This window comes from Castor canadensis, chromosome 13, assembly GCF_047511655.1.
Source record: "Castor canadensis chromosome 13, mCasCan1.hap1v2, whole genome shotgun sequence".
NCBI lineage: Eukaryota > Metazoa > Chordata > Mammalia > Rodentia > Castoridae > Castor > Castor canadensis.
Window position 1 is genome coordinate 1,309,649 of NC_133398.1, and position 121,070 is coordinate 1,430,718.

Consider the following 121,070-nt stretch of genomic DNA (forward strand, 5'->3'; position numbering starts at 1 on the left):
TCCTAAGATGTTTGCACTTGGAGAAGCAGGAATGCAGGTCTCTCCTGTTACAATGTCCCGCCTTTCCCTGGAACACCGCTGAAGGAGGACATGAGGCTTTTTGGATGAAGGGGGTTTTTGGCTGAAGGGAAACTGCTGGAGGGAGATTGCTGCAGGGGGAAAATGAATTGCTGAAGGGGAACTGCTAAAGCTAAAGAGAACATGGGACAGTGTGAGTCTGAGGGCAAAGACTGTAAGAGAGATTATGCTATAGAACAGCTAAGAGAAAGCACGGGACAGAGCGAGTCTCAGGAAAGGGACTTTAAAGAACAGAAGACTTTAGAAGCATGGTTTTAAAGAATTGTAAAGGAGTAAGGCCTTAAAGAAAAGACAGAGAAAAGCAGAGTAAAGAGAGTAACAGAGATAAGAAGCAATGAGGCTGTTGTGCATCTCTACCCAACGCCCAACACACCTGATCCCACTATCTGTCTGTCTGTCTATCCTGTGTCCTTTCTGCATCTCTCGTTGCCCCCAGTTAGGTTCGGTAATAACCCGGAGTGAGAGAAAGCTCACTCCACCCAATGTCAACAGAATGGGTGTGGCAGTGTGCACCTGTCATCCCAGTGATGGTGGGACATGAAAAACAGGAGGATCTGGTCCAGGCCAGCCTGGGCAAACATCACACCCTAGCTCCAAAACAGCAAGAGCAAAAAGGGCTGGAGGCGTGGCTCAAGTGGCAGAGCACCTGCCCAGCGAGCACGAAGCCCTGAGTTCAAACCCCACTACTGCCAAATAAAATAAATAAAAGTAAAAAGTGGAACAAGTCCTCTGTGAACACCCACTGAGCTGCACATGAGGGCTGTGTGCTTTTCTGTAGGTATGTTCTACTTCCATTTAAAAAGAATGAGAAGTCTTGTAATAAAAACAAGAACATCAACTGGAATAAAAATACAAAAACTAAGTTGTTTCTTGAAAACACAGGTGAGAGCTTTATCAGTTCAACTAAGAATCACTGGTGCTGGCCTTCAGAGAGCTGGGCTACACTTCATTGCCACGGAAACATGGTTTCTGTACTGCTGCTGCTTTTGTGCCAGAGGCAACCCAGTTTTCACTGGAAAGAAATGCTCACCCTAAAACAAATCATTCAGGGATTCCAGCCTGGGCCTGGCCGTGGGGAGTACTGAGTCTATGTTCTCTGCTTAGTTACTCGGCCCCAGCACTTGTGACTTGAGCTAAACACCTCCTTTGTCTCTAAAGGACAGAGAACATGAGGTGCTCACTGAGACCTTTGCTGCTGGAGGCTGTCCCTCTCTGGGTGGCAGGTGGGGGAGGACATTGATTTCTGTAGCCAAAACATCCTTTACCAGTGAAGTCATGAGAAAGGGCATGACAGCAAGCGACTGTGTACTAAAATACTCTGGGGAACCCAAGTCTCTGGTCAGGCCAGCTTCTGCCCTCTGAAATTGCCAACAATGCCCACGGCCCAGGCCTTCACATGAGACAAACTGACAGCCAGAGACAGTTCTGTAGCATGAGGCCCCTTCCACACTTCCACCTCAGACATCAGAAAAGGCCTCTCAGCTGGTGAGGCACCTGCCACGCTCTCTAGGAAAAAAATGATGAGAAGCCAAAGAGTGCGATTCTGGAGACAGCACTTCTGGTCAGTGCTGGCGACTTGGCTCCAGCCACAGGGCAGGGACAGCATTGTTCCTTGATGGCTATGAAACGAAAAAGCTTTAATAAGGTCAGTGTCATCCTACACAGGTCAAACCCGTTTCACAAAGTAAATACAGAATTAATCTGTAAAGTTCTCCAGGTTGATCGACATTCACAACATTTTATTTCAATACTTTCTCCTCCAAATAACCACCACCGTTTTCAGGTAATCAAAGAACAATCCAGAAGTAACTTTTATATTATTCCACTTGTCAATATTGCCTGAGTGAAGAATGTACTTTGGGCCTGAAAAATCTAATCACAGACTGTGCTGCAGTAACCTGGTTAGAACATCAGTCACAAAGACATAGTGGGACACCCTGCCTTCCGTGCAAATGCACACACGCTCACGTCTACACACCCTCACGTCTGCACACACACAACCTACGCAAGCAGAATCCCATCCATGCACACACACACACACACACCTATACACTCCCCCTCACATCTCCACATAGGCAACACACCCACCCATGTGTGCACCTGTATCTGTACATGTGTGCATATGTGTGGACATAACGCCACGTCTGCATATATATTTGTAAAAACTTCTTTTATCTGAAAAAAGATCCTGGGCTCCTTAGAATCTGCCTGCTGAGGATTTTCACAGGGAAGTCATCACACATGGAGTCCTTTGGTTGACACTGCCTGGGCAAAGTCACATCCTAAAAGGGTGGCACGGCTGATGATAAACAGCCTTCCCACTACAGGAAATCCACAACACCGCTCAGCACATGGAAGAGCCTGGAAAAGGCGTAATGCTCATAAAGACAGGCAAGACACAGAAGTAACAACCTCACCAGCATGCCAGCCAGAAAGTCTGCCACAAAATGGAGTCTTGTGCCTGAAACTTCCGCTGATAATAAAAAATGGCTGCCGTGCCAAAGAAGGCAGGGAGTGCCCCTCAGCCCCCAGCAATGAGTCCAGACTCAATGGTGTTCTGACAGCACTGCCGAGTCCTGTACACTAAAAGTTTTCAGGACTGGCCACATGGCAGCTCACTGCATCAGAAGTTAGGTAGGAATGCAACTTCTAGCTCTTTGTCAGAAAACAGTCTTAACTTTTCATTAAAACAATTAAAAAATGGAAAAATGAGACCTGCTGAAACTATTCTAAGAACAGCATTGGGGGAATAAAGGGGAATAATGGAGGGCATGAATCTAACTAAGATGTACTGCAAGCACTTTTGTAAATGTACCAATATGTCCCCAGTACAGCAATAATATAATATAAAATAAAATAAAAACAATCATATTCCACTGACTTCACTAGGACTAGGTAAGATAAAAACCATGTGCAGAGCTGGGAGTGATGACACATGCCTGTAATCCTAGCACTTGGAGACTGAGGCAGGAGGATCATGAGTTCAAGGCCAGCCTGTGATACATAGAAAGACCCTCTCCTAAAGAAAAAAATAAATAAAGAAAAGCCAGGTGCAGCTGCCTCAAATCCAGGAGCTGGGTGACACTCATTGGCAGAATGAGTTATAACAATTTGACACATATGATTAATAGAAAACAAACCAGCTTATTACTTTATTACATTTTAGTGCTTTCCCAAAACAAATAAATAGGGTCATAGGACACCAAGCGCACAGTGAGAATGAAGCACACGTATGGAAAGTGTGGTGACACAGCCACGACTTTAATGCTCAGCACTGGAGGAGTTGTACAGCCTTACTTATTTACAGCACAGCGCCTGTAATGCCTAACACGATATATACAAAGTCGCAATGAAGGAAGAAGCCAAAGTAAGACCTTGGCTTCCCTGTAGTGTTTTTGTACCATGTTCCTTCTTTCCTTTGTACACAACTCATCTTTCTGTCTACATAATATTATTGGCAATTACACTTTTTCTATTACTGTCAATTTTTTCTGCAGTTCAAGACAGATTCAAGTAACACTCCCAAGAAGATATGTGCAAAACTAAGATAAGTGGCTCCAGGATCTTGCAGCAGCTGGGCCATCACACAGGCGTCTCCAGCACGGCTGAGGCCAGGATGGACCTGCTCCCTAGGAACATCTGCTCTGGAGTAGCGCCAGCTACTGCTGGGGCCAACGTGGAAAGAGCCCAAAGCCCTTCCACTTACTTGGAGTGCTGGAGTAATTGCAAATAACCACGTAATTGTTTTTAAAGCGGCAACAAAACAAAACGACCAACCTCACCTGAGACTGCACACCCCACAGAGCATGCTGCTCCTCCAGAAGCAAGAACTGAGACAGGCAAGTCAGGACGTCACACACCACAAAGGAACTGTCAGCCCAAGTGCAGCACCTCTTGAGAGAAACATGCTCAGAGGGAAAGTCCACTACTGTACCAAAATCTGTCTTTATTAAAGTGAGCAAATCGTCGACGCACTAAGCCAAAATTCCAATCAATCAGTGGTGGCCATGGCTGGCCTGGCACCTATGCTAAGTGTGGCCAGCACCAGCTAGTCGTACCCAGGTCACCACCCTCACGATTGCATGTCAGAAATAATCATCTCTATATTTGTAAACGTCATTTTAGCAGAAGACAGACTTTGCCATTTCAGTGCTTTTAGTGAACTGGTATTTTCAGTAAACTTTTTCTGAGCAGCAAGAAACAAGGATTTTTTTTTTTTTTTTCAGAAATCTTAGAACTGGATATAAAGGTTGGCAGTAGACACAGTCAATAAATATCATACAGTTTCTCAAATGAAAAAGATTTCCCATATGAGCTCCTTTTATGAAGACATTCAAACACCCTGACCCGAGAGTAAGCCTCGGCCCTATAATCACAAAAGATTACAGCTGCCCACTGTGGGGCATCAGGCAATGTGCAAAGGGGGTGAGGGGAGAGGCCAGTGAGTAGATCACATTTAAATTATTCTGAAGAACTTCAAGTAAGGGAGATGCACAGCCCGGAACCTTGCTCTGTGGACATCCCCCATCTGAGGGTCTCAGTGGACAGCAAGGACCACAGCTGCCAGGCCACAGAAACCATGGCATTGACTCCTCTGTCTCCCCGCCCAGCATTCCTGTGTGCGGGGAGGAAGGAAGGCTCTTCTTGTGTTGTCTAGGGGGCCTCTGTATAAAAGGTCTGTGGCTCCACACACTTCGTACCCAAATGGATGAAAACAATAAATACGGATCCCGTCGGCACATCCTCGCAGACTCCTGCCGTGTCGTGGTCACTTACGAGTCTGAGTCTTCTTTGGCACCCCGGGCCGCTTGGGTTGCCACAAGTGGTTATGGATTGTGAGTGCATCCACACTGACGGACATGGTCTTGGCTGGGATCTGGTTAAACTGTTTTCGGTCCGAGCTATATTTATACAGCTTGTCAATCATCTTTTTGGTGATGCTCTTTGGCCCAGTGCCAGTGAGTTTGTAGATTTCTTCAGTGTCAGGATAGTAGCAATAAAGCGCCCTGAACTGGCAGCCAGCATCACGAAAGAGTATGATGTAGTGGTTGGCGTCACACTTCTCCAGCTCCTGTGTTGGGGTGGGAGGAAGAGACGAGAGATGTGAATGTCATTTCTAGGATCCAAAGTCTCCACAGTGGACCAATGGGTGCTACACTAAGGCAGGCGAATGGCCAGGTAAGCCCCACCTGTAAGAAAACTCTTTTCTTACATCAACTGCCACCTTATTTTAGAAAATACGATTTATCCACTTAATGGAGCATTATACACCACTGAGAGTTTATCTAGGAAATTTAAGTAAGATAGAAAAAAATGCTTCTATGACAAGGTGAAGAATCACATGAGAAGATGCTGCACATCACCAGTCATGGGAAAAGCAAATCAAAACCACAGGAGACACCAGCTCACACCCACCGGGATGGCTAGAATGGAAGGCAGTAAGGAGCGGTGGTAAGAACTGGGTGTAAGATGGTACGGCTGTGGGAAAGAGGCCAGCTACTCCATACACTATTAAACACAGAGCTACCTTGCGACCCAGCAGCTTCTCTCTTTATATGTAATCAAGAGAAATGAAAACACACATGCTCACCATCTACAATAGTCAGCAGAAACGACCCAAATATCCATCAACTGATGAATGCATAAACATGTGGTCTGTCCACATAATAGACTATTATTCAGCCATAAAAAGGGAACAGCATTCTGACACGCAGTGCAACACTGCTAAATCTCAAAAACAGAAGCCAGACACAAAAGGTCACACGTCCTATGATTCCCTTTATATGAAGAGTCCACAATAGGCAGAACCAGAGACAGACTGCAAGCAGATGAGTGGTGCACAATTCTACAAATGCACTAAAACCCACAGAATTTGAAAGAGTCAATTTTGTGGTCTGTGAACAGCATCTCAATAGAGATGTTACCAACAAAAAGAACCTGAAGCAAACATGACAACTGTTGATGCTTGTTACAGCTTCTTGTGCAGCGTTCTGAACTATGAAACATGCCACTAAATGTTTTATCAATATTTAGAAACAGGTCTTCTTCGTGCCTAAAAATATGAGCACATTTCCTGAAGTATGGTCCGGGGAATCCTGAGCAGTCTGCAGGAACCTCAGCTCATGGCCCTTCCCCTTGTGGCACTAGGGAGTCTCTGCTCTCTGCTATCTTGGGGAGCTACCTTGGAGATCTCCCAGAAGCCACATGACACAGGAGGTTGTGACAGATTAAGAGTAGAAGCAGCTCTCTTCCATAAAGCCAGAAATAAGAAGATATGTTAAAAATGTAAAATGTGGGTTTATTATTTTAAATATTTTTAAAGATCAGTAGAGAACAGCATGTAACCCTGTATACACAGCACTGATTACAACTACGTAAACACTGTGTTTGACTAGGAACAGAAATGGCACCAGCCGAGATGGTGAGGGATGAACAGCATATCCATTGCACTTTATATCAAGGGCACCCGACAGTGAACAGCACATGGCCCCTGTGCTGTGAGGGTATAATTTAGAGCAGGGAGACCACTGTCATGGAAGATGACACTCAACACTACAAAGACTAAGAGCATTGCACCTGACTCAAAACCTGGGTGTCTACATATCCACCCTGGCGCTGTTCCTCCTACCTTCAACAGCACAGGAGGGTCTCCATGCTCCCCCTATCTCCAGTCACACTGCCCTCAGTTGCCAAAATATTCCACCATTGTTCTCCACTTACAAAAAGACTCATCTCTGGTGGGGCCTGGCTCAGTGGTACAGCACTTGCCTAGTATGCACAAGGCCCTGAGCTCACCCCTAGCCCCACAAAAAAACCCAAAAAACTGAAAGAATTCCCCATCTGAGGGATGAGCCCCCCGCCATTAGGACCTAGACTCTGCCACTCCTGTCACCTCTGACCCATATGGGCCCACACCCCTGGATGGACAAGTCTTTTCTCCCAGCCTGGAAGGCCTTACCTTTAGGTCTTGGCTATGTCCCAAGTGGAGGGACCCATTAAGTTCCTATGCATCCATGCCACACTTTTCTGTCAAAATTCTGCTCTTCCCTGGGGCTATCCCAGCCCCCATACCCACAGGAACTCTGTGCCCATTAACTTAGAACACTGTCCTCTATAATCAGGAGAAAAAGACCCAGAAGCTACTGAACAACTAAGTTAAAATAACACAAGAGAACCTTCCCCTATGCAAATAATAATGACTGCCTCCTTTAGAGAGAACTGGTAATCTCTGACACTTTTCATTCTACATAAAAAATGTGGTGAAGTTTGATACTTGCCTCCAAGATTGAATTCTTGTGGGGTTCGTTCACTTTTCCAGCCAGACAGCAGTGGGATACAGCATTATGGATGATCGGTTTGTTTGATTTGCTACTGGGCTCCTTAAAGAGCTTAGGACCTAAGAAAACCAGGGCAAGATCTGCAAAATTAATGTTCTAATGCATAAACACACACGAAAGAAAGGCAACAATTTCTCAAAACCAAGAAACAGAAAAGTGTAATCACAGACAGTCATTCTTTTTTGAAATAGGCAATAAGGACCACTTCAAATCTAGTCCAGAGAATTCCCATTATTTTAAAAATGCAAAGGACAACAGTGATTAATAGTTTGTTTATCCACTTTCTACTTTGCATTTCTTTACTATAAAAATGACAACCCCAGGAAAATACTTTTTAAAAGTCTAAGAAGGTCCAAGTGTCCAGGGAGCCCTACTCTGAAGGCCACAAGGAGCCAGCACCACCCACCGCCTACAGGGCTGACATCAAGGAGAGGCCAGGTCTTTCTAGCTCCACAGTGCACCCGCCGTGGACACTCAGCAGTCAGCATAGCTCTCTGTCACTAAATAAACACTTACTAGAAAAATACCGTTAGACCCAATTAAAGACATATTTTAAAGAGCACCACACCAAAGTTCACGGCTCTGTGCAGAACGTCCTCTAAGGAGGGCATGTAGCTGTCACCTGTGTACTCGGCCACAGAGGCCAGGGAAGAAGCTGCCGATGCCGTTTCCCAGTCTCGGTCTGTGCTCCTGCTTGGGTTGCGGCTCAGAATGGGCAAGGCTTCTAAGGATTCAACTCTGGGCAGAAAAGGACAGAAGATGGGCACAGTATAGCCACAGGCCACAGTTCCACCACAACCAGCAAGCAGCTATGGCTCCCGTCACTTAGAACAGGCCACCTGTACCATCAGGGTGAGAAGAGCAGCTCCAGCTGGCCTTCCAGAGAAGATGGAAGGCTTGGGTGGGCACCCTCCACATGTACTCAGGCAAAATGCATAAAGCAAACAGAGCAATGAAAGGTGAAGGGGATTTGCCCCTTACAGAGGACAATGTTTGCCTCCATTAGCCTTAGTCCAAGGGAGCAGGGCACATAGTACTGCAGACTCAAGAAGCCAGAGGCCAAAGTTCAGGCCATCTATGTTGCCATGCAGTTAAGGACAAGACCACAGGGAAGGAGAGGCCACAGTGTTCCACTCTAAAAACTCACTCCTCAAACACTCTGATACTTGGTGGATCTGGGGCTGCACCTGTATGAAAGTCCCTACCTTGCACAGCAGGCAGCAAGGTCAGAAAGCGAGACAACTGCTCAGATACTAGGCTGCCCTCTCCAATGGAGGCAGACAGGACTAAGGGTAGAACCCAGTTAGGCGAATGATTTCCACAACAAAACTCTAGGTAGGATCCAGGTCCCTGAGAGGAGTCCTCTGCAAAGCCAGTAGACAAGAAGCCACCACACATGTGAAAAGGCACAAACAAACAAACAACAATAAAAAACAGCCCAGTCACAGAGGAAACAGGCTGCATGGTGGGCACATGTAAGTACCAGGAAACGTGGCAAGGAAAAGCCTGGCTACAACAGGCCAATAGTACACAAGAGGTAGCAAGGCATGAAAGGCTCAGCTGCAGTTCCTAAAGCCCTTAACTAAAAGTTCACTGATGTCTAAACAGATCACTGGAAAATTCATTTCTAATCACAGAAGTTTAACAGCCTCTGGGAAAGTGGCAAACGACAGCTTACATGAGTCAAGTAACTAGGATGGGTGCTGGGCCCACCTGACCTGCTGCTCCAGTAAGACTAAGATACCCTCGCTCAGACCATTCCAGCCAAGAGCACATAACAAGCCAAGAGCACGTAATGCGATCTAATCACAGCGAGCCAGCTGAAGCAGGCTACAAAACAACCGGTCTGTATTCTCAAAAGTGTCATGGTCAAGAAAGGCAAAGAACTATCCAGTTCAACAGATGAGACTGGAGAAAACAGCTGTCAAAGACATTATGGGACAACTGATGACAACTGGACATGGACTTCAGATGAGATAAAAGTGCTACTTTGATAAGTGTGATTATGCCAGCAGACATCCATGGCCTGTAGTACTATGTGCCCTGTTCCCTTGGGCAAAGGCTAATGGAGGCAAACGCTGCCCTCTGAAGGGGCAGATTAGCGTGCACAACAGAAGGGGCTAGAACCTCTCACTTGTAAGCTAGAACCTCTCACTTGTAAGCCATTAAGCAATGTGGATGTACTTGTGGAATGGGAAAGGCAAGGGGAGAAAATGACATAGCAAATGTCACAAAATTTAGCCCACTGTTGAACTTGGCTGTGGGGCAGTTAGGGGTTCCTTCTGGAAGTTTGAAACTCTTATCAAAATTGAAGTTAAAAAAGCTTCTCTCCTTCCATCTCTTAACCTGAAGCTTCACTCTCCTCCTCTAAATACATCCCACTGTGCCCAGTTTCTTGGCCTCCTTACCGTTGAGAAGGTGTGCCTCCCGAATGAATACTCTCGGGTTCTGTTGTTGCTGCAGAGGCCAAGGACAGGCTGGAACCAGAATGAGTCTGACTCAAGTTATCGGCTGCAGGGACAGGAAACAGGCAAAGTGTGTAAAGCTTTCACCAGACTTGTCCTGGCAACTCTGACCCAGATAAGCCTGGCTTCCTAGTGCCAGTCCCAGCCATCCCCAGCCAGTCCCCTGGAACACCTCACCATCTGAGCGTCACACTTGGGTCTGTTTTCTTACCTATTCAACGGGATAATCTCCTGCACCCTTCCCACCCACAGAAAGCTATGAGATAAAGAAGCTGAGCATATAAAGCAGGGGCAGCATCCCAGTGAAGGTGAGGTTGAAGAAGCACGCCACAGCTGCTTACGAGTGGAGGAACACTTGGTTCCAGAGTCACTACATGACTCTTCTCGATGCACGGACTTGGGCCGGGGCTTTTTCGGCTTTGATTTAGGTTTGCCAAGTCCTTGCTCCTCTAAAATCTGTTGTTGCTTCCTCCGCAAGTACTCCTGCTTAATGAGCTCTCGCCGTGCCTTCTCCTCTTCCTTCCGAATGCGGTCTTCTTCAGCTTTCCGTCTGAGAGCAAACCGGGTTCACAACAACCTGAGTTAGAAGGACTCTTCCAAACAACAAATCTACCACCTCCTCCTCCCATAGTTCCCAACCCAGGCACTTTTCCTGGGTTCTCCCCACAGACCACTGGGACTGAGGGAGTTTCCATAGGTCGTCAGGACACAGCAGGCTCTGGATTGAACCACCTGTGTTAAACTCAGCCTCCCTTGAGAGTTCTGCAACCATGGCCAACATACTTCAGCCTCAGTATCACAATGGGAACAAAACAAATACAGCTCATGGGGCTGCTGTGAAAATTAACAATGACTCAAGGGATAAGCTTGGCACGACAGCCTCAGACTTGTGCTACTTGACTAGTGTGTGATGAGACGGGACAGCAGGTGTGAGGAGTAGAGGTGGCCAAAGGACACTTCTGCAACTGGGACATGCCACCCTGCTCTTTCATGCCACCCTCCTGGACATGGAAGGAGGCCACCAGGAGAGAAGACTACCGGGCTTCATCCCGTTTGAGCTCCACTTCAGCCTCCAGCTGCTGCTTGCGAAAACGAGCCTCCTCAGCCTTGCGCTGCTGCTTCAGGAGGAAGGCTGCCCGCTTCTTGGCAAGCTCATCCTCTGCCTTCTGCTCATCCTACAAAGTAGATGTCATTTTGTAGTCAGTAACAGCCAGGGAACACCACTGAGCTATCCAGCCCAGGCTTCCTCTGACCCAGCACAGATGTCAATGTCAACTTAGAAAATTATAACTTAGCATAGCCAAGAACTTTTCCTGTTTTCAGCCAATGAATGAAAATATCTTTATAGACTGTAACACAATGGAAAAGAAGCCATGCCATCCGACAGGCATTCAGTCAACCAAGTTTCCAAATGTGGTTTGCCTAAAAAACTCCGTATCTATTTCCACAATCTGCGCTAGCAGCCGAGGTGACTGCTTACATTGTAAGAGCACAGCCACCAGCACAGCAGGTGTCTTGTGAAGTCTGAAACTTGTGCACAGTGATCAGGACAGCAGACACCATTAGGACACAAGAGAAGCCCGCAGCTCATGCCTCTCTCCAACTCTGAGGAAGAAAGTCCGATATAGAAGCAAAAACTGCTCCTAAAGTTTCTCTGTTTGCCCAGTCTCTCCACACGAGGGGTTGGCAAACTGCTCCTGGCAGGCCACATCTGGCACAAGTGTTTTTGTGCCACCTTCACCCTACAAAGTTTTTATATTTTTAAATGGTTGAAAACTACCAATCAAAAACATTTTGTGAACAAGAAAATTACATGAACTGCAGATGTCAGGTTTACGAGAAAAGCCGCAGTGGCTGTGCCAGCTGTCCTATTCCGTGATGCCTGTGGTTGGCTTTGGTAGGTGAGACCTCAGTGTGGAGGCCTCCCTACACATTTCCTCCTGGTTTTGACTCTTTAGGGAATTTGCTCAAAAATGTTCTTTTTTTTTTTTTGGTGAGACTGGGGTTTGAATTTACGGCTTTATGCTTGCAAAGCAGTCACTCTACTGCTTTAGCCACACCCAGTCCATTTTTCTTGATTATTTTGGAGACGGTCTCATGAACTATTTGTTAGGATGGCCTCAAACCTCAATCCTTCTGATCTCAACCTCCCAAGTAGCTAGGATTATAGGCATAAGCCACCAGTGCCCAGCAAAAAGTGAAACTATTGAGATAGCCTCACAATTAGGTGAGGTGACAACACCCCACAACTACCTGACACACCCACTACCAACTTTTTTTTTTTTTGCCCCCCCCATTACTGAGGTTTAGACTCAGGGTTGTGCTTGCTAGGCAGGCGCTTTACTGCTTGAGCCACATCCCAGGCCTTTTTGCTCTGGTAATTTTGACGACGGGGGTCTTACTTTTTGCTTAAGCTGTCCTTAACTGAGATCTTCCTATTTACACTCCCACATAGGTGGGATGACAGGCACACAACACCACGCGCAGCTTTTTTCCACTGAGATGAAGTCTCACAAACTTCTGTTTTACCCAGGCTGACCTGGAACAGCAATCCTCCCACTCGGTCTCTTGTGTAGCTTGGGATGACAGGCATACAACATCGTGCCCAGCTATTGCTTGAGGTGGGGTCTCTCAAACTGTTTGCCTGGGCTGGCCTCAAACCTCGATCTTCCCGATTTCAACCCCTCAAGGCAAGTAGCTAGGGTTAGGAGTGTGAGCTAATTGGCATTGGGCTCAACTCGCTTACCTTGAAGAAGAAGCCAACCCCAGGCTTCTGGTCACTGTCCCCAATGAGCTCTGCAGAGCCATCATGGCCCATCACCTGTCCATCCTCATCAGGGGCCTTCAGGTCAGACAGGTCCACTTCAATGAGGTTGGCCTTGCTCCTCAGTGGCTCTTCCACCAGGACGCTCTCTTTTCCTGTGATGGCCAAGGAGTTCAACCCTGCCTCTTTCACACCAGTGTCCAAACCGTCCTTGAAGTTCTTCTGTTCTGATATAATGTTAGCATCTTTAGAAGAGGACAGAACAAATGTCCGTTGGTTGCTTTCATCATGGAGCCTATAACTGTCAAAGAGACACTTCTCAGGGGGGTCACTGCTGGGGTCTGCAGCACTGTCCGCACCTGGGTCTGAGGGGGTCCGTGGGTGGTTGCTTGGGGGGAAAGACCGCAGATGGGGGAGGGTCTCCACATTGGGTGTAGGGGTTTTGCTCCGGGAGGAGCCCTGCTGCCTGTCTTTTGGAACCTTCAGCTCAGCTGGTCTTCCTGAGCGTGAGTTCCGGCCTTGGCCTAACCGGGGAGGTTTGCGGTGGCCAGCCACCCCAGTGGGAGAGAGTGGTTCGACAAGGTGGATTGGGGCCTTCACTTTTTGATCCTGGGAGTTATTTTTAGAGCCTGGCGTTGGCACAGTCGGGGGCTTCAGGAGAAGCTGCTCCTGCTGCTGGGAGATCTTCAGTATAGCCTGCTGCAGTGTGCTGATGGTCTCATTCAGCTTCTCAATGGACAGGTCGCACTCATCCACGTCCACAGCCGCAGTGACACTGTCCTCCAGGAGAGCAGCAGAGATCACCCTATGCTTCTCTATGTCATGCAGAGGAGCTGGGTCTTTGGGTTTATGAAGCTGGGTGAGAGCCAGGCCTTCTCTGTCCACCTCTTGAGGCTCACTGAGATCTCTCTGCTCTTCCATGATGAGAAATCCTTCAGCTTTAGAAACACTGTCATCAAAGTCCTCCCCATTGTGCTGTGCATACTCCTTTGTGAAGTGCTCAGGCCTCAGTGGCTGAGGGGTGCCATCAGTCTTGCCCTTCTTCACCACGTGCAGAAAGGCAGCCTTGCCCAGCTTCAGGCGCTGCCGTGCCGACAGGGCCTCCATCTTCTTCTTTTGGGCTTCTATCGCCCTGCGCTTCTCCTCCAGCTGCATGTGCAGCTGCACCAGCTCGGACGCCAGCAGGCTGGCAGCATCCCTGCTGTGCCGGCCAGGACTTTGCTCTCTCTTTTGCCTCCATGTTGTCAGAGGGGCTGGGCAGCTCTCGGATGCATCCGGCGTGGTCTTCTGGGAGCTACTGGTGCTAGACTTGGTCTCACAGCTGTTGAGCCGCTGGAGCTTCCTTTCGGCGAAGCTGGTCATCTTCACACTGCCACTCGCCATGGACATACTGCTGAGTTGAGAGGCTGTGCTCAGACATGGGCTTGAGCGTCCACTGGCATCATCCTTATCTTCGTGTTCCTTTACCTTCATATCTTCTTGTAGTTTGGCCGATTCTTCCTCACCAGCATATCTGGGAATAACCACAGGATGGTCCTCGCCAATGAAATCCTGCTCTGCATCGTCTACATCCACCACATCAGAGTCAGAATCCTGCCTCAAGATAGTCCATGGCTCTGAGTCATGAGAGCTGGGGCTCTGCGAACTAACATATAATCTCCCCTCTGTGTCATCATCAGCTCTGCCTACATGAAGGAAGAAGCCATCAGCAGCCTGTCCCTGAGGTAACAGATCGAATCCACCAGCAACCAGAGGACTCCCATCCACTTCTATAGCTTCTGCTGACCGCAATCCCGCCTCTGTGGGGTCAATGCTTGCAGCAAACTCTGAACAAGGGATTGGGGTGAAAGTCCTATTCAAATCACGACTGCCATGACTGCTGGCCACTCTCCTCCGAAGGGAGGGCTGGGAGCCCTCATTGGCCCTCTTGGACGTGATGCCCCTTGGTCTCCCTTCTCCACGTTCATCCTCCTTAGTAATAATCTGCTTCTCTTTTGCAGGCCTAAGCACTGCTGGCATCAGGGGCTCTAAGAAAAAACTGTCAGGCTTACCCTCCAGGGTGTCTGTCTGTCTTTGGGGAGACCTCGCGCTTGCCATCAGGCCTTGGGTCCAAGGTGAGGCCCTGGGGACCTCTGGGTCACCACAGTGGGGAGACACATCTGTCCTGATGATGGCCATAAGCTCTTCCTCCTCATCCTCAATGTTGACATTGCTTAGGAGGCTTTTCCCATTGGTCTTTCCAGTTGTGGGATGGGGCTGGTTCTGTGGGGTCAGGTGGACAACGTTGGATGCCAAGCTGTCTTTGCTGATGGAACGGGCCAAGCTGATACTGTCACCAGAGCCAGGGTCCACGTCACAACTTGCAGCATGATGGAGAGTAAAGGGTGTTGGCTGGGACACGGGCCTGAAATACAGAGGAGAAACCCATTGGGTATGCCGTGGTATACACAGGAGACACTTTCAACACAGCCTGAGGGAGGGGAGGTCTAGTGATGAAGAAAGAATACAAAGCTCAGATGCAGGACACTTAAACCCTTCCCCAGAGCAAAAGAAAACCAGAGGTGATTTTAGTTTAGTGATTCTCAAACATTTTGGTACCAGGACCCCTTTACATACACCCTTAAAAGTGGCTGACGACCCCAAAGAGCTTTTGTTTACTATATATAAATACTAGAAATGAAAGCTCAATTATTTTTCAAATCTGCATTAAAAATTACAGTCATAAACCCATTACATGAAAATAACTATTTTCTAAAACAAAAAGTCCATCGTTAAGAAGTGACACAGTTTTTCTTTCACAGGTCTCTCTGGTGTCTGCTGAGACCCTCACATCTGACTCCACCTGCTGGGACACCACAAGTCATGCAGCTGCTGGGAAAGCCCATGAGGGTAAAAAGGACGTAATATGCTGGTCTGCTTGTGAAATAACTGATCCTTCAGGGTCCTTGGCACACATCTGCAGAATTGTTGCTTTCAACTAAAACACCCATTTCAAAATGATTCACCTGTTTTTTTTGTCTGGCCATGCTACTGCTGCACCTCGTGGCTGACCATCAACTCGGGTTAAAGAATTAGATCGATGTCGCTGATCTGCAGTTTGGAAGAAATAACCGTGTTCGGTTGTTAAGTAACCAATTTGTACCACTTGCAGTACTTTCAATGTAGTAACTATTTCGCCAGAAAAACAAATCATAACTCAGTCACAAAATTGCTCTAAGAAAGCAGATAATTGAAACCAAAACAATACAATTTTCAGTAGTGGTGTCACAGTAGTCAGAACACAACACGAGAGAGCAGGCTCATGTGAACTCCATCATGCAGAGTATTACTTGGTACAACCCAGCACCTCGGTGTATGTTACATGGAGTTTACTAGATTTTAATGGCATTTTTACCATAAAACTACAAATTCTAAGCTAGGCCAATAAAAACTAAAATTTATTCTGCTAGTCTTCACTAAAAATGCTGTATTGAAATACAATTTTCAGAATTCAATTTTGAGAGGTATTATTTTACTAAGCCATGGAAAGTAACAAAAGGGAAGAAAAAAAGGGGACCACGCTCTCACCAGGAGTATCCTCTGCTTGGGCAGCTTTCTGTTGTTTCTGCCTCAGTGGCAGTAAAGGATGGGATGGGCTAAAGGCGGAAGTTCCTTTCCCACTAAATGGAAAAAGAATTGGAGAGAAAAATCACAAGTTTATCAAACTTCATTCGAGTTCAAAAGCAAAGGCACATGAAACAATAGAGACCAATGTGAACTCCTACCAAGGTGTGAACCACCTACAGCTTCTTTGGGGAAATCAATTACTATAAAAATGAACTAAAAGAGTACCAAGAACTTCAAATTTGAGACAAAAATTCCAAAGGCTGCAAACAGAGAACATTTATTATACCCGTAATGTGTGACGTAAACCAATTTCCAATTTCAGCAGCAACATCAGGTATGCAACAGAGGTTATCTTCAGAAAGAAGCAAAACAAAGGTATGAAAGCAACTGTCTGAGTAACATGGCTCCAAAACTACGCATTACCGACTCAAGGAAACCCAGGGAACTGTGGTGGAAAAGAAGACCACAGATGGTATGGTGATGCACACCTGTAATCCCAGAACAGAGGAGGCTAAGCCAGAAGACTGCAAGTTTGAAGCCAGGCTAGGTTACATAGCAAGACCCTGTCTCAAACAAACAAACAAACAAAAAAAACCACAAAGCAAGTGCAAAGCCCTAAATTCAAAGCCCAGTCTCTCTCTCTCTCTCTCTCACACACACACACACACACACACACACACACACACACACACAAAAAGACAGATAGACCACAAACAAGCCACCATATCAAACCAACTTTAAAAATGCAGATGAGCCCACAAATGGAGAAGCAGAGATGCTCCCACACTGCTAGTGGGAGTGTAGACATGCACAGGACAACATCTATGAAGAGCTCTGAAATTATTCACACCTTTTCTACTTCTTGGACTACAGCTTAAAAGAAAGAATGGTCAGAGGCATATGAAGAGCTGCGGGCATGAAGATACACACTCATGGTGAAGACTAACAAGGCACAGAAAAGGCATCAGTCAGGTGACACCCATGACCACCGGAGTGCTAGCACCAGCTCCCCCAGCAGCCCACACTTCACAGTGACTACTCTGCCTATTTCACTTTGGGAAGAACTTGGCCAAGGGACAAGTAACAAGGTATGGGCGGGATGGAGGCAATCACAGGGACACTTAACACCCTGGCTGTAGCTGCCACTCTTGGACAAGAACGGTCATCAAGTCAGAAGTTAAGACATAAAGGGGGAGAGGAGATTAGAGACAAAGAGAGGGAAGACACACAAAGAGAGCTACACAGAAAGGATGGAGGACACAGGGAGCTCCAAGGAGCTCAGCAGGCAGGGCTTGGTCGAAGAGCAGAAGCTTTAAATCCTGCAGCCCACACACTGCTGGGAAGCAGTTAAATCAACCAGAGCAGAGCCCCAATGTGAAACACTACACAGGTATTGTGGGTACTGAAACTGACAAATGGGAAAAACCTCACAGTGTAGTGTAAGATAAAAAAAATAGGTCACCAGGCAATAGGTGTGAGTGGTACCAAATGTCCTTAAAAATCAACTACTGCACACACACAGGTTGCGTGTTGGATCTGACTGTAGACCCAGCACCCACATAGGGGTCCATGTGGCTGTACAGCTGTGCCCTGAAGTGCTGGACCACTCAGCCACTGCCTGTGCCCTTGGGCTCTGAGCTATGCTTCCAACCTCTGCTCAGGGACCTGTCACTGAACACGTCAAACCCCTCCCTCCACAGCACTGCCTTGAACTGGTTTCTCAGGTTCTGACCACTCCTTCCTCCAAGTCACCCTCCAACAACACTATCAGTGTCAGCCTGAGACAACTAAGGCCCTTTACACCATGCTCTCAAGGAATCATTCAACTATGTGCACTACTTAAAATCACTTTTTTTTTTTTTTTTCTCTTTTGCAATACGGGGCTTTGAACTCAAGGCTTCGAGCTCACTAATCAGGTGCTCTACCACTTGAGCCACACCCCAGCCTTTAAATTCACGGTTTTAACCTTGAATTCCAACTCAATCTGCATATTTTAAAAATACTTTTTCATTTGAAAAATAACCTCCATGATGAGAATATGGCATAGTGGCAGAGCACTTGCCTAGCATGTGCAAAGCCCTGAGTTCCATCCCCAGCAAAGTTAAGTAAATAAAATTAAAACTAAAAACCACCCTCTGCCTACAAGAGTGGTTGTGCTAACCGGCAGGGACAAGGGCAGGCCTCCTGACTACAACAAAAGGCTCATGCTCACTCCCAAGTGAGAGTTTCCTCAATTTCACCCCAAATCCCGCTGACCTGGAAATACCAACCCACCACGGACATAGTTAGTAAATACTAGGTCTTGATGGTGAAAATAATCAGTCTGGATGACTCCATTCTTTCCTCACCAGAACCAAATATAATTGCTCCCTGGAATTAATGAAGTGAATACTGCTCCTGGGTGATCTCCATGAGTGAACAAACCACAGTACGTGAAGTACAGAGCACTTCACTCTTTATATTCTGTCAGACCATATTGCAAAGCAAATCTAAACTATTACTTCACAGTGTAATTTACTGTGAAGAGAGAATGAAGAAATATTTCTCCTATCAAAAGTACTAGAATTAGATGTATATCCTTTAAAGAATTTGCGTCAGTTGACCTAAGAAGTTCACAGCATCACTTCTGGGGAGACCAGGTAGCCAGAGGGACAGAGAAGAAGAGCTGGCACAAGTTACTCTTTTGTACTTTTTCTATTACCTATTAAAAAAGATTAATTCAATTAAAATCCCAAGTACCAACAAAAGGGTAACACGATGAATTAATTCTGAAAGCATAAGGACAGACTTACAGATATTCAGGTTCCTCAGCGTGGAGGTGGTACCGGTGTCCGCCTTCAGCTGGCAGCTGGGTGGGTGGCAGCAGGTCGGCTGGGCTCATGGCAGCAGGACTACCCAGGAAGCTGCGCTTGGTCGCATTGGAGATAGGGACGGGAGGTCGGCTGCTTTTCTGCTGTAACACTGTTTTAGCTGCAGAAACAGCAATTTTAAAGAAACATTCAGATTATTTACAGTTAATCACAACACTAGCAAGAAACAGAACTTTTAAAAAACCTGTAGCTTTTATGAGCACAAAGATAACTCAACTTTTATTTGAAACCAAATTTCTCCTAAAAATTGGTTTCCAATTTAACAAGTTCTACAAGTATTATGCAAAAAAAAAAAAAAAAAAAAAAAAAAAGCCCACCAACCATAAATAAGGACAGAAGGGTAAACCCAGCTGATAGGTCTGCCTTGGGCACCAACATGCAGCCCCTGCCCCGTGCCTCCCATGGTCCCTGATGGGTGGGTGGCTGCTTCCCCCAAATAGCTGCAATCAATTGTGTTGAGGTGCTCACTCACCATCCTTCAGCTCCTGAACATCTCTGGGCTGAACGAAATCTGGTTTGACATTCTCAAACCACCAGAAAAGCTCAGCAATAAAAACCATAACATTCGGCTAAAAGAAAAACAAAAGCAAAACAAAAACAGGACACAATAAACACTCACTCCTGTGTGGCTTCAAAACTGTACTGCATGGCTGATGGTGCGTCCTTACCTTCAGCACCAGGGGAGCATACAGCATGTCCTCCAGGGTGAGATAGAAGCACTTGTTCAGATGCTCATTGGAGAACTCCCTCAGAAGCCGGATGTTATACAGGCTATCAGCCATAGATGGCACCTCCTTCAGACATATATCTAAAAGATACAGACAATTAGAATTTAGTACACAAACTTCTTCAAAAGTGTATGTGTACATAGTTTTGAACTAAACTCATTTTATAGGGAGGTAGTGATAATACTTAAGTGTGATGTTAAGAAATTTAAGAATACAGTAAGTTTTACAATGACACTAAATGTAGAAGGAAAATGTTCAAGGAAAAAGCGATCGGAATTTAATGGTTAACATTAAAACATCGTTAACAGAAATCACTTGAGACTGTATGACTGGGCTTCTGAAATGAACAGTAACACTGCTTTTTAATAATAAGCTTGCTGCACATGGTTAGTAAACATTTTATGTTCCCACTGTGTGAGGTTATTTCCATGTTTGCAAAAGTGGTGGTGGGGAAAAAGCGCAAAATCACGAATGTCAAAACGCTCACCAATCCCCCAAATCAAGAGATGATGCCAGTACCAAACTCCTTGGTAAAGAGAAGGGCTACTTAGGATGTCTGACCCTCAATCAGTGAGCAACCCCCAGGCTAATGAGCTCCTGGGACCACTGAAAATGGGTTCCCAGCACCCAAGCTCCTCAGCAGGAGCTGCTCGACAGGAGGAAGAGCTGACGGTCATGAGGCAACTGTGCTGAGGACTCATATTTGATTTGCCCGTGAATGTGTCATCTTTAAGAAAAGGAAGGGTGCCAGTGGCTCACCCCTGCAACCCTAGCTACTTGGGAGGCTGAGATCAGAAGGATTACAGTATGAGGCCAGCCTGTGCAAATAGTCCACGAGACCCCATCTCCAAAATAATCAGAGCAAAATGGACTGAAGGGCTGGTTCAAGCTGTAGAGCACCTGCTTTGTAAGCATGAAGCCCCGAGTTCAAACACCAGTCCCACACCAAAAAGGAAAAAACAGAGGGTTAGGACGTGATTCAACAGAACAGAGTTTGTCCAGCATGCGCAAGGCGCTGGGTGCCATCCCCAGCGCCACCAAAGGGGAAAACAAGGAGTTGGAGAAGTAACTTATTTTAAATAAACTTTATTTCTAAAGGAAAACATATTCAAGTGTTTAGGAGTATATACAAATTAGGATTCTTTTTCTCCAAGATCTTAAATGTTGTTTTTCAGGCTTTTAGTCCAATGTGCTTTTGCCTCATGTGCAGTGGGGTGTCTCCAGGTCACACAATGCTGTTTGTCACCACTCGTGACTAGCCAGAGCTCCCTCTGCCCTCTGAGCTGTGAGACCCCCTCATCACACTAGCTCCCTATGCAGCGTCTCCTCTCTGAGCGCTGTGTGCAGTTCCTCTGTACCATGAACTACCCCTGAGCCAAAGCTAAGGTAAAGGTAACAAAACTTGGCATTTATACAGCAAATACCCCACATTCTTATTCTTCAAAATTAACTCGGCTAACATTTGGGTCAATTTAAGCAACAAAACAGATGATGAAAGAAATGGATTATAACCCACTGAATAAAGTAAACATTGATGAGGTTGTAACGATGCAATTCACCCATGAATAAACAAATGGGGAGAAGAGGGACTCTTCTGGGCAGAAAAATGTTAGCTAATGAACATGAAGAAGTGGAGCTGGAAATGATGAGTGGGTGGTAACTCTGGTAGGTCTGGAAAGAAATGAGAACTCGGGATCCAAAACCTCTCCCCACAAAGGAATTAACTAATGATGAAGCAAAGTCATTGTCTTCAAGTGGAGAGACCCAGCACCGAGTGAGCACAGCAAGCATCATGGACACTAGGATACACTGCCATCATGTGCGTGGGAACAGACGCACTGCGGAAGACACGTGACGACTGCCCAAGGACACTGCATCAACTCAACTCAACGGCCTGACTCTTCCAAAACCTCAAGTCAAGAGACAAACAGTGGGAAGTGATTCTGAAGTGAAGGAAGCTGACAACCAGAAACACTAAGAATGAACTCTGAGGACATCCCTGGGCAGGGACTGGAGTGGTGCTGGGGCTTCCCCTCAAGAAGTGAGTCTGGAAATAGGAGTGAGTGATAACTCTGGTAGGTGGAAGTCAGTGAGAAATGGAGAAGTGACAGACAGCCCAGCCTAAGGTGCCAAGAGAAAACTCTGATCCCCAAGCTGCTTGGAACACAGATGAGAAAATACCACCACAGGGAAGTGCTGCCACAACACATGCAGTAAGTCCTCAACGACTCTGCTGTGCACTGAATCTACATCAAAACACAGTGTTTAAACTTTGCCCTTTGTCCTTACACATCCACAGGAATTCTTATGTTGCCATGCTAATTTCTGTGAAAACCGAAGTATTAACTGGACTGGCAATAAATTTACAGAGCAATCTGGAGACGTTACATTTTTTTAGGACACTGACACTCCACATGTTTAAGTCTCTTCTAAGCACTGTAGAAAAGTTTATGATTTTTCAAGGGGCTGGAGGGGAAGGGCAACGACAAGAGCCTTGTATTTGCTTAGCAAACGCTCTACCACATAACCACACACCTGGTTTGCTTTAATTATTTTTTGAATAGGGTCTTCTACTTTTTGCCTGGGCTGGCCTCAGACTGTGATCTTCCTATGCCTCCTGCATAGCTGGGATAGCAGGTTTGAAACACCCACTGGCTTATTTGTTGAGATGGGGTCTAACTTTTTGCCTGGGCTGGCCTTGAAATGTGATCTTCCCAGTCTTTGCCTTCTGAATAGCTGGTATTTCAGGCATAAGCCACTGTACCTGGCTCTTACAGCTTTTAATATACTTTTACATTTGCACATTTTTTTTTCTTATAACTCTTTTGGCTGCCTTCATTCACAGGCTCTCTACAGTCTCCCTGCATTTTGCAGACAGACAGACATACTGAGTGGATGCTGCCTGTGAGGCAGGTAGCCGTGCTGCAGGCTCCTCCCGCCGGCCTCCTGCCCCACTCCACTCTGTCAGGACACCAAGGCATCATTCCTGGTCTTCTCTCTGACCCAAATCTGCAGTGGCCTGGGGTGAACAACCACTGTCAGGTTAAATCAATTCACAAGCAAGCCAAGAACTCCTTGCTTGAGGTGATTGTTAGAACAGCATCTCAATTGTTAAATTCTTGTCTTCTAATACTTTACACAGCATTTTCAATCTGCATTAAAAAGGAAACCAGCTTGCAATTGTCCTCTCATGATCTATTCCTGGTACCAAGAAATGATCCTTTCTTACAAAGAGCCAGAACCAGGACACATTCTGTTTTTTCCTACTCTCTGGGACAGTTCATGTAATATGGAAATTGACAATTTCCTGAAAGTTTGGTAAAACACCCCAGTAAAGTCAGCCCACAAGTCCATTTACTTTGCAGCTTCAGGCCACTTCAGGGTTTCCACCTTTTCTTGTGTATGTCACCTAGCATCTCAAATATCTCAGTGTTCTTCTTTGGTATCTACTGCACATGTACTTATAGCTTATTTACTATAGTCTTTACTTTTACTCTTTTTTCTTGATCTTTTCAGAAGATTGTCTACTTCATCAATCCTTTAAAAGAGCAAACTTTTAGTTTTATATATTCTTTCTTTAAAATATTACAATTTTTCTATTTTATTAATCTTTTTTTTTTTTTGGTGGTGCTGGGGTTTGCCCAGCAAAGGGCTCTGCCTTTGCTAGGCAGGTGCTCTCCCACTTGAGCCACTCTACCAGCCTTGTTTTGCTATCAAATTTATCTAAAACTTTTACAATTTTTAACAAGATTTTTTTAAAAGCTTAATAAAAAGAGTTCTCTGTCCCCCCACTCCTCCCTTTGCCTGAGGCCAACAACCGCCCCCTACTCCTCCCGCCCACCCCCACTGAGAGCACTCTGCACTAAGGGGTGGACCACACCTCTTGTGCTGGTGAACAACTGCTAAAGCCTCGGCCTCCCCCTAAGTGCCTGTACCCCAAGTGCACGGGAAGTTTCTGTGTTACCATAGCTGTGTGACTACTTCCACAGCTGAGCTACATAGAATCTCTACCTGTATTCTTCAACAACCTTTGTGTTTCCTAGTTTTCACATCCTCTGTCCACTGTGAGATGGGAGGGCCCCTTCTTGGCTTGGGCCTTGGTCCCTGAAGCAAGGTACATTTCTGAGGACTCAGTTCCGCAGAGCCTCCCCTTGCTTCAAGCTATCTCAGGTGGCAAGGGGTCTAGGTCCTATCTTTCCACACAGTTACCTGGAATCTCCTCAGCATGTTTTGCTGTGGCTCTTCAAAACTCATGTTGACCACATGGGGTCCATGAGACTGTCTTCAGGCACTCTCCATTTTTTAATGGCAGACTCCTCCAGTTTTCTCTGTTCTTTCCATGCTGATCTCTCATTTTTCTACCCTTTCCCTTATCTTTAGTTTTCTTTTGTTAAGCTTTCTGGGAGATTTCTTCAACTTTGTCATCTAGCTTTTAGGTGAATTCTTACATTTTGGTGACCAAATGTGTCCTTCCCTGGAGTTCTTTGGGAGCTAATTCTGGACATACCCATGTGACGCTGCCTTCCACCACCTGTTCTCGGCTTCTGGTCTCTCTACCCTCTTGTCACCGCATCTTCTCCTGCACTGTCTCTGTGGCTTCTTGCTCAGGTCAGGGGCTTTCCTCACATGTCATGGGGTCTTTGTCCACTCATTTGTAGTTAAGAGGGAGGCATCAGGAAATGGGCATTACTACAGGTCACCAGGCAGGGGGCCATCTGCCTCACAGAGGACTGCCAAACCTCAGCAGCTGTGGGCAGACTGGCCTGTTGGAGCCAAGGTAGGGCTACTTACTAGGGCAGGTAAACGAGATGAAGCCCTATGTCCCTGATTCCGCTGGCACTCCTTCCTGCCTGCTCCTTGCCTGGGTCTGAGACTACGGCCACCTGGCTGTTTTGTCCATCTCTTGCAGTGGAAGGATGGTTGGGGGCTCTTAAGAACACCGTTTGCACAGTCTGCGGTGCTTCCACTCTGCAGCTCCAGGACCCCAGCAGGTGGCCTCTTGCTTATCTGGCTTGACCTCCCTTGGCCCTTCTATTTAACATCCTCGTTAGTGGATTTGCTGTTCATCTTAGTTTTACCCAACATGGAATTTGCAATTTAGTTGCTTACTGTCCTTGTTTCGTGTGACTATTGATGAGAGACACAATCAGACACCACTCTTCTTTTTTTTTAGGCAGTACTGGGGATTAAACCCAGAGCCTCAAGGGTGCTAGGCAAGTACTCTACCATTTAAGCCATGCCTCCAGCCCTTTAGTTTGTGTTTTGTTAGCAAGATAAGTTCTTGCTAACTTTGCCTGGGCTGGCCTCAAACTTGCGATCCTCTTGCCTTAGCCTCCTGAGTAGCTGGGATCAAAGGCACGCCTCACCATGCTTGGCCTTTCCTTCAACTTTCTTTGGGAATACTATGTTCTATTTCTAATGCGCTTCAATGAAACTCGTTCTTTAATTTCTAGCACATGCTCTTGAGGCAACACATCTCCCTCTACATTTCACTTCAGGCTATGTCCTGCAAGTTCTAACACGTTGGTTGTTCTCTTGTTGAACAAGTGTCTGTTCAGTATCTATTTGTCCCAGATGTTATTTCTGATGGCTGGGATGTATCACACAGAAATGGCTGCCCTTGCAGAGCTCATATAGCAACTCCTCTCTGATGTCTTCTCTGACCCATGAAGAATTTACAAGTACCATCTCTGGTCTCTCAGCAATACCCAATTTCAGGGGAGGGTGGTCAGAAGCTATACTTCCATGTGTACTTTGATCCTTTTTGCTTTGCCTTTTTTTTGTTGTTTTTCTGGTAGGTCTGGGATTTGAACTCAGGGCTTTGCACTTGCAAAGGAGGTGCTTTACCACTTGAGTCACTCCTCCAATCCATTTTGGAGATGGGGTCTTGGGAACTATGTGCCCAGGCTGGCCTCGAACTGTGATTCTCCTGATCTCAGCTTCCCAAGTAGCTACAATTACAGGTGTTAGCCAATAGTGTCCAGGCACTGATTATTTATTTTTAAAAGAGCATATTCCATACTGGGTGGTACACTGGACAAAGTCTGTTAATTTTGTGTTCAAGCCTTTTTCCCTTGGTCACTCTCTGCTGTTATGTGTATGGCTCTGTCAGCTCCTCCCTGTAGGCGTCATTTTATCAGATGCATCACAATGCTCTGCTACTTGCCTCAGTGAGCGTCTGCACAGTTGCTGTTCACCTTGTTTCTTACCACTGTCTCTTTCTGCCTTAAGATCACAGAGGACAGGCTGAAAGCCAGGCTACAACTGAAGGAAGAACTGAATCAGCAAACTGCAGGTGGACCTGGGAAAGCACGCCTGCAGCGGGGAGTGTGAAGGAGGTGGAGACTCCAAGAAAGCTGCTGGGACTGGAAGATGAGGGAAAAAGACAGCAACACTGAGATGCCACTGTCCCCATCTTGTTTTCCTGACAGTTTCTACTTCTCTTCTATGTCCTTCATCACTATAAGCATTCTCTGTTCTCTTCCACGTGTGTCTTGGTGCCACCTACCACTCTGTAGAAGCCCGTTTCCATGGAAAGCATGGTTTTGGAGGTGTTCCATCAGCAGGTTATGTTGGAATTTCTGCAAAGCCACAAGTGTCATTACTCTTAGATCACCTTTCCCTTTTGCAGGGCTAGGAATCAAATCCAGTACATACTAGGTAAGTACTCTACCACTGAGCTATACACCCCAGGCTTCTGGACTATTTTGACACTATCCTTTCCCTAGGATCCCCACCCCAGATGGGTGAGGTGCCTCTCAGCCTTCCTCTTACCCACTCCCTCCTATCCTCTAGAGACAGAAGCACTTGAGGAGCCTCTCCAGCACTTTCTTAGGTGGAAGGAAGGGCTTTTCTAGCCATTTCCTCAAAAGGTCCTGGTCATATCTCTTGCTGCACGCAGCCCAAGGCCAGATGAAGATGAAGACTCAGGTCCACCGGGCCCTAGAGCACCCACATGTCCACTCATGGGCTTTCCCTCGGACGGAGGCCCCTCCCGGTACCTCAAGCTCTTACTGTCTTTCAAGTGCAGCTCTGTCTGGGAGACTATTCTGTTTTTAAAACTGTATTATCTGGAACACCTGTCCCTGCAGTAGGAACACTAGCAGCCCAAGCCCTCAGGACTGAAGTCTGAGACAACATTTCAGATGCTTGTCAGGGCAGACCCTGACCATCTACCTGCACACTGCAGTGAAGATGCCTAGGAAACCTCACTATAGAAGTCATGTTCCCACAGCACCCTGGGCAGGCATTCTCTCCATGTCATTCATGGTCCTTCACTTATCACCCTCCCTACTGCAGGTTCCCTACTGAGAACCTAAAGAGAGGTGCACTGGCATCATAATGGCACCAATGTCAAGCCCATGGCAGGTATTCAGGAGTGCTCTGTGCACAGCTGAATTTGGCATTGACTTTTGCATCCCTAAACAACGTTCTTGGTGTTTACCCTACCCACTCTGAGACACAGGTTAAGTCACAAATATTTTGACACACTACCCAAATATTTTCATTGGGCAATTTCTGCCTCAGATAAAATGCAGGTTATGTACATTCACTGAGTCCCCCAACGTTTCCAACCACATGGTAGTGTCCCCAACTGACATTAAGATTCAGTGTTACTTTTCTGTTATTAAATATTTGACTAGTGACCCACACTGTGGCTTTCCATTACACCTTCCAGGTCTGTTCAGGGGAAGGTTCTTCACTCACCATCCAGTTTCATCTGCTCTGGGCAGTAATAGTGAACCACTGCTAAGAGAGCAGCGCCATCACTGCCGTCTCTCATCAAGTCCTCCAACAACGGGAAGTAGGGTGACTGCCTAGCAGAAAGGTGCTCTCGCCGATAGCGGACCTGCAGTTGATAAAAGGAAAATGGTCTCTGTGTGTGAGGTCGCTTCACCCCCATGTATGTTACAGGTACACTACTGGAGCAAGAATTCACACAGAGCCTAGAATACACAGACAACTGCGATCACCTGGAAAAGCTGAGACTGCCCAGAACACATACATGAAGATCCAGGGAACTGGGTTGTATGGCTACACTGGGTGGCAGCAATATGATGCTCGCACCAGCAGCAGTTAGCATCAGTCTAACTCTAACCTGATGCTGGTCGCAGGCATACAATGAAGGAGGCAGAACACGTACCTACACTACCAAAAGCCAACACACTAAAAACTAATGAGAAACAAGTTAAATGGTGAGCATTCCGATGCTTGCTAGACCCACGCTACAGTTACTTTTCTAAGAATTACCAGTGTTAGCCTTGGCCATTAAGAAAAATATAAAACAGCATTAATATGTAGTTTGAGAAACTTCAGAAACCAAGTGAGACAAAATTTCTCATACTATAACCACAAACCACTCTAAGAACTGCAACAAAGCACCAGGAAACTAAACCCATGTAAAGTGCTAATAAAACAAATACTTGTTCAAGGCTTCCATATTTATGCACTTAGATGAAGCCACATCCCCAGTATTCTGCGCTACACTAGGTCCATGGCTCTGCTCCCAGGGCTGCTGGGAGCCTATGCGAGTGCAAGCATTCAGGCCACCGAGAGGGCTGGCCACCACGGGCACTGCTCCTAAAAGCCTGCAGTGCACCACTGTTTTCTGCATCAGCACCTCCAATACCATTTTTAAATATACTGTTCCCACCAGTTACATTTTCTCCAGAGGGGGAAGATACACAACAGAAACTTGAGGAAGAAAACCAGCCGTCAATAACAACTATGGACTTCTGAGAGATCTGCAGATAAGTCCAACTTGAAAGAATTGTCTCAGCAATCTAGAACTTCAAGCTGGTATGTCAGCAAGTATGCTGTGTACAATCATCATGATGCCTACAGCAAAACACATGTAACAAGTTCTTTTTAGTTGTTCTATGGTACTAAGGGTCAAGTGCAGGGCCTTGTGTATGCTAGGCAAGTCATCTACTACTCAGCCCAGAAATCCTTCTGAATTTAGTGGTAAGGTTTATTTTATGGTAAAAAAGTTCTAACACACACTTTAACTTGTTTCTCAGAGCCCACGGCACACACTAGCACAGATGGCCCGCCTCCTACTGTACCACGCGTGCAAAGCCCACGGGTCCCAGCATGCAGTGCTCCCAGCATGCGCCAGGCCAGGCTTCCCCAGAGGCAGTGGACACAGGAGCGAGCAGTCATGCAGTGAAGTAAAGGTGGATGGTGTGGGGTGCAATCAGGCTGGCCCTGAACTGCTGGGCTCTGGGGGCTCACAAGACTACCCTGCTCATCCATGTAGTGTTAAGGCAAAACCTGTAACCTGTCAGTCCTCACCCACTTTTTCTGCTTAGCCATTTGAAAACCATTATAGGATAGTCACAAACTCTCTCATGAAAGAAACTGTAAGGGACACTGTTCTTGGTCACATTTTCCCCATTTCCTGAAACTATACTTCCTACAGGACAGCTGAGTTTGTGAGCCCTTGCCTTAATCATGTTCAAGACTCGAGGTAGTAAGATATGTAAATATTCATTATTCCTCTTTATCCTCACCAGCACACCCAGAGAGAAACAGGGTGGCCTGTCAGCATAAAGTACAGAAAGGTTTAGATGGGCCCATGTGCAGCCATGGCCACAGGATCCCCTTAGAAAGGACTCCAACATATAATCTGGGCCAATGATGATGCTATAGGACCCAAGCAAACAAAGGAGCACATACAAAACTAGTACCCCAAAGTTCACATGAAAAGGTACCACTTGGCACCAGGCATTTCCTATAGGGATGGAGTGGCAAGCTGGCTCCACTTTCAGAATAGGCCACGAGGTGGAGCACAGCTGGAATTGCTGAACCAAATCCCTATTTTTTTAAACTTTCTTTTTATGTGAAAATTCACCTGTAACTTCAGAAACCCTGCATCTGAGCTGACCTAACTCAGACCCATCTGTGAATGTGTGAATTACCTTCCCAACTCTGTGCAGGCCCAGAGAGGCCACAGGAGGAACAGGAGAACTGGAAACACCAGCAAGCGCCATCTCTGAACCCTCACCAGGTAAGCCACTTCCCAACCTCATAGCCACAAGGGAAATAGGGAAAGTCATGTTAAACACTGCCTTTCCACAAAGTAACGGCCGAAAGGAAGGCATAAAGGGCAACTGGGACCGCAAGATCACCAGTCTGTTTGGTGTCTATTATAAAGGAGAGTGTGTCCTATCCAATACACTATACCTGTCACTTAGAGAAGTCACTAACAACTTGGGCAAAATGTAGGTAAGGAATTCCAAAGTGCCACATTACAAAGCCCACTCAGCCTGGCCAGGTCATGGCTCAAGGGTAACAACAATGCCCAGTGGACATCTAAACAGAACAAACAAAACCAGTGTTGGGTGCGAGCAGTCTCAATGAAGCGCACGATGGCAACAGGATGGCTCTGCAAATGGTGGCTGGTGGTTGGTCACTTACGGGCACTAACTTCCAATACCACTTGGAGGGAGACTGCTCAGGAAGCGGGAAGGAAGGTGGAAAGGAACATCAGCAGAGTAGGTCCAGGGGGAATGCCATGACATATGCACTCACAGAGCAGAGACAGGGATAGCCTCTGCTAAGCAAAGGCTTTCCAGTACGCGTGACTATGGCACGCTGCACCATCAGGCAATTCAAGTGGAAGGCGACCCCTCCCCTCCACGACTCTATCCTTTGCAGTACCAAAGAGTACTTCAGAACTTGTGAAGAACTGGGGACCCAGGTAAGAGGTTTGCTCTGACTCAGGAAGACTAACTTTGTGTCCGTGTGTGTCCACCTAAGGACTGAGCAGGCCCTCAGCTGAGGCCTGACTTGCCACCCATGCAGCTGACTGGAATTGGCCAGTGTGGGGTGCCAGTGGAAGCAGAGGAAGCTACAGGGGAGAATGTACCTCACTCCCCAGAGGCAAGACTTTGCTGACGGTCAGGATGCATTGTGCACACAACTGAGTGGATTTCAGCTTCACTAGGGCTTGGCAAAGGGGAAAACGATGTCAGGGGAAGAGACTGATGCCTGGAAAGTGGACTGCACCATCTGCATCCTTCCCAAGACATGTTTTCCACCTGACTCCCAAGCACAGGGCTTTAGATACCCACCGCCACACTGAACCTCATGGGCCATTTCAGGTGTCTGCAAGGGTGCCTTCAGCACGAGGCAGAAACTCACTCTCAGGTGACCCTGCACCCTTACTCCTGAGCTTCCAGTTCCTCCAAGCACACCCTCGCCTCCTACAGATCAACACAATTCCTTTCCAGGGGAGGTGGATACAGGCCGCCCATGGTCACCCTCACTGAGGCATCAGCCCATCCAGAACATCTAACAGGGCTGGTTTTATTTTGATGAATAATAAAGAATCCTCAAGCAGCAGTTACAAATACAATTCTTTAAAACTAGAAACATTAACTTAAAGCATTCCAGAAAAATTAAATTTCCCCTTTACCTTTTGATGAGCTGGGCTTTCCAGTAACTGCTGTTTTAATTTAACTTCTTTCTCTGTTATCTCTCTCATTTTAAGATTTACCTAAGGCAGAAGAAAAAGGCACCATGAAGGCATTGCTCTCCCACATGGGCGCCCACTGGAGACCCCAATTCACCTGCTGGGTTGCTAGCTCTGAGCTGCAGGTGTCATCAGGCTAATTACACAGACTTAGAAACAGATGGACTCCATGAGACTGAGACCTGCCATCAGTGGCAAGCCAGTGTGCCTTCTGAATGCCAGCAGGAGGCCGTCCTTCACCACACGGCAGAATCACTCACCAGACAATTGCCGGCACTCAGCACACATTCACCAACACCAGTGACAGATGCACTTACAGAGGAGTTTGGCTTAGACACCCCATTAAAGAACCTAACTGATTCCAGGCCAGCACTTCCCCTGATCACACAGAGTCAGTAACAAGTAAAATTCAGAGATAACACTTGAGCTGTGAATCTCCTTAAAAAATCAGAAATATAAATATTCTCTCCTATAACTATTAACTCAAGAAAACATCAAAATTGCATTCATAAGCATGAAGGCTGTGCATAGTGGTGAACACCTATAATCTTAGCACTCTGGAGGCTGAGGCAAAAGGATCATGAGTTCAAGGCCAGCCTGTGCTACACAGTGAGGCCCTGTCTCAAAGAAACAAAAAAGGTGCTGGGCATGGTGGCACAGGTCCGTAATCCCAGTTATGAGGGAGGCAGAGATGGGAGGATTGTGGTTCCAGGCCAGTCCAGGCAAAAAAAGGTAGCAAGTCCCTGTCTCAGCAAACAAGGAGGGCATGGTGGTACATGCCTATAATCCCAGCTACAAAGCAAGTGGAGGTAGGAGGACTACAATCTGAGGTCATCCCTAGGCAAAAAGTCCTAGACCCTATCTCAAAAATAACGTAATAGCAAAAAGGGCTGGGGGCACAGCTCAAACGGCAGAGAGCTTGCCTAGCAAGCATGAGGCCCTGAGCTCAAACCCCAAAAATGATGATGACGACAACGACGACGATGATGGTGACACGGGCAAAAATACACATCAGTACTTAGAGATGGTGGACTGGCTCAAGCTATAGAGCACCTGCTTAGCAAGCTCGAGACCCCTGAGTTCAAAATCCAGTACTGCCAAAAGAGAGAGAGAGAGAGAGAGAGAGAGAGAGAGAGAGAGAGAGAGAGAGAGAGAGAGAGATGTGGCAGAGCTATGAACAGATAAAAAGGTACAAAATGGAGGCTCACCATTAATCAAAACAGCTGAGTGAGCTCATCATGCAAACCACAGCAACAAAGTAGAAAATTTGTTTTCAAAACTAAGATAAAGGAAAAATCAATATAGATGAATGCAAACATCAATGAACTGATGAAGACACACATGTCACAGGCCAATTACACAGACCCTGGAAACCAGGGAAAAAAGACAAATCCACAACCAAGAATTGTTAGCATGTAAAACAGTACTCTGGAAAATCAAATCAAGAAAAAGAAAATGCAGCCTGAAACAAATAATCACATTTTTTAAAGTACCACATAAAATTACATTCTTCTATCCAGAATGTAAATTAATTTCAAATTTTTGATGGGATGGTCATTTTAAAGGAAAGTAAAAGTTATCAGAAAAAGAGACTAAACATGGCAAACTAAACATTTACCTGAATCTCTGACCCATCAATCACATGAACCAGAAAATTTTAAAGCTGGAAATCCACAGGACAAGGAAAGAGAGAACTCAGCAACAAGGGAAAGTCTTGGGGTAGGGGAGTCTGAGGAGCAGAGCGGAGAGCCAAAGGTGAGATGAAGAAACCCAAAGATACCTCCTGTCTTCAGAGTGCAGAATGGGGCCATAATTGAGGGTTCGGTGGACTTAATACTGAATTTTTAAACAGAGGTGGGACAAGAACTGCCACCTCAGTCCTGCCTGCAACAAAAAACACCCCGGCAGCAGGCCAGAGTGGAACCACACATGCACCCAAAGAGAAACTGCCCACTGAGACCTATGTCCAGCCACAGGCTATCTGAACAGAACGCAGAACAAAGTCTTCCAAGAAAGCCAAGTCTGCATGAATTTATAACTGGCAGAACAGTCTATACAATGCTACAAGGACTTATTAGTTGGCAGGGAAAAAAAATGATGCTTCCAGCCAGATCTCCAGGGGCAAAGGGGCTCCTGGGAATCTGAGACACTTCCAGCAACTGAACAAGGTCAAAGGCTCTGTACCTTCCTGCAGTGTAGACCCCTAATCTGACAGTGCAGGACTACAATGTGAACTGCTGGCCTTTCACACAATCAGATCATCACCAGATGGCACTGGCTGGCACTGGCCTCCCACCTCCAACCACCCACAGGTTTAATACAAGGGGAAAAAACCTATTTCACTTAAGGTTCTCAAGGGAGCAGTTAAAAAAAAACACACTAGGCTTATTGAAGCTCAACACTGTACAGGTTTTTTTCGTATCATGCATGAGTGTTATGGTCTGAGTCTGAAATGTCCCCTGAAGGCTCATGTGTTGAAGGAGTGAATGGGCTTTTGGGAAGTGACCAGATCTTAAGGGCTCTGACCTTGTTGATGGATTAATCCACTGATGGCTTTATAATGTGACGGCACGGCTGGGAGGTGGTGGAAACATGGTTGGGTATGGGGCCTGGCTGGATGGAGTGGGTCATGGGGCCCTGGAAAGATCTGTCTACCTTTGCTTTCTGGCTGCCATGTTTCCGATGATAAAATGTAAATCCTAGACAGAAAATGAAAATTTGGGAACATAGGCTCCATCTACCAAAAGCTAGATGGCTTCCTAGTACATGAAGGCTCTTCTGAGTTCAATGATTACATCAGCTAGTTGATGGTACATCATGAAAGGCGGTAGCCTCACAAGAGACATCTACATGACCAATGTTATAAACCCGCAGGTGAGCAAAAGACCCAGAAGAAGGTAAGAGAGACAACTGTAAATCTTTCATGGCACAGGGATTTGAAGTCAAGGCCTTATGTTTGTTAGGCAGGCCCTCTACTACTTCAGTCACACCTCCAGCCCAAGAGGCACACTTAGATTTGAATGAAACAAAAAATGATCTAATACCCAGGCTATATTAAAGAGCAACCCAACAACAAAAAGTCCCTATATCATTAGTCATTAGGAAAATGCAAATCACTTTACACCCTCTGGAGAGAAAGGAAAGGAAGGGAAGGAGGGATGGAGGAAGAGGGAAAAATAAGTGTTAGCAAGGATGGGGAACTATGGTTTAGTAGTTCCACAAAAACTTAAATACAGAGTGACCACATTACCCAGACATTCCACCCTACGTGTATACACAAGAAAAATGAAAGTGTATGTCCACACAAAACCTATGCACAAATAGTATTATTCACAAGCGTGAAAAAGTACAAACACAAACGTTCATCAACTGATGAATGGACAAACACAGTAAAATCATTTGGTGGAATATTATTTGGTCATAAAAAGAATGAGCCACTGACACACATGACAACACAGATGAGCCTTGGGAATGTCACACTCATACATTACATGACTCCATTCACATGGAACGCCCACAACGGCAAGCTCATGATGAGAGGAAGCAGACTCACAGTTGCCAAGAGCTGGAGGGAGGGAAGTGGGAACAGCCAGTGACTGCTGCTGGGAAGGGAGTTTCCTCATGCTCTGCCATTAGTGGTGTTGGCTCCACAGTCTGGTGAACCACCGAGTCACATACTTAAAAACGGTGAATTATACCGAGTGTGGTGGTGCGTACCCATAACCCCAGCACTGAGGCTGGGGCAGGAGGATCCTGAGTTCGAGGTCAGTCTAAACTACATAGGGTGATCCTATCTCAAAAACAAATTGCGTTTAATGGCATGTGAATTATATCTCAATTCTTGGCAAGTTAATTGATGGTTTCAAATTCCATAATATGTAGGATTCTTTTTTTTTTTTTTTTTCAACACTGGGGTTTGAACTCAGGGTCTCACACTAGGCAGATACTCTACCACTTGTGCCACTCCACCAGCCCATGTAGGATTAATTCTTAAGAAACTATGACTTTCAAGTATTGAAGAGACATGTATGCTTGTCTGAAAAGATAAATACTCCCTTCTTCCAGCTAAAGTATGCATGTGAAGTCAGGTTTTCTTCATGAACTTCAATAACAATACACATTATAACTGATTAAATACAAACAAAGACAAGCAATCCCAACTGTGTCACCATTAACCAAGTATTAATAAAGCTTACAGAACTGTAAATACCACCATCTTCTCATGTTTTGTTTTGGAAAAAAAGTTATTTCACTAAAAAAATAATTTATATAAAAGAAAATGAATTTACTTCTACTTTAAAATATTTTTAAATTTTCTTACTTTTAATTTCTAATTATAAATATTAATAGATTAAAATCTTAAAAAGGTCTTCGAGGCCAGGCACGGTGACCCGTGGCTATCACCCCCGCTATGCAGAAGGCTGAAACAGGGAGGACATCATTCCAGGCCAGCCTGCGGGGGAGATCCTGTCTCAAAGTAACCAACGCAGGGCTGGGGGTGTGGCTCAAGTAGCAAAATGCCTGCCTAGCAAGAGCGAGGCCCTGAGTTCAGACTCCAGAACAGCCAAAGAGAACCACAAAAATTCTTTGAGGTCCATAGTAATTTTTAAGTGTATTAAAAGGAGTCATGAAACCAAAAAGATTAGTAATCTTGATTTCCAAAAGCTGAACAAAATGGAAAACGGCTAGGTAAATATTTATTCTCGATTTTAAACTACTTTAAAAGATCACAGGCTGGGGATGTAGCACAGTAGCAGAGTGCCTGCCTGGCAGGCGTGAGGCCCTGGGGTCCACCTCCAGCAGCGGGAAAATCAGTAACTAACTATTGAAAACAGAAATAACGTAACGGGCCAGTGGTGCCATAAAATGAATGGCAATGATGACACCGAAGTCCCAGGGAAAAGACACATGCCTGCCACTATGAATGGCATTATTTTGCTCATCACAGTCTATGACAACCTAAAAATGCAGATAACTTGAAAGCAACCTTTAAGAAATACTGGAGGTAAGACAGAGTAGTAAAAGTGCTCAAGCCAAAACAGGGGATTGGACTTTGAGCACATGATAAAAGCGAGAGCACACAAGGGAGGGGTGAGGATAGGTAAGACACCTAAAAAACTAGCTAGCATTTGTTGCCCTTAACGCAGAGAAACTAAAGCAGATACCTTAAAAGCAACTGAGGCCAATAGGAGAAGGGGACCAGGAACTAGAGAAAAGGTTAGATCAAAAAGAATTAACCTAGAAGGTAACACCCACGCACAGGAAATCAATGTGAGTCAATGCCCTGTATAGCTATCCTTATCTCAACCAGCAAAAACCCTTGTCCCTTCCTATTATTGCTTATACTCTCTCTACAACAAAATTAGAAATAAGGGCAAAATAGTTTCTGCTGGGTATTGAGGGGGTGGGGGGGAGAGGGAGGGGGCGGAGTGGGTGGTAAGGGAGGGGGTGGGGGCAGGGGGGGAGAAATGAACCAAGCCTTGTATGCACATATGAATAATAAAAGAAAAATGAAAAAAAAAAAAAGAAAGGAAAGAGAAAGACAAGGAGAAGATGAGCTAAATGGCGATCAGACAAGATGGTAAAACCCAGCCACAATGACACTCACACTAGTGTAACTGATGTAAACACTCCAACGATAAGGAACAGATGGTCAGATGAATAAAACAAGAAGACCATTTACATGGCATACACAAGGCTCATTTTAGATAGGAGGCACCAGGAGGGTAAAAGTAAAAGGAAGAGAAGAACTATGCCATACCAATACTGCTGGTAGAACACGGAGAAGTCACTTAATTATAAATGCAGGAGATGCTGGAGATAGGGATTTTCACTGATGATGTGATAAAGAGAGATTCTGCTTAACTCATCAAAATATCAAAAGCATAAAGAGTGACTGTGAAAATACACAAAACAATGCCCAATGGAGCTGCAGTGGAGACTCCACATCCCCACACCTTGGAGAGCAACAAGCCACAGGACCAGGAAAGCCAGAAGACCTCACTCAGCATATGGATGCCACCAACCGTCAGGGGACTCCATCAACTCAGAACATATCAAACCACACAGCAGTAAGATGGCGAGCATTCATTTTACAAAGATTAAAGTCAGTCTTCTCTGATCTAATATTAAATTAAATTGGAAATCAAAACACAGAAAGGTGTCTGGAACCCTCTCCAAATGTTCAGCATCCACAAAAGCTCTTCAGATAACCCACTTGGAGCAGAAATCCACCAGGGAAGCCACAATGTTTTAAAAGAGAATGCCTAGAAATACAACGTATCAACATGTAGAAGAGAGAGCAAGAGCAAACTTAAGAGAGGAATCAATAGCTTTAAAAGCGCTCATGAGAAATGAAGACAGGCTTAAATGAACCAGCCTTCAACCTAACCAGCTATAAAAGGAAAGCAGTTTTTGTTGTTTGGTTGGTGGTTTTTGGGTTTTGTTGATGGTACTAGGAGTTGAACTCAAGGCCTAGGGTTTCTTAGGCAGGCGCTTGCTAGGCAGGTGCTCTGCCACTTGAGCACATCCCCAGCCAGGAAAGCACGTATTATACTTCAAAATAGCTATGAGAGAGGTTTGGGGTTTTTTTTATTTTGTTTTTGGTTTTTTTGCAGTGCTAGGGATCAAATTCAGATTAAAAAAAAAAAAGAACAAAAAGAGAAATAAAATTAAATCAAAAATAAATAGGAAAAACATAATAAAGACAAAAAGGAGAAATAACAACTAAACCAAGTGACTGGGAACTGAAACTAGCAACAAGACATCACTGTGCAGGAAGCCTGGGCATTTCCCCTGGGCCATGGGATGCTGAGAATGGAGCATTCTGCTGAAAGGCTCTGTACACTGTCCTGCTGCCTGGCCACCACCTTGGAGGATGAGCAGTGTCCCTTACTCCTCTAGACGGAGAACAAGACCCACATCTTTAGCACCTGGCACAGGGCCAGGCAGGGTCTCACTCTGTAGGCCAGGCTGACCTGGAACCCATGATCCTGCTGCATCAGCCTGTCTAAGCACTGGGATCACAGGCATGTGGCACCACGCCCAGCTTCTAACTTTTACATGTAATTTACATATACTTGAATAACTTGTGCCACTTATCAAAATTAAAAATATATCCAGGCTTTAATTTCTTCTGACAGTAAGCATATACTCTACAAAAAATTAAAGTCAGCCTTTATGTATTTATTTATTCAGTGTATTTGATGGATGGAAAGAAAGAAGAGGTAGATTGTCAAAAAAGTAGCTTCACCAGAAAATTCCAAAGATTTCAGGAAGAAATAAAACCAATCAGACACAAACTAGTGCACAAAATAGAGAAAGGAAGGATTCCCAACTCATTTTCTGAGGTTAGCATCACCCCAATACCAAAACAAGGAAGATATATTATAAGAAAACACTGCACATCAGTCTATCAAGAACACTGACAAAAAAATCATCAATATATTAGCAAAGTGAATTCATCAATATATGAAAAGAGTAACAATCACAGCCCACTGCTCTCTGCCCTGAGGATGAAAGGCTGATTAAACATTCAAGTATCAGTGCTACTAACTATAACAGACTAAAGTGTCCACCTTCATGGACACGGGAAAAGCAGCTGACAACGTTCAATATGTATCCATGAAAAAAATACCCTAAGCAAGCCAAGAACAGCAAGAACTCCTAATGAAGGGCATCCGTGAAAAATTATAGCAGACACCCACCAAGGTAAAGGATCAGATGTTTATTCCATAGAACTGGTACAAGAAAAGTGTCTTCTTTTACAATTCCTAGTCAGTATTTGACAGGAAGTCATAGCCAGTGAGTAGAATAAAGGGAAAATTATTTTAATTTCAAAAAATAACAAACTTACAGATTAGAAAGAAGTATAATGGTCTGTACTCACAAGTGACATGATTTCATATATAGAAAATCTTAAGGAACTTGTTTCGAATTAAAAGCTTATCAAGGTTACAAAATATAGTCAATATGCAAATGCAAATTGTTAACTGCATTTCTGTAGGCTGACAACAAACAACTTGAAAATGAAATTTGAAAAACACCATTTACAACACAACCAAACCATAAAAACCCCAAGGATAAACTGAGAAAACTGTATTATTAAGACTTCACCCTGAAAACTGTAAGTCTGGTAAGATGAAGTTGTTGATGGACTTATCAATATTGGTAATATATCACTCTTCCCCAAATCGATCTAGATTTAATGCATTCGTGATCAAAATCCCAGCAAGTGTCTTTTGTAGAAACTGACAAGTTGATTCTAAAATTATGAGGGCTTTCGAAAAACCTAGAATAGCTAAAACAATTTTTTTTTTTTTTGGTGGTAGTGGGGATTGACATCAGGACCTTGTACTTGCCAAGCAGGCGCTTTACCACTTGAGCCACAGCCTCAGCCCTTTTTGCCTTAGTTATCTCTCAAATAGGGTCTCACTTGTATGCCAGGCTGGCCGAGGCCACGATCTTCCTGGCATAAGTCCTGGCATGGCTGGGACGACAGACACATTGCTACTGTGAGTAGCCACTAGTCGAAATGGGGTCTCACAGACGTTTTTGCCTAGACTGGCCTTGAACATTGCTCCCGATTTCAGCTTCTGAGCAGCTAGGATCACAAGTGTGAGGCACTGTGACCAACTAACAATTCTTTTTTATTAAAAAGGATACAGTTCAAATATTACATTGTGCAAATTCAAGTATTACCACAGACTACAGTTATAAAACAACAGTTCACCGCTGGGACGCTGCCAGAAAACTACTCACACAAGTCAGTGGAGGAGCATCTGGACACAGATTCATGTGTGTGCTGCCACAGGACTGAGAAGGGGAAAGGAAAGTCTCTTCCACAGATTGTCTCTATATAAAAAACAAATGATCCTCAGACTTTCGCTCACGTCATGTACAATGACGTCATGTACAATGAACTCAAAGCAGATCAGAGAGGTTAATGCAAAAAAACTAAGACTACAATACTTCTAGAAGAGTATATACACAGGAGCAAATCCTCACAGCCTTGGAGTAGGGCAGAGATCACTCAGCTAGGTTGCAAAAATCTCAGACTACTTTTTCACAGACACTCCTAAGAAAGTAGAAAGGAGATGGTGCCTGGTCATCAAGGGGAAGTAGGCTCTGCAGAAATGTCATGTCTCAGAGTGCAAGAGACTAAGGCTTAGGCCAGGATAAGGTAAAGGGAAGTCCAATATGGCAGACATGCAGGCAGCCTAGGCTGCCACCAACTAGTCTGAGGCAGGACAAGGTCCCAGACTGATGCTACAAAGAAAGAGAAACTCAGCTCACTTGACAGGCCTCAGCTGCTGAAGCTTGTGAGGCTCCACAAATCCACAGAGGACTCTAGGAATGCAGCAAAACGTAAGGAGGGCTGCAGGGAAGCTCGAGCTTGCTGGACACTGGGAAACGGATGCTAAGAATAAGGAGCACATTCAGCCTGACCTACATGCTGCATCCAAGGACCCAGGCCCAGGAGAAAGCCTATGAAAGCAGAGCTTCCCAGCCACCACCAGAGAAGTCGCCCAGGGAAAACCAGCAATGTAAGGAACGTAAGCACCTCTGGAAATGCTAAGGACACAGCAAAACGTGCAATACACATAAAAATAATGGATGAGAAAAAAGAAAGTGTTATGAAAATTGAAGCAAGAGAAACAAGGAAAGGAATGTGGGCTGTGAAAACAGGTGCCCTGACACAGTAACATCAAGACTGACTATCAAGTGTCCAGAGTCCTCGTGTGACCTGAGGGGACTGAGGACAGGGATGGAGAGCCACATGAGCTTTAAGTGCTGTTTATCACAATCTTGTATCAGTAGGTATGTCTATTAAGAACAAGTCAGAAGCCAAAATTTATTTAAAATATAGACGAACTGGATGTGACAGGGCACATCTACGGTCCCAGCTAGCTGAGGCAGAATAATGGTTTCAACCCAGGAGTCTAAAGCCACATTGGGCAACACAGCAAGTTCTCGTTTCAAAAATGAAAAAGAAAAAAAAAAAAAAATAGGGGTAGAAAACAGAATGAGTGCACAAGGAAAGTGATGTCTCTGGAGTACATGAAAATATTCTATATATCTGCGAAGTTCACAGGAAATAGGTACAGGAACATGGGAAGGTTTAGAAACACATGGCAAATGCACAAGAAACCTGATCAAGGAAGGAACGCATCCTCTCCCCAAAGAAGTATGGACAAAGGTAATGAGCAGGCACTCTACCACAGAAGAAATTAAACAGCAAACACACTACTTTTTAAACTACTATTTTACCCATGAGTGAAGAAAGGAGACATTAATTCTTGTCTTCCAAACTGGCAAGGATTTTTTAATATCCAATTCATGGGAAGACATGGAGAAAGACACTCACGCAGACTAACAGCAAGAAAAGGACGATATACCTTTAACAGTCAGATCTGGCAAAAAAACAAGAAAAGGTCCTTAAAATGCACATCTTTATCACACCATTCTCTGGGCAGAGTTGTGGTCTGAGGAGATTATGGTAACAGTGCAGAAAGGCAAGGCATATAGCAGAGAAAAGATGAGAGGGAAGGCTGAGGCCATGACCAGGCGATGGGGAGACACTCACTACCCAAGCTCAGTTTATATGAACTGTACTTCGATAGATAAGCTAGGACTGTGTATTACATGCAAACAAATAGAAACTGTACAGATTATCAAAATGTCAGTGGTAAGATTATGGGTAGTTTACATTTTGTCCTTTTTTTCCACACATCTGTAGTTTCTAAATTTTCTATAATAACCATGTAATTTCTTTTACAATAAGGAGGAGCCTGTTAAAGAAAAGTTAAAATATGAACTTTTGGCCAAAGGAAGTTCTTGTTAGGGTTTCAGGAATGTCTCCATAGAAATATGCAGCAGTGCTGAACACCATTTTTAACCCAGCTCCTATGGGTGTTCCCTACTGCATGGTATCAGATGAATCAGGGTGCCCACACCCAGAGGCATCCTTATGGGCAATGTGGCAGAGCAGAAACAGCACTGGCCAGTATCAACATCCAAACAAGGCCTGGAGAATCTGCAGTGAGACCTAGCAAAGCCAGCAGCTTTCTGCCCTGCACCTCCTACAGACTGCACTATAAGGGGGTCTGCTCACCCAATTCTCCAAACAACATCTGAGGTGGAAACTCAGGGCAGGACAACTGTCTGAGCAGAAGTCTGGCACAGTCTTTCCCAATTTCTGACATACAGTGTGCTTTGTCACAGTGATGGCTGAGATCTTCAGGGGGCAAAGGGAGTCACTGGCCTGGCTTTGGACACACAGACTGCATGACCAGAGACTTTACAATGTCCCACACTATTTCTTCTTCATCACACAGATACAACTTTGCCTGGGGCTACACAATCTTGTCTCCTCTGCTTCTCAATGTCCTCATTTGAACAGTTTTACAAATAAAAAGGCTCTATACCAAAGGTTTCATAAGGAAGCTTATAAATAAATGCATACTTCTAAAGATAAACACTCTTTATAAACAGATGAAAACTACACTGTAAGCTTCTGAATGTACGAGGAGAAAGAAAGGTCCTTAGGAAGACACCATGTGACTTCGGAGGATCCTTTCTAACACTGAGTGCTCCTTTACTGAACAGATGCCTAAGATAAAAATGAATCTACACTCATTGTTCTAACCACACACACTGCATTTTCAAATACTAACGTATCTCACTCCACTCTCAGTGCTCACAAGTAAGAACTGTCTGCTTTGTTTCTAACTATTGCAGACACTTTGCTGGACACAGTATTATATATGCAGCCTGCAGTGACAGGACAGTAGCCAAGGTCCCAGTGTGAGAGACATGAAGTGTGTTGCTCTCAGGGGAAAGGAAGGCTGGGCAGGCACTCACCTTGTTGATCCAGAACACCATGGCATCCTCAAGGTCATATGGAAGTTCTTTCGAGGCGCTGAATGTGGAGAAGCGCTTAACGCTGGCCACCACCTTCTCAATGCTGATCATCTCCACTGTGTAGGCCATCATGAGAGCATCCACCATCGCCATGTGGGCACTCTAGGGTCAAAGGCAGCAGCTTAGCACCCTATGCCTCCTCTCCCATCAGGTCCCAATTCAGGGAACCTTTCTGTCTTTCTCTCCCACCTTGCACAGAGGGACTCTAACACCTGAGACCTGCACATCCCTGTCACGGCCCATGAGCCCTAGGACAGTTAAGAGTGGCAATCCAGATTCCTCACCTCCTCACCCCCACCCCCACACCCAGCAGTCCTCTAAGCTTCCTCTGTAGGTAGAGTGCTACTGTTCACGGCCATGGGAAAACGGTGGGAAGAGGTTGCCAGAAATGTCTGCCACCTAATTCTCTGGCTGCCAGCCAGGGCCCCACCCTAAGACTGCACCCTGCCTTTATGCTGCCTCTTCCCATAGCACGAGAAACTTTCTCTTCACCCACATGTCACCCTTAAAGTCTGAGTGAAAAACCTACAGAATGAAAAATGCCAGTGAACAGCCTAAACAAAAAACAAACAAACAAAAAAAATGCAGAGCAACAATAAGCTGAGTGCTAGGCTGGTCTGGAGAGCTGAGGCAGAGCACAGCCTTGGAAAAGAACAGGCAGAGACCTGCCTGGGAAGAAGAGTGTGCCAACTGATTCTGGCATAAAAAGATCCCCAAGATGCTATGTGCAACCATCCAGTAGGATGGGCTCAACAACTCCTTGATACACCACCTGCCACCACTGGCCTCAACACTTCCATTCACATGCCCCACTGTGATCTCGGTCTTACAGTGTTCACAATGAAAGGAATGCTGCTCTTTTTTCACTTTCCACAATGCTTACATGCTTAAAAAGAGAAGTGAATCAAGGATCATCAGTACACACGTGCAGACTTTACCACCTTGCTCATACAGGCTCACCTGTCTGGCATCTGGTTGCAGGGCACTGTGCCTGGCCTGGGCAGCTAAGTAAGCTACAGAGGACGGCTGGCATGCCCACCAGACACTCACCATCTTTATGGGTGCATGGCCGAGGTCAACATCAGTCACAGGGGTGTCGTCACTCTCCATCACATAGATCCCCTTCCTAGACAGGGCCTGAATGACAGACTGGTGTCCTTGTAAAGAGGCTGCCTGGTCTCCTTTCAGGATGAGGCTGCAGACACGACAGTACAGCTCACTGGACAGAAGTAGCTTGATAACAGGCGGTTTAATGTGCTCTTGCTCGTACTGGTCGATGTAAAAAGGGTCTCTAAGATCCTCAGGGATGTTGTCTAAGACAAGGAGAGAGCATTATGTGAGCGAGCACACATGAACCACAGTCTCCAAGCCCCGCCAGCAGGATAAGGACAATGAGTGCCTTTCAGTGCAATTCTGGCAAAAGCAAAGGTATAGCTGATCAACCGGGTGACTACTGACACACAAAGGTCCCAAGCCACTCAAGAGCTTAATTGTCACCTGCGTGAACAAACGCACACATGAAGTTCACACCCATGGTGACTACAGCAAAGCACTGCATTTCACGACTGCCACCATCACTTTGAAGATGGACTTTCAGACCCAAAAAGGCAAGATGCAGGTGTGGAAATCCTGAGGGTGTTAACAGGGCAGAATGAAAACCAGAGTGCAGTGAAGCTAGGATAGTGCAGTGCCTGGGGACCTCAGAGAAGAGGGTGTGCAGGCACAGCTGCATCAGTTTTGGTGAGAGAGCTCAGCATGTCCTCCTCCTGACATCAAGATCAGAGGTTACAACAGAGGCTCAACAGCCACATCTTTGCCAAACGCAGAGCCAGGCCTGGTGTCGGTGTAACCCTGACAGACTAGCGGCAGCTAGCCTTCACTCATCTTTGGACCAGGCAGCATTAAACTCTACACAAATCATGCTTTAATGGGCATTTTAAATCCATCAAATCAGGACTACCGCCCCCCACCCCCATTACAGATGAGGAGGCTCAGAGAAAGGATATGATGTAGCCAAGGTCATGGGAAGAAGAAACCAACTCTGAACCCACACCATCTGGTCCCCAGTACAATCACTGCCTGTCACACACATACACACACTACCAGGAAGTCAAACGCATACACACCAGGCAAATGTGTTAGCACTGGTACCATCCCCTTTCTGTACTTTCCCAGCAATGAAACTTATCAACAGCTGCTCCCAAGGGGTGGGAGGGTCTTTGCAGCCAAATCTAGAAAATGCAAAGTTCCACACAGGAAGGTTCCAGATCTTCAATGTTCCATACCCACAACTGCAAGGCAGTGCAGCTTGGGGGCGTTCTGGAACCATCCCACTTCCAGAAGAGTTTAGAAAGGGTCACCATCTTTAAGAAAACACCATCATTCAGCGTTGAAACCTAATGGAGATTTCCCACTGCCAGTGGACACTCCAATTGCTCTCCCTGAGCCAGGTCCAGGTGCTCTGATGTCTAACCTGAGGGAAAGAGCTGACTCTTCAGTAACCCTCAGAAGCACCCCTCTCTTCCTCAGCTCCCTTCTCCCTTTGTTTCTTACAGATAGTGTTGTCTCAGACCCAAGATTAATTACAGGCCTGTGGATCCTTGTCATTTCCCTTAACTCTTCATTCTCAGTTTTTTTACTTCTAAACAGCATGGCCAATGTTTACGTAGCATTAAAGTTTTGAAGCACGGTTGTGCACAGAGAATCTGGTCACCCCAGTAACCATGCAACTTGTCAGCTCCAGCACTGGAGGTGCTCTGCACAGGCTTAGTGGAGATCACCAGGCTGAAATCTCACAATCACTAATCACATTGGGTAGCCATCTACAGTTTTGAAACAAAACAAATCTTATCTATAAAAGGGCACCAATGTAAGAGTGAGATCGCCCAAGAACTAGAGTACACTGGCCAGGACTCAATGGGTAGCCTGCAAAATGCACCCACAGTGGCTGTGTGGCCTGGTTCTAAACAGGTGCAAGTCAGAAAAGGGCTCTGAACTAGAGAGTCCTATAATCTGATGATGTTTCTAGATGTTCACATTGCTGCTAGGAAAAGGACACAATGGTCATCTTCAGCCTTCATCTTACTCGGTGACCAGCAGCAGCACTGAGCAATGGTCAGGGCTCCCAACAAGAGCCACCCTTCACCTGATTTCCAGGACATCTCACCTACCCTCTACTCTCTTTCCGCCTCACTGCTACTTCCATCTTCTGTTCAGTTCTCCTTTGTTTGTCCCAAGATTATAAGGGGCGTATCCTACCTCATGTCCCAGGCGGCCTCATGGCTTGAAAGGCCAGAGATGCATGGTCATCACCAAATGTATACTCTAGTCTCCAAGCTGGGATTTCTAGAGTACCTTGAGCTGCACTGGCTGGCTCAGACCACCCTCCCTCTCACCTGGATGACTGGAAGTGCTCCCCTCTAGGAGAGCAGAAACTAGCACAACTCAGGGAGACCCTGCAGGGTTCTGGCTCTGCCCAAGGGCAAGAGGACACAAGAACCGGCAAGAGCTGGCCTTTGATAGAAGCAGAGAAACCACAGGGTGTATGCTGGAGCCCCAGACATTGCATGAGGACACATCTGACCTGAATGTGGAAGCTAGCAACACTGAGAAAAAAGGCCAGGCCATGAGCTGTCTCTCTCCTGAATGGCTGGCCAATGGAATGGAAATGTTTCCCTAGGCCACTTTTAAACAGTCCGCATGAAGTGGTTCACACCATCCTTCTTTGAATCCTGTACAAACGGGAATCATGAGAGCAATTCCTGTATACTTCAGATTGAAGATAAGGGAGCTAAGGGATGGCGCGCCAAAGAATAGCCCCAGATCCAGCAACGTCCTCCTCAGCATGCAAGCTTCTTCCGCTCCAGTCACAAGGTCTACTGCACCCCACGTGGGTGGTAATGGATCCCCAGTCCTCCAGGACATCCACTATCCACAGACAGAGCTCAATCACTACTGGGGAGCCCTGATCTATGCTTCTATTCTACTGTTAAAACACAGCTTTGTACATAAAATACCTCTAATCTATTTCTAGTAACTTACCTTTTTCATTTCTTCTATAAGCCACTAAGACAGTTTGTTAGAATTATTCATTCACTCAACAATTAGTAAGCACCTATGTGAGCCACGAAAGGTATGAAAATGCTGGGGAGCCAGAGGAAGTGAGTCACTGACCTGGGCTGAGGTTCTGAGGCTCTGAAGTGGACAGAAAAGCCAGCAGGCAACTTTCACAATGCATGCAATGTGTGGGGTAGGTACAGGACACTCAGGGTGCAGGAGACACTCTAGCACTTGAAGTGGGGTAGGATGTGCAGGAATGGGTGCTCCAGACAATAAGGAAATGTGAAAATGACCCTTGGGTAATTTTGAGGAAACTATATAGTTCATAACTGCACAACAGAGACAAACTTGACATTTCACTAATTCATTCAATAGATTCTTAATTGAGCATATGCCTGCCCTCACTGTGAGGCTGTCAGAGGAACAGGCAGGCTTATGTGCTCTGCAGGCACATAACAAGAGAATGGAATAGGTCAGGTTGAGTCAAGGAAGGCAGAGGATAAGAGTGCTATCTGCTAGTGTTCCCTGCACACAAAGTAGAGGACAAACCTGGATGCCTAGGAGGCTGCTAGAGGTGTGGGGGTGTAAAGAAGATGCCTACCTCTGACCCTGCCAGCCAGGCACAGGATGGGACATGTTACTAACAGAGAAAGCAGGTAATGGAGGATGGCTATGGGGGGAGAGGAGCTCTGTTCTGCACATGTAGCTCAGAGTTGCCTGTGGGGCCCAAGGGAGGCTTTCTGACGGGGACAGCATGTGGGAATCAGAAGCGCAAGAGACAGGAACAATGTTTGGCATCTGATACACAAACGTGAAAATTGATGCCCATGAGAGCTGAGTCACCCAGTAAGGGGGCAAAGTGAGAACCAAGGCTGGGCAAAAAAATCTGGCAGTGCACCGAATGCCAGGCAAACAGAGGAAGAAATGCCAAAGAAAGGAACTGAGAGGTGGCCAGAGGAGGAGTGGGCAATTGTAGGGGCAGCACCCATTTCACTGCCACACACCAGAGGGGGCCACCAACATCATGCCCCAACAGTGGCAGGGACAGATCCACTCAGGGAGGAATGGCCTCCTCAGCTCTCCTGTTCTACACAGGTTCAGGTGTGAAAGTGTACAGACTGGGTTTCTAGCCAGAGGCCGGGAGGGGAGACCCTGAGAAAGTGAGGAAGGGATCCAGAGAAGAAGGTGGATAAAAGGATCTTGGGATCTGTGTGTAATGTCTTAGACATCCAAATGGCACCCACTGCAACCAGTATGGCAACAATTAGGAGGGCTACACCATGGCTTGGTTTCTTGCTGGCACCCACATCAGATCAGAAGAATCAAAGGCCGTGTGCATACTCAGCCCATGGTGAACTGCAGCCCACCATTGGAGGGCCAGGACTTACCATCTCAAGCATGGTGGACTGGCTGCTGAAACAAACACAACACCAGCCTTCCCTAGATTCCTCACAGGCTCCAGAGTAGCAAAACGTAACAGCCAAATGTCCAATATACCAGCCAGAATTACTCAACAAAGAAAAAGACAGGAATATCTGTAACTCCCAAGAGAAAAGCCAAATGTTGGAAATGTCCACCAAAGACTTTAAAGCAATTCTTATAACTATGTTCCCAGAAATAAGGGCAAACACTTGAAATAAATGAAAAAAACTCACAGAAAACTCTGGAGAAAAAGAAGTCAAGTGTGGAAGGGAACAAAAAAATCTAGAGCAGAAGGTGGCAGGTCCTGGGAACAGAGAGGTAGGTAGAACTTTGAACAACCCTCCTCAAAGAGCACTGGCCCACTGGCTTCAGACACTGAGACCATCACAATGCCCGAGAACCCACCCAACGTAGGGAGATCACAAGTAATGGCTGACCACCATCCCCAAGCTCCCATCTACAGGTTTGGGGTCACAATACAGAGACAATTCTTCTAAAAGGACACAGAGGGGACAAATGGGAACAGTGGAGCACAAACTGACATGCTTGAGTCCCTCCACCCTGAGGCAAGGCCTTCCTCTTACACATGTGCACACATCACAGCGCATCAGAAAGGGCACCACCTGCAGTTCCCTACCCCAGAGCAGCATGGCCACACACAGCCAGTTCCCCAGGGTTTCAGATGCCAGCACACAGGGCATCTGAAGAACCAGCCTGAGCCACAAACTGAGTAAATGACTCCAGCAAAGGAAAGACAGAAGTAACAAGGAACACACAGACACAGGAGTCTACTTAGACCAAGACAGCAGGTTTGCTTCCAGGAATGGTAGGTCCTGTAATTCCAGCCAACCAGGGCAACGCCTGCACACAGGATGTACTGGCCAAGGGGACAGTGAAGACTCACCAGCTAAGTCCAGAGAACCCGCTAGGGGGCCATGTTACCTGGGCCATCAACTCCCTCTCCTGGAAGGGCGTGTCCGTTCCAGAAGAGGGAGTAAAGAAGTTTAACTGCATCTCTAGCACCTCACAAGCTCCCGAAGACAGTGCTTGGACTTCAGGGCCCCCAAGTGGAGCATCACTTTGGGTTGGATTAGGAGTGAAGCAGAGCCCCCAGACAGCTCTGAAGGCCTCCATTTAAGGTGGGGGAAAGTAAGCAGCATGGCTGCTCACAGCAGGAGTCAATCCTGCCTATAGAAAGACATCATCTCAGGCCTCTGAGCATTCCCCAAACCTTTCAACCACAAAGATTGGGACCTAAAGAAAAACAAGCTAGACAAAATGGCAAGACACAGTAACAAAAGCCAGCAGCAGCAATGAACAACAAAAGAAAGTTTACAGACTTCTGATGCCTACCGAGCAGGAGTCAGTGAGGACAGCCTCCCCACCACCTGGAACTAAAGTCTCTGCACAAAACATAAAACTCACTGACCCGAAGATTCTAGGAAGTTGGCAACAGTAGGCATGCTGAGGAGGAAGACAGACCTTACAAGGCAGCCCCCATTTTCACTTTCTTGTCCTCTGCTGCTTGACCTGAGTGTGCCCCCAGCCACAGAACTGTGCCACGGGCACAGGTAGCCAATCCTGACAGAAATCCTGTCCAAGGACCAAGAAAGGGGTCCCTGCAGGCTGGAGAGTAGAGTCCTCTTCCTTTTTTCTCTTCCAGTCTGTTCCCATTGGCCCCAGTCACAGAAACTGCACAGTGATGGCGAGAGCAGTTGACACTGCCTTTTCAACCAGGAGGGAAGAAAAAGGTGCCCAGAAACCAGAAAATGTGGGGAAACCCAAGAAGGGAGAACTATTAAGAGGCTCCCTGGTCAAGTAGGGGAATCTGCACAATCCTGGGCTTATTTCTGAGTTGCATGCATGAGCTAAACCCAAGGCACACAGCAAAGACCTAAAAACTAAACAGGCACCAAAACCACTGTGCACAGTGCAGAGCAGACTTGGATCTTTAACCTGAGGGGGTTATCCCAACCCAGCAGCAGAAGAAGGAAATCATTATTATCCAAAGGGTTTTAAAGGGCTTGGAAGAGTCTCCTCAGTAAGATTCGCAAAGCTCAGGATATAATCCGTAACTACTAAACACAGAAAGAACCAAGAAAAAGTGACCACTTCTCAATGGAAAAGACAATCAACAGAGGTCAACTCAAGATGACCCAGACACTGGGGTTTTCAAAGACTGTAAGGTAGTTGTAGTCAGCTACAGGAGATGAAGGCAAAACTCTTGGAGTGAGGAATTTCTCAGGAGAAAAATTTTAAAAAAAAGAAAAGAAACAAGCCAAAATTCGAGAACTGAAAATTACAAAATCAACACAAAATTCATTGGTCAGACTCAACAGAATGGAGATGACAGAGCAAAGAGTCAGTGAGCATGAAAACAGAGCAGAAACCATCCAAAATACGACCAAAAGCTAGTGAAAGACACCAAATTACAGACTATGAAAGCCTAGCAAACCCCAAACAGAACAAACTCAAAGAAAGCCAGGTACAGACACTTCACAAGAAGAGTGCAGAAAACCCAGAAGAAATGAGCTTTCAGCCACAGACTATAAAGGACTATGCTTTAAAAAAATGGGAAGAAAAGACAAGGATTTTGGCAGAAAAGCAGAAGCTATCTGAGAGAGAGAGAGAGAACTTGAAAGATTAAAGAAAGAAAAATTCTAGAACAGAAAAGTGACTGAACTCCATTTTATACAATGGATCGTCGAACAATGGATTAGACACGTGAGAGCCGAAGATGGGTGGAAAGAAAATATCTGGAATAAAGAACAATGAGACAAAGGAATGAAAAGATAGTGGAGAAGGTAAAGGCAAACATTGTCCGTGTCACAAAAATAGAACTGGAGGTCCAAAAAGAAAGGAGAAACAGGGTAGAAACAATATTGAAGTAAACACTAGATAATTTTCTGGTATTTGTAAAATTCATGAAACCACTGCCTAAGAAGCACTACAAAATGCCAGCAGGACTAAAAAAAAAGGAAATCCACACACCAAAAAGCATCACAATAATACTGATGACACCCAATAACAAAGACACTTTTTAAAAGCGGCCAGAAAGGGTTTATGATCAGGCCAGGTGAGCACTCATCTCTACTTGCTCCTCTGCACAGACTGCCTACAAACCCTGAAGCACCTCGAGGACAAGCAAAGGAGAACTCTAGAAGGCAGAGAGAAGGATGCTGATTTGGACCTCAGCCTGGAGGACAACAGCGGGATGTCTCACTCTCCACCAAAGGCCAGGCCTGGTACTTAGCAACTCCTAGTCGAACAAGTAAGGCAGTCCAGGAAGCTTGTCCCTGCCCCAGCCAGGGACACCAGCAAGAGATCCCACAACATAACACCAGCTGAGACACACTCTCCTTCACAAATGGGCCAAGACACTCCTCCCTGAAACCATGAGCCACCTTCTGCCAGGGAATCCAGCAAGAGGGGTCTCACCAGGAGAACCCAGACTAGGAGACACTCTCTCTCCCTGCTGGTCATGAGGTTCCTCTTCCCACGCAGGTGGGGCTCTAGCAAAGGCTATCACCCCAACACCACTAGCTGGGAACCACACTACATCCCTCAAAGGTATTAGTCTCCACAGGCAGGAGCAGACAACCACAACCAGCACCCCAAGCACTCTGCCTGGGAAATTCTTTGCCCTGTAGATAGAGCCCCACCAGCACCAGAGGCCTGGCTGCCCAGTCTGGGAAGTTTGTCCTGTCCCCAAGCAACACCAGTAGGGACTAGAGGGAGTAGACTTGAAACAGCACCACAAGGCTAGGACATGAGGCCACACTGAAACCTCAGCCCACAAAGGAAGCCAAGGCTGCAAGGAAACCTCTAAAAGGAACTGTGTGCCAAAATAAGAAACCCCAGAATGAATCAAGTGCTGGAATTACCTGACAAGCATTTTAAAGTAACTATCATTTAAATACTGTTCCAGTCTGAGTGAGACCCCATCTCGAAAAAACCCATCAAGGGCTGGTGGAGTGGCTCAAGGTATAGGCCCTGAGTTCAAACCCAAGCACCACAAAATAACAATAAAGTTACTATTCCAGAAGCAATTAGGAATACTAAAATAAAACTAGAAAATTTCAGCAAAGGAACAAATTAAAGTATCAAATCTAAAAATGGAAAAAATAGTAATGAACATTTAAAAACTCATTGGACGGCTCAACAGAAAGGTGGCAATGACAGAGAACAGAATCACTGAACTTGAGGTCAGCTCAATATGTTTGCCCAATCTGAACAGGCAGAAAATGGAAACTGGAACTATGGAGAGAAAAAAGGGCAGAGCCTGTGGGAGCTGTGGGAGTTACAAGAGACCCAACACCATACCCTGGGGCCCCAAGAGAAGAGAGAGGGCAGCTGTGAGAGCATTCAGTGAAATAATGGCTGAAAGCTTCACAAATACAGTGAAAAATACAAATCCACCAATTTCAAGACACTGAGTCAACCCCCAATAGCATACATCCAAAGAAATCAAATTTCTAAAACTAAAGACAAACATTCTGAAGTAGCCAGAGTGGAAGGGCACGTGCCTAAGGGGAACACCCACTGCAATGACAGTGGGTCTCTCACTGAAAGTCACGGTGGCCATAGGGAACTGGCACACATTTTCAAATGCTGGAGGAAAACAACCAACAACCACAAATTCTATATCCAGCAAAGCTATTCTTAAGGAATAAAAGGGAAATAAAGACATTCTCATATGAAAGAATTTGCCTCCAACAAATCAAGAAGAATGGCCAAAGGAATTTCTCCAAAGTGAGAAAAAAAAAAGTTATAAAAGGAGAAATTTTGGAGCATCAAGAAGGAAAAGTAAAGGAGATAGGTAGTGTGGTAAATAAAATAGATATCCCTTTTAGTTTTTAAAGTGATATATGATGTCAAACAAAAACTGTAATGCATCGGGTATTCATCACAATGGCATTTAAGAGTGGTGAGGATAGAGACCTAAATGGAAAAAAGGTTTCTGTGTCTCACTCAAAACAGTAAAACCACAGCACAACAATCTGTTATAAACATATTACTATTAGCAATCAGCTGGCTGGGGTCTTTTCGCTCTACTAAGAGAGAAGACACGTGTAGACAAGGAGAAGCTCCTACAGTACTGGCAGTCCTGGGCCCTCAAGCAGCCATGGCTAGAGGAGAGACTGGCAGACTCAGAGGCTTACAGCTCTAAGACCTGAAAGCTAGAGATCTGCTGCTCCAGGTCTGAGAAGCCAGAGACTTGCGGCCTTAAGGCACTCAGGTTGGAGGCTTATTTGTCTGAGCCTCTAACCACCAGCAGCCCAGCACCTGGCAGTTTTAGTAATCTTAGGCTCCTGGTAGCAATGAGTGGCAGTGGGGCAGCTGGCACCTTCTCGTGTCAGGCCTTGTTCAGGCCTCAAGCACTGGGACCCTTTCTTTCACTCTTCTTGAAAGTCCATCTGGACCTCCAGGGGCCAACATCTCCATTTTGTTTTTAAATAAACTAGTTCATATGAACCTGGAGAAGAGGAGGGGGTGTTACAAAGAATATCAGGAGAAAAGGATGAACATCAAAAGATTAGGGAAAAGCTGGGAGGTGAGGCAAAAACTAAAGTCATCACCTCACATCCCCATTCTTCTCCTCCAAAATAACCAATTTAGTAAGTTTGTTGTTCCAGACATTTTCGACTTTCACATTTACAGTATAAACATGGTTTCCACCTACACTGTTACATTCCCCACTGTCAACCCTGAATTCCATTTCCATGAGGTGTGGGGTGCCTGGCAGCTTTGTGCTACATGAGGGCAGAGCTGGGGGTGTGGGAGTGGAAAGTCTTGACAAAATAAGATGTGTGCAGGTCCCGCCAGGAATATCACAATGGACTTCAACCTCTTGCAGCCAATTAGCTGAAACCTAAGAAAGGATTAGGAAGGGACAGAAGCAAAAGGTAGGGAAAGGGAGCAAGGGATAGTCTCAAAATGAACCAGCTACATGCCCAGAATATTCACCAAAACAGACTATACTCTAGGCCAGAAAGCAAACTTTAACAAGTTTAAACGAGAACAGACTGGGCTTGGAGTGGCTCAAGTGGTAGAGCACCTGCCTAGCAAGTGTGAAGCCCTGAGTTCAAAACCCAATACCGCCAAAAAAAATTCCTCAAAATAAAAAATAAAAGAGAACATACTGTTTTACAATAATGAAACCATAACAGGAATACTAGTAAAAAGAGGAAAATCTCTAAACACGTGGAAACTACACTAATAATTAAGTTGAGCACTGGTGGCTCACGCCTGTGATCTTAGTTACTCAGGAGGACCTCAGATCAAAGCTAGGCCAGGCAAGTAGTTCACAAGGTCCTATGTCAAAAATACCCAACACAAAAAAGGGCTGGTAGAGTGGTTCAAGTGGCAGAGCACCTGTCTAGCAAGCTTAAAGCCCTGAGCTCAAACCCCAGTATCACCAAGAAAAAAAAATTAGTAACTGGTATCCCCACTGAAGTGGTATTAGCAGGAGGGCTCTGCCTCCTGAACAGGATTAGTGCCTCTTCTACCATGTCAGGACATACCTAAGGTACCATTTATTAACTGGGAAACAGGTCCTCACCAGACATGGAATCTACTCCTGTCCTGACCTTTCCAGCACCAGAACTGTGAGCAATAGATTTGTGCCGCTTATAATTACCCTATAGAAGATATTTCTGTAACAACAGCCCAAATGGAATAAGACATTGGGTCAAAGAGGAAGCATCAAAGGGAATTTTTTATAAATACCTAGGGCTGGATGAAGATGAAAATACAACCTACCAACATGTGCAGGATGCAGCTAAGGTAGTACTGGTGGCACTAAGTGCTTATATAAGAAAAGAAGGGCAGTCACAAATCAATAATCTAAGTCCCTAACTTACGAAACTAGAAAAGGGCAGGCAAAGTACACCCAGAGCAAGCACAGGGAGGCAGACATGGCTACAAAAGGGCAATAGAAGAGGTTCTGAGGGGTGGGAATATTCTGTACCTAAATTATTCCAAGGTCAATGTCTTGGTTGTAACAATCTGTTAGTTTTACAGGAAGTTATTTTTGGGATTTGAGTAAAGGTATCTAAGACCTCTGTCATTTTTTTTTTTTTTCAAAACCACACGTTCATATACAATTACCTCAAAATAAGTTTATTTTTTGCTGGGGGCATGGCTCAAGTGATAGAGTGCTTCCTGACAAGCCAAGACCCTAAGATCAAACCCCAGTATTGCCAAAAAACATACCTTGATAGATAGATTTTAAATTGACCAAGATATTAAAAGATATTTCATAGAAAAAATAAATTCAAATGGACCAGAGACATTTATAAAGGTCCATCATTAACAAGGAAATGCATATCAAAACCACAGTGAGATGGTGTAATTCACTGCCTTGATAGGCTAAAACTATAAAGACTGACAACATCAAATGCTGACAAGGAGACAGAACAACCAGAACTCTTAATATACTGCTAATGGGAAGTAACTCAGCCACTCAGGAGAACTACTGGGGACCTTCTTATAAAGTTAAACCTGCATTTACCTCGTGACCCCAATAATTGCACACCTAGCTGTTTAAGGTAAGTGAATACGTCTATTCACAGGGCAGAAACTGGAAACCTCCCAAATGATCAACAGGCAAATGGAGAAGTCATGTGGCTAGGCACACATGGAATTCCATTACTAGGTAAAGAAGATCCACATAACAGATGAGTCTCAAAAATACCGTACAAAGTGAAGGAAGCAAAATGCAGCCCTTGCTGTGTGCTTAGGTAACGGGAAACTCCAGAAAGACAGGTCTATTCTGCAGCAACAGGAACAGGTCAGGGAAGCCTTGGATGGGACTCGTGTGGACCTTACAAAGGAGCAAAACGTTCTTTCTCTTGACTGTGGCCATGGCCACAGTAGTGTGTACCTTAGTTGTGTAGTACTCACACAACTAAGTACTTCCATGTGTGTTTTATCGTATATAAATTATACTTCAATAAAAGTGGTTTTCTCAAAGGTCCAAACTAAGTCTACACTTTGTATACAGTGGGCAATAACCACTGTGCCCTAGAAGAGACTGACTAACCCAGATTTCAGATATCTCTTCCCTACTTGGAAACCTCCATGTCTTCCCAATTAGTATAGAGTGAAACCCTTGCAAGAGTTCATTAATTTATCAATCAGCCATCCATGGTATTCCAAGACTTGGTACTCAGCATTTTGTCCATCTAATCTCAGCTTTCAACTGCCACTAGCCTTTCCCTGCACATAACACACTCACACCTGCCTCCATTCCCCTTCCCAGTCCTTGTCTGGGTTCTCACCTATCTAGGCCACATACTCAATTTCACTTTGCTTAATGGAACATTCCAATTTCCATCAAGGAAGCACTTCTTCCTCTTTGCCTGTCCTTCCAGTGGCATCTGCTTCTTTTTAAATACGGCACTGCCCCCAGGCTTCCCCCTTGTATTGGAGGCCCAAGACTAGTTTAGTTTTTGACTGGTTGAATTTGCAGTGACCAGGTTATATATAAGCAAACTAACAGTCACCAAAGTAGGATCTTTCAACTTGCCCATGGTACAAAAGCAATATGCAAAGGGAAGCTAAGGCAGGAGGATCATGAGTTCAAGACCAGGCTGGACCACATAGAAAAGTCCTGCCTCAAACACTCCCCGCCCCCTCCCCCCTCAAAAAAAGCAATATGCATTTAATACAAACTGCACTTTGAATTTTGAACTCTTCTTGAGTTAGCTGTAAACCACATGGTACTCTCTCACAATGTCAGGATCAGCAGGGTAAACAACCAAGACTCTGCAGTGTGGTGTTGCTAAGCTATCATGTTGGATAAGTCAGATGTATTAAGTTGTGTTTTTGACTTACAACATTTTAATTTTTTTTCTTTTTTTTATATTCAAAATGTGTGTATTGGGATGGTTCCCACTCATCTTGATTCAGGGTGCTTTAATACTGCTTGCCTCTGAAGGAAGCCTTCCTTTTCCTCTTGTAGACTGGCAGAGGACCAGTGGAGCAGCCAACACACAAAACTACATTTGTGCATGAGTAAAGATGGTGGTATTTTATAGGATTCTGGGCATTTCACATCCATGAAGTAGAATGGGGCTTCACACCAGGTGTTTCTTCTTGTGTTTCCTCTTCGCCTCCTCTAGAGAGGGGTAAAGGAGCTCCTTTGTTAGAGGCCTGTTCTCATGAGGTTGTCACCACCAGAAAGGACACATTTTCAGTTTAGGAAGGGCTTTTTCTCTATGTAACCCCATCATAAATCAAGGGGTATCTATGTAAGAAAAAGAGGCTTAACTTGTGCAAAACTCTGAGTTCAATCCCCAGGGAGGGAGAGAGGGAAAGAAGGAAAGGAGGAAAGGGCTAGGCGGAAGCTCAACAAAGAAGTCAGAAATAGAAATAAAAACTCAAAGATCATCTTTCTGTGTGCAATAACCAAAGTCAAAGAAGTAGAAGAACTATGAAACAGAGACTGTAACTATTCCTGTCAAGGGTACCAGAGTCCCCATGTTAACACTGGAGGCCCAGTAGATCACAACTCACCCTTTTGCCCACCTCCCACACCGCTGTCAATCAGTCTACTCTCTTGGGTTCTGCTTCCCCCCCACCCTGCAGGGCTAGTGAGCAAATCCAGTTTGTGCACGCTACTCAGCATGCTACCACTGAGCTACATCCCAGCCCTCAATTTACCCTTCTAATTCTACTGCCAACAAACAAAACGAGGCAAGACCTTGGCACTTGCAGCCTCAACCACATCGGCTCCCAGATGTTCCACCTAAGAGCCTCCACCCACTCCTACCTGCTGAAAACATCTTCCCAGGCATACTTTCTCAACAAGTCACCCCTACTAAAATGTCTTCACAGGGACATACAATAAAAGAAATCTCCAGGCAGCATGAACACTATAAACAATCTGGCCCCAAACTATTTCCAAACTAATCACCTACTATTTCAGTCCACACTGCCTCTACCTCAACAAGGTTAATCTACTCAGACTCAGTGTCTGAAAACACTTGGTTGCTGCATAGTGGTGCAGCCAGACACCCTCCCCTCCACTCCTGGGGGCTACCCAAGCCTTCTCCATCTTTTAAACCCTATCAACCCATGAAGCCTCCTTCAGCATCCCTGTAAGCACCCAGAAACTCCCCTCTGTAGCCTCTAGGCACTCTGCCATGATAGCACACCATTATCTTTGAACTCCTGCACTATTCCTGTTCCTCCATATTTTGTGGGGATTTTAATCAACAGAGCAGATAGCATTATGTAATATCTTGTAGTTCTTATAATACAAAAAAATTATGCACACAGTAGCTATTCAATTACCATCTGTCATGAATGTGACACTGGCTCTACCCTGTCCACCCTGAGACAAGATGAAAAATTATAGCAAGCCTAGGTTTCTCACAATGCAACTAGGAAATGAGGAAAGGGCACTGGTACACAACATTAATAGGGCTACTGAAACAAACAAAAACAATAGCTACAAGTAAGATAAATGCAAAGCAAGAAAACATTAAGGGTCCTCTGGGGAATATTTGCCCAAAGATAACACCCTGAAGCACAGTAATAACTGAAGGGCCACTCAAACTTAAAGGATTAACTAACAGATTCAACTTAAAGATGGATTTACGTTTTTTAATATTTGACTCTCTGGTCTTTAGTTAATATTTAACTTGTGACATCAGGACTGGAAGAATGCTGACACATCTCTAGAAATGTAAATCCCTCCTCTTCTGGCTACCAGGACAGAACACATCTTCTTATTCCTCAGTTCAACAAGCACTTGAGCACTCTGCACAGTGGACACGGCACTAAATGCAACAACCAGGACCCCAAGCCTCACAGACACACACACAACAAAAAGACAGGTGCTCTCAGGACACCCTAGTGGAGGAAGGGTCACACAACTGTGCCCAGCAAGCAGCCCCTGGGCACCAGTTATACTGTTAAGTGTAACAGTGTTCAGTAAATATCTGAAAGCTGCTCTGACCTTCCCATCCCAGAAACATCCTTGCCAAGAATAACAAAAGGCTATTTAAAACACAATCCAAATTTATAAACTAATAATCTGACCAAACCATCACCTAGAACAACGTGGCTACATGCCTCTAATCTGGGAACCAGACATGCTGCTGTCAAGAGAAGGCTGCTTCCAGGGAGTATGGCCCCAACTAGGAATGCATGTTGCCAGAGGGGCTCTAGTGCAGACTTCCCCTGAATGAGGTTAGACCCCAGCTTCACAGGCTACAGGTCCTCCTATGCCTTTACCACATGCTTTTTAAGTCAGTAGTTTGAATGACCAGCCAGATTGGAAGAACATGAGGGAAAGAAAAAGCAGCATTCCTTGCCAGCAGCCCTAATCCTAGAGTCAGACCACAGTTCTTCAGCCTAGTCTACTGCTAGTAGGGTAAGAAGGCTGAGCTTCTGTTCAGACCCAGGATTTGCCCTGGGCCCAAGATTCAGGGTAACTCAGCTCCAGGGCAAAGGGACAAGTCAGTTTCCACTGCGCCATACTACAACCTCCTTGCAAATACTTGAGAGCCTTCTCATACTCTCCCTGGGTTGGGTTGTTTGTTCTTTAGATTGTCCTTGAGCAATGAAAGCTGATATTCCCCGCTGTCCCCTGAAACCAAGGTCTAGATGCCCCTGAATTTGCTGAGAGCACTTACAACATGCCTAGTGCTCTAGAAGCAAAAGCCAGGTCTGCCAAAGCCCAACACTCTAATCCATAAAATAAATACTATTTCAAGTCACTCCTTTAAACTTTTCTATCCACTTAGTGGAACTTTCACCTAAAGCAATACCACATACTCTTGGAGGTAAGAAAACTCCTGTCCTGTTTACACACATGTTTAAGTGAACAATTTTCAACATGCCCAATAAGTTACATCTGAAAAATAACTGAAAGACTGTCAATGAAACGCAAGAGTTCACCAAAAAAAAAAAAAAAGAGGGAAATCTAAAAATAAAAGAACAGTGCAACCCACAAGTCTTGGCTGTGGCACCAGAGCCAAATAAAGCTAGAGAAAATGTTTCTGCATTACTGATGCCCAAGGTCTGCCAGGGTGAGCTCCTGGGACCTGCCACTTACTACAGATGACAGCCTGGTGCCAGGAACACAGAATCCCCAAGGCAAGTGAAGAAAGCAGCCTCCAACATCCACTCCTACAGTTAGTTTCACCATATTTTTGATTCCTACACCAAAGGAAAACTGTTCTCATTTTCCAGCCTAATGAATAATTGTTTAACACATAAAAGATCTAGCCACTCTCCCCATCAAGCCCTCTAAAAATGATTTACCACTGAAGTGTCCAGATTGAAAGCACTGTATCTCCAGTGAATGGAAAAGTGCATGAAGAGTTCCATAAAAGAAACAAAGATTCACCCCTAGATAAGGGTAAGAGTTTTAAGGTTGAGACTTGCACAACCACGCGTAAATGAAATCTTTTCAGTTGAGCTGAGGCAAGTCTTCTTGGTCATCTGAATTGGGACCTCCCAAATTTGTAAATTTAAAGAAAGATTCTTGGAGCTGGTGGCTTGGCTCAAGTGGTAGAGCGCCTGTCTGGCAAGCATGAAGCCCTGAATTCAAACCCCAGTATAGTCAAAGAAAAAAAAAAATTCTCAATTTTAAAAAAGTATTACAGCTGCTCCCCTTCTGAAGTTAGACATAAAATGGAAACCTTCTCATTTAGAAAAAATAAATGGAAACCAAACCTTCTAAAACCCACATGATGTGCACTCTGCTAGCTGAGGTCCCAACCCCCAAACAGCAAGGCCACCCCAGGCTCAATCCCTGGACGGTATCTGGTCTTTAGTACCTGCTCTCATTTCTATTCTTCAAATATCCACTGCCTAAAAATTCCAAAGCTTTAAAGCCCATGTCACTATCAGATTTTTTATTCACTATCTGATGAGGCAACAAGTCCTCAAGAGCCATTTGGTACTGGAATAAAGTGAGACCAATCCAATACCAATACTGAGACAATTACTTATCTCAAGATAGCTGGCATCCCAAGCTGAATGCTAATATTAAGCGCAATAAAATAAACATGCACTTACCTTACTGAAGAAACTAGAAGGCAAATTATAGAAGCACTTTTTATAAGTATTTGAGCCTAGCTAACATTCATGAGCAGAACCAAAGCTATTCTCACATGAACAATCTTAAAAATACACAAGGCTGGGGGTGTAGTTCAGTGCTAGAGTGCTTGCCTAGCATGCACAAGCAAGCACTGCCAAAACAACAACAAAATAAACGACCCACAGTACTGAAGCCCTGTGTAAGGGTCCAGGAGCTGTGTCCAAGAATGCACCATGTATAACAGCAAAAACCCAGAACGGAGCCAGTACCCAGGAACGATGGACTGGCACAGGGTGGACAGGCCTCGGTGAAATACTGCACAACAGTAGAAAAGAATGCAGGGAATGAGGATGAAGCTAGGAGGAGCCTAAGCACATAATGTGAAATAAAGAAAGGAAACCTCAGCAGACATCACTATGAAAGGTGCAAAACCATGTAAAAGTAAGCAATATAGCTTAGTGGTATGTATAGTGAAAAGTAGAAAAAAGAAAAACAATGATCAACATGAAGGGGGTGGGCCAGGGAGAGGTACACAGAACCAGCAAAGGAGGATGGTGACCCAAGACTAAGCAGCCTGTGTCCACTCCAGTGTCATTTTCTAAGGTGTTTACACATTTTATCAATTCTACTCTTTTGAATCAGGTCAAGTCAGGTACATGGCAGAGTTCTCCATCACTATACAGAACCTGAGTGAAGTTCAAAAGAATCCTGTTAGAACTGGAAATTGTAAAAGAAAAGAGAGAGCGATTTCCTAAGTGCTACTTACACAACACCAAGACAGGCTTCAAATAAAGCAGTGCATTTAATCCCTGAAACTCACAAAACACGTTTGTCCTTAGTAACTGGAGGCCAGCTGAGTGAGGCACAAGCCACTGTCACACAGGAATGCCTGCTCAGCAAGTTTTCGTAATTGGTCAACTAATCCTTTTCTGAATCTCAGTCTATCAGTGATGTTTTCACCAGAATAAAGGCAATTTATGCTTCAAATTAAGGAAATTCATAAATAAGTAAACAAAGCACTTGAAATCCATGTAGAAAGCCCTAGGAGTCAACTCATTACCAGCTTCACCTACTCTGCAAAGTTCCCAGAGCATGAAACCGAGCATCTTAATCCACTAAGCACATTAGGCGTCACAAATGGGACTCCATCACAAGGTTACCTCGTTCTTCACAACAGGAATTAACCAAAGGGGATCACTAAGATTTGCACAATCTGTGTAATATGCAACTCATCTAGCTGGGGAACTGTGTACGTATCAAAATTCATAATAAAGGACGGTAGCCGAGAATCAAGGGTTGTCCCCTTGGACCAGGTCTCAGGCCGTTAGGTCTTACAGCTGCCCCCGTGCGGTAGACGGTCTGGGCAGTGGCTATCCAAGTAACTGGGTCCCTTCTTGCACTCAGAGCCAGAGGACCGGCCCAGGGACCGGAGAGAAACACCGGGGCGGACACTGCACCCAGCACCAGGCGGCCACCCTCCGCCCCCAGGGGAGACTCGGAGCTTGGCCGACACGCGAACGCACAGGCCCGCGCCAGCACCGACCGCAAGGGACCGCAGAGCCGCGCTCGCCGGGGCCGCCGCCAGGGCCGGGGCCGAGGGGAGCCGGCGGACACCGCGCGAAGGCGCGCCCTGGCCCCGGCCCGGTGACCGGCCTTGCCGCGTCGCGTCCCCCGGCCTCGTCCCCAGCCCTGTCCCTGTCCGACCCTGTCCCAGCCCCAGACTCCATCCGTCCCCCGGGGGGTCCCCATCCCCCGTCCCCGACCCCCGCCGCCCCCGCCCACCTAGGCCGTAGGCCTTCGCGCATATCCACTGCAGGTTGGCGGCAATCTTGGCCCGCGCCGCGTCGTAGCGATCCAGCGGCACCAGGTCGGCGCTGTCCGGTGGGGCCTCCATTCTTCTCCAGCCCTCCGCGGCGGGGCGGCCGCCGGCGTCCACCATCTGCAGACAAAGGCCGCGGCGGCCCGGCCTCAACAAAGGCGCCGCCGCCCTGCCGCGCCGGCCCGCCGGGGCGCACGGCCCTCGCCTCACGGCCGCCGCCGCCGCCGCCGAGGCTGCTGCTGCTGCATGCTGCGGGCGCCGAGCCGAGGCCGAGGAGGTGCCAAGCGGGCCGGGAAGGCAGCGGCGGGCGGGCGCGGGCCGGGGGCGGCGGCGGTGGCGGTGGCGCGTGCGCGGCTTCGGGGAGGCGGTGGCCAACGGGCGGGAGCGAGCGCACAGCCGCCCCGTCACGCAGGCGCACTTCACGCCTCCCGCAACCCCGCTCCTTTTCCGCAGGCGCAGTAGGCACCGCCTGCAGCCCCCCCCCCCGTCCCTACCGGCCCCGCCCTCCCGCAGGCGCAGTAGGTACGCCCCGGCCCCACCCTCGTCCCGCCCCCTTTCCGCAAGCGCAGTAGACAAACCCCGCCCCACCTCCGCCCCACGCCCACCCCGCCCTCTTCCGCAGGCGCAGTAGTCACTCCCGAAGCCCCGCCCCGGACCCGACTCGCCCCGCCCCCTTCCGCAGACGCCGTGAGGCCTCGCCCCTCCCCTTTGTGCTGAGCGCGTGGTGCTGTCTGTTCATCCCCGCGGAGCCCGCGGCGGCAGGCATTGCTAAGCGAGCTCTTGCTCCTTGAGACTGAATCATCCCGGCTATAGGTCCCCAGCCGCCGCAGGCAGGGCCCATCCCTACCCAAGTCGCCTGCGTTGTCCATCGGCAACCCCGGGACACCACAGCCCAGGCGGAGCGCGCGGGGCCCGGAGACCGAACCCGAGAGCAGCTCCAGCGGGGGCGCTGGTTTCATCCTCACGGAGTCAGCGTTTAGGGCTTGGGTGGGCTTGGAGTTAGGTCTTCCGTGACACCTCGCATAGGACCTAGCTGGAGACTGACCGCGCAGGCACCAGCCCCGGGAAGGGAACGCCCTGGGAGCGGCTCGAAGGTGCTTAGCCTCTGTGTACTTGGCGGAGACGAGCCCCCCCAACACACACCCCCCAGAAAGAAGGCGTGTTCGAGTGGACAGCGCACTCAGGTGCTGACGTCAGGCGCTGGGGAGGGAAGGACACGCGCAGTCACATCAAGAAGCGGGCGAGGCAGTCAGGAAGGGCCGGGAGGGGGCATTTGAGCGGAGACAGGCAGGAAGCAAAGGTCTGGTGTTGGGCTGTCTCGGGAAGTATGTGCGGGGGACTAGGATACCGCAGACGGAGAGCCCCTAGGATGTAGGACCCGGGTTCTCCTACCGCAGCCTCCCACGATAGCCGGGATGACAGATGTGCGCCACGCCCAGCTCTATTGCTGTGGGCTGGCCTCCAATCGGGATCCTCCGCATCTCTGACTCTTAAATAGCTGGGATTACAGTGAGACACCACAGAGGAAAAAAGGGCAAGGCAAGGAGCTGGACACGGTGACAGATGGGTGTGGCGGGAGGAGAATGGGTCAGAGGACCAAGTGCTCTTGTGCACTGGTCTTGTATCCTGCAGGCCTGGGAACCCACTGTTTCCCAGTGAATTCCTAAGGGGTCTGTAAATACAAGACCCTGTCACCTGTGAATAGGGAGCCTTATCTGTTCCTTTCCAACCTGGAGCCTTTTATTTCCTCCCGTCTGGCTGCCCTGCCTAGAGTCTCCAGGAGTGTGTGGAGAGCAGATGTCCTTGTCTTGTCCAATTTGTTACTAACTGCAATGTGGCTGAAGTTTCTCATAGATGCCCCTCTATTCTGTTTGTTGAGTGCTTTCTTCATGAAACAGTGGATTTTGTCCACTGCTTTTCTTCATCTATTGATCATGTGGGTTTTTTCCATTCTGTTAGTGTGGTGTATTACATTGATTGATTTTCAGATAGTGACCTACGCTTGCATTCCTGGATAAATTCCATTTGGTCATGGCGTAAATGCCTGGATTCAGCTTGCTGTTCTTTTGAGGCCTGTAGTGTTTTTGTGATGTCTTTGTCTGGTTTTGCTAACAGATACTACTGGCTTCACAGAAGGAAGTGGAAGTGTTCCTTTCCCTTCTGTTTTCCACAAGAATTTGCAACGATGGGTGCTAATTCTTTAAGTGTGTGGTAGGATTCAGCATTGAAGCCACCTGGGTCTGGACTTAGTGACTTTTGATCACTAATTCAATCTCATCACTGACTATTTCTTCTTGAGATGGGTTCCATGGCTTTTGGCTTTCTAGGAAATTGTCCATTTTAGTGAAGCTCAGGGGGTTAGGCCTGAGCAATTCTAAGGACTGTGTTATGCTTAACGAAGAGGGAAAGGCCAGGCCAGGACAAGGAGTCCAGGGTGTGACTTGGATTATACATTGGCATCCCTGACAAGCAGTTTTGTGGCAAGCAGTGGGGATCAGGGACAGAAATCCCCACGGTAAGTGTTCACACTTCTTCCAGTTTTGCTGTAAAGGGGAGCAGAGACTCAGGGGAGGGCACGTGACGTAGAGTGACGTGGGCAAGATTACGCCATGTTGGATGCTCACTGGAATGCCGCAGCAGTGGGAAGGCCTGACGATGCTCAAGAGAGGAGAGCTGCTGGCTGGCGTCTGTAACTGGCCAGGAGCCTAGTGGGGAATCCTTCCTTTTCCTTCCATAGCAGAAGAGAAGGCAGGACGGTGGGCTGGGGCTGGGTCCCTGACGGCCCTGACACTGGCTTAAGACCAGGCTTAGACAAGAGAAGGTCTGGGACAGGTATCTGAACTGCAGGAAGGGGCAGCATTGCCCACCTCCTTGGGAGGTGTCCCACCAGTGGTGCAACATAGGTCCCCTCACTGAGAATACCTGAGAAGGCATTCAGAGCTGTCAAGGGAGGTGCAGGGGTAGATGGTAACACTGGGCCATGTGGGGGAGAGAGCAGGCAGAAGATCCAGCAGCCAGAGGTCCTGCAAGGAAGGACAGGCTCTGGGTGGTAGAGCACTTCCTGCTCCCAGCTGAGGAGTGATTTCCCTCTCTGACCAGCCCCCAGCTGGGAGCAGGAAGAAGCCACCCCTCAATTGGATCCCTTCAGTGTCCCCCAGGCAAGGATGACAGACATCCTCCAGCCCCTGGCTCTCTGACCTGTCTTCTCAAGAATGCTGGTTCCAGGCTCTGCCCTCATGTCAGATAAATTGCCAAGGGACCCAGACGCTTTTCAGCCTCCTCAGACATAACGCTTGCCACCTATGGGAAGTCTGGCCACTCCAGGCCTCTGCCAGTGTCCTCCCTTGGGCTCAGGACAGCCACAGGCTGCCCTGCATTCCCTTATTTAGAGGATTTTGAGTGCCCAGTTGACCCCAGCCCTTCCACATGCTTGGTGGGATTTAAGCCTTGGGGACAGAGTGCAAACAAAACTGCCCAAATGAGGCTGCCAGGATCTGCAGTGGAGGCATAGTCCCAATACAGTGGGTGGAAAAGGCAGGTTTACCTTTTCATTAACTCACTTATGTAAGAAAAAGTGACATCTTCATTATTTTAACTCTGATTCCATGAAGTCTTCCTGGAAGATAAGCAGGAACTCTGATAGTAAGCACCAAGTGAAAGTGCAGGGGTCACTAATGACCTTTTTGTCTTCCTCACATTCATTCCCACCATGGAAGTCTGTCCTTCCAAGGCCAGGCCTAGCATGGCCAGCTGTGTATGAATAAAGCTTCTAATTAAGCTCCTTGCCAGTGAGAGGAGGCGTTCCTAGTTGCTGCTAGTGAGTGCCAAGGCAACTATTTTAGGTGGATGGTGGTGTTCGGGTACCCAACACCAAAAAAATTTCACCCAAAGAGTCCTTACCTGAAAGGTGCTACAGGGACAGACACTGTCTGGCCTTTGCTTAGGGGTGGGAAGCCCTGTGTAGGAAAAACAGCTGGGATCTGGGTGGCAGGCACACCCTTGAATATCTTTGAGATTTTCTTTAATAAAAAGATGCAGACAGGAGAAAAAAACCTTGACTTTCACTGGCTTCGTAGTAGAGAGGCAGAGCACAGAAGGACAGGACCATGCACTACTGACCCAGAGCAACCCAGAGGCTCTGTGCCCAGGATTATCCTGCCTGAGTGGGAGAGCTGGTGGGCCCACACAGCATATGCTATAGGCAGGAATCATGTCCCGTTATAGGGATCCTGAAATGTGCATCTGGACACAACGTCCATCATCACCGGTTTCTGAGACTTCAGGCCATACCCAGCATGTTTATTATTATCCTACCCAGATTCTGTTTGTACCCCTTCAAAATGGCCTGGGGCTCTGCTCAGTACTGCTGTCTGGACTTGCACTTGGTTTTTCTGCAGACAGTGGGGACCACAGAGGCAGCCCAAGCCACAGGAGCAATGCAAAGGCCCCTGGGCCGGGTCACACCACCCTGAACAGGAAGCTCTGAAGAATCTCAGGAGGTCCAGATGAAGCCACTGCAGTAGGGTGGGGGGACAGGTCAGTCCAAGGTGCTCCTGAAGTGCTGAGTGAGGGTCTTTATGAGTGCATTTGCCCAGGACATGCTCATCACCCCATGTTTACTGGCCCATGGCACTGGGCTAGCTATCTGTCTCCACCCCACTAGTTAGGTGTCCTAGTGTTCCCAGGAGTCTTTCCTGCACCCTGTGACCCTAGTGGCACCCACACTTTGGAGTGAAGCAGGAGCTCCTGCTGATAGGAGGCTCCATGGCCCACTGAGGTGGCCACCCAGGCTTACTTCCCACCCAGGCCAGGCAGAGTGAGGGGCAAGAAGGGGAGGACTCCCCAGACCCCTCTGAGCTCCCCACCCAAAGCACCATCTCTGCACAGAGAATGCTCAGCAAAATCAGACACAGGAGGTGGATGTGGTGCACACCTACAATCCCAGCCCTCAGTAGAGGCAAGATTGTGAGTTCCAGGCCAGCCTGGGCTACATAGCAAGACCCTGTCTCAAAACCACAAACAAAAAAACTAAATGCTGCTTGGAGACAGAGCCCCAAAATGTTCCAAATCACTGTCCCTTCCCAGGTCTGCTTCCTGTTGACAGGTGTTTGCGGTGTAGAACATGGGTGCCAGCCCTGGATCCATCTGTGAAAAGAAACTGCTAAGATGCCCCTGGGAACAGCATGCCCGATGCATGCCACACCAGAGCCCTGGCAGTGCTATTCCCACAATGCTGTGTGTGTGACTCCACATGGCATTTACTTCCCGTGAGTACTTGGAGCATGGACACCAGGTCTCACAGGTCAGTGGAGCTGCATCCTGGCTGTCTGGGGGCCATGGGAGCCTGGGTAGGCCACGTGCCCACTCCTGCTTCGGGTCCCAGCTGTAAAATAGCTTCCCCTCCCAGAGCTGTTGTGTGGCATCTTGAGGTCAGGCACACTGACCTCAAGGTATGTAGGCTGTGCACACTTTAGAAGGTGAGTCTGTGCTAGCAGAGAGAGTGTCAGCTTGGGAAGATGGGAGGGTTCTGTGGAGGAACATGGGGGTGACTACTCAACACTTGAGTGTGCTTAAGGCCACTAAACTGTGCACTCAAAAAGTGGTACTACGACCCAGGTGAGGTAGTGTGCACTGTGGTCCCAGCACTCGGGAGGCTGAGGCAGGAAGAGCACTTGAGCCCAGGAGTTCAAGACAAGCCTTGGCAACACAGTGAGACACTGTCTCCGAAACAAAAAGATAATGGGCTGGTGGAGTGGCTCAAGCGGCCTGCCTAGGAAGCGTGAGGCCCTGAGTTCAAACCTCAGCACCACCTAAAAAACCCAAAAAGATAAATGGTAAATTTTGTATTACGTGTATTTTACCACAACTTTAAAAGAGCATGTAAGGTGCTCTTTTAAAGATGGCTCAAGTGATAGAGCACCTGCCTAGCAACCATGGGGCCTTGAGTTGAGAAAAAGTCCTGTGCTGGGGTACGGGAGGGAGAGACAGAAAGATGATGAGGTAAACATCAAAGGACAATCTACATATGAAGACGGAATAGCGAAATCCACTAAACTTGAAAATGAGGGGGACAGGGAAAAGAAAGCACAACATATCCGTATGGAAATATATGCATGGTGGAACCCTTCTGTACAAGAGATATACACTAAAATCAAGAACTGTTCCTCCAGGCTTTTTTTTTTGGCAGTACTGGGACTTGAACTCAGGACCTCAGGCTTGCTGGGCAGGCAGTCTTACTGCTTGAGCCATTCCACTATCCCCTCAAGGAAAAAAGATTTTTAACAAAAGAAAAATTTTTTGTTACAGCAAAACAAGTTCTGTTTTTTTTTAATATTGAAACAAGGTCAAAACATTACTGGGCCTAATGATGGCAGTGTGGTGTTAGAAATAGTGTGGTAACAGTAACTGCTCAGATCTGGCCCAGTTTCACTGTTGTTTAGGAAGACGGTCTGTCCTGCTTACAGCTCTGTTCTCCTGCCTTCTGCCTAGCACGAGGGATACATGACAGCGTCGTCTCTCATCAGGGGAGGGCACATCTGGGCACAAGTACACACAAAACCTAAGACTTATGCCACCTCCTGCACGTATTACTTAAAAAAAAAAAAAAAGGAGCCAAATTTTAAATATCCTTAAGTGTTGAGGGTGTGCAATGTTTTCATCAAGGCGTTAACGGGGACTTTACACAGAAGGCTGTATGAAAGGGGCCAGAGCCTCTCCAGATCCACGCCGGCCAACCGTCCAGCATCCAGGGCATGCTTAGCTTAGCACAGGGCTGCACTGCCACTCCCCCCACGGAGAAAGTACCAAATCTTAAACTTAAGTGAACTAATTAACTTACACTCAAGTTCTCCCTTACAAAAGGAATTAGATGGTTCGGTAGGAATGAGTACTGGAGGACAGAAACCACAGTAATAGCCAAGATTAATAATAATTAGTTAACAATGCTAAGTTTATCCAGGACTTACTAAGCTTGAGTTCCAGGACTGGGGCATGGTAAAGAGGGCACTCACACAGCAAGCATGAGGCCCGAGTTCAATCCCCAGTACCACACACACACACACACACACACACACACACAAAAATAGAGTCCAGCCTTGCATGCATGCTTGTCCTGCCCTGGGGCAGCTGTCTGCTCCTGCATGGTCAGCCTGTGCAGCCCCCTTGGGTTTCTGGGGGCTCTCCCCTCCCCTCTGCTTGCTGTTCTCTCCTGCAGCTGCTTGTAAATGCTCTTCATCCAGCCTTCAGGCTCCTGGGAAAAGGCAAGCAGGGGATACCACCCAGGATTCCATGCAGAGCCCTGCTACATCTGGGACCACAGTTCCCCAGAGCTCCTCTCTGAAACACTGTGGCCCTTCACCAGCTGTAGCCCACTGCCCAACACCTGGCATGCCCAGCCTCATGCAGCCCAGGACCCCCTCCTGCACAGGCACTGGGATGCCAGCAACTCTGAAGAACAGAATGAATGGGATGGACACTGCTTCCTTATTTGTCATGAAGCTGTGGACCACACAGCCTAAACTGAGGACATGGCCGTACCATCACCTACACCAGACCTGGGTTCCAACCTCCTGAAGGGTGGTCAGGGACAGGTAGGGACACGTGGTGTGAACAGCAGCAAGTAGATCAAGTCCCTATTACCCCAGTCCCCGGCTTCTGTCTCCCATCCCTCCTCCAGTGCCCTTCTGTCCTCCCTGGCCTCATCCCTACTCGTTCTCCACTTGTTCTGTGCACCTTGCATGTCTTCTGGTTTTCCATGTCTGCAGCGATCTTGCGCCCTCCCCTCCCTGCACTCTGGCACCCCCTTGAAACTGGATTGTTGATCGCGAATTCATGTCCTGGAGAAGCCAATGACTGAAGACGCCAAACAGGAGTTAAGAGTAAAGCAAACACAAAGTTTATTGAAAGGACAGCAAAGCAGCCTTAGAGGTGGGACTTAATAAGGAGCAAAGCCAAAGAACAGCTGAAGTCTAGATCCTCCTATTCTATCTAGAAACTAGTTGTTTTGTTTTGTTTTGAAACTAGTTTGTGATTGGATGTCATTTTAGTTGACTTCTCCCTGAACCTAACCACCTGGTCACACCATCCTTATCGAACTGGGCATGCCAGGAGGGTCTGGTCAGCTCATTCTGGCCTTGAGTCCCACCATTTTCATTTTTTAACTGCCTTTTGCTATCTTGGTGGGAGGTTTGTGTGTTACTTTCCTTGAGGAGCCTGTTTCTCATCATTTTTGATGTTTGTTTTTAAAGATGCTTCCTTGTCTCCCTTATCCAGGCAAAAGACTGCTGTATCTTACTATCTTGGTGAGAGGCCTGCTCATGTCTTCTTAGATGTTTGCATTTAAGGACGCCTTCCTGTCTCTTAACTAAGACAAAATTACTTCTGCCATTTTCCTCTCCTCACATTCTTCTGCCATTTGCTCCCCTCACACCCTCACCTGCCCAAGCAGCTCTCCCCTAACCTAAGACCCCTTGACCCCACAGTGAAATACAGTGGACACTGGGGGCTCTGTACATGAAGCAGAGGACCAGGCCACTGAGGACCAGCCACAACACTGTCATACTGAGCTCATACTGGAAGGGTGGGGGGCATAAAGGCTAAGGCTGCCTGGGACAAGAGGTCCAATGAGGACCTAATAAAGATAGGAAGCTGAAAGACCAGCTGAAGTGGGGAGGGGGTGTGGCTTAGGCCTCGTAGTCTCAGGGCTTCATACCTACCTTCCTACCCCACAGGACCCTTGGGCTCCATGAACCATTTGGTTCCCAGGGGAATAATCTACATCTCTGAGACCTGGCTCACTTGGTTACCATGCCTGCCCTGGAGAAGAGCCAAAATCCAGCCTTTGCCACTAAAATGACCCCAAGATGGCCAAGCCAGCAGAACCAGGGCATGGCACAGACATTCTTGGAGACCACCCTTCAAGACCATCACCTAGTGTCAGTCACACCAAGCTTGGGTAAAGGTCTGTCTAGTCCTTGACCTGAACCTTTCAAATCAGCCTTTGTATCCTCCAAGAAGAGCTGAAGACATAGCGCTTTCGAAGACTTCTCCCTATCCAGCCCTGTGGGAAAGACAGGGACGGCTTGGCCTCCTCATCAGAATGGCCACATTACTGTTTTCTGAATAACTGTTTTGAATAACAATACTGGGCAGGTGCCTATTCTCTTTGAATTGTGCTTCCTAATGAGCAGGACACTGGACACTGCCAAGCAGCAGACAGGGCCTTCCCAGAGCACACAGTTCACTTCAGAATTCTCTAGGAATTCCCTGTTTTTTTTCATGGCCTGGGGACAGAAGTCTGGAATGGGAGTCATTGTGGCTGGCTGTCCACTCCTACAGGGGGACACTGCACAGCCAGTTCCTAAGAGTCCCCCAGAATCACCGAGGCCTTCCAGGCTTGTGAGGTGTGGTCTCCACACATATACAGCCCTCCTAACCCTGCCCTGTGACAAGCATCTCTCACACTCTAGCTTCTTTTGATCTAAATGTGGAGCACCCAAATCAAATGTGGCTGCCTGTTCATCTTAAAGGACCACTATTAGAAACATGTCAGTATATGGAAATTAGCATTTTATAACAAAACATGCTGCTTAATTCTCTTAAATAAACCATTTGATAACCGTCTACAGGCCCAGAGTGGAAATTGTGAAAAAGAAAATTTGGGGAGCAAAACTCACAGCCAGGCCCTGAGCCCATCCCACATGATACCTAGCTGGGGCAAGGTCCACCATGGCACTGCTGTCACATTCCTCTGGGCAGCTTCAGGGTCCTGGAGCCTGTGGTGCTCATGTGCTCCTAGCCCCCTCCCACCTGGCCATCCCATCAAGTGTCCTAAACCCCACCACGGCCAGCCAGTTCGGAATCTGAAATCACAGAGCAGCCCTGCCTTCAGGAAGGCTGTGCTCCAGACGCCTTGGCCTTTCCACACGCCCCCAGCAGCTGAGACTGAGCCCCAGCACAGCAGGAGCACCAACTGAGGGTCTTCAAGAGGAGGGCCTCCAGGACCCAAATAACACAGCTGCGCAATGAATGTGCCCTAGCCCATCTATGCAGGTGTCCCCAGTCCCACACCCACATCACACCAGACACAACTCAGCAGCTCAACTTGCCCCAAACTGGCTAAGAAATCATTTGGCCACCAGCAGCCAGGAGACAGCTGTGCTTAAAGCCAACTTGGGCACATGTAACGTTCTTCCTTTCTGCAGGTCACTGTGACGAGCACAAGGGGAAACAACCAGCATCGTTACTAGTCACTGAGCTCAACTCAAATCCATATGCAGAACGAAGACTTCAACAGTCGTTTCATTTAACTGAGATGCAACATTGGCCCTACATACCTGCCAGGCACACTGCACTCACCAGTGGCCCTACGCAGACCATATGCCCAAGTGGCAGGCCCCACCAACAATCCAAGTGCCCTGCAGTGGCCAGAGTGAGAGTGGCAGAGAATTGCTCTCTGCAGCCCCAGTGAGGCTGGCAGTCACAGGTGTGACATCAGTGGGCATGTTCTTCCCAGAAGAATAATGAAGCCACAACCAGATTAAAACACGGGTCCACACTTACCTGCAGTTGGGACTGGAGGAAGAACACTCAGAGGCTGAGGCCAGAGGAAGCACAAGACCAGTGGAGGAATGCCAACTAGGCAGAAGCCACAGTTGCAGGACCACCCAATGAGAGCAGCAAACCCCTTCCCTCTGAAGATTCTGTTTCTGAAGCCACTTCTATACTATACTAGTTTCTCAGTGCAAACACCACACAGGTGGGCATCAGCCTGGCCACTCGGCCATCTCGTGTACACTCACATCACATCAAGAAGATGCCCCCAAGGCGGGTGGAGTGGCTCAAGTGGCAGAGCACCTGCCTAGCAAGAGTAGGGCCCTGAGTTCAAATCCCAGTGCCATCAAAAAAAAAAAAGAACAGACATCAAGAAGATGGCCCCAAACCAGATCCTGGGGAAAGCATGTGGTCACAGTGCCAAGAGCCACCACTGGGCATAGAATGCTCCCCAAGAACTCCACAGCTCCTGGGAATCCCTCAACCATGACTCTTCAACAGCTGAGGAAAATGTTTTTTTCCAATCCAAAAGACAGGTAAGAAGGGCAGCAGGTGAGGCAGGGCACATGGCAGGTCAAACCCCACTGGCATGGGGCTGGTGGCAGAATAGGAATAGCTGATTTCAAACCAGTGGAGAGAAGCAACTGGGTTGGCTCAAAGAGGATCAGAGCTAAGGCTCCTAGCCAGTCCCACACACTCAGAGGCCATAGCTGAGCTCCCAGACACAGGCAGGTGCATCTGCTTCAGATGAGGATTTTTAAAAATACACCTGAGAGCTAAATACTTTCAGCAGTGATAATGAGCACAGTTCACAAAAAGAGAAACTCATTTACTCAATTTAAAGCACAGATAATGTTTAAGGGAAAAAAGAGAGAGAAAAGGAAAGGCAGAGGCAGGGAATGACTGCAATGCCAGTTTCCACCAGCTATGAACCTGGAACAGAGGCTTGGTTCCAATACAGGTCACCCACCCAGCATGAGATCTGCCCATACAGTGTAGTTATTAGATGCCCACAGCGTTGAAGTGACAATGACACCCACCTCAGGCAGAGGCATAAGGCTCACTAAGCCTGAGAGAATGCAAATGTTCAGAAGACATGCACCATCCTTGCTGGCACTCAGTAACGTGAAGACAGGAAATAGGAAAAGGTTTATTTATTAAAGAAGTCATCTGTGAATCACTCTGGTTAAATTAGCACACTTGACATAACACTTTGGATCGGAACATGCCTTCTTTCAAATAACAGGTGGGCTCCACAAGCAAACGCCTAAAGGTCAATTCAAGTAGCATCTCAAGAGCCCAACGGAGCAGGAGGGAGGTGATCACTCACCTTCCCAGTGCAGCAGCCACCTTCTGTAAACACCTGTCAGAAGCTAAAACTGCAGCCTTACAAACCATCGTGGCGGAAGTTGATAAGCAGTAAGGTCAGAGAGGGATAGCATGATACTGTAATCCAGGCCCAGGCGCTGAAGACGGCTTCCAGGCAAGGTCCCCTCCGGCCCTTCTGCCCTGCCGACAGGCTGCTACAGCAGCACAGCAAAGGTGCTTGGTGGGCATGCCTACGTGCGGTTCAGCGTCTGGAAGATCCTAGAGATCTGCAGCATGACTGGGCCCGTCTCTGGATCATTCATCCACTGGGTGCTGTTAAGTGGGTTCTCCAGCATGTCTTCAAATGCTGTGGGGAGACAGTGGAGCTGAGCACTAGCACCCCAAGATGCCAACAAGCATAGAATGACCTTCCTCTTAATGGTCTCACAATAAAAAGAGCAGGGCCACACAGTACTCACTGTTGCCTGAAAATCCACCCACAGTGTCTGACCTGCTGACCAAACAGCAGATCTAAAATCAGAAGATCGAGTGGTCCATCTGTGGGTGGCAGTTTGCCTGTGTGTTCACAGCATTCCAACACTGGAAAGTCATGTGGCAGCAACAGCAGTACTCAAAAATCATCAGCCTGAAACCCCACTTCCAACCCACCCTAAGAAAATGACCAGATGCAGAAAAGACTTAGGTACAAAGATACTACTTACTGCTTGCTGCAGGTTTAGTATCAATGGGAAAAATTTAAGTGCTCAATCTTAGGAAAATGTTGGGTTCTTTAAAAATTGAACATTAAGCGGGGCACTGGTAGCTCATGCCTGTAATCCTAGCTACTGAAGGGGCAGAGATCAGGAGGATTGCAGTTTGAAGCCAGCCCAGGCAAGTAAGTTTGAAAGACCCTAAGACCCTATCTCAAAAATACCTAACACAAAAAGGACTGGTGGAGTGGCTCAAGGTGTAGGTCCTGAGTTCAAGCGGAGGTACCTCAAAAGAAAAAAAAATATATACAGAGAGAGAGGGAGAACATTAAAAGCATAATGGATCCAGGTGCCAGTGGCTCACACCTGTAGCTACTTGGGAGGCTAATATCAGGAAGATTGAGATTCAAGGTCAGCCTGGGCAAATGGTTCACCAGACTCCGTCTCCAAAAAAAAAAAAACAGAGCAAGATGGACTGGAGGTGTGACTCAAGTGGTAGAACAACTGCTTTGCAAGCACAAAGCCCTGAGTTCAAACTCCAGTCCCACTTAAAAAAAAAGGAATGGAGACCAGCAGGCATAAATGAGTGGTAGAACACTTGCCTAGCATGCATGAGGCCCTGGGTTCAATTTCCAGTACTACAAAAATAAAAAAATAAGGGTAATAGAATACTTTTTCTGAAGTTTTACAAAATTATGGAAATAATTTTTGCCTTTTCACAAAAAATCCTAAAACCCAGTCACTGAAGCCACTGCAGGGTGACTGCCTGTCTCTGTCTGGGTCAAGTGGTTTTGCACCAGACCTAGCCATCTCTGCACACTCTGAGTAACTCCAGCAAGGGTGGCCTTACCCACATGCACAGGCCCAGGGACAGCATCACTACTGAGTGGTCCTTAAGCAGACAACTGGGACAGAAGTGTTCCGAGTCCAAGCTTGTCAGATTGTGGGCTTTTTGCATAGACTTCACTGGTCAAGCACTCACAATGCTCTAAAACCAGAAACTTTCAGCTTAGCACTTTGAATGCTCAGCCTGTGCAGCTACTCAGGATCAGGGAGGCCCTGGGCCGGACACAGGCTCTAAGGGAAGCTTAACATGACAACCTCCCAGGCTCCAAAGCTTTCAGTCTTAGGTGGCTGTCCTCCTGATCAAAGTCTCTGAAAACCAGTTTAAAATCTTAGAAAGCCAAGTTGGTAACAAATTATAAGAATTGGCATCAGACTTAGTGAGGTAAGAAAGTGCTTCTCCACACACAGGGCTGGAACCCAACTTCCCATTACTTCCCAGAAAACAGAAAAAACAATTCCAGAATGAAAGCTGAACAAAAACATGAAAAGAGGCATTAAATATGAAAAGTCACACTGATGAGTATTTATCTGAAGGACTTTCTTCACCTGTCTTACTTCTGTATTCCAAAAATATCCAACAAGATTAATAAATGAAAGGTTTGCAACATGCAACAATGACTAGATGTTGTTAACATAAATGAGCTCACTGTTGCAATTAACAGAGCTCCAAAATTAATGACATGATTGAGACAGAAAGCAGACACGCCCAGACAGTATGTAAAAGACATGTAATACCCAGCACAGAAGTACTCAACCTTACTAACAAGCTTAAGCACTCAGGTCTTTATCTAGACAATGAGTTGGGGTCCCACAGCTGGTGGCACAGAGAGCAAGCTGACAAGGAAGAAGTAGGAGCTTCCAATGCCCCAATCTCCAACTTGGTCACTTGACACCTTGGGAATTATGCTGCACCCAGAGAACTGGACACAAGAAAGGTTACTGCAGCAGCAGGTCCAATGTGTCCAGATGAAAACCAGAAGCAGAGGGACGATCTGCTAAAGTGGCACAGTGCATCTACAGAATCAACTGTCCTCACCCTCCAGACACTCAAGTGTCTCAGACAGCAAGGACAAAGAGGGCATCGAATGCAATAGGAGAGTGAGAGGCACAGTCAACAGCACTGCCCAATGACCACAGCCTCACTGGCACTCAGGCATCCCACACAGCATATCCTCCAGAAGGAAATGCACCAATGCGAATGGGGTTCAAGGTGACATCTACTTGCTTTTTCACCCTTTTATCATCTTCCCAATTTTCTGTAATAAACTTTGTATTTCTTCTAAAACGTAAAGGTAATTTTTTGAAAGTTGTATTAGAAGTGCTTAATTTGAGGTTAAGAAAGGAGCATCCCTGCAGAGAAGCCTGGCACAGGCAGGCCAGCCTGGCTGACATGGAGACTTCACAATGAGTCTGGTGGGGACAGCACACCTGACCCAGGCACGCAGGCTCAGGGCAGCAAGTCATGTGCCCACTGCTGCAGCCAGCTCAGTCCTATCATACCAAGTGCAGATACCCTACTCTGTGAACACCCTGCTGTATGAGCTGTCCACATGCCTGAGTTCAGTCCTGCTGACCCATACTCTGCCAGGTGCAGACTGGGGTGCTCACTCCGGTGGTTTGTTTCAGTAAAAGGAGGAAGGGATGACATGAGCCAACCACCCCAGAATCTCAAAAGACAGGACTGAGTACTCAGTACCCAAACTCGAGGGGAAGGCGAGAGTCCTTCATCTATCAAATGTATCTTAAAACAAACCTACAAGCAGTAATGTCAACTGGGAAATACCAAAAGGAAACCCATTAGAAAAGGCCTGTGTGGCTCAGTGGTAGAGTGTGTTAAGTATGTATGAGACCCTGGGTTCCATCTCCGGCACCCCCACTTCCCCTAAAAAAAAGAAAGACCTCTGGGCAGACCTCAAGACAGCACCTATTAATCTCCTAAGTTCTACAAACCAGGAGAGATGGGAGGGCATGCTTTCAGTGTGAAAGGGACCATTGAGGATAAAAACAAACTCACAAATTTCACAATTGGGGACAGGAAAGCAAAAGCCGAAGCCACACCCTCTCCTCATGCGTGTTCCTGAGCAAGCCACAGGCACTGCAGGAGCTGTTCCCACTGTGGGTGAACCTAATTCCTGGGCCCTTTGGTGGCCTGGCAGGAGTGCCCTGTAGGAGCCAACCCACACGGCACAGTGATCCTCATCCCTATCTCAGTAGCACCTGTCATGGCAGACAGCCTGCTACATGTGCTCCAACCAAGTCAGCCTAAAAAAGGCACACATACCTAGCAATGTCTTAGGGTTGGTCAGACCCAGCTGAACCACTGGGTTGTCCAGGATGGCCTGAAAGAGTGGGCTCTGGGGGTCGATGCCCTGGTCCAGCTCCTCAGGGGATGGCTTCCGGTCCCCCAGCAACCACTCGCACTACAAACCAAGAACATCAGAGTGGCTGTTAGTTTTTCTTGAGACACGGTTGAGGCTGGCCCTGTACCTTTCTGTAGTTCCTGTCAAGTCCCCACAGCTGCTCTGCCTGGATGTGACCCTGACACAAGCAACCCCAGCCCACATTCAGTGCCATGCATATCCAGCCAGGCCAGAGAAGGAAGTGACCATTCTGGCTTGCTGCTTAGCAGACCTGACAATGCAGTTCAATCTGGTCACAACACACTGGTGCTAACATGGCCCCTCAACACCAGGCTTTGTTCTAAGGAACCCCAGAATGACTGAATTTCTCAAAGTCAATGAGCCTGGAACATGTGAACCAGAATTCATCATCTCTGTCTCAATCCTGTCCACAAGTGGAGGAGGCCACTAGCCCACCATGGACCCTATAAGCCGCTGGTGCATTCTCAGCATGGGACTCAGTCTTAAGAGTCTGTTTAATAAAATAAATGAACAAGCCTCACACTCACTTAGACCATGCACATAAAAGCATTGTTTTCAGAAAAGCACCAGTATCTTCAGAAGTGTACGCCTTTTGGACTATCTGTGCTAGTACCGCACACCACACAGAAAAAAGAGCACCACCGAATGCATGTAGAAGCTGGCACAAGCAGAGCACTCCTGACACAAGCCATGCGAGCCAGCGAGACAGACACCCCCCCATGCAGGCTGCATCCTGCCCACCCACCAGCACTCACAGCAGCGTTCTGTTGGTTGTTGTTCACTCTGAGGGCGTCGATCACTTCCTTCTCATCAAAGCCCATCTCCATGAGAGAAATGACAGCCTGCATGAAAACCACAATTGGTCAACACCACAGCACTGGATTCAGCGGCAGCAGCATGGGGAACAGCCCCCATGCACAGCACAGCCTGGCTTCAGAACCAGCATCTCAGCAGCTGTGCTGCCATACCACCACAAAATTTTCTACCTCAAGTCTTTTCATTACAGCTTTACTGAAACACATCTGTGTTGCCAGCATCTTAAGCCTTCCTGGCATAGGATGTGGGGCAGTGAGCAGGGCCAGGGCACACTGTCAGAGAGCCCAGTTAGGGTGGGAGGAGCACCAAGCCACCACATAACACTCAAAGGGACACGAGGCAAGCAGTTCAATCTTGGATGCACTGTTTGTCCCAATGAGCACATGGCTCAAACCATCCTCAGCAATCAAATCCAAACTCATCTCAGGGACCTTGCTACTCAATAAGTGGCATTAGAGAAAGGCCCAGCGTGTAAATCCAACTTACGTGAAGACAAAAATGTCATAGTACTTTAAGAAAAAGTGGGAGGAGCTGGATTATGCTGTAATCCTAGCTACTTGGGAGGCTGAGATGGGGAGGATTATGGTTTGAAGCCGGCCCAGGCAAATAGTTCACGAGACTCCCATACCCAAAATAACAAGAGCACCTGCTTTGCAAGTGTGAAGCAGAGTTCAAACCCCAGTCCCACCAAAAAAGAAGAAGGAAAAAGGGGGGAGGGGAATTCAGTTATCTTTAAAAAAAATTAATTTTAACATCTAGCATTTAATGAACTTAGACTCTTAAGTGTAAACATGTCACTTCTTAGTGTGAACAACCTAATCTTCAATATTTTGAGAGGAAGGATGTTCATTTTCAGGACAAAAACATTTACGTTATCCTTTATTTTATGATGAACTTTTACAACACAATATTTAAAAAGGCCAATTTTGCAAAGACTCTTAAGAGTTTCAATTTTTCAAGGGCTTTTCATAATCTTTTGAAGGTCAAATACCAGCCCAAGCTGGCCTCAAGCTCAAAATCCTCGTGCCCCAGCCTTCCGAGACGTGAACCACCATGTCCAACTAAACCCACTGTCTGAAGCCTTTGGTACCCTCTCTCCCTCATGCTAACAGGCCCCACTCAGCTCTCCAAAAACACAACACACATCACCCCGCAGAATGTGCGTGTCATTTGCAGTCCAAATGGACTGGACTATAGAGGCTTCGAGAAAACCCAGAAGAGGTTTTTCTGGTGGGGTGGAAACAGGAAGGATGCTATACATGGGGTCAGCTCACAGCAGCCTCTATTCTACCTATGGCCTATCTTATTTGATTTCTCAGGCACTTACTAACACCGGGGGCTCAAGCAGTGAATGCCAGAAGAACCCATCATACAACATTTGGATGTCAAAATCATGTAAGTAGAGTTGGGGTAAAGCTCACTGACAGAGTGATTGTCTAGCATGCACGAAGCCCTGGGTTTGATCCCCAGCACTGCAAAAGGGAGGGAGGACAAAGGTTACATAAAATGGCCTGGAATCTACTGCTCAATTCAAGAATAGTATTTACTCTCATTTCCATCTCAGCCCACAAAAATGATACCCCAATACTTTGATGTAAGGCCTTAGCAGCCTTCTGTCCCCCTCCCAAACAGGAGAGAAAGGACTCTCTCACAGGAACTCATAGACTGCAAAACCAAAGGCTTTGGTGGCTCTGTCCTTTGTACACAGCTGGCCTGTCCACGGCTGGGAGGAAAAGCAGCAAAAGACAAACTGGGTTTCAAGTGCAATCTTTGATCTCCAATCCTGTCTAATAGTGAGTAATACTTGATCGTTGCCAAACTGCTGCCTGATCTCAGGACCGGTATAGAAATCAAAGGGCAGGAGAAGAGCTGATGCATTGGCCCCTGGAGCCCTGCTGTTGTATCACAACATCTGTTAGACAAGAAGGATTCTACAGAACCTTCTAACAAAAAGAGTAAAGGGAAGGAATGGCAGTAGAAGAAGTAGCTTCAAGAAATCAGCATACTCAAATTAAGGATTAAAAAACTTTTATTTTAATAATAAGGAAAAAAAAATGGGTTGAGATGAGAAGAATGAATGTGAACCAACCAGCAGCAAGACTAGGCAGCAACCCACAAGACCAGGCAGGACCAAGATCCAGGAAAGCTGAGGATATCTCCCTGCACAAGACCAGAACCAGCGAGAGCACAATGGCTGTGTCCTCACAGGGTCTCAGCATCGGCCAGACTTGGCTCCCTAGAAGACTAAGATCATGAGACAAACATCCTGCTAATCCTAGAAACGTGCATTAAAATAGAACAAAGCTGGGAATACTGCCTCACACTTAGCTACATGGGAGGTGGAGATTGGGAGGATCATAGTTCAAGGCCGGCCCAGGCAAAAAGTTCACAAGACTCCATCTTAACCAGTGGCTGGGCACAGTGGTGTGTACCTGTCAGCCTAGCTACAGAGGGAAGCACAAATAGAAGGATTGAGGCCCAAGCCAACCCATAAAATAAGACCCTATCTCAAAAGTTACCAACACAGAAAGAGCTTGCAGAGTGGCTTCAGTGGTAGAGTGCCGGCCAAGCAAGCATAAGGTCTTTTCAAACCCCAGTACCACCAGAAGTTTAATAAAAAGATAAAACAGAAGAACAAGAAGACTTTAAATGCACAGATGAACTCACAAGAGGAAATCCCCAAGTAACAGAAAACAAACCTGATGAGATGGAAGGTGAGAAGGGATCTGCTCTGGGAGGAGTAGGAGGCATCATGGGGACCTGTGGTCCACACAGAAAGAAGTAGACAGCCCTTGGCCATGTGAGGCACTAAAACCCTTGCTAAAAGCTAGGACAAGATAAGCAGATGAGCTGGGCACCAGTGGCTCACATCTGTAATCCTAGTTACTTAGGAGGCAGAGATCAGGAGTATTAAGGTTCGAAGCCAGCCCAGGCAAATAGTTCATGAGACCCTATCTCAAAAATACCTAACACAAAAAAAGGACTGGTGGAGTAGCTCAAGGTGTAAGCCCTGAGTTCAAACACCAGCACTGCAAAAAACAAACAAGACAAGCAGATGCTTTGGTCTCTGCGGGCCATGCAGAGAAGTCAGAACCTTGAAAATGTGACTGGTACTGGGGGGTGCACATGGACCATGACCCCATTGGGACAACCAACTAAAAAGTGTCCCCTGGCTGGTGGTTCTGCTCAGTCCTACAGAGGCACACCGGAATCATCCTATGTGGACACTCTGCAATCTGACCACACAGAATTCCCATGGAACACACAAGCCCCACAGGTGAGGCCCTGAGCAAACGATCTATGTCACATGCAAGAATTCAGAAAGCAGGTAAAATGAAAGCCCCGAACGAACAGATGTGTAATCTGAAAGAAAGCATAAGGTCAAGGTAGATGTTAAAACCCTAATCGATGCACAGGAGAGTGAATGCAGAGCAGGGAAGTGTGAAGGCATCACCTGTGAGGTGGCAGGGAGGAGAGGCCAAGAGGGACACTAGTAATGGCTAGCACAGGCAGCCATGTACCCTTGCCAAGTGGCTAGCCAGCCTCATCCATTTCCTCACTCACCAGCCACCCCACAAGATGCTCCTCTAGCCCACCCAACCCCACAGATCACATCAGCACTCATTGTTGGTCAACACTTGTACAGACAGGAACTTCCACACTGAGACTTTCCAGAGATGACATGTGTTGACTGGTCACTGAGCAGAAAGAAGCCACCTGGACTCCAGAGGACATCGACTCAGGAACTAAGTCCGTCCTGGCCTGCCTGTGAACTCCCAACCCAGTTCTAGATCCCCAGCTTCCTTGCAAAACACAGCCACGAGAAGCCATCTCCACTCAAGAGAGATCCCACACATACCCGAGCATCGGCCCGGAACTCCCTTTTCCTGCGAATCTTCTTGAAGATTTCGGTGAGCTCATCCCGCTCCTCCTCTTCTCCAGCACTAGTCCCAGCAGCAGCCTCAGGGGTGGCAGCTGCAGTACCTGCCCCTGCTGGGGAAGCCTGGCCTGGAAGAGGTGTGTCAATGGCTGGGTCTTCTGCATGCTCGATTAACCACTCCATGGCCTGAGGCACTGACATGCTGAAAGAGGACAAGAGGCTCTTCCCACTCTCCCATCAGACAGCCATAGCCGCAGAGGGCCTGTCCCATCCCATGGGCTCCCCAGAAGAGATGCTGCTGCTCTGGCAGCTTCACCAGCAGCAGGAGCAGTAGTAAGTGATTCCTCCAGGCGGGAACTTCCATATTGCCCTTGCCTCAAACTACTGAGGTCCTGGCCAAGTACAGATGTACATTAAATGCTCAAGGTGTGTGGGAGCCTAAGTCTGCAGCACAAGGACACAGTCCCTAACCACCCCTCATCTACAGTGTCTTCATGTCCAGTTTAACCAAACAACTAAAACCAGTCTCTGCATATAAGTGCCTCTTTGAACACACACACACACACACACACACACACACACAAGAAATGACTCAATTGAACAAAGACTTTGGGAGGGAAGATGTGGCTCACAAGACCAAGCTCCCAGCATCTCCAGAAGGAAGGAGAGGCCCCCACATACTGGTTCAACCGAAGGGCCTTGGAGGCTCTGCTCTCCGGGAAGCCCATCTCTGTGAGCTGCCGCAGGGCCGCCTCATCCACTCGCTCATCCTCGTCTTCATCCAACATAGCTGCAGGTAAGAGGAGACCTGACATGAGGGGCTACCCTGAGCCCAAGCCACCAGCCCCTCATGGGTCAACAGATCCATCTGCGCACCAAACGTTCCTAGCAATTAGCTGAAGCCTCAGAAAGCATGAACCCTAACATCAGCTCTCACATACAAGGAGTGCCAAAAGCGCCACAAGGCCTGGGCTGAGAAAAGCAGAATACTGGGAATTTCTTCCCCTAACCCCACCCCTCCATTTGATGTGACAGCTGCAGACCCTCCCTGGGGCAATGGGCAAACAGTCAATGGGAACTCAGAATGAGGGCTCAACTCATACCATTCGCTTTCTTAAACAATTCAACTGCATCAGGGTTCAGAGCTAACAACTTCTGGGCCACCTCAATGAGAGACACCAAGATCTTCCGGAGTTCTGTCTGGAACTGCAAGGGAACAAAGAAAGAGATCGTTTCTGTGGATATCCAACAAACCTATGTGGATCTACAACCTACCCCAAACTAACACTCCAAGTGTGGCCAGACCCTATTGCCTCCTTCAAGGGAGCCCAGGCCAGCTAGAGGGAATGAAGCTGAGGCTGGGGTGGCGCCATCCCCATCCTCAGCAGGTGCCCACAGCTCTGGGGAGAAAGGGCTCTGTGTGCACAGATGGGCATAGAGAGAGCCTCTCAGCCAGCACTCAACCCCCAAAGCTCAGTGTGACACTCAGACTGCAGCAATGAGGAAAGCATCTGGCTGGTCACAGCCACAGAAGCTAAAGCTCCTCCTCTGGCCTCCCTGAAAAAAAGACTAAGCTGACCGATCCGCTACCTGGCAGGAACCACAGCTGACAGCAACTGCAGATCACCAAGAAAAGAAAGCTGACACTGAGATCTGAGACCTGTCTTGCACCAGCCTGCAACTGGCAGGGCCTAGAGCTTGGGGACCAACTGCCTCTCTACCATAATCCTAAACCTTTGTGAGACCCCTCCAGGGCTACACTCAGAGAGGCCAGGAAGGGACACACATGCCAGCCTCTGCAGAAAACTTACGATGCTCTGGTCAACACGGAACTTTCTGGAAGAGACCCTAGAAAGTTTATTCCTAAAATGAACCAGGGTTCACAGCAATGCGTAGCTCAGTCCAGACCCAAGGAAGTCAAAGCCAGCTGCTCTCCCCACTTCTGCACACATAGTGCCCCTCATCCTGGGCTAGCCCACACAGGCACTAAGCACTTTCATCTCTTAACTTTCCTGTCCAAGATAACCTGAGAGCTTAGACTCCTACCTATAAGCTTGGCAAACTCAGGTCAAAGTCTCACTTGTTCCCAGAGCTATCTGTCCCTTCAGTCCTGCTCTCAGGTAGCTGGTAAACTTCTGACTTTGAAGTAATTTTAGATTTATGGAACAGCTAGAAAGTAGTAAATAGCTCCTCAACACCTTGCCCACTTCTTTCTTTTTTGAGACGGCTGGCTTCAACTTCTGGGCTCAAGTGCTCCTCAACCTCCAGAGTGCTGGGACCACAGGTGTGTGCCAGCCAAGCACTTCTGAAGAGCCTATCGTTACCCCCTGGTGCTCAGCATGCCCCCCCACTCCCAAGCCTGGCACTCACATCTCTCATGGTTGTCTGGACCGCAGCTCTGTCTGTGCTGCAGGCGGGCAGGTTGGCAGTTGCCCGAAGGATGGCATCTTTGTCTGGAGCCTTCTGCTCTTGTTTCTTCTGCACAGAAAGTGATATGAGTCAAAAAGGACACAGGACCATAAGGGACATAACTATGAGACAGGACAAATAGGGTCCTAGTTAGAGAAAGAGCCAATCTCCTTCCACGCTAGAACTGTGGCTGACCTCCTCGGTGAGCTGGGGGAATTCTGGGGTGCTCTGCACACAGCCTCAGACACTTAGCACTTGATCCTCCTACTGCAAACTGTGTGGCAGTGAAGACATATAAAACTCTCTGGCTAGACCTACATCACAGCGACATGGACAAACGCACCAAGAAGGTCGGGACTGTCAGTAAATACGGGACCCGCTATGGTGCCTCCCTCCAGAAAATGGAAAAGAAAATTGAAATCAGCCAACACACCAACTACACCTGCTCCTTCTGTGGCAAAATCAAGATGAGGAGACAGGCTGTAGGAATATGGCACTGTGGTTCCTGCATGAAAACGGTGGCTGGTGGTGCCTGGACCTATACCACCACTTCAGCAGTCACATCAAGTCTGCCATCAGAAGACTGAAGGAATTAAAAGACCAGTAGAAGCTCTACCATTTGAGACATCCCTGGTTTACAATAAAATGGGTTAATTTATATTAAAAAAAAAAAAAGTATAAAAATCTTTTACGTTTATGTGTGTTTTGGGATGTTAGGCAAGTGTTCCACCACTGAGCTACACCCCCAGTCCCAAGATAAATAATCTGAATATGCTTTGCTCAGAATATGCTTTGAACAGTAGCAGCAATGGAAGCTCTGAAGCCACCTTCACCCCACCCTGAGGGAGGAGAAGGAAGGAAGGCAGTTACATCCTTATCACCAAGAAGCCAACTGCCCACAATCGGTAATGCAAGAAGCATCACATGCACGTTACTTAGAAATCAGGAGAGAAATTGCTGAAGATAACAATTGGAAGAATAACAAGCGGGAGTAAAGATATGGCTCTGTGCAAAGTACCTACCTACCACCCACCACTGGAAAAGAACACAGAACAAGAGTTATGTGTGACTGCTTATAGGGAGTATGACTCAAGTATGATAGGAAGCTACTGATTCTTATTAAAATTGTGTAGTATTACTTGAAATTTTAACTACATTGTCATTTTAACTTAGAAAAATACATAAAACTAAGAATTCACACCTTATAATGTTCCATCTTGCACTTATGTGAAGAAGAAGAAAGAAGAAAGGTGAGGGCTAGGGTATGGCTTAAGTGGTAGAGCACCTGCCTGGTATGTACCAGGCCTAGGGTTCAATCCCCAGTACCACCAAAAAAAAAAAAAGAAAAAGAAAAACAAAGGTGAGTGGGAGCCAATGTGTCAGGCTGTAGTCACAGCCACGCTGCTTATACTAGTTAGTGGGCCTCTAAGACCAAATACCAACAGTCAGAACCGTAACTTGAGAATGGCATCAGCCTGTAGCAGTTCTCAGAAGTGCCTGGCTCAGGACAGGCAGAAACCAGCCCAGATCTGTAATGGTAGAGATGGGCAGACAACCCATCTGAGAGCTACTGCCTGTGCCCAAACCAGCTTGGTGGCCAGGTGTGGTCAAGATAAGAAAGGCCTGAAACCCAGGGCACTCCTCCTCTATCTGTAGTCCCAGAAGAAACCCTGAAAGAGCTTGCGTGCTATCAGGCACAGATCCAGTCACTCCTCTGAGGTGAGCGCTCTCCTGGCATTTCCACTCCCTGCAGACAAGAAAGGCAACTGCCCTTCAAAACAGCACTGCCGTGTACTAGGACACAGGCACATTTGGTGCAAGAGTTGAAAAGGTCCATCCACAGTTCATGTCTTAGAACACATGAGCTTCCTAAAGGAGGAGCTCTGAGGGCAGTTACCAGACAAATAACGAACTGCTATCTTCCTAAGCCACCTCAGTTACAGGGAAGTTGCAGACTGCAAATCGACCCATTTACGTGAACTCTAGGGTATCCAACTCTGTCCTGTAAAACATACTCAGGACAGGCAAACCCAGGCTCAAAGAAGAGTGTGTGCTGCTGGGCTTGTCACCTCCTTTGCATGCTGCTCCTCATTTCACATGAAGAGTTTCCTACATTGTTCTGTCAGGATGAAATTGGGTACTGGAGGACAGAAGAACGGGAGAATGTAGAGGTCAGGCTAGACAGTGGCACAAGGGTTAAGTGGTAACTCGGGAGCATGCCCTCATTCTCCTCTGCATTTGACACCACAGAGCCAGCTTTTCTGGGGCTGGTCACCAATCACTGATGATCAAGGGTGGTCAAACAGGTCTAGCCATGATGGAGAATCTCATAGAGCATGTGTGTGATTACTGGGGATTATGCTGTGCTATGCACAGTACACAGAACTAGTACACAGATTACTTCTGCAGTCTTGAGTACAAGAGGCTTTGACCAATGAAGATCTCCTGCTGCAAACTCTGAAACTTACCTTTTCTTCTGCTGAGACATCGGACATCTTGGGAAGTGGAGCTGGAGCACGCTTTTTTATCAGCAACAGGACATCTAGAAAAAATATTTGTATCTATCAAGCTGGTCATCATTTCATAGCCATAAATCACAGGGTGCTAGACAAGCTCAGCACAGAAACAGGGGTTTCTCTGGGTCCTTCCTAAACCAAGCAAGCCCACCCACTCCTAGCTTTCTGATGTCTGTATGGGTCACCAGAGGTGACCAATGGCCCAGGAGGCACGTACAGTTTAGCCCAAATGATGACACAAAATGAACTGGTGGAAATCTTATAAAATGCTCTCATTTTCATGAGCTCACTTTTGAAAATGGGTAAGGCTGGGGAGTTTGGTCTTAATCCTCAAAGCTAACAACCTGAGGTATGGTAGGTGATAATTCACCATGGGTCACCTTCTGTCCAGTTCTGGGCCTCATTATAATGCTCAAAAGGAGTCTGTGAGCAATAACTGCTATCAGCATTTTCCAAAATTAAAGTCAGTATTTGAACGACATTTAAAAAACTGAGGTTTTCTCCCCAAGTGCCTCCAGACACAAAAGTGCAAGCAGTGAAGTGCGTGTGTGTGTGATAAGACCATCCTACTAACGTGCTTGAGACAAGAGGCACGACCATCATCTGTGACCCAAAACTAAACCTGCACAAACCCCAGACTCCGGCTTTGCTTTGAAATGGAATTAAAAAATTTGGCTTCTCCAATGTTGCTGCTTGCTCAATTTTGGGTTCTGCTATTTTTTACAAATATTCCATAACACAAACATTTTTAATAAGATAAAAACAGAGTCAATCCACTCTCTTGTTCATACTCAGCTCGACCACGGATAGCATGGGGACGGGGTCAGGGTCAGAGCTCCTGAGGTTGGGGGGTCCTTACCTTTGTCTTGGACATTTTCCTCCAGGATTGTTTTGGTGTCACTCAGCACCCTCTCTGAAGCGGCATGTATTAACTTATGATGGGTTACACTTTTTGGGTCTTCTAAGCTCCCATGAGCACACTGGGGAAAAACCCAAACGATACATCTCTAAGTAGAAAATAAGTCATGGGCTAGGTGTGGCTCAAGTGCCAAAGTTTAATTTCCCAGTACCACCAAAATAAATAAATAAAGGAACATAATCATAATATTGCAATACGGGACCTGACATCCCAAGCTACAGCTGGAATTACTGGTTTTCCTTACTATCAAGGACGTTAAAACATAGACAAAAATCAAACAACCCCATTAATGTCAGAAGCCAAATGAAATGTCACAACTCATGATTTTCCCAGGCCTTCCCGCTCATTACTGCCCACTGTAAACCACTGAGCTTGGACATGCAAGACCCTACTGATAAAGTATGGGCAACCCAAATCGCTTCCTTTGTTGGGAAAGATCTGGAAGATGATTTTCAGATGAAAATAGGTCCCTTGTTTCCTGATAGCCTAAAGATCCAGATATGTTTTGTGCATTTTTTCTTTCTTCCACAAACATGTGAAAGGGAACGAGAAACAGCAGAGAATGAGCCTCCACAAAGTTCCCAGAGAAGTACTGAATGTGACTGGCCTCACGTTCACTATGCTTTCACTACATACACAGCTCTTAGGGCCTCTCCTAAGGCAGCTCACCGGAGACTGATGGGCACACAGCTATGCCTAAGTCCCCAGTGCCCTGGAAAGCAGGGTGGGGCAGGGGAAGGAGGAGAGCACTGAAGTCCCAGCCACCCAGGGAAGACAGCGCACCTGCAACAGTGAGGAGTATGGCCACACACCCACCCCACGGTCACCCAACAGGCACTCCCAGTGACTGAGACACCTCCTCGATTGCTACTGACTTCAAACTCTAGATATTCACCTATGAGATCTCTTCCAATCCTGCAACTACCCTCTAAGAGATTGACCTCACAACCTGTTTTGGCAGGGGCCTGGGCAGACAGAAACTACTAGTCATTTCATTCAGGCACCTTGCTCCACAAAACAATGCACAGCCATCCAGAATTTAAACACTCCTATTTCTGGATTACAGAAGTCCTGTTTGTCTTTGGACAGCGCCCATCTCACTGCCAACTATATGAAGACCAACAAATGCTGATGGTAGCACAAGATGAAGACAGGTGTGCTTGCTGTGCCTGTGCCTTCTGGCACCATCTATGCTCACTTGAGTTTGTACAGTAGATTGCAACTTTACCACTACCCATCAGTACCATGCAGCCCTTCATAGCACCATACACCAGACACCACACCAGACAATGGTGCCACTTAATCAGCTGTGGCCTCTCTCCATAAGGCAGAACCTTGGAGTGAGGGAAATGTGACAGCACTCGCAATCTTCACAAAAGACCCTCCCATGCTTCTGCAGCCTGGGCTGGCAACCCTCTGGACCTCAGAATAGAGCCAGGGGCCAGGACTATTTTCCTGTTCCTATGGATTTTCTGAGTTTAGATAGCAGAATTCAGTAAAGATCAGGAAGGGAGGAAACCTGAGAAACTAGGTGAGACAGTTCACTGGTGCTTTCTAAACACCTAACAACAGACTGCAACACAGCCAGCCTGGAGGGGAGCTGTGGCACCATTCCAGGACTCTTGGGACCTGGAGTCCTCCAGGCTTCCTGGGTATGCTGGGCGCTGTGTACAGACCTCACTGGAAGCTTACTCATCACCTCCCTCTGCTACTATGGATAGTATGGAGGTTCAAAAACACCCAACAAACACAACTGCTAGCCAGAAAGGAAAAAACAGAAGCATGTATTTCTCTCTCAACACTGGCATTTTAGAGTAACAAGAATTTTCCATTAGTCTCAGATTGAAAACAGTTTTGAAAAAAAGGATCACAGAGGCTCCAGGGGTTAACATAGATTCAAACAAAACTGGCAAAGCCAGGGGCATAGAGGTGGAATCCAGCTAACAGTAAGCTATGCTCTTGCCAGTGTAACACAATAAAGAACTCTCCAACTTTCCTTCAACTTGGCAATGGCTCTGCTCCAAGAAGTACTGGGTATGCCTTTGCAATTCTAGTTGATCTGTCAAGTTCAGAACAGTCAATGAAATACAATTTTCCAAAAACAATCCTAATCATGGTTCCCAAAAGACTCTGCACAGTGTCAAAAGCACACTAGGAGCAAGACATAAGCATGAGTCACCCACACCATGCACAACACCCTCCTTCTGTCTGTGTTTGTCCACGGGGATACAGCAGTGGGAATCCCAGCGAAAACCACCACTGAGGCAGGGAGACCCTGACATCCTCTGCATTCCATGTCTACTGCCCTATCTTCTGCCTACACCCGATACCATCTGTCATGTGACAATGACAGGACCTGAAGCTTCACAGAACTTACGAAATTTCAACAGCCCACACTAGCAAGTACTGTGCTGCCTGGCACTTTGAATCACAGAGAACCCCCTACCCCAGGCATGGTGGTGCATACCTATAACCCAAGTTCTCAGGAGGCTGAGGCGAAAGGATCACAAGTTTGAGATCAGCCAGGGCTACATAGTAAGGTTCATTCAGGCTAGCCTCAGCTATGTGAGACCTTGTCTCAAAAACACACAAACAAAAAGAAACTCCTCAAGCTGGGCATGTGGCTCATGCCTGTCATCCCAGCTACTCAGAAGGTACAGATCAGGAGGATAGCAGTTCAGGGTCGGCCCAGGCAAAAAATTCTCAAAGAACAACCCAGGGATAGTGGATCACACTTGTAATCCCAGCTACATGGGAAGTGGAGGTAGGAGGATCCTGGTCTGCGGTCAGTCCTGGGTAAAAACTTGAGATCCTATGTGAAAAATAACTAGAAATAAAAAGGGATAGAGACATGGATCAAGTGGCAGAGCACCTGCCTAGCAAGTGTGAGGCCCTGAGTTTGAATCCCTCACCCGCCCCCCCCAAAACAACCTCATCCTCCATCCCACAGGTCTAATCCCATAAGACAAAGGGCTTCCTGTGCTCTTTTTTTCCAGTCCTGGGCAACAGAAGCTAGAAATCACTATGGTGAACCCATTTTAGATAAAACAAGAAAGGAAAAGGCAAAATCAGTAATCCATTTCCTTAAGAGTTATGACAATGCACTCCTCTTTCATACAGCTATGTGCTCCAGGAGTACTGTGGGGGGAAAGAAAGAAGAGTCCACATCACCCCTCAAGGTAGACGGGAAAGAGAACGAGAAAAAGAACACCCGCATAAGCACCCACAGGGGAGGCAGGAAGGAGGACTCAAGACAAGACATGCACCAGGCCTTGCTGCCTACAGCAATATGGCATGCAGGGACTGGTTTCCAGGGTGACAGTCAAGTACACAACCTGAAAAGTCTCTTTTATAACTACTGTATTCTGACTCTGCCTGCAGGATGGATGGGACTTGGAGGAGGCAATACTTTCTGATGCCTCAGGTCTACAGTCCTGTAATTTACATCAGCTCTTGTGGTGTGAAAATCCCCTCAGATCCTCTATACCTGGAGAGACTGTAGAGTGGAATAAAATCTCAACTTAAAGGAGGATATGGGGGGGAAAACCCAAAATACCAAGTAAAGTAACATATCATGAATAATTAGCCTCACATTGAAACTGTCTGCTTAATTAACTGAGTGCTCCTGAAATTCATTAGTAAGCATCTGTGGTTCATTTCCTGTTACCTTCACAAAACACTCCCAGGATGGTCATTAAGTCCATACCATTAGTGAGTTACACTAATTGCCACAGCCATGCAGGTGACATTCCAAGACAATGTGGTTTTTGGGTTGACAATATATTTTCTTTTATTCCGTTAATCCTCATGCTTATTTAGGGGGTCACCCGGAACTTAACCCTAAAGGCCCTAATCCTGTGTTGGGGAGAACACAGAACCTCCCCGGGGGTTTTAAGACACACATGCAGACACGCAGTAATGCCTGGTTCTCACAGGACATTTTGGCTTGTGCTGTCCTGGTGGGTTTCTAGAGAGCAAAACTACATGTGCTGGTTGAGAAGAAAAATAATCAAATGGTCAAAACGCACCTAACTTTGAGTACATGAGCCTCCTTGAGGTGAACGCGAGGCCAAGGCCTTCAGGTTACCACTATAGGATGTGCTCTAGAAGGGGCCTGAAACTGGGGTGTCACCATGCCCGCCTGACAATTACAGACTGACGCCACACAGCCACCACTCAAGGGTGCGAAATCTTTCTTCTCAAGCAGTTGCACAGTAATAATGGAAGTTCCCCCTTAGAGTCAGCACTTGGTCACATTTGAACACAAACAACTTGTCACACATACAGGTACATAATTTTTCACACGGTGTCTCCACTATAAAGCTGTGGCCGCCTTTAACCCAAGTCTGCCAGGAAACACAGCATCATGTCAAGGCCACCAGGGTCTGAGAGACAGCAGGTGTCCCACCTGACCACTCTCAGTGGAGCTTAGAGAGGTGAAGGTCTCAAGAACTGGTTCCAAAAGTTAGCTTAGGAAATAAGGAACGATTCTGCGAGTAAACTTCAACAAGAGGCAGCCTTGGTGGGGACCCTTGTCCTGGGCTTGCCCCCCCCACCCCCCGCAGAAAAGCAGGGGCACAGGGCCTTGGCCCTCAGTGGCACTATTTTAAGTGACTCCAGTTAAGAGCCAAGCCCAGGCGGGCAGGCCAGCCACGGGAAACGGCTCCAAGCAGCTGGCTCTGAAGGGAAGGGACCGTCATTAATTCTCAGCTTGAAAAACACTAACCTCACCCCCACGGCAAGCGAGCACAAATGCCGTAAGACGATGAGCCCTGCCTCGCCCAGGTCCTCCCCTCTCGGCCTCCGTTTCCCCATCCGCCCTCCCTCCCAAGGACCCAAAGAAATTCAATGAGGGCGGCAAGCAGAGCTTGGCCTGGTGTCTGGCGCTGGCGACCAGCGGAGCTCAGAGAAGAGCGTCCAGGAAGGTCTGCGGCCGGAGAAGAAGGTATGGCCGAGAGAGGGCCAAGGGCCGCGGGGGGACGGCGGGTCTGGGGCCAGAGGGGGTCCGCGGCTGGGGCAGATCCGGGATCGGAGCCTGGATTCTAGGAAGGAGGCAAGGTGGGACTGGGGTCCGGAAATGAGGCGCGTGTCTGCGGCCTAGGCAGGGGTCCGGGGGTCGCCGGGCAGGGCCTCACGTGCTGGAGGCAGCTCTCCTTGAGCTTCTCCACCGACGTGTCCTCGGTCGCCTCCTCCAGCCACTCAGTGCCGTCGGCCGCGCAGATGTGCAGCCGAAGCACCTTGCTCGCAAAGATCTTCTCCTCCTGCACGAACATCTCGCCGCCGCCACCGCCGGGGCCAGCGCCCGCCGCCCAAGCCCGTGAAGGTCACCGGGGCGGGCGGGCAGGCGGGGCGGGGGCGGGGCCGGGCCGTCGCGCGCTCCTTCGCTGGGCCGCCGCTGCCGCCGCCCCGCCCCGGCTCCCGTCGGCCCGGCAGCCCCGTCACTCGCCGCCGCTTGAATGATCGGCCTCGCTGCCGCCGCCGCCGCAGCCGCCGGGGGCGCGCTGTCGCCGCCGCGCCGGAAGTGCGTAACTGGCGTGCCGGGGCATGCCGGGAGATGTGGTTCTTTAGTAGGCATCTCGTGCCCACAGCCTTGACGGAAGTGGGTAACTGGACGCACAGATGCATGCTGGGAGTTGTGGTTCTCAGAGGGCGCCCGGCGGCGCACCAGAAGTGCGTAACAGGTGCCGCCGGCTATCTGTCCGGAGTTGTAGTTCTCGAACTCTTTTTCCGCCAGCGCCACTAGCCACAGGCTACTGCAGCGCTATGGCTGTGGAATACGCACTGACTCTGAAGAGTTAGCTAAAACCGGGCGTCAGCGGCTCATTCCAAAAGTTAGCTAAGGAAATAAGGAGCGATTCTGCGAGTAAACTTCAAGAGGCAGCCTTGGTGGGGGGACCCTTGCCCTGGGCCTTTGCCCGCCAGCCAGTCTTCCCCCCCCCCGCCCCCAGCAGAAAAGCAGGGGCACAGGGCCTTGGCCCTCGGTGGCACTACTTTAAGTGACTCCAGCTAAGAGCCAAGCCCAGGCGGGAAGGCCAGCCACGGGAAACGGCTCCCGTGGGGGGCTGAGATCGGGAGGATGGAGGTTCGAAGCCAGCCTGGTCAAATAGTTTGTGAGACACCCCCTCCCCATCTCCAAAATAACCAGAGCAAAATGGTCCAGTGTGGCTTAAGAGGTAAAGCAGTTGCTTTGAGAGTCCGAAGCCCTGAGTTCAAATCCCATCCCACCAAGAAACAAAACGAAACAAAAACAGCTGAGAAAAAGCTGTTTTCTCAGTCGTGTTTTTAGATCGACTACATCTTGAAATAGTATTTTGGATGCATTGGGTTACATAAAACATTAAAGTTTCACCTGTTTCTTTTGCCTTTTTAAGATAGTTGTATATGTGACTGTTAGGGTTTTGGGGGGGTTACTGGGGTTTGAACTCAGGGCCTACACCTTGAGCCACTCCACCAGCTCTTTGTTTGTGATGGGTTTTTTTGAGATAGGGTCTCACAAACTATTTGCCCAGGCTGGCATCGAGCTGATCGCTGCCTCATGAGTAGCTAGGATTACAGGCATGAACCACTGACACCCAGCTCTGATGTTTCTTTTGGATGGCACAGCCCTAGAGTGGAGGTTCTCAAACTGGGGTCCCCAGATGGGCAGCCTGTGGCAACTAGAAATATGATCTGACTCCAGCAAAAACCTCCAGGAGTGCCTAGCTTGCCTGAGGGTGGACAACCCCTGGGCTGCAGGAACACTTCATTTGTGGGGCTGCTGTAAGGGAGGGAAGCTGCCCTTGGGGACTCATTTTCTGGTGAGTGTGACAAAGATTCCCCACTTGGCCAAACTTTAATCAGGCTCCTAGGCCAGTCTGTGCACTTCCTTGTAAAAAAAGTACCCTGCTAAGCCAGCTTAGCAACAGCCCTGACCTTGATACCTGGTCAGATTCGTCATCCTCCACATCCCCAGGTGATACGTGATTGAGGCAGGAAATTCAGGGAAGTACCCAAACCAGGTCACGGAGAACACGTGGCCGCTTCACAGATCGTCCCATGGGAACAGGTGATCTAGCTTTACCCAGAACTGCCCTAAAACACCCCTTTTGAAGCAGCATTTTCATCTGGACCCAAGCTGGGGCGTGTGCACGAGGGCCCCCAGTTACAGCCTGATGTATTGGGGACCGCCTCTCAGTTATAACGGAGTGAATTCACGTGCACAGTGAGTCAATCGTCAATCACCAAAAGCCTCTCCAAGAACCGCCCAAATCTCCTCCCCCACTGGCTCACCCCGTGTGTGTATAAATTCCCATCCAAAGCAAGGGACCCATGCTCTTGAGCTGCAGTGCAGCACTCGATCAGAGTCTTGATCAGACTTGATCAGAGCCGCGCCTTTCCTGGTGGAGCGTACTTTCCCGATTTCTCTCAGTGGAACTTTGCTGCCGCCTTGTCGTCTGTGTGTCTCCCCTCAGTTCTTTGTCAGGACACCAAGGACCTGAGGTCTTCTCAACCAGGGTATTCTGAGATGCCCACCAGTAACATGGTCACCCTGGCCTATCTTCAGCAAGAATCCTACCAGGTTTCGCCAGAACACCCCTTACTCCTCTTACCAGGGTTCCATCCGCTGGCCTCCTGCTCCTTGGCTACAATTCCCACTGCAGAGTTCCCTGTGCCTGTGTCAATCGTATTGAGTAAAGTCTTCCTCTTTGTGCTTTAGCAAGTGTCACTGTATATTTTTTTTCTGGCAGTACTGATGTTTGGACTCAAAGCCTCACGCTTGCTACACAGGTGCTCTACCACTTGAGCCACTCCACCAGCCCTGTATTGTCTTTTTAACAGGTGATCGATATAAGTAGTGCAGTTTGGGCCAGACCTGGGCTCTTGAGTGACCTGCACATGCACACTTCATTCATTCAAAGACCTTTATGAGCAAAGACGAAGGAGCCACAATTCCTGTGCTTGGAGGCTGGCACTCTTGGTGGGAGACTTCCCAGTGTCTCTCACCTCTTGGTTTTTTTCTCTCAGCACCGTTTTGCACACATGTTCTCATTTTTTTTCCTATATGAGAATTCCAATCACGATCAAATTCTGTTTGTCCAGTTTAGCATTTATTAACTATCTCCCACAAGCTGGAACCTCTGTACTCACTGAAAAAATAGTCATGATTAAGACCAGAGAGCAGGACTCAGTCCTGGAGGTGAGCACTTTCAAAGCAGACCGACTGTTAGAGCAAGTAGGAAAGAAGTATTAGAAGTTGGCTGAAGGGGGAAGAAAACAACCCAGCACTACTGGAACCTAAAAGCAGTGAGCGGGGTCAGGAAGTTGGGAGGCCAGGGGGAGCTTCGCCAAAGTTGGACTCGAGTGACCTGGCCTTGGTAGGAATGGTACAGACTGAGGAACCGGGCCAGAAACCGAGAAAGGCAGGAAGCCACTGCCTCTTTCAGGGAACCAAAGCTGAAGGCCTGATCCAAGACGTCGGAGAAGACAGTCAAATGACCACCTCCGATTTGAAGAGGTGGGGTCAGCAGGACTCTGCAGTGTCGTTGATAGGCAGGTGTAAAGAGGGTGAAATCAAGAATGACATGAAGTCTTACTGCTTGGGTGGCAGAGGGCAGTAGCCTTCTGAAGTAGGGGACAGGAGGAGCTGCCAAGTAGGGAAGTGCTGAGCTCAGATTCTGACAAGGCACCTGGACGTACAGGGGACATCCTGGTGGAGGTGGCTGACAGGCCGCTGAACATACCTGGCTGGCCTTCAGGAGTGAGGCCTGGGTTGGAGACAAAGCAGGCAGGTGTCAGCAGGGCAGCCGTGGCTGGAGTTAAGGGGGCACCCACCTCTTCCTGTAGGGAACCTACGAAGAAAGCAAACAGTACCAGGAAGGTTCTAAGAGCATGGTCCACCATGGGCTAAGGAGGGGGGCGATTTTGAGGAGAAAATGGAGGCCTGTAGGAGAAGAACCTGAAATGTTACTTGTCACCTCAGTGAGTATCTTCAGGTGCCTGTCTGTGGGTCTGTCATTTGCAAGCACAGTGCTGCTGTGTGACAAAACCATCCCCACTTGGTGCTTGAAATGACTTCATTATCTCTGGGGAGCCAAGAGCTGACCCATGGTTCTGCTGACCGGCTGGGCTGATCCCAGTGGGGCTCATCCAGGGTGGTAAGCAGCAGCCATCAGCTGGTAGGCGGGCTGGAAGCTGGACTATCTCAGAAGCCTGGGCTGGGACCTGCAAGCTTTATCTGTGGCCTCCCGTCCCCGCAGGGTGGCCCAGCTTGTTCCCCAGGAGCAGCTGGGGTCCAGCCTCTGCTTTGGCCTCCTCACAACTAACATGTCACATGTCTGAGTCCCAACACAACGTGATGGGGAAGGGGAAGGAGCACAGGGAGGCCACCAACAGGACCATGACTGTGCTCTCTCTGTCCAGCTCAGAGGCCAGTGAAGAAGTGCAAGCTCTTGCAGGACTGGCTGCAAAAGAGTGAGGGCGAAGATCCAAGGTTCATTCTGGGGAAAGTTGTGCACATTCCTGAGCTGAGCACAGGGAGGGGGACCGAGACCAGGCCTCAGTGGCGCCCTGCTCTGACAGGAGAAATCTGAATCCTCATCTTGACCTCAAAGCCCTCAGTCTCCCTGCTTCCTTCCAGCCACCTGCTGCCCAGTGCAGGCCCCCCGCCCACCCCTGCCATGAGGGCTCCACATATCCCCACGGCCACACAGACACAGGCTCCAGCCACGGATCTGAGTCTTGGGCAGATTGTCCCAGAAATGAGCACAGGGGAAGTGTGTAAGGGAAGGCTCTGAGACCCAGCCTCAGGTCCCCCTGGCTCTGGGGAGGCGGTCACAGGCAGGTTCTCGTCACCTCCCCAGATGCCAGATGAGGCATGGGGCTTATTCCTTTTTGTAATAAAGTACCACAAACCTGAGGGTGGCTGAAAGTAATGGAAATTTCCCCTCTCACAGTTCTGGAAGCCAAAAAGTCCAAACTTCGCGTGTGGCAGGGCTGGCTCCCTCCCTGTTCTCCGGGGGAGGGGGGCCCTTCCTGCCCCTCCAGCTCTGAGATCCCAGGCTCCTGGGCTTGAGGCTGCATGAGTCCAACCTCTGCCCCTCCTCCCTGCATCTCTTCCCTGTGTGTCCTCTCTAAAGACTCTGGTCATTAGATTTAGGTCCCCTCCCAATCTAAAATAATGATCTTATCTCCAGATCCTTCATTAAATCTGCAAAGACCGTTCTTGCAAACAAGGTCGTGTTACAACACAGCCACATGGGGTGCCATTGAGCCCCCTGCCCCCTCCACTCCCGGGTGGGGCTGCTGAGCTGCAGTCTGGAAGACTACACAACCACATCATACCCCTGCTCCTGTCCAACCGTGGCCCTCTGTGCTCTGATGTTCTCTTTTCCCTCTGTGGGACAAACGCCCTGTGCTCCTCTTCCTGGCATCATCTGTGTCAGAAATAAACTGAGACTAAAGAGGCTTCATGTGTCTGTCAGGCCTGGCTTTGCCTCATGTGGTTATGTGGCCGTGCACAGACCTCCTGAGCCCTGGGAGAGCCCCTCCCTGACCCTCCTGGGCTGCAGCCAGCACACCATTGCTCAGGCTGTTCTCCCTATCAATTCCTGTTTCCTTGTTCAATGCTGTGCCAACATAGCTTGTTCTGGGCTTAGGCCTCCTCCTCCTCCAGGAAGGCTGCCTGGTCGCCTCTCCAGGCCACCAGTCTGCACAGTGACAGTGTTGTTGAAATGTTTCTGAGGAGGAGCCCAGAAGGCAGTATGGTTGCTCTCCCATGGATGGCAGCTCCGCCCTAGGGCAGACTGCCAATCAGCAGTCACCACAGCCCCATATCTTGGGAAGCTGAGAAAAGCAGGAGGTACACAGAGGGGCCTGGATGAGCCCCTCCCCCATGCCCAGGGGCTAGCTCTCTGGGATCCCCAGGGTGGGGAGGTGGCCAACAGAGAGGATTTTGGAGTCAAACTGACCACTGGTACCATCTGTCCCCTCCCAATGGGAGTTAGCAGCTCCCTTCCTTCTGAGAGACAGTTAGCTCCTCTACCAGGGTCAGGCTTCTGTGTGGCTGGTGTGGGCTCAGAGACACCACCCAGAGTCCCTCCAAGAGAGGACCTGCTGCCCTGCTGCCTCAGCTACAGAAGCACCTTTGGAGGGCACACCCGCTTTGCATGGCTGAGCTAAGAGGGGTCAGACCCAGCATTTCATGGGATATTCAGCAGGGAGCCCCCACTCAGATTCCTGCCCTTTGCCTACCTATTTGGCTAGGCCTCAAAGAGCCTGTGTGGAGAGACAGCTCCTCCCCCTGCCACCTGCATGTCCCACAGAGACTGGTCCCTAGTACCTACCCACCATGTGCCAGGAACTCCATCTCAGCCTCTGCTTCTGGAGAATGCCGCTGCACACCTGACCTTGGTCCAATACTGTTTATTTAGTACCTGCTAACAGGCCTGGGGAGGCAGCAGGGGAAGGTCACAAGGAATTCCCAGTCTGGTGGACAATGAGCCCATGTTCCCAGGTGGGGCCAGGCAGCCTCTGGGAGGTCCTAACTGCAGCAACAGAAACTGGCCACTTCTGGCAGAAAAGGAATCACAGAGGGGTTTCTGGGGTGCTCTCAGAACTTCCCTCAGCTACAGGACCAGGCTGGACCCCCGAGGTTCCCAGACTCCCACTGCCACCTCCACAATGGACTGCCTATCCCATCCCACCCCAGCCCACGAAGCTAAGTAGGAGCCAGATAGCCTGTGGTCATAGCCCTCTGGGATGTCCTCCCACTCCTGTTTTCCTCAGGAATAGGATAATGGGTACTTAGAACTGCTTTGGTTAAGAAACACTGGCTCCTTACTTGAGCCCATGAATTAACTGAAAGTAGGAGAAAAGCACAGCATCCCAGCCTCCATTTTACATCTGTGTCCTTTTTTTTTAAAACTCTTTAATTTTAGTGGGACTGGGGTTTGAACTCAAGGCTTCACACTTGCAAGGCAGCCATTTTGCCACTTGAGCCACACCTCGAGTCCATTTTTCTCTGGTTATTTTAGAGATGGGGGTCTTACAAACTGTTTGCCTGGCTGACCGCAATCCACGATCCTATGATCCTATCGATCTCAGACTCCCTACTGCTAGAATCATGAGTGTGAGCCACCGGCACTGGGCTATATCTCTGTCCTTTACTCTGAGCTCCCCTGCAATCACCTTGGGTTCCAGGAAGGGCAGGACTGATTGACAACATCTTCATGAGCAGGCTCCTAAGGAAAGGAGCAGCAGAGCCTGGCAGGACAGATCACCCCTCCAAATGAAGACAATTAGCTATGTCTTCAGGTGCAGGGCTGCACCCTGGAGCGGGGGCAATGATCTCGTGAGAGCCAGATTGCTCCCCTCACAGAACCTAACTGAGACAGTAATCAACCAGCTCCCGCTTCTCCTGGGACTGCTTAGTTATGTACACCTCTCTCCCCCTGCCCCAATTCTTCCTCTATTTAACCTCATGTCTGTGCCCCAAGACGGGCTGAAATTCTTACTTTGCCTCTTCCCTTTCTCTGCTCGTCACCACTACTTGTCTCTTATTTGGAGTACTGTGGAATACCTGGAGTTGGGCTTCTGGCCTAGAATTCAGTTACAAGAGGCACACCATGTGGATCCTGCCTGCACACCAGCTCCCTAGCCTTAGTTGGTCTGAGCAAGGCAGGCCCAGGGCCCAGCAGGGGACCAGAGAGGCCTGTGGTCAGGAAAGAGCAGGCCTGGCCCAAGGTCTGGAGTGAGCTGACCACTCCAGTCCAGCCCTTGTGCCAAGAGATCCCTGGAGGAGCTGAGTGGCCCTAGTGGCGGCTGCTGAAGACATGGCCATCCTTCCCACCCCCCTGCCCTGCCCAGTCCTCTTGTACCCCACCCCCCACACACAGATACGCGTCTTCTCCCCTCCCACAAACCAAACTGGGGACAACCTCACCAAACTGCAAACCTTTCAAAAAGGCGGCGGCTGCAGTGCCTCACAGTCACCACTAGAGGGCGCAGGAGAGCTGCTGTCCTGCCCAGAGTGGGCATTTGAGGGTGCTGAGCGCTGTGCGGGTGAGTGAGGGGTGTGTGTGTGTGTCTGAGTGCATTTGTATGGCACTGTGAGTGTGTGCATGTTCGTGTCTGTGGGCATGCATGTCAACATGGGTGTGTGTGGCACTTATGAGTGCATGCTTGGGCACCATGGGGCCTGGCTGGCATGTCCACTTCCAACCCACAAACACTCTGCAGGCCTGGAGCTGGAGCCCAGATGGGAGCAGTGGTAAGCTGCAGAGTGGGGTGCACAGAGCCCAAAGGAGCAGCATGGCCAGAGGAGGGTCCTGGGAGTGGGCAGCACAAGGGAAGAAGTGGGAGGGACTGACCTCTCAGCTCCCATGCCCCTTTGGGTACAATGGGAACCAGTTTGAGAAACATATCTGTGTTCCAGTCCCCTACAATGAGAGACCCCAATGCCTAGAGCAGAGGGACCTAGCTTCTGGTCGCTTGTCCTGCTCATTGCAAAGGCCAGCACCAGACCCCACAATGCAATTTCTGGGGAGACCTCTCTCTCCTCCCCATGGCCGCCCTCAGCTGGCCTCAGCGCCTCCCATGACAGTTGTCGACTGTCAAGTGTCCCAGGACTGCCTTAACAAGGCACCACAACTCCCAGGGTGATTCTGTTGCTGGAAACAACAGGAGTGCCTCCTCTCCCAGTTCTGAGGTCAGTGTCACAGTCCCAATAGGGCAAGTCCCCCTGGAGGCTCTGACCAAACCCCTGCCCAGGCCTCTCCCAGCTCCCAGCGGCTCATGGCTGCCTCCCTCCAAGCTCTGCCTCCTGGTCATGTGTCCTCTCCCCCGTGTCTCCCTGTGGCCTCTCCTCTTAAGAGGACTTGGCCAGTGGATTTAGAGCCACTCTAACTCCAGGATACTCTCATTTTAGGCCCCTTCACTAGTGACATCTGCAAAGACCCCATTTCCAAATAAAGCCACCTTCTGAGATTCCAGGTGGAGCCTCCTGAACTCACTCACTACACCAGCCACGACCTCTTGGTTGTGGGCGTTTGCTAGTACAACACTGTGTCCCCATCGCCCTGCCCTGCCTGCACCCAGAGCTGGCCGCCCCATCCTCCCCGGGACAGGCCTCTCTTGAGGTCTGGCCTCGGCCTCTGGGCGCCCGGTCTCCAGGGTCCTTGCGCAGGAGGAACGGAGCCCCGCCCTCCGTGAGGGGTGAGTGATCCCAAGGTTAATTAATTATTACATTAAAAATGTGCCCGTTAAGGGGCCGCGCAAACAGGAAAGTATTAATCACGCGCTTCCTCAGCCTGACAAGCGCATTTCCCTAAATTCCTCCGCTGCTGACTTAACCGAATGCTAATCTTCCCGCACTGCACTGCCGACTCCCATGAAGTCACAGCTCATGAATATTCCAGCGCCGCAATTTGCTTTTTAAAAGACAGACTTATTATTTCATTTTTAAGCTCACTGTCACGAATAATAATTCTCCAGCTCCTAAAATAATGAGATGACAGTGGCTGTTCTGGTCAGCCGGGAAGCGGGCACTCAACCACACAGCAGGGGCAGTCCCTGCCACGCTGGGGGACCAGGGACGCCAGGTCACCCTGCATTCCGTCCTGACATGCTGTCAGCTTGTGGGCACAGGGGCTGACCGAGCTGAGGAGGGGCCATTCACCCTTCCGCTCAACATGTAACAAAGGGCAGACCGTCCACCCTTTGGTTCCTGCATCTTTGCAGCCACTCAGTGCACTGGGCCACGACAGTCTGTGATTGGGGTGACAAGATCAAAGCTTGGCTGTGGACTCAAACAGACACCGAGTTCAAATCCAGCTGCTGCTGTTGGCTTGCTGTGTGATCTTAGGAAGAATACTAAACCTCTCTGCGCTTCTATTTCTTCCTCTATAACACGGGAGTAGCGAGCGAACCAAGATTAGACTCGGGGTCCACCTCATGGCAGAGCTGGTGTTCCTGTACTCCTCCGGCTGCCTCAGATTAGGAAGGACAAAGGACCAGGGCCTCCGGTCTAATGCTTACATTGTGTATTTTGATGTAGCAGAAATGATGGCACCCCAGACCTGGACAGGGGAACGGAGCCTGCACAGCTTCCCTGGAACAGCTTCCCAGGGCCATTTCTGTCATTTAAGGCAATTACAGGCGAGTCCAAGTGCCCAATAAACCACAGCAATTCACTAAATACACATTTAAGTGGAAAATCAGATTCATGATGCTCTCCTATAATTGTTCTTATGGGAAGAAGCTCTTCCTAAGAAGCCTCCTTTCAGAGACGAGTGATGGCGAGTGGGAGGGCCACCCAGGGCTGGGACCATGGCAGCCTCCCTATGCCCAGCCTGTCCAGGGGGAGCTACCACTTTATCCCAGAGGCTCCAGGAAAGGTCAGCTTCCTAGAAACTGGCTGACCACAGCTCCCTTGCCCTCTGTGCCCCAGTTTTTCTCCCCTCATTCACCCCAAGACTCACCTCAAGCAGCACCTGTGGCAAAGCCTGGTAGGCTAGAGTTAGGCCCCTCTCCCTGCCGCCCCAGACTTAGGTCCCTGCCTGGGATCCCCTGGGGCCTGTGCTTGCTTCTCCCCCTCCAGTCCTGCTGTCTATCACCTCAACCCACAGTGTGCATACGTGGGTCAGCTCATCACCACGTTTGCACTTGGCTGTTTAAATGATCCCCAAGGAAGGCCATGACACAGGCCTACCCTGAGGGTGAGCTGTATTTACAAAGTGTGGCTACAGAGAACTGCCGAGAGTGGACTGTGTTTTCATGTTGAGAGTCGTGTCACACCTCGTACACTTTCCAGAATGATATAGGAAATGCATACAGAAGTGGGATTTCTGCCCCAGGGGCGTACAGTCCTCCCTACTTACAACCAAAATTTTGTCCTATAGGCCTCCCCGGGATCTGGGCATCTGATCAACCTTAGGGCTGCCAGTCGGTTGGTGGTGCTTTGCATGGGGCAGGCGTCAGTAGCCCCTGTGGAAACTACCGGATCAGGACCAGAGCCTCACTGTACTGGCATCACATCACAGAGACTGTGAGCACCAGGACCTCCCCAGGCTTGGCTTCTGGGGAGTATGGGACTTGAAGCTATTTGTCACAGTGGCATTGTAGGTGGAGGATCCTTAGTGGCAGGGCTGTCTCAGTCATGAGTGACCTTTAGAGTCCTAGCTCCCAGGCACTAAATGCCAGCAGCACACCCCCTGGTATCCCTGTGACAAGATGGGCAGCAGCCCTCCTAGGGGGTCCCACCACTCCAGGTGAAAGTGTGATGCCACAAAGTCTCAGGCCAGGTGCACACAAGCAAAGGAACCAGAGCTGTCCCCTCCCTGTGCCAGATTTACCTGCGTCTTTTCTGTCTTGGGTCCCAGGAAGCTATGAAGATCATGGATGAGGCCAAGAGGCCCAGAGACGGGCAGGAGTCTTCTTGAGATCACAGGGTGCATAGCAGGATGGGAACCGATTTTCCAAGGCTGCTATGGGCCCAGCCTGCCCTCCAGGGCCTTACAGCCCTTTCCACTACAGGGCAGGGTCCCTCGTGTGCACAGCTTGGGAGGCTCTGTCCTCTCACCAGGGGAGCCCTGTGATCACCTGGCTGGAGAGACCAAGTCCTGGTAAGTCTCAGCAAGTACCTGCCCTGCTTCTACCAAAGGGAAGGAGCAGAGCCCAGAAGACCAGGACCTTCTGCTCCCCATGACCAAAGAGTCCTCAGCAACCCAGGGAACACCATGTCTCTCTCCAGGGTGCTGAAAACCCCTCACCTGCCCCACTCCTGGCCAAAGCCATCCTTCTTGGTCTGCTGTGGATCCCTGTGCCACCAGCGACCCCTGACATGAAAGAACCTTCATCAACATTCACCATCCTCATCTTTTTATTTTCTAAAATTATAGTAAAATTCACATAGAGTAAAACTCACTTAACTGCACAGTTGAATGGCAATAAGCACACCCACACTGTGTGGAAGTCGTCACCACTGTGACAACTCACACAGAACTCACTCATCTTCCCAACCTGACACTCTGACTGCCCTTCCCTCACCAGCTGCACATCCACCACTCTACCGTGTCAGTGATTTTGGTGACTTTGGGGACCTCACATAAGTGGAATCCCACATGCTTGTCCTTTTGTGTCTGGCTCGTTTCCCTCAGTGTGATGGTCTCAGGGGTCACCCTGTTGACCCCTTCCTCTTTTGGAAGGCTGAGTATATGTATGAACCACATTTTGTCTATCTGTCTCCTGCTGATGACCACTCAGGTTTCTGCTACCTCTTGGTTATTGAGTATGAACATGGGTGTGCAAAATTTTCTTGCTGGGCACTGTGGCTCATGCCTACTTGGGAGGCTGAGATCAGGGGGATCACGGTACATGGCCAGTCTGGGAAAATAGTTCACAAAACCCCATTTCCAAAATAACCATAGCATGAGCATTGAGTGGACTGGAGGTGTCACTCAAGCAGTAGAGCGCCTGCTTTGAAAACTCAAAGCCCTGAGTTTAAACCCTAGTCCCACCCCCCCCCAAAAAAATTGCTTATACTTCTTTCAGGTATAGACCCGAAAGAGAAATTTCTGGGTCACATGGAATTCTTGGGTTCATCCTTAATGATTTAAAGAACCACCATCCTGTTTTCTACAGGGGCTGCACCTCTTCACACTCCCACCCTGGGTCTCCAGGAGTGGAATCCCCTCATCCTCATGACACACGCTTTCTGCTTTGGTGGTAGACATCCTCCTCACTTGCCTCATCTTCTTTGACTTGTGTTTTCTGTTTTTGTTTCGTTCAGTGTTTCTGGAGTGGATAGCTGTTTAGAGGTTAGTAAGATAGTGGCTCAGAGCACAATTTTGGAGCCAAGCAGATCTGGACCCAAATCCTGGACTCCTGGTTCACGGCCCACATGACCCAGACTGTGGACAGGAACAACCAACAGGAGCGAAAGCCAAGGGCAAGAGTGAAAGCAAGGGCGGCTGCCTTTCTCACCGCTGTTGTTCCACCACTCGAGCCACGCCGCCAGCCCTTCTCACCATCCTTGAAGGCAGGGCTGTGTGCTGATGAGTCTAACGAAAGGAGTGGCTTGCAAGCTGATTGTCCCTTTTGATGACACACGAGGGGAGGTAGTGGCTGTGGTCCCAGCTGCGCCTCTCTCCCCTCCCTGGTGGTGAGGGCACAGGGGTCCACTGCCGGCCACTTGAGCCAAGGCTTCCTGTGCAGCACGAGCAGCCTCTGCAGACGCTAAGGAGTTGGTGTTTGGCACCCGGTACAGGAAACTCTGGGCACCACTTCTGGGAACACAAGACATTTAAGTGACTTCCTTACTGAATATTTCATGATTTACATTAATGGCTTTCTGGTGTTTTTCATAACACAACTATCTACATTATGATGGGTTAAAATGTGGTTATTCCAGCCACTCTCACTCTGAAATCTCTCCTGAGCACTGGGCCCCCTTGTCTCTCTGCAGGGCCCTTCCCCTGGGTCCCCCTCCTTGGGGGCTGATGTTATTCACCTGCTGTTCAGCCGGCGCCATCCTGCAGCCGGGGTTCAGACATGCAATGGAGGCAGCTGCAACAGCTCTGTGCCCAGGGATGGCCGGGTCCAGGGAGCAGCCTCATGTGCCCCGCACCCCTGCAAAGTGGCCTGGGGCTGGAGGGATTGTGTGGGGCTTGACATGCCAGCCTGTGAAGGATGAGGTTCTCCCAACACCACACCTCACCCCAGAACTCACTGGCAACATGCTCAGAATACTTTGTTGTTCTGGCAGAGTTTTTTTCAGTGCTGGAGATGGCACCAGGGTCTGGGATATGCTAAGCAGGCACGCTCACCACTTGAGTCATACCCTGAACCTTTCTGCTTTGAGCTTTTATTTTCAGGTAGTGTCTTCCTTTTGCCGGGCTGTGGGGGTCAGTGTCCCCTCAGACCAAGATCCTCTGATCTCCACCGCCCACGCAACCATTCCTGGCCCTCTGTGGGTCCTTTTAGCAAATTATCCGACCTAAGGAGGAGCATGGGGACCCCTGATTTGTGGCTGGTCATCAGGAGTGTAGGAGGTACCAACTTGTGTTGGTGTCTTGTGGGTCTGAATCTTACCCTGCAAGGTCTGCCCTGGCTCCGGTAGTTACTGTCAAAACGTAGCAGAATTTGAGCACCCAGTTGGTGTCTGTCCGCAGAGAGCTGGAGAACTCCACTTCCCCAGGGACTCTCGGCTCCCAGATGAAACCTGGGAGTTCAGTCCAGGGGCTGTACCCTAGGTGTCTAGTGGAAGCTCAGGAGTGTCCAACAGCGGCCCCTCTGCAGGGACAGGGCAGGAGTCTGAGTTTGGGCCGGTACTGGCCCTCCATCCCCACACACTGGGCTCCTGGGGTTCTCTCCCCAACCCGGGTCCTCCCTTCTTTAAACTCAAAACTACCACTCCTGTCCCACCTCCCAAGCAGTGCAGACAGTCTCTTGAGAACAAGGAAGTTCTCTGCCTGGTCAGGAGAAAACCTTGGAAAGGTGTAAGAACAAAACTGAAAAAGAGGCCAGGCTGACCCTCATCCCAGGCCAGTGGGGCTGGAGGCTCCACCAGGCCCTGCCAACAGTGCATAGTCGGGGGCAGCGTTGGGCAGAGTAAGGACCCCTGTCAGTGTCCCCACCCCCTGCAGGGGTGGCCTGCTCCCTGGCATGACCCTGTCAAAGCCACCTACCCCTTTCTCAAACATGATCCCTTCTCCTCTTCCACCATAAGGATCACAGGGTCATGATTTACTGGAGCAAGGTCCTGAGAAGTTAACTGGACACTGGGTTTGAACTTAGTTTCAAGAGCCTGGCAAGGCCAGTGAAAGAAGCCAGCCAACCTGGGCACTTGGGGACCCACCACCCTCTTTAGTGCTTGGCCTGCCTCCTCCTGAACAGGACTGGCTCTTGGGAGGCTCTGACCCTAGGAGGTTGGGGTTTTTAGCCCCCAGGGACATCAGTCTTCTTGTAGCCTACGTGTTTTTGGACAGCTCCTGGGGCAACCAAGTCAAGTGGGACCCAGTGCCTAGAGGGCCTGCTTCCCACGGGACTGTGGCAGGTCACCTGGCAATGCTGGCCTGTGATTCAATCTCTGAGGAATAGAAGTGTAGCGGCCCTGTGTGTCTGGCTGCACTCCTGTCACTGAGACGGGGAACCAGAGGGCGGTGATTGGCTGTCCTGAGTGGTTCCCAGAAATTTTTCCCTCCCATCCTCCCCTAACCACCATCTCCCTCCAACAAAACCAGAGCTTTTCGGATGGCAGAGTCTCAGGCCGCCTCAGGCAGCTGACCGGCCCTGGAGGGCCTTGGAGGGAGGAATGGGGGTGGCCCAGTGGCCAGGCAGTCATCACTGGCCTCCGACTTGGCGGAAGGGCCTGGGCACGTGAGTCGCATTCAGATCTGGTCCCACTGAGGAGGTGGCAGGAACACGGCGTTCTCTTGGTGCCCAGCCAGACGGTGTCCTGTTCCTCCTCCACTCAGCACTTTTAGTAGCCATGGTTGAGCCTCAGGCACTGCCTGTACCCAGACACACACAGTGCACGGCTCAGGCCCACAGACACCCGTGGCCTGCTTGTGGGGCAGCAAAGCCAGAGTTGGAGATGACGGGGTGGGGAAGGCCCCCTGCCCTACTTGCCTTGGATGAGGACCTGAGGAGCCCTACAGGGGTAGAGCCTGGCCACTTCTGGCTCCTGGGGCTGGCAGTAGAAAATCGGGACATGAACTCCTGCCACTGCAGGTTGTCATGGGGACGCTCGACACTGAATGCCCCACACTGAGCACAAGCATGTGGGTATGCCCAGGGGTTTTCTGAAAGTGTCCTCTGGTCACTCTGCCAGCACAGGGCCCCACAGAGGTGCAGGCTCTTCCCTCCTGTGGGGCTGCTTTGTGGTCACTCCAACTTCAGCATTCCAGCTGCCTCTCTCTGCACCATCCTCCCCATCCCTGTCCTCACCTCCACCCCGCCCCACCCCATCCTGTCCACCCCCATCTCCTTCCCCGCCCTGGCTCTCTTGATTCCCTCTGATGGATGTAAGGCGGCCTCCAGCATTGCCTGGGGCAGGCACACATAGAGTGTCCTTCAGGGCCGGGTCATTGCCCTGGACAAAGCCAGTAGGTGGGTGTGGACGTTTGTCTGCAGGAGGACACTGGGTGTTCAATGTGGGCAGGGCTCGCTTAGGCCACCAGGCCCAGGATGGCAGAGTCCGGAGCTGATCCAAATCTTGATGAGTGCCCAACCATGTGGTCAGCAAGCCTACCATCAGTGGGGAGGACTCAGGGAGCAGAAAGAAGAGACCCTGAAGCGGGGGGGATGGTGGTCCCTCACCATTTGGGATAGTCCAGACAGGATGGGGGTAGGGGCCACACAAATAGTAGGAGGGTGGCTTTTGCAGGGGGTCAGTGAGTGTCAGTGCTAGCACATACAGAGCTGTCATCTCTGAACTGAGTGGCTTTTTGGCTGGAGAGTAAGAACATGGGGAGAGAGTAGAGGACAAGGAGTGGGGGGTGGAGACAGCTAGCTCAGGAAGGAGACGACCATGCCTACAGCCCTGAGTAGGGACTGGGAAAGTGACAGTGACCAGCTCTGAGAGGGGTCTACAGCAGGGGCTGGAAAGAGAGTGTTCCAGCAGGGCACTGTGTCCACTGATGTCCCCAGACTGTCTCCCTCACCTCATGTCCCCACCAGGGGAGGAGGACAAGTAGGCTCAATCCAGGCCACCTGGGGATGAGAAGCCAGGCCAAAGCTGGCTCCCTATCATCAGACCCTCCAACTGTGGCTGACCCTCCCCTGAAGACCAGGACTCCTGTAGCCGGCTGACCCTGGGCATGGCCTCCCAAACATATCTAGGCTCTGCTCCATCCTTTTCTGGCACTCTGGGGTTCCCCTTCCCTGTTCAGTCTGGCTAGCACAGAGAGTGATACCCGAGTAGTAAATCCTAATTAAATAGAACACAAACCAGGGATTGTGGAGCGATTACCCAAACAGATTGGATTCTGAAGAACAAATATCCCGTTAGCACCACTTCTGCTGAGTACACATGGCCGTAAAGCGGTGACAGAGGGAACCTGGGGTGAACCTGGGGCCTTTCCCGGTATTGCACGCTCATAAATGAAACTGCTTTGTGGAGCGCTAGCAGGGGGAAAACGGCTGCTCCCAGCCTGATTTATTGGCTCAGATGCTTTCTAGTACTTCAGATTAATAAAAATATTTAATAAAGAATCAAGATGGTTTATCTGTAATGCAAAGAGAATCACATTGCCTATATTTTTATTACTGAAAAATTGGAAGCAGGAAGAAATAATGATATAAGCTACTGTATAAATGACAAAAATACCCATTCTGATTACGTGCTTGGCGCTACAATCTCGCTCTGCCCTATAAACATAATCTATTCGCCTGCCTCTTTCGCTGATTCCAGAGTCTGCTCTGCATTGTGGAGTTTAATATCACCCTGCTCTCTGCAGCGCAGGCAAGTGATTAAATAAGAAATAAATTTGGCTGTCATTGCATTTAAAATCAAATCAAGGATCATTTGTTACCCCAAATGAAGCAGTTCTCCTTCCCTGCCCGTAAGTAGGCTGCTGTTTGCTGAACCATTTAGAAATGTATATACAGTAAACTCGGTGCATAACGGCTCATACTATAACATGGTCTTTAAGGGGCTGCTGTGCGGAGCTGCCTCGAGAGCCCATAAGTAGCACATGGCTTTTTAAATTTAAAGTTATAGGTACTACACAGGCTTGTCTCAGATCCATCTGAGTCTCATTGGCAGAGGCCCCTGGCAAGAGGTAGGGCTACTGTCCCCTTTACCTCCTGCTCAGTGGCAACCAGCCCACTTGCCTTCAGGGAAGGACAGGGAGGAAAACCAGGTCCTTAGTGCTGGAGCTCCAGTCCTAACTTGGCCCTGTAGGACAGCAGTGTGCTGGACACCACTTCCAAGCGGGACCTGGAAGTGGAGGGGAGGCTCTCCTCTGCAGCAGAAGAGACCTCAAGCTCAGCTCTCAAGTACAGTGCCATGGATAGAGGGTATGAGTGGCAGAGTGAATCTTGGAGCTCAAGCATCCACTTCATACCTGGCAGTGACTGAGAAGCAGAGCTCGGCTGCAAGGGATAGCAGAAAGCGCCAAGAGTCTGGGCAGATGCAGTCACCCCACAAGGGACTACTGGTGATGACTGAGTGTCCTGAGGCAGCTTCCACCATTCTCAGGGCTTCCAAAGAAGTCAAAGCATTGGGAGGGAAATTCTGGAAGGCTTCCAATGAAGACAGTCTGACAGACTTTAGCATTTAAAGGAGTCAAGTTTTGGGAAATTCACTGATCTCACATAACCCTGCTTATCTACAACCTGTTGGTACTGGATGAGAACCAGGAGAGGAGAACCCCAAAAGACAGGTCTGGCCCTCAGAGCCTCAGAATGTGCCTTATTTGGGGATGGTTGTAGGTGTAATTAGTTAAGATGAGGTCACCTTGGAGAAGGATGGGTGTGGAATCCACTGTGACCTACATCCTCACAAGAAGATGGCCATGCCACTATTCACAATAGCCAAGTTATGGAAACAGCCAAGATGCCCCACCACTGACGAATGGATTAAGAAAATGTGGTATCTATACACAATGGAATTTTATGCAGCCATGAAGAAGAACGAAATGTTATCATTCGCTGGTAAATGGATGGAATTGGAGAACATCATTCTGAGTGAGGTTAGCCTGGCCCAAAAGACCAAAAATCGTATGTTCTCCCTCATATGTGGACATTAGATCAAGGGCAAACACAACAAGGAGATTGGACTTTGAGCACATGATAAAAGCGAGAGCACACAAGGGAGGGGTGAGGATAGGTAAGACACCTAAAAAACTAGATAGCATTTGTTGCCCTTAATGCAGAGAAACTAAAGCAGACACCTTAAAGCAACTGAGGCCAATAGGAGAAGGGGACCAGGAACTAGAGAAAAGGTTAGATCAAAAAGAATTAACCTAGAAGGTAACACACACGCACAGGAAATCAATGTGAGTCAACGCCCTGTATAGCTATCCTTATCTCAACCAGCAAAACCCCTTGTTCCTTCCTATTATTGCTTATACTCTCTCTTCAACAAAATTAGAAATAAGGGCAAAATAGTTTCTGCTGGGTATTGAGGGGGGGGAGCGGGAGGGGGCGGAGTGGGTGGTAAGGGAGGGGGTGGGGGCAGGGGGGAGAAATGAACCAAGCCTTGTATGCACATAGGAATAATAAAAGAAAAATGAAAAAAAAAAAAGAAGAAGAAGACGGCCATGCAAAGAAGTACAGGGAGGGAGGCTGATTGTGTGACAACAGAGGCGACTGGAGCCTAAGGACAAGGGGTACAACACTCCCCCTGAACGGCTATGGGGGTGTCCACAGCACCCTTCTGAGGGGCTTCTGGGGGAAAGCACCCAGTGCTGACTGGGGAGGCAGGGAAGGGGGGCAAATTCGGGATGGTCAGGGAGTGAGCAGATCTGGTGGAAGCAAGGCCTGTCGTCAGCCTCCAACAAACCGTGCCTGCCCCAGGGCAGCCAGGGGCTCTGCAGAGTTCCATGTCCTGGCTCAGGTTTGGCAGAGGCCCCAGCCTCGTCCCTGTTCTCTGACCCTAGCTCTAGACCCTGACCTCTGAACCCAACCCATCCCACACCACATTCCAGTGGATCCTTATCTGCATCTGTCAAGCTGTTTACCACCTAACCACGGGAGGGTCTGTGCAGCGCAGCCCTGCCAATGGCCAGCCCAGCCCCTCCTCTGTCCTCTCCCTGTGGGTGGATACCAGCCCTGGAAGGCTCAGGCACCTGCCTGGCCCCTGGCTAGTGATGCCTGGGTACAGCCTTCAGCCCTGGTCCATCAGGACCATGCCCAGCAGCCTGGGAAGCTTCCAGCAAGTGTCCACAGCTGCCTTTGCCAAACACATTAAGGTTAATGTTGCCGGCTTGCTAATGGCCCACTGTGTTATAATGTGTAATATAAACTTAAAAATTAATCGCCTCACCTTCAGAAGCGCCTTTAACTACTCCTGAAAGGAAATATGGCTAATAACCATAATTTTAATGTCGATTCTTGTTAAGAGGTTATGTTTGACCAAATTTCTTTTGTTAGTTCATGATTTCACATTTTCTCCTCCCACGAAGAAAAAAAAAAAAAAACCTTGTTATGTATGTTTAGCCCTAATTTGAAAAATGCCCATAGGAAAATAAGTCAGTCTTCTGCCTGCCAGTATTCGTTATGCCTGCAGGTGCCAAGAGAGGTTGTAGTGGTGATTTTAGCACTCCCCGGGACCTGGGGGCTTTCTAGTCCCCAGCCGGTCCCAGTGCTGGCTCTACAAGCTGAGTGTCAGAGGTACAGACAGTAGGTGCCTCTCTTCCCGCTGGGAGCTCGTCAGCCTGAAAGGCCTTCCTCCTCTGGTTTGGGTCTCCTTGGAGTCTGTGGGGACAGGGAGGGGTAACCACCAGGTGACCTCTGCAGTCAGCAGCCCCCATCCTCGGCTCCTGGACTGGAGGCAATTGCTGCCCATTCTCCCACCTATCCACTGGTCTCCGGGACTGGGTAGAGCACGGGACTCCAGGAGGAGTCCCTGGTCACACTGAACCTGGAGCCTCAGGGACTGTTCCCAGTGACCTGGCTCACAAACCAGGCATCTCAGGAGGCAGTGCCATGGGGCTGCTTGCCATGAGCGAGCAGGGACCCAGATGCTTGGGAAGGCAACTCTAGCCCCAGGGTACCTGGCCTAGTGGCTGAGAATGCTACGGGATCCATTGGACTAGGGTTTCCTGGGGATGGGCTAAGTGCTAATGGAGGACTGACGGGAACAGTCTCCCCTTTTCTTATAGTGGAGAAACTGAAGCACAAACAGGAAGAGCTGAGACTAAACTAGTCCAAAGACCTCAGCCCTGGAGAGATGGGTCTGAGTCTTACTGTACCATAAACCCATGTTCCTGTCTATATGTGCCCACAGAAATGTCGGGTCACGAGTGGGAGCACAGCACACAGCCACCCACATTCTCTTGCAGTCTCTGAACCCAAGGCAACCCTGTAGAGCCTGTTGGACAGCTGGCAGCTCCCAAATGTAGTAAGAAAGTCCTAGGCTGCCTCCAAGTCAGGGCATTTGACAAGCAAGCTGAGGCCAAGAAGTGGGTGCCTGGCCCCTTCTACCAGTGCCCAGCTGCGAGTGCCATGCCGGCTCCCTCGGCCAGTTCCGCCGGGACTCCCCGCGGGCCCCCTGCCTCAGCAGGTAGATTGTTATTGCCCAGACACCAACAAATCATTCCCTGACAATGATGGAGAGGAACAGCCACTTAATTACAAGGCTGCGAGGCAGCATGACTGTCAGTCGTCAACAGCACAGCTCAGGCCTGCGGCTGAATGTGGCGCTACCCAGGCCCATGGACCCGGGAGCGGTGCCATCGGCCCCAGTGACTCTGACACAGCAGAGCTGGCTGAGCTCAGAGACCAGGACTGAGGGGTTGCAGGCACTGAGGCTGGGGGGCTCTGAGGGTCCCAGGACCAGCACTGGGGGGCTCATGGGCATCCAAACCTCCCCCTCCTATCAGTGGAAGGCCCAGAAGAGAGGTCCAGGCAAACAGGGAAATGGGTGGGGCTGGGGCCCTGGTGTCCCCCAGAGGCTGCATGCTTCAGGACTGACTGGGGTGTGTGTGTGACCGTGTCAGCCCATCATGTCCACTGTGGGGGGGGACAATTTGGGCCAACAATTCAGCCAATCAGAGTCCACACATAGGTACACCAACTGTGTTAAGGGCACTCAGACTGAGAATGGACCCGGGTTTGTGGTCACTCCTCCAGTCACACCAGGTGCTGGTGGTCACTGTTGGGCAAGGAAGGAGATACCTCAGAGAGTCACAGGTACTTGTGATTCTGATTGGCCACCAAGGGCCAGTGGAGGGGACCCTGAGGGCAGTCATGTCTCCACTCCCAGGAGACCCACAGAGCAGACTCAAAGGATATCGGCTCTTGCATGGAGGCCTGCTCACCATCGGGACACCAGCTACTGACATAGGTGATGCTTCATGTTCACTCCTTGGGCCCTCAGCTATTCCAAACTTACTACCTCCCCAAAGATCTTTAATCCTTCTTAAGCATCTCCAAGCCCTGGGCCCACTATTTCCTCCTGAGTCTAGGGGGACACAGGGGCTGCAGGGGTAGCTGCAGAGGGGGACAAACTTCTTGACAGAATGGTGACACCATGGGGACAGGGGCCCTGGGGAGGCTGCCAGCTCCCAAGGGAGGCCGGCAAGCAGCCTAGTGCCAGGCCAGGCAGCTTGTGCAAACCGCCTGCGAGGCAAGCTGGCGGCTGGCGGTGCTTGGCAGGCGGTGGCTGGGGATGTTTGCTGACTGCCACCGACAGCTTCGTAGCTGAAACCGCCCCAGTTAAACACAGGAGTGAGCTGTGCCCACAGGCAGTCTGGGGGGAGAGGGAGTTGGAGAGGGCTGTTCTGCAGTGACTGAGCCCTTCTGGGACCTTCCTAGTGTCCGCCCACCCTGTCCTGGGCCCAGCCTGAGCTCTGGGCTCAATGCTGTGTCCTGAGGCCTTCCCGCTTCTCACCTCTGGGCGTGGGCTTTCACCATCCTCAGGCCCTGTCATGAAGGGCATGGGGGAAGAATGTAGGGAGGAGCCCTGGACCCCTGAATGGGCAGATCCCTCTTCTGCCCTTGTCCCAGATGGGTTGCCAGAGCTAGGTGGGCCACCACCTTCCCTTCTGTCACTTTAGGGCAGACTACCTCCTGGCCAGCAAGCTTCTGTCTGGTGTCCCTCTTTGAGGAGCCCTGGCCTCATCCCACTGCCCAGAGGGTACCCACTGTCCCATCATCTCCTTCAAGGAGGGGAAGGTCAAGGTGCCTCGGTCCTGGTGTTAAGCAAAGCACATGTCTACTTCTGCATCACCAGCTGTTGAGTCCAGCGGTTCTGTTCTCCCCAACCTGCCTGGGACCAGGAAGTTAGGTGTGGACCAAGCTCTTTAGGAGGGGACTGGGGGAGGGGACTTTGCAGGGAGCAACTTTTGGAGCTCCACGGAGAGCAGAAATGGGGGGTTGATGTGGGGTGGGGGTGGACCAGGCAAGAAAGGTAGGAAGGGATTGAGGTCCCTTGAGCTTCCATCCAGGCCTCAGGTTCCTGTTCTGCAAACTGCCCTCCTGGGAAGGTCACTTGTGACCCAAAGTCCCCACTTTCCTAGGGCTGCCTGAAGGCTGTCAGTTCCTAAGGTTTAGGTCCCCCAGGCTGATCCAATCCCTAGGACCCTACAGATAGAGAGGATAAACACAGACACCTTAGGACTACAGGCAGCACTCTGGGGATGGTCACTCAGGGAGCCCTGAGACTTGGGGCTGTGGCAGCTACCATGAGCAGACAGGGCGGGCTGCCAAAAGACTGACGGACGTCACCATTATTTGTAGTTATTTTCCTGCGATGTTGGGGATCAGCTCTAGGACCTCACACATGCTAGGCAAGTGCTCTGCCATTGAGCTACACCCTAACTCTATATTTTAATTTAGGAAAACCACAATTGAAGACATAAGGAAACAGCCATATACAAGTTGGCTTCAGCCTTTGCAGCCCCTCCTCTGGCTGGCCCTCCCTGCCTGGGGGTCAGGTCACCTTCATATCCCTGTCCCCATCTCACTTGATCCCAACAACTTGATCACTGCCCTCTTCCTGCAGCCTGAGGGTTTTGTGGTGCCCTGGATTTGGGGCCTCTGCTGCAGAATCTAGCTAGAAACAGAGCCAAGCAGCTTTCCCAAGCTCCCAGAAGCAGAGGGCACACCTGGAGCTCAGACTGCACTCAAACTTGGCCTGAACATCCAGCTGGGGTGGGTGTGGGCAGCCTGTGCAGGTGCAGGGTCTTGCTGTGTGGGTTCTTCCTTCCCTCCCTCCCTCCCTTCTCCCTCCTTCCTTCCTTCCTCACTCCTCCCTCCTTCCTTCCTTCCTCCCTCCTTCCTCCCTCCTCCCTCCTTCCTTCCTTCCTTCCTTTCCTTCTTTCTTTCTTTTTAAATAGTGAAAGTGACAGTAAAGTTTATTAGGAAAGGCATACACTTCAGGTGGTCGTCTCCAGAGTGAGAATGAGAACAACCCAACTAATAAAATTTAAAAAATACAAGTATATCCCAAAATTGCATGGAGCACACTTACACTGAAAAAATTACTTGTTATAATGAGATTAAACATTATATTGTGTTCCGTATTTTTACTTGTTATATCTTGCTGTTCTGCCTGGGGGGTGACAGGTTTGAGGACACTTAACCTGGTCACAGGACAGACCCCTGCCCACAATCCACTGCTATCATGGGCCTGGATGTCTTCGCGGAGGGCAGCCCCTCCCTCATGATTCTGCAGCTCCTTTGCCTCGAGGTCCTTTTTGGAGACCAGGAGTTGCAGAGGAGGTGTTGAGCCAGGCCCCACGGAAAGGGCCTCTTTCACTGAGGAGCCCAGGCCTTACCTTGGTTGGCCCAGCTCCTGTGTCGGGAAGCCAGCACCTGGCAAGGTGTTTGTGGGCCACCCAGGCTAGGTGCAGCTGCCTTGCTGGACACCTGTAGGACTGCCAGCCAGGTCGAGAGGCTACCGGCCTTCCAGGCCACCCAGCACCACAGCTCTGCCTGACCAGGCCCCCGCCTTCACCCACGGAAGCTCTCGGCTCTCCCGAAGCAAGTGATAAACGTCCACCAGACAGATTGATTATTAATAGCACAACTGCCAGTTACAGGAACCGTGCGGGGCACTAAAGCGCTCAGCAGGGAGAAAGTAGTCCTCCAGCTGGAGGCCAAGGCCCCTCCTCCCTTTTCTGGAAGGACAAAATGGGCAGATTTATTGCTGTCAGAGAAGTCCTGCACTTAGTGCTTCCAGCTGGATTGAGGGAAGTGGAGGGCAGTGGGGCTGAGGAGGACTGGCCTGTGGGGCAGTGGGGGTGCTGGCTCCGGGAATCATCCCCTTCCCCCATGGGGTGGGCAGGTCTGTGGAGGGCGGAATGCGGAGAGGCCAGCACTGGGGGAGAGAAGAGGCTGGGAAGTCCTCCTCCCCACTCTGCCCTGCTCTGCTCAGCAAAACTTCCCTCCTGGGAGTCAGTGGGACTCCCACCTTCAGAATGGGGACTGGGACCTCAAGATTGACACAAGGCTCCCTCCCAGACTGGCTGCTCTCTTTCTTCCAGCACCACCACCAACACACACACCCCAGCCCTACTAGTTCCCTGGCCGTCTTCTCTTTGAGCCTCGGTTTGATTTCTTATAAAATAGGGAAGAAAGAGCTCCTTCTGGAGGATTTCATGACACCTACCAAGCTGACAGGACAGTGCCTGGCCCCTGCAGGACTCAGCTACCAGGAGCCCCTGTGACCGTGACATCTCAAGCCTCCTGCTCCCCGCACCATGGAACAGGGGGGAGAAAGAAAGGAGGATGAGGAAGGAAGAGGGAGGTGGAGGGAGGGAGAAGGAGGAGGAGGAGGGAAGAGGAGGACAAAGGAAGATGAAGAGGGAGAAGGAGAGGAGGGGGAGGGGCTTAGTAGGGAGGAAGATGGAAGAGGGAACAGGAGCGGAAGGAGAACGGAAAAAGGAGGGGGGGTAAAAGGGGAAGGGGAGAAAGGGCTTGGGAAGAGGAGGCTTGGGAGACCGAGGGGCTGAGCACCTCTGCCCTGGGACCGGGTGGAGGTGCCCCCACCCCTCCCTATGTACCCCCCCTTCAAGGAGTGGTGTTGATTGGAAGGTGTTGCTGGACCTGAATGTTCAAAAATAATAATTGATAGGCCTTTAATTTCTACATAATAGCTGTTTTATTAAATCTAAATTTAATTGCATGTAGAGCCCTTAATTTAAAGTGTTCCAGCTCACGCCATCTGCTCCTCTCTCTAAATACAAATGCAGGGAGCAAGGAAAGAAGCGTGGCACTCTCTGTGGGCAGTGCCCCCAGCATTGCAGGGCCTGGCGGGACAGGGCATCTGCCCTGTGCATCTCCCTCCTTAGACTCACATCAAGGTGACCCCAGGAGTCCTTACTTGTGAGTTCAACCTGGATGCCTACAGGCCCAGCTGTCTTGGCTGATATCACCTACCCTAGACCCCAGCCTCAACTGCAGGCCCTAGGTCAGCATGTGGCTTAGCTGAGCATCAGCTCCTGGGGCAGCTCCTGTCCCCTCCCTATGAAGAGGACAGGACACCTT

The 121,070-nt window shown here is 48.6% G+C and overlaps 3 protein-coding genes across 7 annotated transcripts; 1 reads left to right on the plus strand and 2 right to left on the minus strand.

Moving 5' to 3' along the window:
• Positions 1-3,318: 3,318 nt before the first annotated feature.
• On the minus strand, positions 3,319-63,780 carry Camsap1 (calmodulin regulated spectrin associated protein 1). Of its 5 annotated transcripts, XM_020164019.2 has the most exons (18): positions 63,567-63,780; positions 44,297-44,559; positions 43,187-43,348; positions 31,268-31,348; positions 30,268-30,300; positions 27,556-27,697; positions 19,789-19,928; positions 19,593-19,689; positions 19,043-19,220; positions 16,212-16,303; positions 15,650-15,734; positions 12,627-15,048; positions 10,919-11,055; positions 10,222-10,430; positions 9,824-9,926; positions 8,038-8,153; positions 7,356-7,474; positions 3,319-5,149 (listed from the first exon to the last, which is right to left on the minus strand). In XM_020164019.2, exons 1-18 carry the CDS (start codon positions 63,721-63,723, stop codon positions 4,847-4,849), a joined length of 4,839 nt encoding a protein of 1,612 aa, XP_020019608.2. In that variant the 5' UTR covers positions 63,724-63,780; the 3' UTR covers positions 3,319-4,846. The 5 variants fall into 5 exon arrangements, with proteins under 5 accessions (XP_020019608.2, XP_073908918.1, XP_073908919.1 ...); XM_074052817.1 differs by lacking the exon at positions 30,268-30,300; XM_074052818.1 differs by lacking the exons at positions 30,268-30,300; positions 31,268-31,348.
• Positions 63,781-75,291: 11,511 nt separating this feature from the next.
• Positions 75,292-95,296, minus strand: Ubac1 (UBA domain containing 1). The gene is made up of 10 exons (XM_020164020.2): positions 95,075-95,296; positions 89,880-90,000; positions 88,973-89,046; positions 86,466-86,573; positions 85,199-85,301; positions 84,777-84,885; positions 84,075-84,297; positions 80,155-80,241; positions 79,300-79,438; positions 75,292-75,829 (listed from the first exon to the last, which is right to left on the minus strand). The coding sequence occupies exons 1-10, from the start codon at positions 95,210-95,212 to the stop codon at positions 75,714-75,716; spliced, it is 1,218 nt and encodes a 405-aa protein (XP_020019609.1). The 5' UTR covers positions 95,213-95,296; the 3' UTR covers positions 75,292-75,713.
• Positions 86,626-87,203, plus strand: LOC109686621 (large ribosomal subunit protein eL43-like). Its single transcript, XM_020164022.2, has one exon. The coding sequence runs from the start codon at positions 86,834-86,836 to the stop codon at positions 87,089-87,091; it is 258 nt and encodes an 85-aa protein (XP_020019611.2). The 5' UTR covers positions 86,626-86,833; the 3' UTR covers positions 87,092-87,203.
• Positions 95,297-121,070: the final 25,774 nt, after the last annotated feature.

Coding starts and splice junctions, on each gene's coding strand:
- Camsap1 (XM_020164019.2), bottom strand. CDS start 63,723: ATGGTGGACGCCGGCGGCCGCCCCGCCGCGGAGGGCTGGAGAAGAATG. Junction 27,698..30,267: donor GGTATTGGAAGTTAGTGCCC/GTAAGTGACCAA, acceptor TATCAACTGCAG/GTCCGCTATCGGCGAGAGCA. Junction 5,150..7,355: donor ACAAGAATTCAATCTTGGAG/GCAAGTATCAAA, acceptor ACCCCAACACAG/GAGCTGGAGAAGTGTGACGC.
- LOC109686621 (XM_020164022.2), top strand. CDS start 86,834: ATGGACAAACGCACCAAGAAGGTCGGGACTGTCAGTAAATACGGGACC.
- Ubac1 (XM_020164020.2), bottom strand. CDS start 95,212: ATGTTCGTGCAGGAGGAGAAGATCTTTGCGAGCAAGGTGCTTCGGCTG. Junction 79,439..80,154: donor ACAACCAACAGAACGCTGCT/GTGAGTGCTGGT, acceptor CTTGGTTTGTAG/TGCGAGTGGTTGCTGGGGGA. Junction 75,830..79,299: donor CAACCCTAAGACATTGCTAG/GTATGTGTGCCT, acceptor GTCTCCCCACAG/CATTTGAAGACATGCTGGAG.